General features: G+C 45.0%; 3 protein-coding genes across 9 annotated transcripts; 2 read left to right on the top strand and 1 right to left on the bottom strand.

The window, feature by feature from the left end:
• Window positions 1–1,082: 1,082 nt before the first annotated feature.
• Window positions 1,083–28,865, top strand: GSS (glutathione synthetase). 5 transcript variants are annotated; one of them, XM_027620809.1, is made up of 13 exons: window positions 1,083–1,201; window positions 4,495–4,626; window positions 10,374–10,519; window positions 12,951–13,026; window positions 13,315–13,454; window positions 14,148–14,264; window positions 19,677–19,757; window positions 19,858–19,935; window positions 22,554–22,620; window positions 24,320–24,514; window positions 25,012–25,093; window positions 26,481–26,670; window positions 27,572–28,865. In XM_027620809.1, the coding sequence occupies exons 2-13, from the start codon at window positions 4,501–4,503 to the stop codon at window positions 27,693–27,695; spliced, it is 1,422 nt and encodes a 473-aa protein (XP_027476610.1). In that variant the 5' UTR covers window positions 1,083–1,201; window positions 4,495–4,500; the 3' UTR covers window positions 27,696–28,865. The 5 variants fall into 5 exon arrangements, with proteins under 5 accessions (XP_027476610.1, XP_027476614.1, XP_027476611.1 ...); XM_027620808.1 differs by lacking the exon at window positions 1,083–1,201 and adding an exon at window positions 1,351–1,369; XM_027620813.1 differs by lacking the exons at window positions 1,083–1,201; window positions 26,481–26,670 and adding an exon at window positions 1,263–1,369.
• ACSS2 (acyl-CoA synthetase short chain family member 2) lies at window positions 28,550–76,650 on the bottom strand. 2 transcript variants are annotated; one of them, XM_027620804.2, is made up of 18 exons: window positions 76,353–76,530; window positions 70,465–70,660; window positions 42,241–42,332; window positions 41,933–42,036; window positions 41,614–41,686; window positions 41,256–41,331; window positions 40,980–41,094; window positions 35,549–35,686; window positions 35,045–35,215; window positions 34,632–34,765; window positions 34,304–34,436; window positions 34,166–34,222; window positions 33,897–33,977; window positions 32,628–32,736; window positions 30,999–31,067; window positions 30,484–30,660; window positions 29,579–29,653; window positions 28,550–29,435 (listed from the first exon to the last, which is right to left on the bottom strand). In XM_027620804.2, exons 1-18 carry the CDS (start codon window positions 76,528–76,530, stop codon window positions 29,308–29,310), a joined length of 2,106 nt encoding a protein of 701 aa, XP_027476605.2. In that variant the 3' UTR covers window positions 28,550–29,307. The 2 variants fall into 2 exon arrangements, with proteins under 2 accessions (XP_027476605.2, XP_027476606.2); XM_027620805.2 differs by lacking the exon at window positions 30,484–30,660 and having other exon boundaries at window positions 76,353–76,650.
• Window positions 76,651–80,679: 4,029 nt separating this feature from the next.
• GGT7 (gamma-glutamyltransferase 7) lies at window positions 80,680–102,767 on the top strand. 2 transcript variants are annotated; one of them, XM_027620806.1, is made up of 15 exons: window positions 80,680–80,901; window positions 87,081–87,316; window positions 87,682–87,833; window positions 89,057–89,174; window positions 89,992–90,059; window positions 90,272–90,345; window positions 90,656–90,852; window positions 92,874–92,961; window positions 94,534–94,661; window positions 94,829–94,917; window positions 96,620–96,769; window positions 96,888–97,005; window positions 97,685–97,822; window positions 98,970–99,069; window positions 102,083–102,767. In XM_027620806.1, the coding sequence occupies exons 1-15, from the start codon at window positions 80,733–80,735 to the stop codon at window positions 102,244–102,246; spliced, it is 1,989 nt and encodes a 662-aa protein (XP_027476607.1). In that variant the 5' UTR covers window positions 80,680–80,732; the 3' UTR covers window positions 102,247–102,767. The 2 variants fall into 2 exon arrangements, with proteins under 2 accessions (XP_027476607.1, XP_027476608.1); XM_027620807.1 differs by having other exon boundaries at window positions 80,703–80,901; window positions 98,970–99,062; window positions 102,083–102,145.
• The last annotated feature ends 704 nt before the right edge of the window (window positions 102,768–103,471 follow it).

Genomic DNA, 103,471 nt, shown 5'->3' with positions numbered 1-103,471 from the left:
AGAATTATTTGCCTTTGCTGTTTCTGTTCTTACTACTTGGAACACTGTCCCCCTTCCTGCCTCTTACCTCCACACTTACTTCTTTCACTGCTTACATATTCCTACCTACCCCTCAAGACCCCAAAAGCCTTCCCTGAGTCCCCAGAAAAGCACTGTTTACCAGTCTACCTTCTTAATCAGATGTGAAAGCTGGGGTTCTCTCTTAGTCATGGTTAACTTCACAGAGAATAGAGTGATAAATTCAGATTACTTTAACTAAAATTCCTATGAGGTGCTTCACATTGAGAAGATCCTGTCATAACCCAGAAAGAAGGAACAGTAAAAGAACTGGAGGGCTGCCAAGAGCTAAGGTGGGAATAGGAATCAAGAATCTGCATTCTCCAAAAAAAAAAAAAGAGAGAAAGAAGAATCTGCATTCTCAAAAAAATTGCCCCAGATACTGACACAAATGATACTGGCCATTTTGAGAAACACTGTGTCACCCTCAACACTCCCAACTTAAAAATTGCCGGAAAAGGGGCATCTGGATGGCTCATTTAGTAGAACCAGCGACTCTTGATCTCAGGGTTGTGAGTTCAGGCCCCACGTTGAGTGTAGACACTACTTAAAATCTTTTTAAAAATTGCTGGAAAAATGAAAATGCTTTCCTTTGCCTCCACACCCGAGGTTAGAGAAATCAGGTGGTCTTTTCTGGGACTCAGCTAGGTGGAAAACTTCTAGAAGCTTGGGCTCCAACACTGGCTCAACCTGGAACGTGCTGAGGTACCCTGCGCTGGTCTCTGCCCCTCTCTGGACCTCCGTTGTCACACCTAACCCCACAGTTTGTCCCCGAGGTAGTGACTGTCCCATTCTGGGTATCAGTTCCCATATCTTATAATAGACGTCACCAGCTCTGACGCCCTACAAGCTCCGCAAACCCTTAACTCTGGGCGGACACAGCTTGACTCCTCCCCTCCTTCCCAAGGTCCCACCCGTCTGGGTCCAGACGACGAACCCCTAAAGCCAAGGCTGCCCTCACACGAACTGATCCTTCCCGGCCGCCGTCCAGCTCCACAGGAACGGGTCTTCTCCCCGCCCCGCTCTTTAGTCCCCACTGGCGCGGCCCGCGCAAGCGCATTGGGTCGCAGCGAGGCCCCGCCCCCTGGACCTGGGGTAACTGCGCGAGGGGCTTGAGTACCGCGGAAGGCAGGACGACGAACTAGTAGGTTGGGGAGCGGCAACGGCGGCCGGCAAGGGCCACGTTTCCTAGAGAGGCTACATGTGAGGGAGGGGTCTGGCCAGTGATTGGAACCCTGAAGGCGGAGAGATGTTGCCCCTCAAACTCATCGTAGGGAAGGGAAAACTGGTGTCCGCTGAGGGGGTTGGGCTGGTGCGTGTTGATCCGAGATTTCCCAGATCTCCTTACCCCGATCGGGCCGGTGTCGGGGACAGCGTGCCGGAGTTTAAAAAGGAAAGGAAGGAACTGGGAGCGATTAGAACCAAACTGCCTGGAGTGGGAGCGAACGGGCCCATGAAGTGGGGCAAGCCTGGGCGGGAGACGGGTGCTGTTGCCCCAGGCCTCACGCAGTCACTGGCCTCGCCCTCGGGATAAAGTCCGACTGGATTTTCTCGTGGGCGTTTTAAGACTTTTGCTGATCTGGTCACAGTCTGTCATTCATTCATCATTCATTCATTTAACATTCACTGAATACAGTACTAGGCGGGCAGGTAGAGTAGTGATGAAGACACACAACGAGTCCTGATTCCTATGGTACGGGGGAAACTAGTGGTCTGTAGAAGCCCTTGGCGGAGAACAGGAACAGCTTCTGAAACTGAGTCATGAAGGCTAGTCAGGAATGGTGGGGAGTGTTCCAAAAAGAGAAGCCTGCAGCACGTGCCTAGCCTAGGGGCCGGAGAGAGGCAGATGCATCCTGGTCACTGAAGATAACCTCACTCTGAGTCTGTTTAATGTCCAGGGAAGAGATGATGGTAGCCGGAACGAGGCTCCTGACAGCGGAGGTGGAGAGAAATCACGGAATTCAAAGCATTCTGTATTTAATAGAAACTACAGGATTTGGGGAGACTGGGGTGTTGGAGAGAAGTATGTGCAAGGCTTGAGTGCTTGGGTGGGATTCATCAGAGGAGATTTGTGGGGAGACAACAACAAATTCTATTCTGGTTCTGCAGAGACTCCCCGTAAGCAGTAGGTTATTAGAGTTTGGAGGTCAGGGGCGCCTGGGTGGCTCAGTTGGTTGAGCGACTGTCTTCGGCTCAGGCCATGATCCTGGAGTCCCGGGATCGAGTCCCGCATCGGGATCCCTGCTCAGCGGGCAGTCTGCTTCTCCCTCTGACCCTCCCCCCTCTCATGTGCTCTCTCTCATTCTCTCTTTCAAATAAATAAAATCTTAAAAAAAAAAAAAAGAGTTTGGAGGTCAGGAAAGCACCACTGTGAAGGTATAGATTTGAGTGTCCTCAGCAAAACAAATAAAGCCCCAAGGTTGAGTCTGCAGAATGAGAAAAACAAAGGGCCCAATCAGCACTTTACATAGTGATTATCTTAATGTCTTATCTCTCTGTGTCCTCGGTACCTAGTCTAGAGTCTGGCATTAGATGCCATTCAGTGTTTACCAAGTAGACAAGAGCCCAAGGGCAGGCAGAGATGTTGGGATCCCAGAGTTGTGAAGAGCTGGGGGCTAATGGAGGGTTCTGTTGCTCTAATGTCAGTCATAAGTTCTTGTCCCAGTTCTGCTACCAGCCTGCCGTGTGACCTGACAAGTCTTCCACCTGTAAAGTGGGTATTGCCAAAAAAAGAAGTTCCCATGTATAGAGCTCCAAACCCTGCTAAGGAACTACGCACAGATTTTTTTCTCATTTAATCCACATGGTGATCTTATTTATGAAGCAAGTAATGTTATTATGGGCTCAAACCCGGATCTCACTGACCCAGAGCTTTATTATGACTCTATGAACTGCCCTTATCTCTGTTGTCAGGATCCTCTTGAAATCACACGGTCATTTTCTTTTGAAACATTGTGCTGAGGCCAACAGACTTTCATAATTGGTTTAGCACCAGTTCTGTTAAAGGGAGAGGGAGACGGAGCTAAATGTGATCAAGTTACTTGGTGTTCTCTAGCTCCCTTTTTGGGGACCGTTGAGCTGGGTAACCATGTTCTTTTCCTAAAATCCAATAACAATGGGGCAAAACAAAATGACCGGTGTTCCAGATTTTTAATCAGATCTTCTTAAATCCCTGAGGCCTGCTGCAAAATCAGTGAGTATCAAGGTGTGAGTTGGTTCATACCTGTGTGTCCCTGGACAGGCAGTTGGACTCCTCCTCCTATTACATTGGGCACTTGGGTTTTGGTTGTTTCTATGCTGCTAATGTGATTTCTCAGAAATATTTTGTCTTGATGCTGTGATGATAGATGTCTGTACAAGGAGTGTAGTCATGTCCTGCTAGTGAGTTTGCTTCTGGTTAGTATGAGGGAGGAGTTCACCGTATCTGCATTTCATAGTATTCTACAAAGGGCTCCTCCTACCCACCCCTCCCATTTGAGATCTGCCAACATGGGTTGTGAGCTAGAAGGGAAAACTAAAAAAAAAAAAAATTTTAAGTAGGCTCCATTCCCAGCGTGGAGCCCAATGCAGGGCTTGAAATCAAGACCTGAGCTGAGATCAAGAGTCAGACCTTTAACCGACTGAGCCACCCAGGTGCCCCAGAACGGAAATTAATAATCTATTGCAGTGGTTTTAAATTTGTTAAAAATACAGAGCTACAAAAAAAAAAAAAAATACCCTCCCTCTCCTCAGACCTCTTGCATGAGAATCTCTGAGTGAGGCCCAGGAATTTGTATTCTTTACCAAGCTCCCCAGAATATTCACCCAGGTTTGGAAACTACTGGTCTGCTCCATTCCCCTTGTTTCACAGGTAGGGAATATGCAGCTACAAGGGGGAAGGAACTTGCCCCAATCACATATGACATTAGTGCCTCTTTCTCCAATGAAAACACTGGGCCTGGGGCACCTGGGTGGCTCAGTCATTAAGCATCTGCCTTCAGTTCAGGTCATGGTCCCAGGGTCCTGGGATCGAGCCCTGCATTGGGCTCCCTGCTCAGCCAGGAGTCTGCTTCTCCCTCTCCCACTCCCCCTGCTTGTGTTCCCTCTCGCTGTGTCTCTCTTTGTCAAATTAATAAAAAATTAAAAAAAGAAAAGAAAAGCACTGGGCGGGGAGTCCTGTGACCTGGGTTCAAATGCAGGTTTTACCAATCATTACCTTGGGCAAGTCATTTCACCGCTCCGAGATTCCACTTCCTTACTGTGAGAATAATGCCGTCCTTGTGTTAGGAACCAAAAGAGAGTGGCAGTGGAAATGCTTTGTCAAGCTTTCCATTCTGCACTCATGGAAGTTAAGAGCTGCCATCCAGTGTTCACTCCCCTGTACCGCACCACCAGTTTCATCCGTTGCTGGGCCCCAGGCAATCTATCACCAAGCCTTCTCCTCTCCTTCTGCTGCAGGTTGGGATGGCCACCGGCTGGGGGAGCATCTTGCGGGATGAGCAGCTGGAGGAGATGGCCCGGCAGGCTGTGGACCGCGCCCTGGCCGAGGGAGTGTTACTGAGGACCTCACAGGAGCCCAGCTCCTCTGATGTAAGCCCCTGACTCCTCCCCACAGCACTGACCACACCACTGTGGATCCTAATGCTCATTATCTGGTCCCTGCCAGGCTAAAGGCAGATCCTTTCTGTCCAAGACATCGCTTTTGCTTTATTTTATTTTTTCAATAACTAAAATTGATCTCTAAATATATGTAGAAAGTAGCCTGCTAGAGAAATCAAATTTAAGTCTGGGGTTTCAAGTGTGACTTAGGCAGGATACATAACCTCTCTCAGCTGCGGTTTCTTCAAATAATAAAAAAGGGATAGTAATGGGACCTACCTCATCAAGTTGGTAATAGAATAAGAAGATAATTCATGTGAAGCACTTTTTCCAGTGAACTATTATTTTTTAAGACCCCCTAATCACACTGTGGGGGGTATATCTGTACAATTGGTTTGTGTATATCCTTCTCTGTGCATTTATATACATATTTGTGTATATAAAGAAATAACATGCTTTTCTTTTTTAAGTTTACTATTTTTTTTAGTAACCTCTACACCCAGTGCAGGGCTCAAACCCACAACCCCCAGATCAAGAGTTAGCCCCAAAATATATGGTTTTCTAAAAAATAAATTGGATCATATAGATCATGCAGATTACTCTGTTTTTGTTTTAAGATTTTTTTTTTGTTATTTGTCAGACAGCACAAGCAGGTGGAGCAGCAGGCAGAGGGTGAAGCAGGCTCCCCATTGAGCAAGGAGCCCGATGCGGGACTCGATCCTGGGACTCTGGTATCATGACCTGAGCCAAAGGCAGTCACTTAACCAACTAAGCCATCCAGGAGCCCTGTGATTTTGTTTTTCATTTAACAATCTGTTTTAGAACTCTTTCCAACTTCCTCCAGTAGGATTAGCTTCATTCTAATATATGGTGTTCCAGGTATGGATGGATCACTGCTCAACTTTCCTCTGTTGATGACTATTTAGGTGATTTCTAATGTTTTATGATTACAAATAGCACTCCAGGGAACAGCATACATGTCTGTCGGGTGCCTTTATGAGTGTTTCTGTAGGGTTGATACATAAAAGAACTGCTGAGTCCAAACCACATCTTTTAAAAGTCTCATCCTTAAAAAAAAAAAGTCTATTTTGTGACTAGGTAAGACATTTTCATGGTTCAGAGGGCAGAGTTTACAGTTTAACCCTCCCTCCCACATTCCCTAGCCACCTGTTCTCCTGATCTGAAGGCAGGTTCTTATTTATTCTTTCTTACGGTTTACTCATAACAAAAAAAGTATATATTTCTCTTTCCCGCTTTTTACACAAAGAAATGTCCTAGACAAGCCCTTTTGTGCCTTGCTTTTTTCCTTTTACTTAGTAGTATGCCCTATGACAATCCATATTAGTAACCAGAGAGCTGTCACCATCTTTCTTTACCAAGCCACATTCTTTTTTTTCTCTGTGTGCCCAGAACCTAGTTAAGGGCCTGCTGGAGAGTCCAGATTCAGTAAGTATTTGCTGAGGCCTGAATGAATGAGAATGGCTGTCACCTAAAGTAGGCTCATATTGTGGAAGGTCTGCCTCTGGCTTTGGGAATATAATTGCTTGGTTTGTGAACCTTACATTATGGGAACTGCTTGTCTGAACCCAGGATTGAGCATTTACCCTTCCAAGATTTTTTTGTTCTTTTAATCAATAGGTATTATGTGAAGGTCCAACACTTAGTCTTTCTGGAAGTTAATGGAGCCTAGAAAACGCACAGTCCTCAATGAGAGTCCCAATTCAGAGAAAAAAGACAGGAAGCGTGTGAGTGTGTGTATGTGTGTATGTGTGTGTGAAAGAGAGATTTCATTCCCAATCTTTACCAGGTGCCTGTTCTATGCCAGACCATTCTAGGCCCTGAGGACACAGAGGCCCTGGCCTCTGAAGTGCATGGTCTAGTTGGAGAATGTGCCACAAAACAAAATTAAGTAATGTCAGTTCTATGAGAAAACACAGATAGCCTGCTGCACAATATTAGCTATCATTTATTAAGTATTTACTGTGTGCCAGGCACTATTTTAAACACTTAGGAATCACTAACTCATTTAAGTCTCACCACAACAGAAATGAGATGAGAGATGAGGAAACCAAGGCCCGGAGAGGTTAAGTAACTGGCCCAAGGTCATGTGAATAGTGGTGTAATTGGCAAAGCCAGAATTCAAACCCAAAGAGTTTGCCTCCTGAGCCCATGTTCTGAGCTTCCATTCTTTACTGCCTCTCTCAGGAAATTGTATGGGACATCTAGAAAAAGGAGCAACTCATTAGTTGTATTTGAACTAGATCTTAAAAACAAATGGGGGTGGGGCGCCTGGGTGGCTCAGTTGGTTGTGTCCTGGGATTGAGCCCTGCATCACACTCCTTGCTTGCTCAGCAGAGAGCCTGCTTCTCCCTCTCCCTCTGCCCCTCCCCGACACTCATGCTCGCGCACCCTCTCTCTCTCAAATAAATAAATAAAATCTTTTAAAAAATAATAAAGGGGAAAAGAACAGCATAGCAGAGGTGTGCCTGGCTGGCTCAGTCAGTAGGGCATGCAACTCTTGATCTCAGGGTCGTGAGTCCAAGCCCCACATTGGCATGAAGCCTACTTAAAATAAATAAAAACATAAAAAAAAAAAAAGAACAGCACAGCAGAGGCCCCAAATTAGGAAAAGGCAAAAAATGCTCAATGTTCTGTCCCCTGAATGTGGGACAGAAGACAGGCCAAAGTCAGATAACCTAGAGGTTTTTGATACTGGGTGGAAGAGGAATGTGAACTTTATCCTATGGGTTGCTGGGGACAGACTAGCCACGTGCAGAGTAAGCACAGGAGCCATGTGCGGGCTCCTGCAGATTTAGGGAGTTAATTTTTAAAAAAATTTAAAATTAAGATAAAAAAATACATGAACAGGGTACAAAATTTAAAAGGTATTCAGTGTAGAATAAATCTCCTCCCTCCAGCCACTGTTTTCCTCCCCAGAGGCAAGCATTGTTAACAGTTTTTTCACCAGAGTGTCTTTAAAAAGTCAGAGCCAGTGTTTTTTTTTTTCAATCATGAAATTAAAAAAAAAAAACAAAACCTGGATACCCAGTGTGGAGTTCTGGCCCCTTAGGTGAGATGGGGGCTCTTCTTCCCAGCACTCTTTGTTTCTCTGATTCTGAAGCGGAGTATTTCTTGTCATGCATGTGCTATAGTAGTTCTTATAGTAGAAGAGTATTTCTCTGTGTCTGTGTCTCTATAAAAAAATGAAAAACTGTGTTTCAGCCTTTGGCCTATGCATAGCAGAAAACAGCTGTATACTATTGATCCTAAATTCAAGCAGGCATGATGAGTCATGGGGACAGAGGAAGAGGAAAGTCTTTTTTTTTTTGAAAGAATGTGCGTGGGCATAAGCTGGGAGAGGCAGAGGGAGAGGGAGAATCTTAAGTAGGCTCCAGGCCCAGTACGGAGCCTGACACAGGGCTCGATCTCACAACCCTGAGATGATGACCTGAGCCCAAACCAAGAGTTGCACACTTAACCCGACTGAACCACCCAGGTACCCCAGAGGGAACTCTTATTAGAAAAAATCTTTGGGAGTTTTTCAGGCCAAATGAGACTTGTTGGAAGAGGCAAAGTTCTGAGTTTTAAAGCCAAGGAAACGGAGCACCTGCCTTTGACTCAGGTCAGGATCTCTGGGTCCTGGGGATTGATCCCCATGTTGAGCTCCCTGTTCAGCGGGGAGTCTGCTTCTCCTCCCTCTGCCCTTCCAGCCCGCTCACACACTCTCTCTCTCAAATAAATAAATAAAATAAAATCTTTTAAAAAAATAAATAAAGTCGGGCGCCTGGGTAGCTCAGTCGTTAAGCGTCTGCCTTCAGCTCAGGTCATGATCCCAGGGTCCTGGGATCGAGCCCCGCATGGGGCTCCCCGCTCAGCGGGAAGCCTGCTTCTCCCTCTCCCATTCCCCCTGCTTGTGTTCCTGCTCTCGCTCTGTCTCTCTCTGTCAAATAAATAAATAAGTCATTAAAAAATAAATAAAGTCAAGGAAACACCCTATAGTCATTACACATGCACTCAGGGTATTACCTGAGTTTGTCTTCTGAGATTCTGAGGAGGGCAGTTTGGGAATTATCTACCAAAATTTTAAATGAATTTATCCTCATTACCTGATATTTCCACTTTTTAAATTTACCGTTTATGGACTTTCTCACACACAAAGTAGCTAGAATGTATATTCTAGGATATTGATTGAAGCATTGATTATAAAGGGGTGGGGGAAGGAAACCACCTAAATGTTCATAATAGAAAGCTAGATTCAATAAATTATTTTCTATCCAAAGAATGGAATACTGTGCAGCCATTAAAAAGACTGAGAGTTCTTTATTTGAACATATATGGAAATGACTCTGAAATATTTATAAAGCAAAGGACAGAACAATATATGTATCATGTGCTTCTGTGTGTATAGAAAAAGAGAAAATATATATGTATGCATAGAGTCTAAAGGACATGTGAGACTCCAGTATACCATTTGCCTCTGGGGAGAACTGAGTCACTGGGGCCAGAGTAGGAGTGAGACATACTTTTCACTATGTACCCTTCTGTCTCTTTTGAATTTTGTATCATGTGTTTATATTATCTGTTCAAAATAATATTTTTAAATAAGTATATAATGCCAAGTTCTAATGCCATAAACTCATACTACCATAATGGCAAACAGATATTAACTCAGAGGTTAAACTCAGGAATACCTCATAAAATAAGTCATAAGGTCATCTTATCATCTCTTACCCAAATTCTAGTTCATTTGTTGTTGTGAATCTCAGAAGGCATTCTCCCCTTCTAGAAATAGTGTTCCAGATGGCACAGGGGTTTCTCAGTTCGCCACAGTCCAAGCCTAACTCCAGGCCTGGCAACCTGAGTCACTGTCTCCAACGCTGGGGGGGAACCACTCCTAACTTCTGTTCTGGGGACCAGAATTCACTTCTGCAGCAGCCCTTACAGCAGGACTGTACCTCTCCCCCAGCCAGAAGGCAGGGGGACTGGGATGTGAGTTCCTGGCATGCAGAGGGTCCTGGGTTTAGATCATCAACTGGCTAGGAGCTGTGTGTGTATGTGTGTGTTGTTTATCAACCACCTTGGGTCAAATCCCAGTGCCATGTAACACATGGCACATTATATAATTTTGGATATGTTACATAATCTCTCTGAATCTCAATTCCCTTATCTATTTATTAAGAATAAACAGTAATAAAGTCTGCCTCACAGAGATAAATGATGCAGCCATGTCAGGTATTTAAAACAGTGCCTTGTGGGGCGCCTGGGTGGCTCAGTTGGTTAAGTGACTGCCTTCGGCTCAGGTCATGATCCTGGAGTCCCGGGATCGAGTCCCACATCGGGCTCCCTGCTCAGCAGGGAGTCTGCTTCTCCCTCTGACGCTCTTCCCTCTCGTGCTCTCTATCTCTCATTCTCTCTCTCGCAAATAAAAAAAAAAAATCTTTAAAACAGTGCCTTACATACCATAAGTGCTCAGTGATTTCTGATTTATTGTCTTTGCTTTTGTCTGTTTTGCTTCTAATTCTTTTTTAATGTAAAGAGATGGAATATTACAGAGTCTGAAACTTCCCTTTATACCCCTTCATCATCCTGTTTGCTTCCTCCCTTCCCAGAGGGAACCACTGTTTTGTAGTTTGTGTGTCCTCAGTAAATGTCGGCCATGCTTTCCATGGGGTTATGTTTGCAGGAAGACAACCCATTCATGGGTGTTCTATCCCTGCCCACTCTTTCTCCTTGATCAGGTGGTAAGCTATGCCCCATTCACGCTCTTCCCCTCACTGGTCCCCAGTGCCCTGCTGGAGCAGGCCTATGCCGTGCAGATGGACTTCAACATGCTGGTGGATGCTGTCAGCCAGAATGCTGCCTTTCTGGAGCAGACGCTCTCCAGGTACTGGGTCATGGGGCATTAGGGGCTGGGAACTGCAGGAACCAAGGGACTAGAAGACTGGGGAGCCATGAGGTGTTGCTCTGGCAGCTGACTTGGTTGGGTGGGGGACAGGTACCCCCCAGAAGAACAAAAAGTAGTAGAATAGAAGTCAGGAGCCCTGGCTTCTAATCCTGACTCCAGTCCTCACTTATTTATATGGCCTCGAGAAGGTTCCCTTTCTTTCTCTGGGCCTCAATTTCTTCATCTGTAAAGTGGTGAGATTGGCCTGCATCTGAGATCCCTTCCAACACTGGCATTCTGTGATTCTCTGATCCATGGCCCCCTGCTTTGAAGACTGAGATTTCTATTTGGAATTAGGGAAGGTCAGTGTAGTTTTAGAGAAAACAGAGGACAGAGGAGATTATTGGCTTTAAAGTCAGATTTCTTACTTCTTTTCGTAGGCATTGACTCTTTCTTGTTACCTCAGGCCCCTTATCTCTGGATGAGATGGGGTATAGACTGGGCCACACCCAGGGTATGAGGATATAGAACCCCTGAAATGGCTCACCCTATCCACCCCTCTCTGTCTCTTCTCCCTTGATCCTTTTTTTCTCCTCAGACCTGGAGGCAAGGGAAATTTCTTTAAAATTAAATTCTTTTAGAATTAAATATATATAAATATATGTATTTGTGTACATATGTGTATATATATATATACGTAGAGAGAGAGACTAGACATACATACTTGCATGTCTGATTAATTTTCCAAAAGAAAACAATTATTTTGTTACAGACAAATCTTTTTTTTTTAAGATTTTAGTTTTAAGTAATCTGTATCCAGTGTGGGGCTCCAAAGTCACAACCCTGAGACCAAGAGTTATATGCTCCATTGACTGGGCCAGCCAGGCGTCCCAGAGACAAAATCTTTTAAAAATGTGCACGTGGAGGGCACCCAGGTGGCTCAGTCGGTTGAGCGTCCGACTCTTGATTTCGGCTCAGCGTTGTGAGATCAAGCCCTGAGTTGGACTCCACACTGAGCGTGGAGCCTGCTTAAGAGTCTCTCTCTCCTTCTCCCTCTGCAACTCACCCCCTGCTCATGCTCTCTCTCTCTAAAAGAAAGGGGAAAAAAGTGCCCATTGGTGTGAGGGTGAACATGAGAAGGGATCTTAGTGGTAAGAGGTTTGGAAACCATTGACTTGGAGCTAAAAACCCAATGAGTTTAAGAAAAAACACACACAAAAAAAACAACCCCCAATGAGTTATGACTGTATAAACCCTACCACCACCTTCCCCACCAGATCTTTTTCAGGGTGGGCCTGGCTTTTATACCTGTGATTCTGGATTGTGGGATTTATGAGCAGCCTGATTTATGACCTGTGCCCTAAAGATGCAGTTATGTGGAGACCTTCCCTGCAGTCCATCTCTGCAACCCTGCATTCCCTGTTTCTCTGTCCTCTGAAATACACACAAACCCTAGTTTGTGAGGGAATAGAGCCCCAGGATCACATGTGCTAGAATAACAGCAACAGCATAGGGTCCAAGCTTGAAGGGGAGCACCTCTTCAGAAAAGGGAAAATGTGTCTTAACTTTCCTAGAGGCTGAAGCCCAGCTGGGGGCTGTCCTCACCAAGGGCTGGAAAGGTCCCATGAGAGAGCTGGCTGGGGAACAGAGGAACTGCAGGGCAGTTTATAGTCAAATAGGAGCAATGACACTAGTCATTATAGAAATCAAATGAAAAATTGTAACTGTAATCTGTGTTATAAAGCAGAGGTCCACAGTGCTCTGAGAGCACATAGCAGGAGGATCTGATCCAGATAGGAAAGGCTGCCCTGAGGAAGTCCCGTCATATGAGGACTGGCTGAAGAAAAAAATAGGATATTTAGCATGTGTCAGAAGAATCTTTGGGGCACAGGGCATAACTGCTGTCTTTTAATTTCTGAGAGTTGCCATATAAGAGGTGGAGAAGATTTGTCCTTGGAGGTCCCAGAGTGTAGGAGAAGCTATGGAGTCTTAATGTTGGGTCGACCAGAAGGCTAACCAACCATCTGAGCTATTCAAAGATGGAATGGTTCTATCACATGCTATTTCTTAATTTCTCTCGAGGCCAGACACTAGGCTCAGTTCTGTACATGTAATATATCACTTACCCTTCACCACAACTCTATAATTATTTTCCTCTTCATCTTTCATTTTCATCTTTTACAGATGAGCAAACAGACACAGAGAGGTGAAATAATTCTCTAAGGTTGCCTAGGAGTGAGTGGTAGAGCTGGGATTTGAACCCAGCTCATCTGGCTCTAGAGCTGGGTACTAAACCACTGTTCTCTACCAGGTTGATGTGGGTATTCAAGTTTGGGTCGGTAGACCCAGAGATTCAGGAGGCAATGGACAAGGGTGGAACTTGACCTTTAAGGTCCCATATAGCCTAGAAATGCTCTATTTCCTCCTCCAGCACCATCAAGAGGGACAACTTCACCGCTTGTCTCTTTGACATCCACAAGCAAGTCCTGAAAGAAGGCATTGCCCAGGTAACCATTCCCCACTCCACCCCAGTGCAGGACCTGTCCCTCCCTTTTTTGACCAGAAGAATTTGGCCCAGAGCCTGAGCTCAGGGGAATCTGCCTCTCATTGGTCCCCACTGGGTTTATACATCAGTGACCAACCCGGGGATGACCAAAAGAATGATTCCCCTGGGTTTTGGAGCATTAGCCAGCAACTCTGATCTCTGTGTAGAATTCATGTTACCTGTCTGTTCCATAGCTAGGCCCTCAGTCAGCCCCTGCACAAATGTACTCAGCCTTCAGTTTTCCCCACAGACTGTGTTCCTGGGCCTGAATCGCTCAGACTACATGTTCCAGCGCAATGCAGATGGCTCCGCAGCCCTGAAACAGATTGAAATCAACACCATCTCTGCCAGCTTTGGGGGCCTGGCCTCCCGCACCCCAGCTGTGCACCGGTGGGTCCTTTGGGCAACACTGGGCCACACTGGTGGGGTGAAAGCCTGATAGGCCTACAATTACAGGGGGGGCAGGGATCTCCAATTCTGACTGTGCCTTCCTGTGACCGAGGCCATGCGTTTCCCCTCACAGCAGTTTCCGTTTGTAATTAGGTCTTAGTATGTCAAGGAGAGAAGGGAGCTCGTGGTTCATCTAGTCCTGCCCCCTCATTGTACAAGTTAGTATTCCCGGCTGAGGTAACAGTATCTGAGGTGAGAAAGAGTTTGAAGGCCTGAAAAGAGTTCAGAATCCGTGGCAGAGAGGGATCAGTGACTTCCCATTGGAAGGCTGGACCCTAGTAGCAGCCATGTCTAGCCAGCAGTGATGTTCCGTGTTGCTGTGTTTCCAGATGGTCTGCAGCAGGATTCCAGATAGCAGACACCTGGGGCTCAGGGAAAGGAGTCCCAGCCCAATGGGAGGCTGGTGTAGAGTAGGAACACAGGGTCTCAGGGCTCTGGGCACGGACACGGGGCCAGGGTGTGGGCGGCCCAGGATATTCCAGCCTGAGGTGGATCCTACAGGAGCACAATGATAAGATGCTTTTTAGTGTTCAGCTAATTCTCAAAGTGATGTTCCTATAAGTGTCTGCGAGTCACAGGCAGAGGGGTCTTCCAGACCCATCCAATTACTGAACAAACATCTCTCTTCCACAGACATGTTCTCAATGTCCTGAGTAAGACCAAAGAAGCTGCCAAGATCCTCTCCAATAATCCCAGCAAGGGACTGGCCCTGGGGATCGCCAAAGCCTGGGAGCTCTATGGCTCAGCCAAGTAAGGGGGAGAAAAAGTGGCAGCAGAATCCTGCTTTAGATTCAGCATTCATGGCTATAGCAACTGCTTCTTTGCCTGACATCATTAGGAAATGCGGAATTTTTTTCAGGAAATAGAAGCTTACACCTTTAAGTGCCAAAATTGTTTTAATGGAGTTTTTGGGCTGTCTTCGTAAATAAGAGGTGCAGACTTACAATTTAATCTTTTCTTTTTGGCTAGAGGTCATCATTATCTGTCAGTGACTGCGTTATCTGTCAATAATTGCATCTTGATGCAACATACGGCAGAGGCGCTCCCTAGACATAGAGAGGCGTGGGAGGCTGTTTGCCTGCACTAATCACCCCAGCTGTTAGGCTTTCTCCTCCTGTTCCTTTTCTTCACAGTTTTTCTGTTTCTCTACTATCAGCTCTTACTTCATACTGCTGTCAGTGTGCTTCCTGTCCCCGGACCTCCTTTCTGATTTGCTGGGGTTTGGGAAAGCAAGTGGTCTGGGTTGTTAGGTAGTGTCTAATTAGTGTGACAGCCTCTTTGATGAGCAAATGCATAAGCTTTGATTTAGGGATTTGGTAGTGTCTGTTTTAACTGTTTAGAGGCAATTTTTTGCTTCCTTCTCAACCATGTTCCAGATATATAAGGATGCCAGGTAAGTGACTTCTGGATAAATGAGGGGCCACTGTACCAACAGTTATTGCAATGTTTACATAGCTTTAATGGTTAACCCTTATTGAGCACTTCCTAGTGCCACACTTTGTGCTAAGCACTTTACATGGAGGATCTCATTAGGTCCTCCTATCAAACACTATAGAGATAGATACCACCCATCTCCCCCATTTTACAGATGAGGAGACTGGGGTTCAGAGAAGTGAAGTGAATTGTTCAACGTCAAATGGCAAGTTGGTGGTAGAGCCCAGAGTCCACTGCCTCTAGAATCTGCATTTTTAATCACTTTATTGCCTCCAAGAGAGCCTCTCTGGGCTTGCTAAGCCTTACTAAGACTCAAGACACCTTAGACACTGAGTATTTCGAAGGCATCAGATGAATACTTTGTCAAGTAGTACTCTTGGCTAAGTTGTATTTTAGGAGACAGAAGCCAGGAAGGGGTCAGCCGGGGAACTGCTGATGGACAAATGCTGCAGAGGGTTTCTCCGACCAGGCTGTGAATGACGTGCAAAGACTCATGTGCCCAGAACCAGACTCTGGTGCATAGGAGCTGTGGGCACCTGAGCCGGGACTGTCCTCTCTCATTTTGAAAGTCAGATGGTCACTCCTGCTGACCCAGCATGTGACCTTTGCTAAGTCCATTCTTTTCTCCAAGCAGCAGTTTCCTTATTTGTAAAATGGGGATGATAATAACAATACCTAAAAGGGTGGGAAAATTAAATGAAATCATGGCTTTGAAAAATGCTTTAAAAAAACGTGGTGAGAAATGGAAAAGTCTCTTCAATAAATGGTATTGGGAAAATTGGACGGCCACACGCAAAAGAATGAAACTGGACCACTTTCTTACACCATACACAAAAATAAACTCAAAATGGCTGAAAGGCCTAAATGTGAATCAGGAAACCATCAAAATCCTAGAGGAGAACACAGGCAGCAACCTCTTTGACCTTGGCTGTAGCAACATCTTACTAGACACGTTGCCAGAGGCAAGGGAAACAAAAGCAAAAATGAACTTTTAGGGTTTCATCAAGATAAAAAGCTTGAAAGCAAAGGAAGTGATCAACAAAACTAAAAGGCAGCCTTTAGAATGGGAGAAGATACTTGCAAATAACATATCTGATAAAGGGTTAGTATCCAAAATATATAAAGAACTTACACAACTCAACACCCAAAAAACAAATAATCCAGTTTTAAAATGGGCAGAAGATGTGAATAGACATTTTTCCAAAGAATACATTCAGATGGCTAACAGACACATGAAAGGATGCTCAACATCACTCATCATCAGAGAAATACAAATCGAACTATAATGAGATATCCACTCACACCTGTCAGAATGGCTAAAATTAACAACGCAGGAAACAACAGATGTTGGCGAGGATGCAGAGAAAGGGGAACCCTCTTGCACTATTGGTGGGAATGCAAACTGGTGGAGCCACTCTGGAAAATGGTATGGAGGTTTTTCTAAAAGTTAAAAATAGAAACACCCTGTGATCCAGCAATTGCACTACTGGGTATTTACACAAAGGATACAAAAATACAGATTTGAAGGGATACATGCACGCCAATGTTTATAGCAGCATTATCAACAATAGCCAAATTATGGAAAGGGCCCAAATGTTTGTCAACTAATGAATGAATAAAGAATGAAATCTTGCCATTTGCAATGATGTGGATGAAGCTAGCATGTATTATGCTAAGCAAAATAAGTCAATCAGAGAAAGACAAATACCATATGATTTCACTCATATGTGGAATTTAAGAAACAAAACAGATGAACATGGTGGGGAAAAGAAAAGAGAGGCAAACCAGAAAACATACTTTTAACTACAGAGAACAAACTGAGGGTTACTGAAGGGGAGGTGGGCAGGGGGATGGGTTAAATGAGTGATGGGTATTAAGGAGGGCACTTGTTGTGATGAGCACTGGGTGTTGATGAATCACTAGATTCTACACCTGAAACTAATGTTACACTATATGTTAACTAACTGGAATTTAAATACAAACTTGAAAGACTCAAAAATTATAAAAAAACAAAAAATATGGTGAGGATTATTACAGGGTACTTCCAATAGTAGTACTAGTAATAATAATAATAGCAGGTTCCATCTAAGCAGTACTAGGTTCATTTTATAGAAAAGCAAACTGAGGGCCCAGAGAGGTGGAAAGTCACACAGCCAGTAAGTTTAGAATTCATGTCTGTCTGCCTCTAAGGCCTGCTTTCTCTCGACTATACTGTTCTGCCTCCAAGAGGAATGGTCCCATAGTATAGATTGAAAAACTGAGGCTCAAACATTTATAGAGCAGGTGAATTTTCATCAGTTATCCCGTAATTTGTGAGAATTTTTTTATTTTATTTTTTTTTTTAAAGATTTTATTTATTTATTTGAGAGAGAGAGAGAGAGAGAGAGAGAGAAACAGCATGAGAGGGAGAGGGTCAGAGGGAGAAGCAGGCTCCCTGCTGAGCCGGGAGCCCGATGTGGGACTTGATCCCGGGACTCCGGGATCATGACCTGAGCCGAAGGCAGTCGCTTAACCAACTGAGCCACCCAGGCGCCCTGTGAGAATTTTTTTAAAGGAGCCTGGATATGCTTTATGATTCCTATTTAGACATTTATTCAAAATCTTTCAAAATATTAGTGCCTGTGGTTAGAATGAGTAAGGATAAGAAAGGAGGAATCTTGGTATAAAATGTTGGAGCTATGATCAGGAGTCCTCACTGCCAGCCAGCACACTGTTGTCACTTTACCTTCCTTAGCTGACAACGTTCCTAGCCCTGCTCCCAAAAGACTGTTCAGGACTGAAGGCAGGAGGAGGTAGACTATGTTTTCTGAGTCTGGCTGTGGTTATTTGGCAGAGGGCAGGCTGACTTAGCCAGGAAATGCAGTTCCACTTTAACCTACAGCCTACAGCCTCCCTCCTCCGCCTCTTCTTGGAGGTGGGCCAGCCTGGGCCAGGTGCCACCTTCCCACCCATGAGCAGAGCAGATCAGGCTACAATATGAAAAGCAAGGCCATTGGCCCTTGGGACTCTCTCAAGAGAGGATGGCATATGAGAGCACCATTTCTAGCTTGTCTCTCAGATAGCCAACTCAAAGCCAAGATTCAGCTCAATGTCATGTCTGACCTCAAGAGGTTTCAGGCAAGCTAGGAGTGGAGGCATACTAGGACCTGTATTTCAGCTAAGTGGAAAGGAGTCATGCAAAATGTAGTCCAGGAGGCTCAGTTGAGGTAGAGAAAAGCAGAGACAAACAGACGAGAGGCCAAGTACAGAAGGAAGGAATCCACGCTTAGATTGCTAGGCCAAAATCTAGCCATCCAAGAGTCTCAGCAGGAATCCATGGGCACGCAGCAAAATGGAGTTTGATACTCTGTTACTGCTGACTATTGTCCCTCGAGATCATCTGGTGGGAGACTGGACCTGTCTTTGATAACTAAAAAGAGCCTGATTGGTAGCCTGACAGTTCTCTGGCTTTAGCTTCTCCCTGAGTCCTTGAGCTCCTGCTTCTTTAAGAAGTATGTGGCTAGGGGCTCCTGGGTGGCTCAGTTGTTAAGCGTCTGCTTTCAGCTCAGGTCATGATTCTGGGGTCCTGGGATCGAGCCCTGCATTGGGCTCCCTGCTCGGCGGGAAGCCTGTTTCTCCCTCTTACTAGCCCCTGCTTGTGTTCCCTCTCTCACTGTGTCTCTCTCTATCAAATAAATAAATAAAATCTTTTTTCTTTCGAAGATTTTATTTATTTAATTGAAGAGACAGCGAGAGAGGGAACACAAGCAGGGGGAGTGGGCAAGGGAGAAGCAGGCTTCCCGCCGAGCAGGGAGCCCAATGCGGAGCTTGATCCCAGGACCCTGGGACCATGACCTGAGCCAAAGGCAGTTGCTTAACCAACTGAACCACCCAGGCGCCCCAATAAATAAAACCTTAGGAAAAAAAAAAGGAAGCATGTGAATAGTAGAAAGGAAGAGGTCAGGGAGGCCTCAGTGATCCCATTAATACTGTGGAACCAAATGTGTCCCTATGTACATCACAGAAATGTTGGGAGGCCCTAAGAGATAATGCTTTATTTATAGTTGGTTCTGTAGGGTTCTGTAGGATTCCACTGAGCTATTCTAATATATCATGCAAGAACCATACACTCTTTTATTATATGCTTTATAATCTAGTAATAGGGTCATTAGCCTCCAACCTCCAGCATTATTCTTCTATAAAATATTCTTCAGTACTTTCGTTTATTCTTCCAGAAAGATTTTAAAATCATTATTTTTAAGTTCTTAGAAAAAGTCCTCGGGTTTTTGAGATGATTTTTTTTTAAAAAAGATTTTATTTATTTATTGACAGAGAGAGAGACACAACGAGAGGAAACACAAGCAGGGGGAGAGCCCGATGTGGGCCTCGATCCCAGGACTCTGGGATCATGACCTGAGCCAAAGGCAGACGCTTAATGACTGAGCCACCCAGGCGCCCCTTTTGAGATGATTTTAAACCTAAATTTTAATTTGCACAGAAAATTAACATCATTACAGTATTTCATCTACCTACTGGAGATGGAACAGAGACATCTCCATTTTTTCAGGTTTCGTAGTTTCAGGAAATAATGTGTTATAGCCTCAGGTATCGCCTGAGACCCTCCTGATTTGAGAGAATATCTGCTCTTTCAGGGAAGCTGTGTTCTCATTCTCACTCCTGAAAGGGGTGGGATGGAGGGAGGACAAGCTTTGTAGCCACTTCTGCCAACTGTGTTTGCTCTTTCCCCAGTGCTCTGGTGCTACTGATTGCTCAAGAGAAGGAAAGGAACATATTTGACCAGCGTGCTATAGAGAATGAGCTACTAGCCAGGTAAGTAAAGGAGGGAGACCGGCAGATATGGCCCCAGGATTGTGAAGATCCATTCAGAACGGAGCATCCATTCCTTCTGACCTTTGCCCATCTTTTCCAGGAATATCCATGTAATCCGTCGAAGGTTTGAAGATGTCTCTGAAAAGGGGTCTCTGGACCAAGACCGAAGGCTGTTTATGTAAGTGTTCAGGGAGCATTCCCCAAGGATCTGATAGAGGGCTGCTTTAGGAAACTCATCCTGCCAACTATTTCCCCCAGTAATCCTTTCTTCTGGGAGATTCGATGGCTTACTTCCTTCTCTGAATTTTAGGGGCAAAATACCCCGTCATCTCAGGAAAGTTTGGAGAAGGTGGTCATGTTCTGCTTCTAAAGGGTTGTATCAGAGCTATTGACATTCTTGATAAGGGCCTTCTTAAAATAACCTTGGTTGGAGCACCTGGGTGCCTCAGACAGTTAAGCATCTGCCTTTGGCTTAGGTCATGAACTCAGGGACCTGGGATCGAGCCCCTCATCGGGCTCCCTGCTCAGGGGGGGCCTGCTTCTCCCTCTCCCCACCTTGCTTGTGCTCTCTCTTGCTATCTCTCTCTGTCTCTCTCTCAAATAAATAAAATCTTTAAAACAATAAAATAACCTTGGTTTTCATATGCCCTGGGGCTCCTGAAAGTTTTCTTGCCCCTCTTGGTAGCTGGTCAGGCCAGGGCAGGTGGGCTGGGTAGTCAGGGAGGAAGAGGAATAGCTCATTCATTCTGCTCTCTGAGCCCAGGCAAGGCCTCAAGGGGCCTGGATTTGTGTTCCAAGCCAGGCCCTGTGCTTCCCTCCAGGGGGATTCCACCAAGTGACTTTAGTACCACTTAATTTGGTAGCATTGCTTGCAACATATATTTAACCTGGAACTTTATAGGTTTTTTTTTTTATTTGTGATTAAAATTAAGAACCTCCATGAATTTCACAATACCACTTACTATTTTCAAAATGTGCTTTTATAACAAAGTCATTAATTTACTTTCCAGATATATCAGACAATATCAAATAAATCAAAGGGGAAGAAATTAAAAAAGACAGTCTGTGTCTTTTTTTTTAGAACAACAAAATTTATTTTACTAAAACATAAGATTTACAGAAATTTCCAGACAAGCCATACAAAATGGTCTGAAGCTTTTTCTTGAAGGAAGGATTCTATACTGGACAGCAAAGTCACAGTGTTACTAGTGAAGGCTGTGATGTTTGTTTTATGTTCCCACATTGGTTCAGACAGCCAAGCTTGTCCATCTACCGTGTCTAAATAAAGTTAGACTTGCCTAGAGAGCATATTCTAAAGAACTGGCTAGTTGCTTCTAGCCAGTGCAATTAGATCACCATAAAAAGGTGGAAAGGAGCCCATAAAATTAAACTAAAACTACCTCTCCCCCTCAAAAAAAAAAGAAAAGAAAAGAAAAAAGAAAAACACTCATACCCCTGCAGCTAACCCTGACAACTACCTTCATGCACAGTGCTTTATACTTAAACCATGATGGGAGAAATGAATAAAAGCAGAGAGGGGCCACTGCTTTTAAACGTCTCACAACAATCCAGATGGTACTTCTAGTCTCTGCTCATGCTTTACAACAGTGAATCAAGACAAGACATAGGTTTGTCTCTTAATCATAGATAATGTGCATTTAATCACCAAAGGACTGAAGATGTCTGGGCTTTTATTCTGTAGTGTTTCTAAGACCATGTCCATTAAATGCAAACAAAAAAAGAAGTTTTGGCAGAACAGGAGAAGTGATAAACACTTGATGATCAGATCGATTTTAAATATTATTCATGGCATATGGCCTAGTCCATGCTGTAGCTCTATGGCTTGGGCTTCGTTGGTCTTCCACTGCTCTGCTACATCATTTGCTAATGGATCATCTGGATTGGGAGCACTTAACAAAGCCTGGATTGATAGTGGAACTGTGCAGATCTGCAGTGCTGGGGACCACTTATCTTTCAAAATATCTAAACAAATTTTTCCCAACTTATCTACATTAGAAATGATAAATTTTGGTCATGAAACGTACTTTAGGGGCTGCCGTCAGGTATTTTTCTGGAAAGAATAGTTCAAGTTTAAAAGTCCCTCCCTCAAAAGGGGAATCATGGGGGCCAGCAATGACCACATGAAAATAATGGGCATTGTTTTCATCTGGTTCTGCTTTAATGTTAGGAACTGGTTCTGCCAGCAAATGCTGGGTTTCCTTGATAATCCTCGAGGAAGCCCGGCCTTCTTGTCAGATCCTGAGTTTGGCCTCTGGCCTCGACTCAAGGCAGTCTGTGTCTTGACTAGACTCATAATTTTGCCTCTCCATACCCTCACATCCACCATTTCAAAGAATCTCAGCCTAGTTTCAGCTATTTTAAGTAGTATAAGTGTGTTTTGCTAGGCATGGCAATATGATTCTGAGGCTCAGTAATTTTTAGCCCTTTTTTTAAAATGTATTTATCTGGTTTGATTCTAGTTGCCTTCTTGTTTCCCTCTGGCCTTCCTCTAATGACTCTAGATCTGGAATACTCTAAAGCATTCCTTACTTACTGGGCGCCTGGGTGGCTCAGTTGGTTAAAGCATTCCTTATTGCATACCTTCATGTTTTTAGTGGAAGAAGTGGTGGTATGGGTAGCTACTTTCTTTGCTTCCAGTGAACTACAGTCTAGACAACCTGTGCAGACTGACTTTGAAAAAAGCCAAAGTCATTTTGATGCACCCTAAAATACACTAATCCACTGAACATATCAGTTTTAATTTAACCCAGCAGCTTTCTCCATCCTGTGTTCTAGGGACGGCCAGGAAGTTGCTGTGGTTTACTTCCGGGACGGCTACATGCCGAGTCAGTACAGTCCACAGGTTTGTATTCTTTTAGACCATTCTCTGCCCCCTAGGACCCACCATCATTCCTCAGAGACCCAGCTCAGGCATCAGAACAACCTGGGTTTTTCCCTGAGCCCTGGCCTCAGTGATCCTCAGGGAAATTACTGGTGGAACCTCCTATTCTCCCATAAGATATTTGCTACCTCTCATCCTCTACAAACAAACTGTCTTCTAGAATCTGAATCCTCAGGAATCCATGTTGCTTCAACCATTCATACTGTCTCTAGGGATATGCTGGCAAGTGTTTAACAGTCATGTTTCTCAGGGGGAGAGCCCCAATTTGTAGCATTTGCTGATTTCTATGGTGTACTCCCATCGTGGCCAATTTCAAGCTATCCAATTGAGCATTTCTGGACACAGAGTTGGAAAGAGATGGGTACAATCAGCTCTGGCTAGCTAATGCAAACCAGTTCCACCATACCACTGACGATTTCCTTCCTGCCAACTCTTACTTCTCTTTTATCTGCGTCAGAAAGTTTTTCTGTCCATTCATGTTAATGACAGTAATGATGGTATCACCTTATCTTGCTTTTGTACCATGTAGCTTCAAAGGGAGCACAGCATGGGTGGGGGTGGGTGTTGTTCCTCAGGCCTTAGCCTTTATCAAGGACAGGCTATCCCCCCACTGTCAGAATGGGGACCAGAGCTGGGAGACACCTCTACTGTTTACCTGCCTTGCACACCCCAAACTCCTAGAAGCCTCAGAGCTTCTTACCTGCCTCTCACACCCCAAATTCCACAGCACATTCATCCTGTGATTATGCACCTGCAGGCCTTTACTCATATTATTCTGCTAATCTGAGAACGCCTTCCTTATTGAGTCTGACCTGTCTACCTGACTGCTCAGTTTTCACTTCATTAAACAACAATAACAAATAATTATTGAGCATTTACAAAGCTCCAAGCACTGTGTTTTAGACACTGGGGAATACAATAGGAAATAAGACAGACAACAAGGGCCAGAGCTCACACTTTGGTCAGGGAGATAGTCATCAGAAAGTATGCAAAAATGGAAAAAAAAATTTTCTAGTTGAGGGAAACTCTTTGAATAAAACAATAGGGTGAAAAGATAGAGAATTATGGGGAATCCCACATTAAATAGGGTAGTTTGAGCTGAGACTTAAGGATGAGAAGGATCCAACCATCCACTGGAAAAGCCAAAAGGAAAAGAATTCCAGGCAGAGGGAAAAGCAGCAAATGCAAAGGTGGAAATGACATTTGCGTGTTTGGCCTGTGTGGCTGGACTATGAGAGTGGGATGGAGGGATGTCTAGAAACTGACATGGTTGGAAGGGGGACAGGAGGCAGATCCTGACAGGTCTTGTAGTCTGTGGTGAGGAGTCTGGATTTTATTTGGAGTACAGTAGGAAGCTGAACTCATATACAAGTGTCCCACCTCTTTCAAACCTCTTCATCCATTTTTGTATGCCCTTATACCTTTTGTTATTTCCCTTTTAATTAGAGTCATGCACCATTGTGCTAAACTGTGAGCTCCCTGAGGGCAAGAATCCTATATATTGGAAGAATCCACATCTGCCTCACAAAGATGTTGCAGTGACCGTGGGAGATAATGAATGTGAAGATAGACAGCATGATACCTGGCACCTGATGGATGCTCATAAAGGTCAGCCAAAGTGAAATAAAGTAGAATTCCTTTTCTTTTCTTCCATCTGCAGAACTGGGAAGCACGCCTGCTGCTAGAGAGGTCATGCGCTGTCAAGTGCCCAGATATTGCCACCCAGCTGGCTGGGACTAAGAAGGTGCAGCAGGAGCTGAGCAGAATGGGCATACTGGAGATGTTGCTCCCTGGCCAGCCTGAGAGTGTGGCCCGCCTCCGGGCCACCTTTGCTGGCCTCTACTCACTGGACATGGTGTGTGGGTAGCCTCTTTCTCCTACTATAGGCTTCCCACGTGGCAGGAACCCAGAATCCAATGTGTTGGGGAGGCTGGAGCTGGTAGTAGGCTAGACATGGGTCAGTGATGCTCTGTGAGAACCCTTAGAGCCCTGGGGAAGGGGGCTGGAATCCATTGTAAACTCCATCAGCAAAGGGGGAGATGGGGGGCAGGAGGTGGAAAGGGGAAGGAGCTGAGGTGGACAGCAAGAATCGGGGAATATCTATCTATATGGGCTTTTCAGGCATCCTGCTGAGGAGCCCTGAACTGTTGCCAGAGAAAGCCTGTTCTCATTGTAGTTGCTGCTTTACGGGGTTTGTTGGGGGTCACATTCAGATAGTGGCATCTAGTCTGAAGGGGCTATTACTCTTCCCCTTCCTGCTCTTCCTCTGATGCTGCTCTCCATAACCAGTAGGACCGCAGCTCCTGCCTCTGGCCTAAAACTGCTGGTGACTGCTTTCTTGCCTCCTCCCAGGGGGAAGAAGGGGACCTGGCCATTGCTGAGGCCCTTGCTGCCCCTAGCCAGTTTGTGCTGAAGCCCCAGAGAGAGGGTGGAGGTAGGTGCTTTCACCTTTGTAGGGCTGCTCAGTGGAAGGGGGCTAGCAGGCTGTTATCAATGCTGATCGGCACTTGCTATGGGCACAGTTCCAGACTCGGGGACACAGGAGGAACTGACATGGGCCCTCATCTTGGACAGTGTCCTAGGAGACCCTGTGATCAAGTGCTGTTGAGCACAGGCGAACCTGATTAACCGTAACTGGAGGGTTTGGACAAGTTTAGCCTGAGGTGCCTGTGGCTAGATTGTAGGGAAGTGGGATAGGGCATATCAGGAGGTTGGATGTCTTCCTGCCTGGATTGAACTCCTTGAGGGCAGGGATCATATCTGCCTCACAGACCCAGAGGAGATGAGTTTTGATCTTGGTCTTAAAGGATAAGTAGGAGTTCACCAGGTGGGAAAAGGGGGAGAGCATTCCATACAGAACGAACTGCCTCAAGTAGAGGTACGGGTCCATGGAAGTGTGTGTTTGGAGATTAAGGAGTAACTGATAAGGCTGGAGTGCAGCATAGGAGATGGGTGGAGGCAGGGATTTGGGCTAGAAAAGATGGTTTGGGACATCATTATAAGGGACATTGAAGATAGGTAGGAAATTGGATTTTATCCTGAGGGTACTGGGAATCCATTAGAGAGTTTTAAGGAGGGAAGGGATACACGATTGATCGAGGATCCATGTTTCAGCCATAGCAGAGCTTGTCCTGGATGAGGGGATTCCTTGGTAACAGAGACCATAGAGGAGGCTGGTATAATTGCAGAGGCCTGGGCTAGGGCTATGACACTGTGGAGTACAGACTGAAGAGACATGTCTGAGTTAGTGACAGGTAATGTAGAGGGAAGAGTCAAATATGACTCAGGGATGCCTTTCACCTGATTGGGAGTAGGAAGGTCCAGGAGGAACAGGTTCAGACAGAAGTAATGAGTTCTAGTTGGACATGTTGAGTTTGTTTTGGAAGCCCATGGGATATCCATGTGGTGTCTAGAACAGGGAGCTTAAGTTAAAGATTTGGGAATTAACAAGTCAGAGAATAATAGATGGAGCCTTAGAAAAGATCTTCCAAAAAAAAAAAAAAAAGGAATGTACATAGAGGAGAGGACAATTCCTTAGGAATCTCAACATTTAAGAGGGGCAGGAGCCAGTCAGGGAGGCTGAGAAAGCAAGCCACAGACAGGTAGGGAGACCGGGGCAGGATGATGTGGTGGAAGGTGTGTTTGCTTGTGTAGGTAGGGCTTGCCTGTTAAAGTGACATCCCCTCCTTGGGAGCCAGGCCTGCCCTGGCTTCACTGAGCTGGTGTCAGGAACTGAGGCTGCTGACTTGACCACAGAAATGGGGGCATAGAGTGGAGAAGGTATGCAGAGGGTTCAGGGTGACTGGCCAGTGCCATTGCAGGTAACAACCTATACGGGGAGGAGATGGTGCAGGCCCTGGAGCGGCTGAAAGAGAGCGAGGAGAGGGCCTCCTACATCCTCATGGAAAAGATTGAAGCTGAGCCTTTTGGAAATTGCCTGCTACGGCCTGGGAGCCCTGTCCAAGTGGTCCAGTGCATCTCAGAGCTAGGCATCTTTGGGGTCTATGTCAGGTAAGCCAGACAAGAGGGTCTCCTCCTTGTCAGAGGGTCAGCCAAGCAAGCCCGGAGGAAGCAAAGGACAGGGAACAGGAATCCTGGGCTTCAGTTCCAGCTCTGCCAGTCCACAGTCATGTTACCTGTTTCTTTATCTAATAAATGAAGCCAAGGAGCCAAGACCTGCCCACCTCACAGGGCTATCAAATGAAGCCAGATGAGGAGTGCTTTGTAACTATAAAGGAAATGACAAGTAGTATCAAGATGGATAAGAAAGTAACCCTGGACTAGAAGGAGACCCCAGGGAAGAAGAGAATTTGGGTCCAGTTTCCAGGCCACCAGGAATTCTGGGGAAAGGTGGGAGGGACCGGCTAGAGGATAATCAGTGCCTTTGAAAGGCTGAGTGGCCTGTGGGTTTGGATTTGAGCACTAAAGAATCAGGAGGAGACTACTTGAGAATTTGTAAGGAATAGTTCCCGGTCCCTTAAACCACTTCCTGCAAATTTGCACTTCAAGATCAAGCAAAGTAGGAGGAATACCAGATCTCCTACCATGCTCCCAACCATAGCCTTCTCTCTCTGTAATCTTTCCCTCTAGCAGCATTTCTGCCTGCCACTTACCCCCAAACCTATCACCACAGCCATCTTGAGAGAGAGATAGAGAAGGAAACTTACAGCTACAGAGGTATTATCTCTATTTTAAATTGAGGAAATTGATATTTAGAAAGGCTGAGTGACTTGCTCAAAGGCACAGCGCTAGTAATTTCGCAGAGAGGATGCAAACCCAAATCTGATTCTAAAATCTTAGCACTTTAATGTAGTCAGTCACTCACATACTGCTCAGGTGGGACCAGGGAAGGTCTTGGGTGTGGGGGCTGTCTTGGTAACGGAGTTGTGTGTCTCCTGCCCCCATTCTATAGGCAGGGAAAGACACTTGTGATGAACAAGCATGTGGGACATCTGCTTCGAACCAAAGCCATGGAGCATGCAGACGGTGGTGTAGCAGCAGGAGTCGCAGTCCTGGACAACCCATACCCTGTGTGAGGGCACAGCCGGGCCTGCCCAGACTTCGCTCAAGAGATCTTCTATCCCTCGTACTTGTCATTCCTCTCCTAGCCCCTCTGAGGGGCTTCCCTCTGGGCACCTTGGGAGGGCTGGTCTCTTCAGTTCACAGAAGGGTGAATGCTGAGTACCTTCCCCCAGCTCTTCCATCTGAGGACCAGAAAAGCTGTGTTTCCCTTAGGTGAGATCTAGAGGCCCCTAAATCCTGGGAGTGTGGGTATAGCTGAAAGGAAGCTGATTTGAGGTAAGGGTCCATGACTCTGCCACCCTCCTCTCAGCCCGTCAGCCTTTCCAGCAGGTTCCAGTGTTTGACCTAGGATAGGACTGAGAGGTAGGAGGAAGGCAGTGAAGGGGCATAGCCTTCCCCCCCCCCGCTGCCTTAAATAAAACTACTGATTGCTGATTCTGTGATTCCTTGGTTTATACATTTGGTGGGGGAGGAGCTATAATCTGGGTCAGCACACTTAGAGTGGATTAGAGTAGGGGAAGTGACTTGGCTATAATCAGAGTCTCCCTAGCCTCAGACCCTAGGATAGAACCCTAAAGTTCCAGTCCTTAGTCACTCACTAATGCTCCCACAGGATCACAGGAAATACTGCAAGTGTGATGGGACATCACAGGCGGGAACTGGCTTCAGGTGCTTTCCTGCTTAGTTCAGGAGCTTGCCAAAGGGCCTTTGAGTGAAGCCCTGCCTAGATCTGCCCAAACCAAAAGTTCTGGAAGGAGGATATTGGGGTATTCCTGAGGAAAACCACTTCCCTTCCCATCCCCCACACAAATCAGAGCAGCTAGTTAAGTATACAGTCTATAAGATACCTAAGAAAACAAGTTACCACCTTTTTAAGGTCATGACTTTATTCCTACATCCAGAGCCTGAGCATGACTGGGGCAAGAATAGAAGAGTTTCATCTGAGAGTGTCTCTTATGGGCAGGACTGTTCATGGAAGGGTGGGAACAGAGGACAAGGAAGACAAACTCTTCTGGCCCTAGGAACAAAACATATTTATTCCAGCAAAGAAGCAGGTAATCTGAAAACCCTCTGGAACCAGCCTGTCTGCACATCCCCTGAAGCAAATGGGCAGACAAGCACTGCCATCTGGCACAAAAGAGAATTCAGATATAGAACAGAAGCAGCAAAGTATTTAAAAAAAATAATAATCAGTTCTTTTGGGACTCACACACAGGCATTTCTAAGGACAAATGCAAATCCAGGATAAGTACTGGTGCTTCCTGAGAGAGCTGACATAGGATTACAGAGCTGCCTCCCTGCTTCAGTCTAGACCCTCACTTGCCTTCTGCATACTTAACTTGGGTAAGGGACATGACCTTCAGGTCCCTGTTCTGGGCTCCAAGGGCTCTTGCAATCTAGGGCACAGCAATCTGAGGCTAACCTGGGCCATGTCCCATCTATCTGCCAGCCACAGGAAGTTGCCTCCACCCAAGGGCAAAGCTGGTCCTTGGTCCCAGACAGCTGGTCAAGGGAGGTGGTGTGGGTCAGCACTGGCCCTCAGCACTCCTGGATGGGGACTGGGAGGGTGGGCAAAACTTTGGAAAGCCAAGCAGGGGGAAGCCTGGGTAAAGGGCAAGGTCTTGTTTACTGGATGGTCAGGCAGCGGTGGTTGAAGAGCTGGCAGATGACAGTTGGGTCAGCCACAGTAGACATGTCCCCGAGGTCGTGGTCATTCTGAGCAATCTTCCGAAGCACCCGCCTCATGATTTTCCCTGGAGGACCACAGCCTTCTGGTTACCTGGTAATAGCACTGACCCACTCCAGCCCTGCCAAAAAGCCTTCCATCCACACACACTCCACCATCATTAGGCCTTGACCAATCCCAAACCCAATCCCTTGAGGCCTCTGAACATACCTGAGCGGGTTTTAGGCAAGCCAGGTGCATTCTGGATATAATCCGGAGTGGCAATGGGGCCAATCTTTTCTCTAACTGTAACCAAGAAATCATTAAGCGTTTCTTCAGTACCCTTAGCCACACTCCCAAAAACCAAGGTAGAGATGGCTTTGTTCCCTCCCTATTTCCTCTCCAAAGCCCTGCCCACAGAGTCATTCTTGGAGTCATTGCCTATCTTTCTCTCTCTCTCTCTCTTTTTTTTTTTGAAAGATGTTATTTATTTATTTATTTGACAGAGAGAGAGACACAGCGAGAGAGGGAACACAAGCAGGGGGAGTGAGAGAGGGACAAGCAGGCTTCCTGCTGAGCAGGGAGCCGATGCTGGGCTCAATCCCAGGACCCTGTGATCATGACCCAAGCTGAAGGCAGACGCTTAACAACTGAGCCACCCAGGCACCCCAGTCTTTCTCTCTTTTTAACACATTGTCTTTTACTATCTCATTTTATTTTAATCTACCTTCATGGAACTCAGACTCTAAGAATCAGCCTGCTAGAATTTAAATCCCACTTTACTAGCAGTGTGGCCTTGGGCAAGTGACTTAACTTCTCTGAGCCTTAATTTCTTCATCTTTAGGATGGGAGTAACAATAGGATCTGTTTCACAGTGGTGATTATCGGGATTAAGTGGATTAATGCATTCAAAGTACTTAGCCCAGTGGTGGCACAGAGAATTCTGTAAATGTCAGCCATTAGCATCCTAGTGGAGAGACTAGTGGGGACTGAGTGGGAAGAAGACAAACAGCCCCCAAGGCCCCCTGGGATCTGTCTGTAGTTCACAGCTTGCTCTAGCCTCTCCCCAACAACTTGCTGTGCTAACTGGGTTGTCAGGTCAGACCCTACAGTCCCTGCTTGGGGAGGCTCCTCACTCTGCTTCTTGAGCTCCTCGGTGAGGGTGGGGCTGAAGGTGTAGCCATCGCACAGGGTGACAAAGCAGTAGAGGCATTCGCCCTTCACAGGATGAGGGTGACCGACCACAGCTGCCTCTGCAATAGCCTCATGTTCCACAAGTGCTGATTCCACCTCTGCTGTGCTCAGCAGATGTCCTTGTCAAGGGAAAGCAAGTGCCATGAGAGAGATCCCAGCCTCTACCCCAGCCCCTGTTCCATCTATGCCAGCAGGGCAGTCCTGGTCTGGTCAAGTGGGGAAGCCCCTTCATTCATTCCTCACATGACCTGCTTCAGTTGTCCCACCATCCCAGTTCCCCTCCTCTAGGCACATTCCAGTGTTTATCACTCTTCCTCCAAAACCTGTACCCAGAACTGAATGCTGTACTCCAAGCGTGGTTTGTCTAGAGGACATCCTGGCTCGCTCGGAAGGCTTTGGCTGGGACTTGCTGGGAGAGTAGTGCTAATGAGAAGGGAAAATGGTCTCTGGCCCTCACCAGATACATTCAGCATGTCATCAATCCTGCCAGTGATCCAGTAATAGCCATCCTGGTCCCGCCGGCAGCCTGGAAAGAGAAGAAATGCACCATGTAATTAATATCCTACAGCTGGATACATGATCCACATTATCAAACTGCTATACCCACTAATAGCCCCCTAACAAGTCTTCCTGCTTCTAAACTTGCCCACGTGGTAGCCGGGCTCCAAGACAGCTACACTGATTTCCACTTTCTGATATTCAGACTCCTGTGTAGTCTCTTTCTCATTGTACTAGGGTTAGTCTGTGTAATCAACAGAATTTGGCAGAAGGGATGGTATGTCATTTCTGAAATCAGATTCTAGAAGACACTGTGGCATTCTCTCAGATGATTTTCTCTAGGGGAAGTCAGCTGCCATGTCATAAGTAGCCCTATGGAGAGGCACACGTGGTGAAGAACTGAGGGTTCCTGCCAACAGCCACATGAGTGAGCTTGGAAGTGTGTCCTCCAGGCTCAGTCAAACCTTCAAATGACTGCAGCCCCAACCAAGAGCTTCACTGCAACCCACGAGAGACTGAATGAGAACTACCGGCAAAGCCACTCACAAATTCCTGATCCTCAGAAACTGTATGAGATAATATTTGTTGTTTTAAGCTGCCAAGTTTGGGGGTAATTTTTTCCATGGCAATAGATAATTAATACACCCACCTAAAGTCTGTTCTCCATAAATCAAAGTTATTTTCTAAACAATAAATCAGTTCTTATCACTTCTCTGCTTACAAGCCCTAAAGGTCTCCCCCACTGTACACTGGATAAAATCCAAAGTCCCCACCATGGCCCACAAGGCCCCACATTATCTACCTCTCCAACTTCATGTAACATTCTTCCCTTTGCTCACTACATGTCAGACACACAGGCTTCAGTTTGTTCCTCAGACATTTCAAGCTGGTGTCTCCGCACAGAACACTCACTCCAGATTTTCCCATGCCTTGCCTCCTTCTCACCCTGGAGGTCTCTGGTCAAACAAATATCACTTCAAAGAAGCCTTCTCTCACCATCCCATGTATGGTGACTATTCCTGTAGACATTCTTTATCCTGTTACCCTATTTATTTTTCTTCATAGCACTTGTCACCAAGATAAGCTTATTTACTTGTTTGCTGAATTTATTGTCTGTCTCCCCTTAATAGAATATAAGCCCCATGTGAACAGAGACCTTGCCTACCTTATTCATGGTAATAATCCCTGAACTTAGATCAGTGCCTCGGCATAGTACATGCTCAATAAAAAGCTCTGGATGAATGGATTGGTGGACAGAGTCATGGGCTAAAACACAGGCTCCAGACATGAGAATGCATATGACATAGTAATACACACCGCTACATGCCCTATTTCTTTTAGCACAGGAACAGTGGAAACAAGAACCTCTTTCCTCATATATCATGTCAGGTGGTACCATGCTGAGATCCATGCAACACTCATTCCTGCTCTTACAGTCTTCTCTACAGCTCTACCTGGGTATTAGACACTGACACATAGAATATGTCCCTCTCTGTTTTTCTTCACCACTAACCAATTCTTCCTGAAAATGGAAGGGGAAGGTACATGTCAAGGTGGGAGATACGGGAAAGATACAGCCAAGGCTCACCATCTCCTGTTACGTAGTAACCGGGGAACTTCTTAAAGTAGGTGGCCTCAAAGCGTTCATGGTTCCCATAGACTGTGCGCATGATTCCTGGCCAGGGCTGCTTGAACACCTGGGGAGTGAGAAAGGCACAGTGGTCACACTGGCTAGACTGTCTCATTGAAAGACGAGACACCGTCTCACTCACAGCCTGGGCCATCACAGTTTTGCCCAGCCTGAGGAGAAACGGCCTGAACGCCCTTCCTGAGAAGTTAGGACAAAGTACAGGCTGTGGAGAACGACAACCCAGACTGAGAATCCTGGCTCTGCTACTTAGTGTGTGACCTCGGGTTAGTAACTTTGCCTCTCTAAGCTTCAGATCCTCCTCTGTAGATCAGAGAAAATAATCTCATCCTCCCAAAGTTACTGTGAAGATTGAATTAATGGTAGGTGGAAGTTGCCTAGTACAATGTTCTGCTAGTGATAAGCATTTAGTAAATTTGAGTCTCCTCAGGAAACCAAGTCCAGTTGGATACAAATATATTCTAGTCATATAAAAGTGAAAAAGTACTGCCCCAATCAATAATGTCCTGTGGTAGTAGATTGATGAGATGGATGAAATTCCAGGCTAAGAGTCAGAAGGTATGGATTTAAGTCCTGTCCTTGTTACAATTTGCTCTTAGTAAAAGTAAAGTGGGGTGGAGGGTGGATGGTGGGGGCTGATGATCTTCCTACAAGTACTCATATAAAAATCACAACCGCTAACATTTGTTAAACACTAACTGTTAGGTTCTATGCTAAATCCTTCAAATGGATTATCTAGTTTAATCAATCCAGCAACTTGAGGATAACCCCATTTTACAAAAGAAATTTAAGTTCAAAGGGGTTAGGCAACCTATCTGAAGTCACAGAAGAGGCAGAGCTAGGATCTGAACCCAAGCAGGCTGACTCTGGAGCCTGTATGATTTTCTGCTATGTTATGAAGACTCCTTTCACACTAGAACTTTTGTCAAAGAGAGTTAGCACTAAGTCTTCCAGACCTCAAAAGGCATCGTGAGGAAACTTGAACAGAGTCCTTAAGAGCCAAAGTGGGCCAAAAGGCAGAGAGGCAGGCTAAATAACCAGAAGGATTTCCTCCAGGGTCTCGCAGAGGATAAACCCTCAACCATGGAGCTTTAGCCACAAGCACTTATCAGCAGAAACTAGGTTCTAAACTCTGAAGCAAAGTACCGCATCCCTTGCCATACTCTTTCCTCCCAACTCCTCACAGACATCCAAGGGTCAGGACCTCACCAGGTAACCTTCAGCTTCACCTTCCAACTCTTCCCCAGACTCATTCAAAATTGCAGGAGCTACACCAAAGAACGGGAAGGTCTAGAAGCAAACAGGAGACAGGACTCAAGGAGAGGAACGAGGCAACTGTGACTCAACTCTTTACCTCTCCCAGGGACCCTCAGAGCCCCAGGTTCCTCACACATATTAGTCTAGTCCCCCACCCTCTACCTAGGCCCGGAGACTCTACTCCTGCCTAGCCCAGCACCAGCCAAGGGGGCCTCACTCACAGCAGAACCAGGCTTCATTGGTGTGGCACCAGGGAGGGGGGTCAGCATATGGCCACCCTGTGGAAGTCAGAGATCAGGGGTTTGAGTCAGTCTTCCCACACTGTCCCTTAGCCCCAACCTTCTGATTCCTTTACTCACTGTCTCTGTCTGCCAGAAGGTGTCCACGATGGAACAGCGCTGGGCACCTACCACCTGGTGGTACCACAGCCAGGCCTCAGGGTTAATGGGTTCACCCACTGTGCCTAATACCTGTAAGGATGCCCGGCTATGCCTTGGGCAGGGGAGTGGGAAGAAAGGAAGACTCTGAGTACCACTGGGAACCAGGAAGACATGCCCAGGCTCTTCTGCCCCCTCCCCTATTCTAGGCGAAGGAGTTGGAACAGTGGAATGGAAAAGACTGTACACAAAGGCCAGCACCTAGCTCTGAGGGACCCCCATGGGGCAACAGCTGGGGAGGGGGTCTCACCGGGTGACAGGCTCATCTCCAAACTTCATAAGCAGGCGGATAGCCGTGGGTGCTGTGTAGAACTTGGTCACCTTGTACTTGTCCACGATGTTCCACAGGCGGCTCACATCCGGGTATGTGGGAATCCCCTCAAACTGACCCCAGTGAATGCTGGTCATTCCCAGTCCTTTCCAACAGTCTCTCAATTCCCCTATCATACCCCAGGCTCAGTATTTTGCCCTTTCTGACACACCCATGTCTTCACTCCCTTACAGACAAGTCAACCCCCTCAGAATTCTTCTTTCTCCAGGGAACAGGTCATTGTGTAAGTCCCCCTGTCCCTAGACCAAGTGGCCTTGGGAGACTGTCACCCAGGACCATCTTGTCCACCCCTAAGTAGGCCAAGTAGCCATGGGTCCCAGCTCCCTTCTCACCAAAACACTGGTGGCACCATTGGCCAGTGGCCCATAGGTGACGTAGGAATGGCCAGTGATCCAGCCAATGTCTGCTGTGCACCAGAACACATCCTCCTTGTGGAAGTCAAACACGTACTTGAAGGTCGTGGCCACATAGAGCATGTAGCCCCCAAGAGTATGTACCACACCCTGGAGGAAAAATAGGGCCTCAGCTTGGAGACTTGGACTCACCCCCACAGAGCACCAAATATAGGCTGGGCAGAGCTACAGGAAGATCCTCCTCAGGGATTCTGGCCCTGCCAGCACCCCTTTCATAGCATCCATCTCTCTTCTGTCCCTTTTTCTCCATGTTCCCATTTCACACACCATACACATACATAGTCAGTCATCATTCATATCCACACCCTAAGATGGTATCTCTGAGCCACTTGAATCACTCTCATACACACGAACATAAATTCACTTCTCAACCCTACACAGCCACACACACACACACACACACACACACACACACACACTTGCCTTGGGTTTGCCTGTGGAGCCACTGGTGTACAGGATGAAGAGTGGGTCCTCAGCATCACACCACTCGGGCTCACACTCATCCTCTGCCTCTTGCATGAGTTCATGCCACCACAAGTCAACCCCTTGGTTCCAGGAGATCTGCAGGGTTAGGAAGACAGGAATGGGCAGGGAAGAACTGTGAACAGCTCAAGATAGGAGCAGAGATACACTTACCTGGCACCTGGGGTTGGGGAAGTACTGCCAGGTGGAGGTGCTGGGAGGAGGGGGAGAAATGTGGAATGAGACAGAAGAGGAGCCGAACAGCAGGCTTCTTGGATACTCCTAACACCCTGCTCCCGAGCTCCCCTTATGTAGCCTCAGGCTGAGGAGGACACCTTGGTTGGTCCCTTCTCACCCTTTAGTTCTTAGCTGAAATGTCACCTTCATAGGCTGAAATGTCACCTTCAGGCTTTCCCTGAACAGTATCTGGTAGATTCCCAACCCCGCCCTCATCCTTGCTAGTATTCTTGACCACTATACCATATTTCCTTCCTATCCAGTACATATTTCTAGTCATTTAGTTGTTTGTTTGATTACTATCTCCCCAACTAGAAAGTAGCCTGAGTGCATTGGCATGTCTTTTTCTTTTCTTCTTTATCCTCAACACCTAGCAAAATGCCTGGCATTGAATATGCACTCTGTAAATTTTTGTTGGATGAATGAAAATGCATACACAGGCCTACATATGTACTTATGGGACTAGTGGCTTATCAGCAGGGATGCGGACACCACCCAATTCAGAAATGCAAAATTAGTCAGAGTCTGCAGGTGAAGCGGGCACCTGGCCCTGTTAGTATTGAAAAAAAAAGTCAACAGCTTTTGGTCCAAGCACCTTTTCCTGAATGTCTAGACCTCATCCATATCTGTATGTTCCTACCCTAGCTCCACCCCCACCTTCACACCACTGGTACCAATGGGTTTCCCATAGAGATATTTGCTTAAAGTTCCATTCAGCAGAAACCCTGCTTTAAGTTGGTGGAAAAGGACCAATATGGACTTCTTTTCCCAGTAGAGGGATGTCCCCCTATACTAGAGTATCTTTGATAACTACTTTTGGATCTATCATTCTGAAATTTTTCTAACCTGTCCTTGAAACTATTTTACTTTCCTAATTATATCACCTCTTTGAACAGCCAGTTTTCAGAGTCTACTCTGTACTGAGGGAAGGTGGGATTCCCTGAACTTCTCCAAAAATTGCACTGGATCTCAATCCCGGTTCTGCCACTTCCTACCTATGTAGGTCCTTGGGCAAGTCACTTTACCTCCAGTTGGTCCTTTTTAAAATGAAAGTAGTCATTCTTTCCTTAATGGTCTCACAGGATTTGGGGAACATCAAAAGAAAAAGGCATTACCTAGAAAATATCATACCTTGAATTGTCCTGTAGGGTGGGAAAGACTGATGAAATGTCAGGAAGGATAGAATTTAGTTCAGTTCCACTGAACTCCTCTGGGAAATAAATTCAAGGGTGTGAAAATGGGAACTGTTTGGGGTTTGCTTTAGCTGTCACAAAGCCCTTTCATATTCATTAGCTTCTTGTATGTTCAATGGCCCAGGCTGGCAGCTAGACATGATAATGTAAGAGAAATACCCTATTCCCTATTCTCATTATATGGCTATATGCTAGTTTATTGTGTACATATTTGGTTAAAAAACCTCAAAGTGTTAAACACATACCTTGATAAATTACAAAATGACTCTCCAACCACTCTCGTCTTTCTGTACTATCCGCCCCTTACTTTAGAGACTTTGAAGCGTCTGGCACTATATATCATAAGAATGACAAGCCTAGGGGAGCCTGGGTGGCTAAGCTGGTTAAGCGTCTGACTCTCGGTTTTGGCTCAGGTCATCATCTCATGGGTCGTGGGATTGAGATCGAGCCCCACGTCGGGCTCAGCGTGGAGCCTGCTTGAAGATTCTCTCACTCTGCCAACTCCCCCCACTCGCAGGCTCTTTCTCTCTCTAAAGTAAATAAATAAGTCTTAAAAAAAAAAAAAAAGAATGACAAGTCCAGACCGAGTGTGGCACCATTAAAAAAAAGAAGAAAAGGAAAGAAGAGAAAGAGACTTGCCCACAAGCTAGAAAACACTAAAACACACCCTATCTTTTAGTGGAATAGCCATATGGGTCTACACATACACTGGCACATGGGAATTTTTTTTTTCCTGCCAAATGATCTTCTTGAGTTGAGGGCCTTAATGTATTTAAGCAGGAGAGTGTCAATATTGCTTTGGGCAAACAGTCTACAGTACTGGTTTGAATTGTCATAGAAAAGGCACTAGGTACATATAAGGGCAAAACATGGTTACACTGTGGCAATGAGGGGATTCCTGTAATCTTGTAAAACTGCTTCCTTTGTGGGTATGTGGGTGAGAAGGGCCAGCACCCCAGGTGTGGAACTGATAACCAGCACCAGGAAGCGGGGTGAGTTCAATTAATGGTTGGTTATGAATTGGGTGTGTGCCTATGAGGGCCCACAGCTTTGAACCAGGAAGGTTTCAATTTACTGAAATAAGAATTGATTTGGCCTTTGTCCTTGGACCAGGATAGCTTCAGGGAGGGCAACTGCCAGATGTGAGAGAAGAACATGAGGAAGCCCATAGGTGACATGAGTGAGGAGAGTACCTCCAAATTGTGCCAGGCCCTCCCTTTAAAGAATGCTTAAGGATGATGGGATGTGGAGCTCTCTCAAGATTTCTGCAGCTTTGGGGCACCTGGGTGGCTCAGTTGTTAAGCATCTGCCTTAGGCTGGGGTCATCGTCCCGGGGTCCTGGGATCGAGCCCCGTATTGGGCTCCCTGCTTGGCGGGGAGCCTGCTTCTCCCTCTCCCACTCCCCCTGCTTGTGTTCCCTCTCTTGCCGTCTCTCTGTCAAATAAATAGATAAAATCTTAAAAAAAAAAAAAAGATTTCTGCAACTTTGACTGCAATTATCAGACCAACAAACCTGGACTTTGTAAGCCTATTCTTATGGTCTTTGGTTTTTGATAACTGATTATTTTCACCTCCAAGAAACAAAAATCCAGGAACCTGTGGCCTAAGGGTCTCTGGTATTAATAATTAACAGGAGTTGGGGCACCTGGGTGGCTCAGTCGTTAAGCATCTGCCTTCGGCTCAAGTCATGATCCCAGGGTCCTGGGATCGAGCCCCACATTGGGCTCCCTGCTCAGCGGGAAGCCTGCTACTACCTCTCCCACTCCCCCGCTTGTGTTCCTGCTCTCACTAACTCTCTGTCAAATAAATAAATAAAATCTTTAAAAAAAATAATTATAGGAGTTTATTTCTTTTCTGGTTTCCCTTTAGAAATGCCAGGCTGCCTGCTATGTTAAAAGCAATAAAAGCTAACATTTATAGAGTAGTTACTATGTGCCAAAAACCTTATATATACTGACAAAATCCTATCAGGTAGGTATAGTTATTATCCTTATTCTACAGATGGGGAAACTGAGGCAAGAGAGCTTAAGTAGTTTGTCCAAGCTTCCACAGTAGCAGGTGACAGAACTAGGATCTGAACCCAAGTGGTCTGGCTCCAGAGTCTATACTTGAACCACTGAGTTTGTTACATCTTTCAAGAGAAATGTCTTAGGTCTCTGCCTGACTTTTAAAAGGAAAGTAATATTCCCTGGGAATCAGATCTGTCTCCACCATGCTATGAGAACAGAGAAAAAAGATTATATTTACCATTAGCAGAGGAGGTTAAGCATAGATTTAGAGTAAGACACCCTATGAGGATGGTAAAATTCAGAGGAATAATGGGTTTTGTGTTTTGTTTTAATAAACAAAGCATTTAAGCCTGTATTATCATCTCTTCATTGCTGATAAGGTAACTGAAACTCAGAGAGGAGAAGTGACTTATTCAAGGATATACAGCTAAAAATCAGTCTCTGGATTCCAAGCCCAGCCTTTCGCTAGTCTAATCTGCTCTGAGCCCCCACTTAGGAATCTCACATCTTAGAACCACCTACAAAGTAATTTTTATCCAATCTAGCACTTAATTATATCAGAGAGTTTGTGTGCAGTTTATAAATCCCAAAGTAATATATAAATGTATTTAGGAATCTTCTCTGTTATCCTATATAAAACTGAGGTTTTCATTTGTAATACATATCTAACTTCCCAACTTGATGGTGAATTCCCAAGGTCAAGTTCTGTACCTCCTCTATTCACTCTCCTCCTATCACCTAGGGCTCTGCCCTAGCTAAGTACCTAGTAAAAACTTTCTGACAAGTCACTTGGTCCTCTCTCCCATAAAGGTTCTGAACAGCAGGAGTGCAATGGGATACCTGTTGCTACCTCTCTGAGATCCATGCTCTATGCCAGTTCAGAGAGGTAGCAATGGGCATTTTGTTTCATGACCCTTCAGAGTAACTTAGATGGTAGAGGACCCAGGCGCAGAAAGAAAGGAGTTAGGTCTGGCAGCCACCTCAATGGAGAAAACAGGCAAAGAGCAGATGAAAACACAGACAAGCACGCAGAGAAGCAGTACCCAAGGCGGTGCAGAGGTGGATACCTGGGGCCAGATGCGCTTGGGTTTCTCTCTCAGCTTACCCTGTTAAGAGCCCACGGAAAGGGTGGTGAGCAGGGTCTGAGTATACGGGAGTGGGAGGGAAGGGTCAGTGTGTCCCAAGCCTCTGCTGCCTCCTTTTCTTTAGGCTCCCCTCTTACCAGTCCTCCCAGCCTACATTTTCCTGATCTTGCTCCCAACCTCTATACACTCAGAACCCCTAATGCTGAGTGGGGTCTCCACAATCTTGCTAGACTAGACTATAGCCTCTCTAGCTCTGTGACCCTCAGGGCCCCTCAAGTCACAAATCTCAGGAACTTTTGTCCTCCTGGACCCTGGAGTTTTCATCCTTCATGCCCCTTAGACATTTGGGCTTTTCCACCATATCCACTAAAAGTGCTGGATCCAAAGCTAATAAGGGTCATATTGTGAGGGCCAAATCCTGATCCTTCCATGGTGGGACCACACATGTAGCCTACCCCAAGACAGAGACTAGTACACATAGTCACCCAAATCATCCCATTTCTTTCTTTCTTTCCTTTCTTTTCTTTCTTTCCTTGTTGAAGTATAGTTGACTAAGCCCATTTCTAACCTAAGTCCAAGCCCTGGGGGTCCATTGTACCCATCAGGATACTCCAACCAGCCCAGAGTCTCCCTTACAATCTAAGGGAGACTCATGCTAAGTTCCCAAGGTACAGGGGGCTCCCTACCAACATTCAAGGTCAAAGTCCCCCAGCTCCCTTCCAGCCCTGCCAGAGGAGGCATTCCTAGGATTGCTCCCAGATCCTCTCAGCATTATGTTAAGGAAGCAAAGAAACATATCAAGAACTTCCTGGGCAGGAAGAGGGAGCCAATTTGAGCCCAGAGGAAAGCATAGCAGTACCAGACTCACCTGTACATCCGGGCATGGCCTCTTAATGGGGGGGGATTGGCTGGGAGAGTCACCTGTGCCCAGCTCTGCCCGCCCCAGGTGCTTGACCACAATGCAGCACCTCACTTGGAAAGCCCTAGAAGAAGGAAAAACCTGAAGTGGCAGCCTAGTTGGCTCAAAAGAGAATTTGGCAGGACCCACCCATGTCCATCTAAGATAGAGGGGACAAAGGGAACCTGGTACTGGGGAAAAGCCCAGTTGACCCAGAGCAGTAGCCAACCAGCCAAACACACTTACTTCTCCCGACACTTCTCCAGGGCCTCGTCAGCCAGCTCCTTCAGGTTCACAAGCTTTTCCCCCCTGTAGAAGGCATCTTTGGGGAGCAACAGACATTCCAGGCCTTAGGAAGGCACCACACTCCTAGCCCCTTATCCCTAGTGAGCACAATGTTCATGGAGCCCTTCCTGAGGTAGGCCTCTTGACTCTGGCTCTTCCAATTGATTTGAGCTGACAGAGGGTCAGGTGAGGTGGAATCAGGAGTAAGGGTAGGCAGTCCCTACCCTCTATGCTGAGCAGTCGCAAATACCAACTAGCTGATTAGAGATCAAAACTTCGGGTGTGGCGGTTCTGGAAAAGGGGTGAGAGAATTAGTCACCTGTAGTGATAAGAAGGCTGCAACTGGAATCCAGGATCCGTTCACAAAGAGACTCTGCAGAGAAGCCTGCAAACTAGGGAAAGGAAGAAAGACTGAGGGAGAGGAGGACCTAGGAATTAAGTAAACAAGGAAAGGAGACACTCATAAAACCTTCAGGGTTTCTAAACTATGGTCCTAGAAGAAACTGGATATGGAACCTATGACACAAACATTCTAAACTCCTTAGTCTGGTTCTTAAGATCCTCCATCATCCAGGCCCAACCTACTTCTCCAGAGCCCCACCCCCCACTAGGTCTCTTTTTCCAGTCCAAATTCCTACCACAATGGAGTGCAGAGCCCCAAGGCGGGCACATGCCAGCATGGCCACCACAAGCTCCGGTATCATGGGCATGTAGATGGCCACTCGGTCACCCTTCCGAATGCCTGCAAATAGAGGACACAGATCATGGACCAGGGACCCTTCCTGCTGCTACTTGCTCCTTCTCATTCAGCTACTGCCCTCCCACAGCTGACATTTTCTGTTCCCCTATTACCACATTTCTTCCATTCCTTGTCTACTTCCCCCAAGTCCTCAGATAACCCAAGGCAGGATCCTCGAGTCCCCTTCTTATACCCCCCGACACTCACCCTGTTTTTGGAGAACATTGCTGAATCGACACACTTGGACCAGAAGCTCACGATATGTGATCTGGGTGGTCTCCTCTGGTTCATTGCCCTCCCTGAAATACATCAGAAAGAATCAATCAGTCATTCGGGAATATAACCTCTTCCCCCACACAAAAAATAGGAATAGTCATAATAGCCATTCAGGAACACCAAAGGTCTTTATGAATGTCCTGTGAGGGTGAGCTGTCTGCCATCACACCTTGAACTGACTGGTCAGATACTTAGGCCTTTTAAAGTATACTCTATACACAAGCTGTATGTCATTGGAAAATGCAGTGTCCGTATGTGAGCATTTAGGTTGGTAAAATGGGATGATGGTCCCTTCCCTTCCATCCTAGGGATGTATTAAGGAGAAATGATATCACAGATGTTATTCTTCCTGAGCACGGTGTCAAGACTGCATTGGTGTTATTCAAAGTGGGGTCTCCAGATCACTTGCACCCAAGGGAACTTATTAAAATGTAGATTCCTGAGCCCCAATTCAGACCTGAATCAGAATCAGAGTCCAAGAATCTGCCTCTTTATTACAAGCTGGTATAAAGATGCAGTTGGTGATTCTTTTTTTTTTTTAAAGATTTTATTTATTTATTTGAGACAGAGAATGAGAGAGAGAGAGAGAGAGAACATGAGAGGGGGTTGGGTCAGAGGGAGAAGCAGACTCCCTGCTGATCAGGGAGCCCGATGCGGGACTCGATCCCGGGACTCCAAGATCATGACCTGAGCCGAAGGCAGTTGCTTAACCAACTGAGCCACCCAGGCGCCCTCTTTTTTTTTTTTTTAAGATTTATTTATCTATTTTAGAGAGAGAGAGAGAGCATGAGCGGGATGGGTAGAGGGAGAGAGAATCTCAAGCAGACTCTGTGCTTAGTGTGGAGCCAACACAGGGCTTGATCTCATGACCCCAAGATCACAACCTGAGCCGAAACCAAGAGTCAGATGCTCAACTGACTGCACCACCCAGGCACCCCTCAGTTGGTGATTCTGATACACATTTAAAGTTTCAGGGGCGACTGGCTGGCTAAGTCAGTTAAGTGTCCAACTCTTGATTTCGGCTCAGGTCATAATCTCCGGGTTGTGAGATTGAGCCCCATGTCGGGTTCAGTGCTGGGCGTGGAGCCTGTCTAAGATTCTCTCTTTCCCTCTCCCTCTGCCCCTCCCATCTCCCCCTCTCTAAAAAAATAAATAAATAAAAAATAAAGTTTCAGAACCACTACACTTTGTCATCTGATTTCTGTCTACCTCCTCAGCCTTGCCTCTCCTTCCTAGGCTTCGGCCTAGTTTACTTTACATTTGCTTACTAAACAACTATTATGTGCTATACACATATATAGAAATAAGGCACTGATGAACAAGACAAGCGAGATCCCTGACAACATGGAGCTTATATTCCAATAACAGTGCAAAAAGTATACAAGTAACAAAAAGAGCCAAGATACTTTCAGATGATAAGCATTATGAAGGATATAAAGAATGATATAATAATGAGTGACTAATTGGAAATACTTTTTTAAAAAGACATCTTAAGGAACCTCCATGACTGTATGTGAAGATTTAATGACCCCCAGTGGGTTTTTTTCAATTTTATGATTTTTTTGAATAATACATATATACAAAGGGTACTACAAAAAAAGATACGTAATGAGAAGTATCCCTGCCAATTGGCAACCACTGTTCATACTATGTTGTGTAACTTTCAAGAAATAGTCAGTATGCAGACAGGACCACTCCTAATAGGTTGTAGGGTGTAGAGCAACTGAACTAATGTGAAGTGACCAAGATAATCACTTTGGAAGAAGACTACCCTGTTAGCATCTTTCATAAGATCCTTTGAATCATATATCCTTTGGATATCACTGAAGATGAAAATTTAAAAACTAAATTTAAAAAATTGAATTTCAATACAGTTCAGAAGAGAGATAAGCACCTCACAGTCCCCAACCAGTCCATGGATGGGAAGAGCTGTTTTAACCATGGGACAGGCCTATTATAGAAGCATTACATATATGTATTTATGTTTACATATTCTTGTTTTTTCTATACAAAGATGGTATACAATACACACTATTCTGTATAGTGTTTTTTTATTGAGTATAATATATATCCAATAAACTACATGAATATTAAGTATAGAGCTCAATCATCTTGCTTTTTTAAAAATTTAACAATATACCTTTATATAATTCTCCATCAAGACTTATAGTGCTGTTTCATTTTCTTTGTCATCTGCATAATGTTCCACAGTTTGTATGTGCCATAGTTTAGCTAACAAATAAATGCTTCAATGAATATCCTTATTCAAATGTCATTTTACTCACTTGCAAATATATCTGTAGGATGAATTACTAGAAATGAAATTGTTGGGTCAAAGGATATGTGCATTTTAAATATTAATAAACACTAGAGGACAACTACTTTAAATAATAGTTAGAGAAAGCCTCCCCCTGGGGAGGTGATACTTGAGCTAAAAGACGCAAGTAATGAGAAGTAGTCAACCTTATGAATTCTTGAGAAGGGTATCCTAGCAGAGAGAACATCGAAATTTGGAAAGGCAATGAGGCAGTAAAGAGCTTGGCCTATTCAAAGAACAGTAAGGAAGACAGCATGGCTGGAGCATAGTGAACAAGAAGAAAGGTAAGAATGAGAGTTACGCAGCAGCCAGATCACATAGGGCCTTGTAGTAATGGTAAGAAGTTTGAATTTCATTCTAAGTGGGATCCTTCTGGCTTCCTACACACAAAAGCCAACCTCCACACTTTTGATCATGCCCTTGCCCCTGCTCAGAACGCCTTCCCCTCTCCTTCTGGCACCAGTACCACACAGCCCTCCCTAAATACTGCAGGCCATTGCTCTCCCTCTCTTTCCTTACTACCCAGAGTACTCAAGAAAGAGGTAACTAAAACCCAGAGAGATGGAGTCACTTGGCCAAGGTCAAACAGTCAGTGGTAGAGCCAAGAATAGATCCTCATGTCTTCTCATTTCAAGGCACAACTCTTTTGCCTCATAGTGTGAAGGACAGGGACTAGCAGGGAAACCAGGCCTTGGAGGTTATACAGAAGATTATCAGCCTCTTTCCAGCTCCTGGCTTGATGAGTCAGTTACTATCCTCTCCTTGGCTTAGCCCTCCTAGGGCTAAGAGGAGCCAAGCATAGAGAGCTCTCTAAAGTGAGAAGGAACACAGAGAGAGGAAACTGGCAAATGGCCCTGAATGCCAGAGGCAAAAAGCCATTTTCTTAACGGGCCCACTGATGAATGCCACAGAAACTTCAGAACATCTCATTATGGCTAAATGCTGACATATACCACACCCATGCACACATATCCCCACATGTGTACCACATACCAGCTCACCTGTGTGTACTTGCATGCAGAAAATCACATATACTAATATACAGAACACTGTAGGCATAAAAGCTGCCCATTTGTACACAGAGGCACAAATAAGGAGAAATATATGGACCTAGGACTCAAACATGGGCCTATCTGCAAGTACATGCAACCACACTTACGTACCCACCTATGTGCACAGCTTGCCCCTCCCAAAACACTAGCAAATCATTGTTTTATTTGCTTCACATAACTTTCCATTATCTGAAATTATCTCATGTATTTTATTTGCTTGTGTATCACCTGTGTCTTTTATTGAAATATAAGCTCCATGGTAACAAAGAATTTGCCTGTCTTGTTCATTACTACATCCCTAGAACCTAGAATAGAGCTTGGTACATAGAAGGTATACAGGAACAGATAAGCACAAACCTATATAAGAACTGCTTACTTGAGCCGACTTCTAGTTACACACACATACACACATACACACACACCCCACAGTGTACATTCCTCTCCCAGGCTCTGGGCTCAAGTTATGCATTATTGATACAGGCACCTTACTCCTTCCAGTGTCTTCTTTCTCTTACATACACACCAGGCTGGGGCCCCTGGCTCATTAGGAGGAGGAGGTGAACAGAATACTGGCCTACTGCAAGCTCCCAAGCCCTCTAGGATGTTAAGAAATTTTTTTAAAAAGATTTCATTTATTTGCCAGAGAGAAAGCGTACACGAGACAGCAAGAGTATAAGAAGAGGGAGCAGCAGGCAGAGGGAGAAGCAGGCTCCCCGATGAGTAAGAAACCCGATGTGGGACTTGATCCCAGGGCCCCGGGATCATGACCTGAGCCGAAGGCAGACACTTAACCAAATGAGCCACCCAGGTGCCCCGGATGGATGTTAAGAATTTTTAAAAGAACATTCAGTTTAGTCTCCTAACTCCAAAGAGATCCAAAGAGGCCATTTAATATGCTCAAGGTCACATGGTGCGTTGTGGCACAGAAGATTTCACTTTCCTTGTGATCTATTTCCTTGCGTACTACCTTTTTTACATTGATTGGGGCTTTCTGTTTTCCATTACACCTTGGGTTCTTGGAGGGCAGGGATCATGTCCTCTTCTCCATCTCCTCCAAGCTCAGTTGGCACAATAAGTACTTAAGGTTCATGGTTGAATCATAGAAAACCTGATAATTGATTAATGACAGGGAAGACTGGGACTCCCCTCTTTATATGAGGGACAGTCACTGTATTGGAGATTTTAGTTCCCTAGACTAGCAGAAAAGTAAGGCACAGGATAGGAGGAAAGCGCTGGGGGGAAAAATAGGTGGAAAAAGTTAGGTTCTTCACAGAAACAGAGGGCAGGATCTAACCTGGTGGGTTAGGCCTTCTAGAGGAGAAAAACCCAGATGAGAAAATGAGTCAAACCTATTATGCGCTGTTTAGCCTGGAGAAGAGAAGATATTGAGATACATGATAGTAAGTTTCAATATCTCTATCTTTGTTGCTTCTACTCTGGTTCAGACCACCTTCATCTCTTGCCTGGATGACCACAATGGCCCCAAACTGGTCTCCCACTCCACTCTTACCCTCTTCCAATCCATACATCATCTGGAATAATCTATTAAAAACATAAACCAGATTATATCACCTACTGTTTAAAATCCTTTAGTGGCTTTCATTGCATGTAGAAGAACATCCAAACTTCTACTATGCCTTGTATCTTCTCCAACTCATCTTGTGCCATTGTCCCATTTTGCTCAATAGACTCCAAACACATTATTAGCCTTCCTACTGATAGAATATGCCATATTCTTCCCCCAGTTTTTCAAATGGTTTGCTCTAGGTCATGCTTCAGATCACTCTAAGCAGCATCAGCCCTTCCTATTATTCTTCATCACAACACTGTTTTTTTCATAGCATTTTTCTCAAGCTATAATTGTATTATTTTTGTTTGTTTTTTTTTATGTTGGCATTTTATTTTTATTATGTTCTGTTAATCACCATACTTTTATAATTGTATTATTATTTATTTTTCTAATTGTCCGTCTCTCCTACTAGAATATAAGCTCCTTGAAGGCATAGACCAAATTGGTTTCGTTTACTGCTGAATCCCCAGTGCCTTGCAAAGGCTTGTATATAGTCAGTGCTCAGTAAATATTTGCTGAATAAATTAATGAACCTGAAGGATTATTATGCGAAAGAAGCAGACGAGTGTTATGTAACTATAAATGGAAGAGGTGGGTCAGTTGGGAGATTTCCATATAAGGAAAGCCTTTCTAACTGTCAGAATTGTCCAGTGATAGAAGGTATTCCTTCATGAGCTTCCTAACTCTGGAGATATATAAAATCTGGGATTTGCAGGGATCCTAAAGAGCAGACTCCAAGACATGGCTGGGACCAACCAAGCAAGGCCAATTTGTCTCAAAGCATGGTCACACAGTGTTAATAATGCAAATTCCAAAGCCCCACCCCATATAGTTGCTATATAGGATTGTATAGATTGGGCCAGAAAAACCCTGACACCTACTAGATCATTTTCCAGGGAGTGGGGGCCTTAGAATTCTCATTTTGTAAGCAACCCATGTGATTGGTGTTTTCTGAAGTTTGAGATGACCTTTAAGGTTCTTCCAACTTGGAGATTCTTTGATTATGTAAAATTAAGAAAAAATTAAGAAAAATTATGTGAAAATTAAGAAATAATGTGCTCTATGATCCATAAAGCACTGCACAAATGTGAGGCACTCAGATGTAGGTATACCCTCAAGCCATTTTCCCTTTCACCAAGGGAAGAGGGAGTGGGAGCAACATAACTTTACTAATTAGCAGACTGATGTTCCCTCTGGGTACTCCTGCCCTAGTCACAGTGAAGAGGGAGAAGGGCTAGAGGAGGAGGTGAGAGGAGGCACACCCCAAAGACTGAATCATAAATCACTTAGAATGCCAGAGGAGGACAGGGCTTTCAATGTCCACCACCCTTATTTACAGATGAGAAACCTAATACAGTGATGGCCTCAAGGTTACTTAGCACATTAGTAGCCCCATTATTCTAAAGCAATGCTATCCAAATAATAGCCACAAGCCACATATAGCTATTGAACACTTGAAATATGGCAGAAGAACTAAATGTTTAATTTTAATTATTTTAAATATTAATAGTCACCTGTGTCTAGTTATAGTATCTAAATGTCTAGTTTAGGCATTTCTCCTCCTAAACAACATGGCCTCCAAAAGGAGGATGTTTTTTTCCAAAGTCAGCATTAGCATTAGGAAGAAAATCAAAGTGTAGGTGTCCTGAGAACTGTAGAGTTGAAGTCCACCAAGGATGGATTTTAGCATACCTGTAATTACCCAAGAGAATTAAAAACATATTCTCCTACAAAAGCTTGTATACAAATGGTCATAGCAGCATTATTCATGATATTAAAAAGAGAAAACAATCCAGATATCCATCAACTGAAGAAAGGATAAATAAAATGTGGTATATCTATATAATGGAATATTATCTAGCATAAAAAGGAATGAAGTACTAAGTCAATCAGAGAAAGACAATTATCATATGATCTCACTGATATGTGGAATTTGAGAAACACAGCAGAGCATCGTAGGGAAAGAGAGGAAAAAATGAAACCAGGGAGGGAGACAAACCATAAGAGACTCTTAATCTCAGGAAATAAACTGAGGGTTGCTGGAGTGGATGGGGGTGGGAGGGATGGGGTGGCTGGGTGATGGACACTGGGGAGGGTATGTGTTGTGGTGAACGCTATGTATTGTGTAAGACTTATGAACCACAGACCTGTACCCCTGAAACAAATAATACATTATATGTTAATAATAATAAAAAATGTAAAATTAATAAATAAATTTCAAAAAAAGGAATGAAGTACTGATACATGCTACAACACTTGTGAACCTTTAAAAGATTATGGTTAAGTAAAAGAAGCTGGGAAAAAAGGCCACATGTTGTATGATTCCATTTATATGAAATGTCCAGAATAGTCAGAGCCATAGAGACAGAAAATAGATTAGTGGTTGCCCAGGGCTACAGTGGGAAAAGTTGGAGGAAAATGAGGAGTGACTGCTAATGAATATGGGATTTCTTTTTGGGGTGGTGAAAATGTTCTAAAATTGGTTGTGATGGGGGTACCTAGGTGGCTCAGTCAGTTGGGCGTCTGCCTTCAGCTTTGGTCATGATCCCAGGGTCCTGGGATTGAGCCCCGCGTCAGGCTCTCTGCTCAGTGGAAGCCTGCTTCTCCCTCTCCTGCCACTCTCCCTGCTTGTACTCTCTCTGTGTGTCAAATAAATAAAGAAAATCTTTCAAAAATAAATAAAATAAAATAAAATTGGCTGTGATGATTGTACAACTCTGTGAATATAACAAAAATCACTGCCTTGTACACCTTAAATGGGTAAGTTGCATGGTATGAATTATATCTCAAATCTTAAAATTTTGTGATTTTGATTAGAATTGTAATAACATACAGATTAATTTGGAAAGACAGACATCTTTACAAATCTTCCTTTCCAGAAGGTTTGCCTCTTAGCACTGGTCATTTATTCATTCATTCATACTGTTCATTCATTCATTCTCTTTCTATTTGCCTAAAGATTTGGCACTTACTTATTTTATTTTATTATTTTTTTAATTTATGGAATTTTTTTAAAGATTTTTTTATTTATTTGACAGAGAGACACAGCAAGAGAGGGAACACAAGCAGGGGGAGGGGGAGAGGGAGAAGCAGGCTTCCCATGGAGCAGGAAGCCCGATGTGGGGTTCAATCCCAGGACCCAGGGATCATGACCTGAGCCCAAGGCAGACACTTAGCGAATGAGCCACCCAGGCATCCCAGCACTTATTTATTTTAACGTTATAGTCATATGTATACCTCTGTTTCCTTCACTGGACTGTAAGTTCCTTAAAGGCAGACAAGACATCTTTTTATCTTTTTCCTCCTCAGTGCTTAGCATAAAATTTGACACACAGTGGGTACTTAATACATAATTGTGAAATAAATGGGAGAAAGAAAGTAAGAAAGTAAGTTAGTTCTTTGCTCATATGACCAGCCAGATCCAAGCTGATCAGAGTGAGGAAACATGGAAAGAAAGGGGATTATAGAGGATACAAACAAAGTAGATAGATGCTAGACAGGCACGGGGAAATGGTAGACACAGAGGGAGAAGAGTGTAAAACTTATGGAATGGGATCTGGAGAAATATCAAGAAGAGTTTCTTGAGTCCCTACAATGGGCTCAGTTCTGGACTCTGCCATGGGAGAGACTGCAATAAGACCCTGGAGTTAAGGTCCAGGTTATGGGACTTGTGCTTTGCAATCTAGGCTATTATTGCATCCTGTCCTTGTGCCAACTATTTTCAGGCTTTGATCCAGGAACCTTGTGCCTGTTCCCCTTGGCCGAGGTGGCTTTGGTGCCAGTTGAATTCTGCAACTCTTCTCTGTTGACAAGGCAGACCTGGGTCAGTATAGAAGGTAACCCTTTCCCACTGCTTACATGCCTACTTACAGGAGGGGGGAAATCATATACACTCGTTCCTTCCATACTGTGCCCTATGCTAGCCTTACCCAAAACAAGTGAATGAGGGCAGTCCTCTCAGATCCTTTATTATCACAGCATTTGGAATGTTGCCTAAAACAGAAATATGCCTAGAGCAGAAAAAGAAAGTGGAAAGAACAGCGGAGGGCACCGTTTTATACGTACATCGGGTGTCTCAATTTTGACACATGCAAAAATATTTATTACAATGGTTCTTTGCTATTTAGGTAGATAGCATGGTTGAAATCATTAGTGTTCATGGTAGGGTACTCTATTCCTATGGGTAGTTGAGCAGAAAAAGTTTTAAGAGAATAAGTGTCCAGATTCTCAACTTCCATATGTAATCTTTCCTAACACTGATCTATCTGCGTTGGTTCTCCTTTTTCATTTTATCCCTCACAAGTATACTTCTCCCCTCGGGGCGCCTGGGTGGCTCAGTCATTAAGCGTCTGCCTCCGGCTCAGGTCATGATCCCAGCGTCCTGGGATCGAGCCCCGCATCGAGCCCCGCATTGGGCTCCCTGCTCCGCAGCAAGCCTGCTTCTCCCTCTCCCACTCCCCCTGCTTGTGTTCCTTCTCTCGCTGTGTCTCTCTCTGTCAAATAAATAAAATCTTAAAAAAAAAAAAAGAGCTGATTGCTCAACCGACAAATATACTTCTCCCACTCTATTAAAAAAAAAAAAAAAAAAGGCACCTGGGTGGTTCAGTCGGTTGGGGATCTGCCTTTGGCTCACGTCCTGATCGCGGGGTACTGGGATTGAGCCCCGGAGCCCCACCTCGGACTACCTGCTCAGCAAGGAGTCCTCTTCTCCCTCTGCCCGTCCCCTGCTTGTGCGCGTGAGCATGTGCTCTCTCTCCCCCTCAAATAAATAAATAAAATCTTTAAAAAATAAAAATAATTTTTTAAATGCCACCTCTCTCTTATCCCAAATATTATGCCTATACCATGCCAAAGTTAAAAAACAACAACAACAAACAAAAACCCTCCAGAGTGCCAAAGGGACAATTTGAGAACTGTTAACCTCAGAGGGAAAGGACCAAGAGAGCAAATCAGAGAGCTTTCTTAAGAAATCAATACTGAAAGGAGTAGTATCTTAATTTATCCAGGTGACAAACTCATGGTAACACTACTTACCTTATTTCTCTTAGAATTATAATTCAGAAGTTAAATAGTTATCATATTTATTTTAATTGAAAAAGAAGTTGGGCATTTTCTAACAAAGAAATCTCATTTGGCTGATTTGTTAGCAGTGAGAAGTTGCTATGCAAATTAGGTTATATGGTGGATATTTTCTATAGATTACATGAGCTGGTGGACATTTTCTATAGATTATATGAGCTAAATATGCAGTTCCAAGATTTCAAAAAAGATATATGAAATATATACATGTATATAACAGAAAACATACTGGAAATTAGATTTTTTTTGCAATTATTATTTTTTAAAGATTTTATTTATTTGAGAGAGAGAGAGAGCACGAGTGCACGCACACAAGCCCAGGGGAGGGGCAGAGGGAGAGGGAGAAGCAGGCTCCTGCTGAGCAAGGAGCCTGAGATGGGGCTTGATCCCAGAACCCTGGGATCTTGACCAGAGCTGAAGGCAGATGCTTAACCAAATGAGCCACCCAGGTGCCCCAATTTTTTGCAATTATTTAATCCTATGATAAAATGTTTAAATGTGAACTTTAAAATGTGTAAAGAGTTACATAATTTTTCAAAACTCTTTTAGGTATATAATTTTAAAAGTTTAAGACCACTAATCTAAATAATTATTTTTGGGGGGCACCTGGGTAACACAGTTAAGCATCCAACTCTTGGTTATGGCTCAGGTTGTGATCTCAAGGTCGTGAGATCAAACCCCATGTTGGACTCCATGGGCTCCTCACTCAGTGTGGAGTCGGCTTGAGATTCTCTCTCCCCCCTCCTCTCCCCCTCCTGCTCATCTATCTCAAATAACTAACTAAATAAATAAATAAATAAAACAAATACATATTTTTCAAAGGTATCCTGCAACTGCCCACCACATCTGAGGATGTTATAAAAATACAAGTCATAAGTCTTATCCTTTGGAGATTCTGATTTGATAGGCTGGTGGGATCCAGGAATCTGGATTATTAACAAGATCCTCAGATAATTATTTGGAGTCACCAGACCTAGATTTATTGTTTACCCCTAATTCAATGTATGAATTTACACAAATTTTCCCCTCTCTCTGAGCCTCAGTTTCCTTCTCCATAAAGTATTAGAGGGGAGGAGGGAAAAGACTGGTATTAGACTAGATAATTTCTTTTTTTTTTAAAGATTTTATTTATGTATTTGACAGAGAGAGACACAGCGAGAGAGGGAACACAAGCAGGGGGAGTAAGAGAGGGAAAAGCAGGCCTCCCACCGAGCAGGGAGCCCGATGAGGGGCTCTATCCCAGGACCCGGGGATCGTGACCTGAGCCGAAGGCAGATGCTTAACGACTGAGCCACTCAGGCGCCCCTAAACTAGATAATTTCTAATGTATCTTAGACTCCTTGATTCTCATTACTTCCTTTCAGAGGCAGGAGAATGGGCCCTAAAAGTCAGTTTCAGAGAAAAGAGGTTTTAGTTACATAGGGGGCAGGGTACAGTGGGAAGAACAAACTTAGCTGAGGTAGAGGCCAAACAGAAGTAAATAAAATAAAATTAATAAAAATAAGGGGCACCTAGATGACCTGGGTCATGATCTCAGGGTCATAGGATTGAGCCCCACATCGGGATCTGCACTCAGCATGGAGTCTGCTTGAGATCCCCTCTCCCCTTCCCTCTACCCGCCCCCTCATGTTTGTGCTCTCTCTCTCTCTCTTTCTCAGTCTAAAATAAATAAGTAAAATCTTTTTTAAAAAAGTAATAAAATAAAACCTGACATGCCTGTCTCACACAGTATTTGTGTAGATCAAATGGGAATCCAGCTAATTCCTTACACGAGTATGGAATAAAACTACATTAGAGGATAATCCTTTACCTGATCCTCACAGCTACTTTAGCAATAGGTAGAGCAGGTATAATTATCCCCATTTTAAAGATCCAAGAAATCCAAAGGAAGTGGCTTGCCAAGGCTACACAATGGGATTAAGAAAAATCTATAACTAGGTCCCAAGTTTCTGAATTCCAGGCTAGTGTTTGGTCCACTACACCAATTTGGAGTTTACCGAAATGGACATAGAGAAGACTCTTTCCTAAGAATCTCCAGGAACACTGTGAGAAAGAGTGAAGGAGACTTACATCCACTTTGAGCTTTAGCCCATGGTCAAGATCATGCACACCACAATCTCTTCAATATCCTGAGAGCTTCCTGAAAGACCCAAAACCTCTAGCAAGGAAGCTTGCATATGTCTACCTTCACAGTCAAGCACTGTACAGTCAATTTGCTCCTAGAGACATGACCCCCATTCTCTGAAATAGGCAAAATACATTGTCTCCAACATTTTCTTCCTAAATAAAATTCCAGCTCACAGGCAAAAATCTTGCCCCACCCTCCCAGAATGTGAGCTCCATGAAGACAAAGACCAGATCTCTTTTGTTTATTGCTATATCTAAGCACCTAATACATGCCTGGCACATATCATAAATAGCTATACATTAATTTTTTTAAAAAACCTGCTGCTAGAAGCTAATAGATTGTCCATGGAGCACAGCTATCTATAAGTTGGATCCTACCTAACAGCATATTCAAAAATTAACTCAAAGTGAATCAAGGACCTAAAGCAATAAAATTCTTAGAAGAAAACATAAAAATTTCATGACTTTGGATTGGCAATGATTTCTCGGATATGACACCAAAAACACAGGTAACAAAAGAAAAAATAGACATTTGACTTCATAAAAGTTTTAAATTGATACATACTGTATCAAAAAACACTATCCCCATAGTAAAAAGGCAACCCACAGCATGGGAGAAAATATTGGCAAATCATGTATCTCATAAGGGATTAATATCCAAAATGTATAGATAACTCCTAAAGATCAACAATGACAAAAAAAAACCAACCTGACTGAAAAATGGGCAAAGGACTTGAATAGACATTTCCCCAAAGGAGACATACACATGGCCAATAAGCACATGAAACATCACTAATCATTAGAGAAATGCCAATCAAAACTACAATGAGATAGCAGTATTAACAAGTGAATGAGGGCAGTGTTCTCTGATCCTTTATTATTATAAGCTCCCTAATGCCTAATGCATAAAGTTCATACTGTTCAGCCTTGTCCTGGGTTCCTCCAGAGTCTGGCCCAACCTTAACTGATCAAATTCAGCCATGCTATTCTTCTAGGCCCATCTTCAGCTCCAGCTGAAGCTCTCTCAGTCCCTGGGCAGGAATGCTGCAATGAGAGGGAAATGAATGGGCAGGGCAAGAGCTTAGGAAAACTGGGTTTCAAGTCAAGCTTTGCTACTTCTCACAACATGAAACCTTTTACAAATTATTTCACTTCTCTGGGCCTTAGGTGCTTCAACTGTAAATGAGGGAAATATTTCAGTAAATGTGCTTTCTAGATATAGGTTTTATTATTCATTCTGGCTGAGAGCAAGAAAGAGGGTTGGAAAGTAAGAATTGGTTAAAGCTTCACAAAGAAGATGGCATTATGATGGTTATGAAAGAATAAGCAGGATTTAGACTGGCTCAGATAAGGAACAGACCAATTCAGGGAGAAGGGAACAACATTAATTAGCTTAGATACAGAAGTGGAAAAGCATGGGCTAGTCTATAGGCCAATACCAATCCTAAATAATATTTTCATCTACAAGTGGTGTTTTTTCATAAAGCTACACTTATTTTATATAAAGGACTATATTTTGTGCTCTATGTTCTGCCTATTCTCATGCTGTTAAATTATCTTTATTCTTAATTGAGTGACAGTGATATAAGCTGATATTTGCGGTTTCAAAAAAGTTCTTACTTCATAAAATTTTAAATTGCAAACTCTTTGGGAGGTCCCTGCTGAACTATTTGTGAAATTTTTAAAAATCTCAATCATTTGGTATAAAATTAAATAGCAACAAATTCGTTGTTTTTTTAAGATTGTATTTATTTATTTGACAGAGAGAGAGCATAAGCAGGGGGAGCGGCAGGCAGAGGGAGAAGGACAAGCAGACCCCCACTGAGCAGGGAGCCTGACGTGAGACTCGATCCCAGAATCCTGGGATCATGACCTGCGCCGAAGGCAGTCACTTAACTAACTGAGCCACCGAGGCGCCCGCAACCAATTCAGTTTAGACCTTAAGCTACATTTTGTGGGCTGTAAGATTGAAAAGATAGAATGTTGAGATCCTGAAAGTCAAATAAAGATGATTCTGGATTGAAGGACCTTTATCTGCCCTCGTCCAGCACCTGGATACAGGTGAATCGCTGTAGCAAGGTGCTACCTTCAGAAGTGTGCATAAGCTGCTCCCAGGCAGCCTTATGGGTCTTGGCCAGAGTCAAGTTAACCCTCCAGACCTCCTCACATTTGTTCCAGAGCCCATACTTGCTAATCAGCTTCAGCTCTTGATTGAGGGGATTTCCTGAAGGGTCTCCATTGAGTCACATAGGTTTTGTGACAAACCCAGCTCCTGACCACTATTGTGTCAGCTCTACTCTCCCATCTGTACCTAAGCATGGGCCCCAGTGACTGAGAGAGAGCTGTATTTGTAACTTTCTATAAATTTAGGTATGTTTCAAAATTTAATGATTGATAATATAGACTAGGGAGGGATCATATATTGAATCCCAAATGCTTAAATTTTATTCTGTAAAGAAAAGCCAGAAAGGCCACTAGATTAAAGGCCCCTCCTCCACCTCAAAACTTTTTACCTACTAAATCCCAACCCATGAAGGAATGGAAATGATCTTTGCCAGAGTGGCCACCTAAATCACAAATGAAATGGAATGAGAGGCTAGTCCTTACTTTCATAAGCTTAAAATCCTTTAATTAGAGAAATCCAAACCACCCACCATCTAAGTCTTGGGGGACAGTGATCAAGGAAAGCAAGAAAATGCAGGTGTAGGAAAACAGCAAAGGCATGCAAAAAGAAGTAAGTGTGGTCAATCATCACACATTTCCTAGAAATGGTGGATTTTGAGCTAAGTTTGAGAAAAGAGGCTAAGTGTTCATGAGAAGAAAGGAGGGCATTTCAGAAAGGATGGAAAAGTCATCATGTGGCTGCCAGTCTTGAATCTCTCTGCCTAACAATGCCCTTGGACATGTGTGATATGTATGATATTAACACCACTGCACAGTAATAAATCTTTTAGTATGTTTTCTCATCTTTCATCTCAGCTAATCCTCATGGAAATTTTTTTAGATAAGCAGGACAAGATTTGCTATCCCATTTGAAAGGCCTGGAAACTGAGGCTCAGAAGGGTGTCATAACTTGCCAAAGGTCACAAAGCAATGGTTAGGACTTCTGCCTACAGATCCTCAGGCTAGACTTTTTTTTTTAATATATATGATCAAGAGATTGATCTTTTCAAAATGTCTTCTAATTGAAATTCTTCATTGGCTCCTTAGCACTTGTCAAAGCTGCACATCTCTGTGTATGAAATACAAATTCCTGATCCTCCCCAAAGCTTCTCCTCCCAGTCTTCTTTCTTCTCCAATTCAACTAATGAAAATTCCATTTATCCAGATGCTCAGACAAAAAACCTTTGAGATATTCTTTTTTAAAAAAGATTTATTTATTTGAGAGAGAGAGAGCAGCAGAGGGAGAGAATCTTAAGCAGACTCCCCACTGAGCAGGGAGCCTGATGTGGGGCCCATGATCCATGAGATCATGACCTGAGCTGAAACCAAGAGTCGGAGGCTTTACCAACTGAGCCACCCAGGCACCCAAAAAAACCTTTGAGATATTCTTGACTCCATTCTCTTCTACCCCACATCAAGTTCATCAGCAAATCCTATTGGCTCTGCCTTCAAAATATTCCACAATCTGACGACTTTTCACAACCTCTACCCTTATCTTCATTTTTATATTTTGCCTGAACTACTGTCAGTGCCTGCTTACTGTCCTTTTGCCTTTGCCCCTTGCCCTTCATCCACTACTCTCAAGATAGTATGCAGACTACATATAGTAGATATTCAGTAAAAAATTGTTTGATGAGTGGATAAATGAGCACATCTCAGTTAAGGAAAGGATGTTATTTCTTTGAGGTTTGCCCTTTAATGTCTTTAGCCTTACAAATTCTAAAGCTAGCCCTAAACCCTCAAAGTAAACTACTGGCTAGACAAGTGGCAAATTGAAGCCTGATTCGCCACAAGTGGCAAACCGTCAAAGAAGCAAAGGCTGTGTAAATAAGTATAGTGTCTACAACAGAGAATTTAAGTGTTCTGTCCGGAACAAGTTACAACCAGTATGTGACTGGCCAAGTCACTTCCACTCTCTAAACCTCAAGTTCCTCATCTGTTAAGTATTGTTGTAAACCATACCCAGGTTCAAAAAAAAACAAAGGAACAAACATACAAGTACAGAATAAAGGAGACAGTTTATTATTAGAATAAATAGAAAAGTCTTAGGTATTATAGGAGATTATAAGTTGGATGGTAGAGTATGGCTGTCAGTGGGGCTAATGTAATCTTAGATATGTAAAGTTAGGACAAAGAATGGTAATAGTTCCCTGCCCAAGGCCGACCATAGCTAGAATACTTCACTAGAGATATTGACCAACTAGAGTATGTCCAGAGGAGACTGACATGGATGATAAAAGGAGGTTGTACAGGAAACTACATCATATAAGGAATATGGGAATGTGGACTCAGCATTATCCCATCCATAAAATAAGAACACTAGACCAGATTAGGGGTTTTCAAAGTGAGCTTCACAAATCCCTAGATGTTCTACATATATAGCTTACAGGGAGCTCAGTGACAAGGTGAAGAAGCCAAAAGAATGTGGTTCTGGTCCTCCCATTCATGTTTCAACCAGATCAACTCTGATCTTGCCTGTTTTAGGTATGGGGCTCTTGGTGATAATGACAAAAATAGCTAACACAGGGCGCCTGGGTGGCTCAGTTGGTTAAGCAACTGCCTTCGGCTCAGGTCATGATCCTGGAGTCCCAAGATCGAGTGCTGCATTGGACTCCCCGCTCAGCGGGGAGTCTGCTTCTCCCTCTGACCTTCCCCCCTCTCATGTAGTCTCTCTCTTTCTCTCTCTCAAATAAAATAAAATCTTTAAAAAAATAGCTAACACACTCTTTGCCAAGCACTACGTCCTTTACACAATTATTCCTTACAACAATCTATGTCATAGGAACTGTTATTATTCCCATTTACAGGTAGGAAAGCTGAGGTTTAAAGAGGTGAGGCAGGGCACTTGGGTGGTTCAGTTGGCTGGGTGGCTGCCTTCAGCTCAGGTCATGATCCCAGGGTCCTGGGATAGAGTCCCATGTTGGGCTCCCTGCTTAGTAGGGAGTCTGTTTCTCCTTCTCCCTCTGCCCCTCCCCCTGCTCATGCTCTCTCTCTCAAATAAATAAATAGAATCTTTAAAAAATAAAAAATAGGGGGCGTCCAATGTTTATAGTAGCAATGTCCACAATAGCCAAACTATGGAAAGAGCCAAGATGTCCATTGACAGATGAATGGATAAAGAAGATGTGGTATATATACACAATGGAATATTATGCAGCCATCAAAAGGAATGAGATCTTGCCATTTGCAATGACGTGGATGGAACTGGAGGGTGTTATGCTGAGTGAAATAAGTCAATCAGAGAAAGATATGTATCATATGACCTCACTGATATGAGGAATTCTTAATCTCAGGAAACAAACCGAGGGTTGCTGGAGCAGTGGGGGGTGGGAGGGATTGGGTGGCTGGGTGATAGACATCGGGGAGGGTATGTGCTATGGTGAGCACTGTGAATTGTACAAGACTGATGAATCATGGATCTGTACTTCTGAAACAAATAATGCAATATATGTTAAGGAAAAAAAAAGAAGAAGAAGATAGCAGGAGGGGAAGAATGAAGGGGAGTAAGTCCGAGGGGGAGACGAACCATTAGAGACGATGGACTCTGAAAAACAAACTGAGGGTTCTAGAGGGGAGGGGGGGTGGGGGGATGGGTTAGCCTGGTGATGGGTATTAAAGAGGGCACATTCTGCATGGAGCACTGGGTGTTATGCACAAACAATGAATCATGGAACACATCAAAAACTAATGATGTAGTGTATGGTGATTAACATAACAAAAAATTATTTAAAAAAAAATATATATTTTAAGCAGAAAAAAAAAAGGGGGGCGTCTGGGTGGCTCAGTCGTTAAGCGTCTGCCTTCGCCTCAGGTCATGATCCCAGGGTCCTGGGATTGAGCCCCACATTGGGCTCCCTGCTCCACAGGAAGCCTGCTTCTCCCTTTTCCACTCCCCCTGCTTGTGTTCCCTCTCGCTGCGTCCCTCTCTCTGTCAAATAAATAAATAAAATCTTTTTAAAAAAATAAAAAATAAAAAACAGGGAGGCAACTTGCCCAACTAGTAAGTATTAGAGTAAGGATTGAAATCCAGGCAGAGTCAAGAGCCTACTGTTGTTAATCACTATACATATAATTTTTATTTGAACAAAAGGATTCTAATGCCTTAAAAAAAACTGAAAATTACTGAATTAGATGATCTTTAAAGCATCTTCTAGATTTAAATTTCTATAATTCCACATTCAGCCTAGCAAAGGGATATAATAACTGCCCTCAAATATCACAAAATAGGATTATTCTATGTAGCCCCAGAAAATAGAATGAAAACCAAAGGAAGAGGATGGAGTGGAGAGAACGTTATAGGGAGGGAATATATCCAAGAACTTTGTAGCAGAGATGCCCAGCAGTGGGACAGCTAGTGAGTGAACTCTGTGGTCTTGGTAGTGTTCCATAATCAGAATGATCACACATAGGGATTGCTGGGCATGGAGCTGGGGCTACAATCCCTGCTTTGTCTAGGAAGTAGACTAAATGACCTCAAAGGAGGGGCACACCACAGTGACTCAGTCGGTTAAGCTTCTGCCTTCAGCTCGGGTCATGATCCTGGAATCCCGGGATCGAGTCCCATGTCAGGTTCCCTGCTCAGGGGGAAGTCTCCTTCTCCCTTTCCCTCTGCCCCTCCCCGTTTGTGTTCTTTCTCTCTTTTGCTCACTTGCTCACTCTCTCTCTCACATAAATAAATAAAATCTTTTAAAAATAAAAAATAAATTACCTCAAAGGATTAGAACTGAGAATCTCAAATTCTCAGATAGAGGTTCAAGGTATCAGACACTGAGGATCATTATCAGTGCCCAATTTCTCTCATACCAAATCCAAGAAAAGAAAGAAGGCCCATCCTCAGCTCCATGCCTTCTGTAGTTAGAGTTTGTAAATGTGAGACTACCCTAAAGCAAGAGCCCATGCTCCCACCTGATTACCTGCTACCTTTAAGGGACAGGAAGTCACCATTGGGTTCACATACCTCCAACTTCTCCCAGTTGCCCTATTACTGTACTTCCCTACTTTGGGGACAGCAATTCTAAAGGTCAGTACAAAAGTAATTTTAACAAGTATCCTGTTCATCCCCTACAGTTTACAGGTGGGAAAAAGAAAGCTCAGAGAAGGGCATTATCTAAAGACTTTCTCCTCATTATTTACTAAACACAATGGTATACGAAGTCAGGCCCGGACACAAACTCAAGAAAGTTGACAGGAGCTCAGGATACTGAATCAGGCTTCAGACAGTCTCCATTTATTATATACTTATTATCACATATATTAGCATATATAATAATATATTAATCTATAACAAACAATATTATTACACATTTATTATTCATATCCCACCTACTTCTAAAAATATGACCGGTGACTCGGACAACACAGACTACTCGTCTCATTTTCACCACTTTGGGGAGGAGTTCTTTAAGGCATCAAGGGTCATGAAACTCCGGGAGAAGTGAAAGAAACAGATTAGAGATCCACTTTAAACATGAAATCCTCCAGCTCTCCTCTGCAGTCTGCCCCAGATTCAAACGGAGAAAGACTGTTCCCAGCAACAGTTATTTCCCCACATACCTCCATTAGCATAAAGTGTATGCTACCAGCACTAGTACTGCCCCCAGGCAAGGGGAGCAGACTCTCTATCTCAGTCTTTTCACCCCCAACCTTCTAAAATCCTGCCTTTATTTCACCATCTCAAACAGAAGCCCAGCCATGTACTGAGTCACCATAAAGTCCCTATAGGTTACATCAGAACTTATAAAAACCACTTCCTCTTCAGAAATAATCATAGACTCCTGAACTATAAGCGCCAGAAGAAGGACCTTGCAGAGTATCTGTAGTTAATCCTCCACCACTCCCAAAAAGGGAAGGCCCAGAAAAGGGAAGAGATGGTCTGAGACCATCTTCTTTCTCAAGTGAGTGTTTTTCCATACCATGTATATTTTAATTAGTAAATACGCTATTGTGAAACCAGTGAAGACGTAGCTGGAGGACAAAAAAGTCCTTCCCTTTCCATATCACTGAAAGGAACTCCAGGACATGGACCTAGGTAATTAACAGTGTCCTTGGATATGAATGTACTGTCCTAGGACAGTACACTCTAGGATCTGGCTTTCCGTATCATTTTGACAATATTCTCCCTGTCAGAACATGGACTTATCTCACCTTCCTACCTTCTCAAATACACATACACATACCTCACAGGTATCTGGAGAATTCTGAAAATCACACTCTGGAATTCGTACTTGGAAGCACACAGGGATCTTGAGAGCAGAATTTCTGTCCAAAGGTCACTCCTAAAGTCACCTGCCTCTCAGAAGCTCTGGTTTATAAGGAAGGATTAATAATAGTCAGAGGCTATAGGGAAATTATTCAGCTGAGAATGAGAGGTGAGATGGCACAGAGATGATGACAGCCAGAGGCAACCAAAAACAAACAGTAGAAGGAATGGACTATACTAAATTTCTTGGGTTTTGGAGACTGGGGTCCTCTCCTGGAATAACCTAGAGATTTAGCAGTGAGTATAAATTGCCAGAATAATAGCCATCAACCACTCTTTTCCCCTTTCCCCACAAACCCTTTAATTAATCCTCCAAATATTCTACTGTCCCCCAGTGTCTCCTCAACTAGTCAATCCCTACTCTTGCACTACCCCTAATATCCCTCACTGACTATCTCTCCCTGAATGTCTATTCCAGTAACTTTGTCACTGATCACCTTCTCACACATATACACATTAAGCCCCTACTAACACCTCTAAGGCCACACTAGGAGGAAGAAAGTACAAGAGAGGTTGAAACCAGTTGTTTGGAGGGCAAATTTAGCTTTTGGATCAGATGAGCAGGTGCCTTTGAAAAAGGTAAAATGTTATATAGACTAAGGGGACTGTTGACTCTTCTCTCTCAACTTTCTGTCTCTACCATCTACACATGCAGTTACCTATGTTGTTTTTTTTCCTCCAAATTACTTTAAAATTTCATCTTTCCATTCCATTCCCACCAGGAGTAACCCAGTTCAGGCACCTCTACCCTGAATAATAAACTCCCAGCAATCTGGCTTCACAGTCCCATTTCCATATGTATCCAGACTAATCTTCTTAAATCCAGCTGTGACCATATCATTCCCCTGCATATAATCCTTTCATAGGTCTCCAAAAAATAGTCAAGATCTCCCATTCCTGGATAAAGAAGATGTATTATATATATACAATGGGATATTATGCAGCCATCAAAAAATTGAAATCTTGCCATTTGCAATGATGTGGATAGAACTAGAGGGTATTATGCTAAGCGAAATAAGTCAATCAGAGAAAGACAATTACCATATGATTTCACTGATATGTGGAATTTGAGAAAAAGACAGAGGATGATAGAGGAAGGGAGGGAAAAATGAAACAAGATGAAACCAGAGAGGGAGACAAACCATAAGAGACTCCTAATCTCAGGAAACAAACTGAGGGTTGCTGGAGTAGAGGGGGGTGGGAGGGATGGGGTGGTTGGGTGATGGACACTGGGGAGGGTATGTGCTACAGTGAGCACTGTGAATTGTTTAAGACTGATGAATCACAGACCCATACCCCTGAAACAAATAATACATTATATATTAATTTTTAAAAAATCTCCCATTCCTGGACCTCATCCACTGTTGAAGACAACCTTGACTCCTCTTTGTCTCACTCCCCACATCCAATGCAAGTCAGCAAATTCCATGGGCTCTTCACCCAAAACAGATCCAGATTTTGACCACTTCTAACCACCTTCAAGATACTACTATGGTCTAAATAACCAACATTGCTCATCTGATTTCTATAATAGCTTCCTAATTGTCCTCCCTGCTTCTACTCTTGCCTTCTGTCTATTCTCAACTCAAAAGACAGAAAGATTCTAAATATACATCAAATCGTTGTCACTTGCATGCTCAGGATTGTCCAGTGGTTCCCTATTTCACTATAAATAAAACCCAAAAGCCTGTTTTGACTTTCAAGGTTCTACATGATCTAGTGTCCTGCTGACCTCATTCCTAATACTCTCTCTCTAGTTCACACTGCTTCAGCTACATTACCTTCCCAGCTAGTCTTCAACAAAGCAGCAGCACACTCCTACCTCAGGGCTTTCGCACTTGCTCTTCCATGTACTTGGAATATTTCTCATTCTCAACCCAACTATCTGCATGGCACACTCTATTTCCTTCCTAAATGTCTGCTCAAATGTCACCTTTATCAGACAGTTCTTCCCTTATCAACCCCCACTCTTTGTTGTCATTCCCTTTTCCTTTATGCCACGCTGTAGTTTTCTATAGCATTTATCACTACCTGTCATATATTTATTGGCTTGTTTGTTTATTGTCTCTCCCTTCAAGCTGAAATATAACCTCCATGAAGGCATGGATATTGTTCAGAATAGTTCCTGATATGTAGCAGGTTCACAAAAAGTATTTATTGAGTGAATAAATTGTTCCCTATATGAACTCTTTACTCCAGACAAATTTGGTCTTCTCAATGTCCCAATATAATAGTAATGATGGCTAATATTTTTTGAGTACTTTCATGTACCAGGAATTGGACACATGAGTTTGTTATATGCTATTCAATCAATGAGATGGAAACTTTTATCCACATTTTACAGTTGAGGCTCAAAGAGATTAAATAATTTGTACCAAATCATACAGCTATTTAGTGGCAGAAACAGGACTTAGGTTAGTCTGGTACCAAAGCTTATTCTCCTAATTGTTATCATACTGACTCCCTACATGCTTTCTCCCTTCTGTGAACTATTTGTGTAAGTGGCTCTTTGCAATTTGGGCCATAATTGCTTTCCAGCTGATTTATATAGGCCCATTTGGTGTTCCAAACAGAATGTCAATTCTGTGAGACCAAGATCTGGGCCATTAACACGTGATAACACATTTTATCTTATATTTGCAAGCAAATGAACTTAAAGTTAATTCAAATTAATTTGACTAATATGACAAATTTCTCTTTTCAACTGTCACAGCTTAGTGTTGGACAACTAGAATAATGAAGTAGGATCATATGGTGAAAAGAATAGCTGACTAGGAATGAGGATATCTGGAGACTGGTCTCAGCTCTGTCTCGAAGCAGATATATAACCCTTAAGCAAATCACTTAGCCATCCTGGTCTTTAATCTATCCATCTGTAAAGAGAATTGGCCTAGATGGAGTCTAAATGGTCACTTCAAGTTCTAAAAATACTATTGTTCCATGAACATCTACAATGTGTTAAGCCAAAAGTATAAGGCCAAATTCTTCCTTAATATGATTCTAAGAGCACTATTTCCTCTGTGCATTATTTCCGAGCATGCCCCAAAACAAGCAATGAGCTACAAATGTGGTTTGCTAATGCCACTAGAGCTATATAAATACGTAGTTTAGGTTGAAAAGAAAGTCATACTGTGGACCATAAGAAGTATATCAATTAGAGGGGCGTCTGGGTGGCTCAGTCGTTAAGCGTCTGCCTTCGGCTCAGGTCATGATCCCAGCGTCCTGGGATCGAGCCCCACATTGGGCTCCCTGCTCGGCCGAGAGCCTGCTTCTCCCTCTCCCACTCCCCCTGCTTGTGTTCTCTCTCTCGCTGTGTCTCTCTCTGTCAAATAAATAAATAAAATCTTAAAAAAAAGTATATCAATTAGAGCAAATCATGGAAAAGATGTTAATAAGGGTGTCTGAGTGGCTCAGTTGGTTAAGCAGCCAACTCTTGATTTTGGATCAGGTCATGATCTCAGGGTCCTAGGATCAAGCCCCACATCCGGGCTCTGCGCTTCAGTATTTTCCCTCTCCCTTTGCCCCTCTCCCCACTGCACACACTCTCTCTCTCACTTTCTCAAATAAATAAATAAACCTTTTTTTAAAAGGGCATTAATAAAAATTAGAGCCGGAAGAAGGCAGACTCCAAAACAAAAGATTTTAGAGGAAAAAGAGGACTTCATAGAATAAATAATGATAGAGAGTTTGAAAAATCTTGAGAACAAGATAAAGGCAAATAATGCAAGAAAAAATGGTAGGCAATTTTTAATTTCAGAGAAAACAAAAAAGGAAATGCATAAAAGGAAACACAATCATAATATATTACTCTTACGTAAACATTGGTTTTAAATTAACTAAAAAACAGAGCTAGGTAGATGAGAGAAAGAAGTTGGAGGAATATATAAGAACCAAGTTCTCATCTACCATTATAGGAAGTCATAATTTCTAAAGTACGTAGTATAAGCATATTATTTAAAAATATGGAGGTAAAAAAGGAAAATAACCAAATATCTGGCCTATTTGCACTTTACTTTTTTATAACAAATGTGATTTATTTGTAGCTTGGTTTTACTTCATTAACAACATAAAATAACTGAATTATAATGGCCCATGCGATACTTGTCTCCTACTCCTCTACCCCTATTTCCATAACACATAATATATGACTGACCAGCCAATATCTTTAACAATTCTTGGTGGAGTGGCCAATTAAAAATGGGGTGAAGGGGCACCTGGGTGGCTCAGTCGTTAAACGTCTGCCTTTGGCTCAGGTCATGGTCCCCGGGGTTCTGGGATCGAGCCCCACATTGGGCTCCCTGCTCAGTGGGAAGCCTGCTTCTCCCTCTCCCGCTCCCCCTGCTTGTGTTCCCTCTCTCACTGTGTCTCTCTCTCTCAAATAAATAAATAAAATCTTTAAAAAAAAATGGGGTGAAGATGTCTTGTTGGTGGAGTTATAGAATTTTGCACTAGAAGCAGATTTAGAAATTATATAGTCCAGGGCTTCCCAAATTGGTGTTCCACGGAATACTGCTTCTTGTAATATTAATAGCATGCTGCAAAAAGTGTTTGGGGCTCAAATAAACTTGGGTAATCCCACGTTTAAAAAAATTAATCAGGTATCTTTACTGTAGGAATTCTTGGAGGCTTTATTGTTAATACACACTGGGAATCCCACAAAAGCAATTTATTATGTAGTGTCTCTCAGACTCATTTGTTTCATGAATTAAACCCCTACTAATATCTCTAGTAATGAGTGGTTTCTGGAGCATTCTTTAGAAAACACTGATCTAGTCTACTACCCTCATTTTACAAATGGGGAAAGAGAGGCTCTCTAGAGCCTGTTCAAGTCTGGATGGCAGGGGAACTAGAAAGAAGGGCTTCGGGATTCTGGAGCACTTGAACAACTCTGGCCTATGTTTTCTCAGCCTTTCATCACGTACCTGAATTATTTCAAATATCTTTATTTGAACTTTACATATCTTTATTTTTTTTAAAGATTTTATTTATTTATTTGACAGAGAGAGAGACGGTGAGAGAGGGAACACAGGCAGGGGGAATGGTAGAGGGAGAAGCAGGCTTCCCGCAGAGCAGAGAGCCCGATGCGGGGCTCCATCCCAAGACTCTGGGATCATGACCTGAGCTGAAGGCAGATGCTTAACGACTGAGCCACCCAGGTGCCCCTGAACTTTATATATCTTTAAAGATTTTCTGATCCCTAAGGAACTTAGGAAGCGAACCCAAGTGTCGGTTGGAGCTCAAGCCATAAAGTCCCAGGACAGGAGCTAAAGAAAGTCCCAACATGGGACGCCTGGGTGGCTCAGTCATTAAGCGTCTGCCTTCGGCTCAGGTCATGATCCCAGGGTCCTGGGATCGAGTCCTACATTGGGCTCCTTGCTCAGTGAGGAGCCTGCTTCTCCCTCTCCCTCTGCTGCTCCCCCTGCTTGTGCTCTCTCTCTCTCTGACAAATAAATAAATAAAAATCTTTAAAAAAAAAAAAAGAAAGAAAGAAAGAAAGTCCCAACAGGCATTGAAGACTGAGTTTTGGTGGCAAAGTAACCCCAAATTAAGCAATGGCAATGTGAATAGACAACTCACATTTGTACAGTGTTTTCCAATAGTAAATGCTTTCACAACATCATCTCATTTGATTCTCATAACAATCTAATGAGAAAGGACAATGGTGAAATTCTTATCTTCATTTTATGGAAGAGGAAATGGACTCTCAGAGAGTTAAATGCCTTGCCTGTGTTATATAGCAAGTGAATGGCAGAGTTGGGCTTACATTAGGGCTCTTATCAATGTATCATACAAACTGGGCAAATTTTGACTGAGTATCAATTAACTCTTCCATGAAACATCCAAGCTGCTCCTACTGGCTCACTTAAAAACAAACAGATCAATTCTCAAAGTGCTCAAGGGTGGTAGCAGAAACAACAACCCAATTACTGGAACTTCAAGGTCCTATTTGGGTTCAGTATAGTAATACCACCCATAAGCTATGCTGCTGGAAGGAGGAGGTCTTAAAAAGTTCCCACTATAAGGGGCACCTGGTTGGCTTGGTAGGTTAAGCGGCTGACTCTTGATATCAGGTCCTGGTCTTGGGGTCATGAGTTCAAGCCCCATGTTAGGCTCTGCTAGCGTAGAGCCCAGTTAAAAAAAAAAGTTGGGGCACCTGGGTGACTCAGTCGGTTGCTAAACCGTTGGTTTCGGATCAGGTCATGACCTCAGAGTTGTGAGATTGAGCCCTGCATCAGGCTCCGTGCTCAGCACAGAGTCTGCTTAAGTTTCTCCCTCTCTCTCTGCCCAGACACCACTACCCGCCCCCATGCTCTCTCTGTGTCTCTCAAATAAATAAATAAATCTTAAAAAAAAAAAGTTCCCACTGGGGAGGCAGCATATCTAGTGTTACCAACAAGGAGTCAAATAGACTTCGGTTTGAATCCTGGCTCTACCACTTACTTACCCTATGACTTTATTCACTATTGTAACTCTCTGTGCTTCACTTCTTCACCTATATTGAAAAGCTAATGTAAAGAATTAGAGGGAAAACATAGTGTCACAGTTATGAGTGTAAACTCTGTAACTGTACTACCTGGGTTTGAATCTCAGCCCTACTTCTCATTAGCCATCTGAATGGCTTCAGATAAGTCACTTAACATCTTAGAACTTGTTTTCACACATGTAAACTGAGGAAAACAGTGCATTCTCAGTTGTTGTATGAAATATTTGTTAAGCATTTGAGCATAGCGTCTGACACTACTGGGGAATGTCATCAAAAAGAAGTGACCGCTGATTTACCTGACTAACCCATAAGCTGGATCCTGGCACTAGGAGACTTCTTACCCCCTTCCATATCCTTGGAATGTGGGTTCCATTTGCCTTTCCTGCTCCCAGAGGCTACTCCAAGGACATAGCCTTGCAATGTGGTGATGTGGTATTGAAAACACCTGCACAGTACTGAGCCCGCTTAGGACCTTTTTACAAACTTTTAAGATTTGGAGGGCAAGTGCAGTGATCCATTCATCTTGCTGCTGCCCAAAACAAGCTTTGTATGTAAGTTCTCTTTGCTTATTAAAACTGCCACCTACCAACCTGGAGTGGCCTGCCACTTTCTTCAGTCTCTCCCTGCCCTCAGTTTATGCGAGCCGGTTTCAGATTACACCTGGGAAACTCCAGAAAGGACTGTGAACCAACAGGTTCTATAGCTCAAAGATAACGATGACAACCGTGGTCCTAGTAGTGAACAACTCCATAACCACTTTGTCCCAAAGCAAAATGAAAAAGAATGCTACTCAGTCCTGTTTGCTTCCATTTACCCTCTCCCCTCTTTTCTCTCCAACTACAAGCAAAGAATACTAGACTAGAAATCAGGACACTTGGCTCTGAATGTCACACTAGTTAAATGATTTTAGGGAAGTCATTTCACTCACTTGAGGTATTTTTCCTCATCTGAGATTAAATTAATGATACTTTATTTACTCTGCCAGGTTGTTTTAAGCATCAAATAAGTTCATAGATTTTAAAGTACTTTGTGAACTATGAAACACTATATAAATATGAGGGGTAACTTTTTATCTGTCACAGACTTCAAGATAGATGTTTTTACCAGTAAAAAGCAACTTTATCTCCAAGTTTTTTCTCGTGGACAATTCGATCCAGTACGTTGTAGCAGATGTTAGTAGTTGCTCCTTTCATCCACTCGATGAAGATTTTCCCTTTAGTCACATCAAAATTGTACTGGAGGAATGGGCCAGGACATGAGGTCTTCCAGTAAAATTCCTTGGCAATGTCTCCCCAAAACTCTGCAACAGAAAGGGAAACCCAGACATCACTAAGATTCTCAGACATATTTATCCTCAGATAGCTTTACCAGTCTATAACAGGAACAAGTTACAACTTCTCTGCCCTGTACTCTAGGACCCACTACCTAGATCCCTCCTCTACCTGTCTAATCTTTAGATTACTAACTTAGATCTTAGATTACTAACTAACCTACTACTTTCCTAACCCACCTTCTATTCCCATGAACTGAATCTTGACTCAAATTTCTTCCTTCCCTCCTCAAAACTGCCATTCCATTTTTCATCATCTATTCGAATCATAGCCACCCAGTGCTATCACAATGCTTAGCATATTGTGGTCAATCAGTAAATTTTTTAACAAATTAATTAGTGAAAGGAAGAAATCCTTTACCCACAGAGTCTTCCGATATACATAATATCTTTCTCTTAATTTGTTCATTCGCTCTCGGCAATGATTTAATGAGTACCTCTTTCTCCTACTACATCTTGCCCAAGTGTTGCTTGCTATGTGCCAAATGTCACTTTAAGCTCTTTATATGTATTATCTCATTTAGTCTTTTTTTAAAAAGATTTTATTTATTTATTTGACAGAGAGAGACACAGCAAGAAAGGGAACACAAAGGGAGTGGGAGAGGGAGAAGCAGGCTTCCCGCCGAGCAGGGAGCCCAATGTGGGGCTCGATCCCAGGACTCTGGGATCATGATCTGAACCGAAGGCAGACGCTTAACAACTGAGCCACCCAGGCACTCCTATCTCATTTAGTCTTTACCATAACCATGAGAGGTAGGCTTCATTTTCATTCTCCTCTCGTTGGTTTAAAAAGCAAGGCTCAGAGAAGTTAAATAACTTGCGCTAGGTTATACAGTTACTAAGTAAAGATGTGAACTGCCCTGAGGAAGACATTTTTGCTAAAATCTAAAAGATGAATAAGAGTTTTTCTCCACTTCCCCACCAGGAACAGAGTACCATGGGATAGAAAGGAACCAAGGGTATGTGTTAAGAGGAACTCCTTGAGGCTGACGTACTAAGAATAAGAGAAAGAATAGCAGGAATTGGTACATAAATTGCGCAGATCATGCAATCCTTCTGGGCATGATAAGGAATTTGATAGTTATCCTACGAGGAATGGAAAGTCATTGTAGGATTTCAAGGAGAGGGACATGATCAGATAATAATCTTTTTTTTAAAAGATTTTACTTATTTATTTGAGACAGAGAGAATGAGAGCCAGAGAGCACGAGAGTGAAGAGGGTCAGAGGGAGAAGCAGACTCCCCGCTGAGCAGGGAACCTGATGTGGGACTCGATCCCGGGACTCCAGGATCATGACCTGAGCCAAAGGCAGTCGCTTAACCAACTGAGCCACCCAGGCGCCCCAGATTAATAATCTTAAAATATTTGCCTGGCTACTCCAGAGAAAATGTATTCAACAGGTAAAACATGTAATTGCAGAGCACTTAGGATACTGTCAGTACAGGATCAGGAGCTAGAAGGGAAGGGAGAGACACACTTAGAATCATAACAATGAAAGGAACTTTAGAGATTATCACCCCTTCATTTCACCAATAACAAACCAAATTCACAAAGGTAAAGTGACTTGCTCAAGGTTATGTGATTCAGTTTATACAACAGTTGGAAAGATAAGACTAACACATGAAATACTTTAGAATGTGCAAGACAGAATATAGTTGAAAGCTAAATCATATGGTGTACAACTTGCAATCAATTCAAGAAATCCAAATTAAGTCATTCCCAAGGTGCCATTATATACCTATAAAACTAACAAAGATTAAAAAATAAAAAGATAAATCCAGTGCCAGAGTGGTACTGTAAAAGAGATATTCTTATATGATAATGGCATTGCAAGAAATTGTCATAATCTTACTGGATAGCAGGTGATGACTGACTAGAGCCATAACATTTTTTATACCCTTTCATCTGCTAACTCAATTTTGGGGAACACACTATAAGAAAAAAATTCCAAAGAAAAAATGAAGTGATAGCTAAAGAGATATTTATAGTAACACTATTTATAACAGTGAAATTGGAAACAACCCAAGAGTCCAACAATTAAAAAAAAAAAAACACCTGATGAAAACTAGTAATACTAGTAGTAATACAAAAGAATACTAAATGGCCACTAAAGAGAGAGCAAATGGGAGATGGCATTTCAGTGAATGCCATTCCTGTACCAGGCACTGGGCTAATCTCACTGAATCTTTTTGTCAAAAAGATTTTATTTTTTTATTTTTTTTTAAACTACGGTTACCACTTTATTTTTTTTAAGATTTTATTTATTTATTTGACAGAGAGATAGAGAGAGAGTACAAGTGGGCAGAGTGGCAGGCAGAGGGAGAGGGAGAAGCAGGCTTTCCACCGAGCAGGGAGCCGGACGTGGGGCTTGATCCCAGGACCCCAGGATCATGACCTGAGCCGAAGGAAGCGGCTTCACTGACTAAGCCACCCAGGTGCCCCCGAAAGATTTTATTTTTAAGTAATCTCTGCATGCAAGGTGGGTCTCAAACTCAAAACACTGAGATCAAGAGTCACATGCTCTATTGACTGAGCCAGCCAGACGCTCCTCACTGAATCTTTTCTTTCATATTAAAACACTCAAAACTGAAGTATTTTTATTTTATGCACAATGAGTTAACATTAAAGTAGGTATCCTGGATATCTGCAGTTAAGGTAGGTATCTTGGATGACCCAAAGAAGCTTACTTAATCCAACTAAATGAAGCCTATATCCTTGGTGTACTGACGGGAACACTGCCCATATTGAGGCTGTATTGCCCAATCAGACCATGCTGTTTTCAGCATAGGCAGCAAGGAGAACCCTGGCCAAACTTTCTAAGATGGCTCCAGGAGAGCTGCTGGTACCCATCTTGCTCTCTCGGATGCAACGAGGCAAAGGGTCTCATTAAATTTTTATACGGCCCTATGAAGTACACATTAATTATCCTAATTTTATAGATAAGAAAACTAAAGCTCAGGAAACAGAGGAAACTCTCCCAAGGACCACACAGCTAGAAACCAGTCTACAAAATCACATCTGTTGTTACAACTACATCGAGTACATGTATGTACTCAAAAATATTTTTAAGTGATAAGAGTAGGCATAGATTATGTAAAAGTATTTAGGAATCACATTTATATGTATCAATAAGGATGAAGAAAACTGAGTTTAATAATTGCTTAGTTTTGTTCTGTTTTGGTAGGGGTGTTGAAATCTGGATGTTTTGTTGACACACATTTTAAGTACAAAAGAAGTTCAGAAGATTAAAAGATGAGCATGGACTGGATGATCAGGGAATGCTGGGTGAAACTGGTGGAGTTTGACCAGGTAGAGAGGAGCAGAAGGAAATGGGCAAAGGCAAAGAGATGGGAAAGAAACCTTTGTGTATCCAGTATATCAAGGAGAATGACTTGTCTAAAATAAAGGGTATGGTAGGGAATAGTGGGAGTTAAGAACAGAGAGGTGGGGTGGAGCTAGTTATACAGGCCTTGAAAGAAAGGCAAAATTTTAATTTGAAATTGGAGGAAATAGAGAACTACTGGAAGATTTTGAAGTGACATATGAAAGCAGTGTTTCCAAGATATCAATCTAATAGTGTTTATTTTAGATAACCCTATGAGAGAGATTGAAGGTGGGTGAGACCACAGGACAGGAGAATCAATTAGGAGTCTGCTTCCTTGAATTAAAAGGTTCTGTGGGAATGGAAGAAAAGGTAATCAGAGACATTTTGAAAGAGTATTGAACAGAATTTGGTGAAAGGCGGACTGTGGGGTCAGTGAAGAGGAAGAGTACAGCTATCAGGAGTACAGATTCTGTGGTCAAGACTACCTTAGTTCAAATCCCAGGTCCACTGCTTTGTGGCTTTGTGACCTCGTACAAGTTAGTTAACCTCCCTACGCTTCAGTTTTCTTTGTATAATGGGGATAACAGTCTCTACATCAAATCAAACAGGATTTGTGCTCAGTAAGCGATAAACAATCTTAAATGAGATATATGGATAGAAAAGATCTATCTCTGGTTGACAGATCTTATTAGAGGAGAGGATGATGCAAGAGATTTAGTTTGGGATACTGCCATTGACAGGGATTAGAAAATTAAGGGGAGAGCAGATTTGGGAGGGAAAATTGGTAAGTCCCCAGTCACAGTCATGTTAAATATGGTATAACATCAAGGTGTGTGAATAAAATGGTCTACAGAACAATGAAATTTGGGACCAGGGCATAAGTGGGATCCTGGGCCCAGGGCTAAATATACAGACGTTATTATTGTAGAATTAGATATAAAACAGATGAACTCATGATGCGGAAAAATATAGAGAAGGAAGAGAAAAGAAAACAGGTCTGAGGATTCAAACTTGGATACTGCCTGTAACAATGAACCACTCTACACTTGATTCAATCCTGTCTTGCATTACTTAGTAATCACTTTGTCCATGTTGTTCTTTTTTTTTTTTAAAGATTTTATTTATTTATTTGAGAGAGAGAATGAGATAGAGAGAGAGCATGAGAGGGGAGAGGGTCAGAGAGGGAGAAGCAGACTCCCCGCTGAGCAGGGAGCCCCATGCGGGACTCGATCCCAGGACCCTGGGATCATGACCTGAGCCGAAGGCAGTCGCTTAACCAACTGAGCCACCCAGGCGCCCTGTCCATGTTGTTCTTATTGTTATCAAACCAACCACCATTTATTGAATGCCTATGGTGCATCAGGTACTCTACAATGCACACTTATCACCTGCTCTGGACCTCAAAGAAACCTAGAAGCAAGTATTATTAGCTGTATCTTACAGATGACGAAAAGGAATCTCAGACAGATTTAAAACTCTGCTTAAGACGGTGCAGTGAATGAGTGGTAGAGCCAGGGTCTAAAATCTAGATTTTTCTGGGTTTGATTCATTGCCCATGCTTATCCCATAATGCTGCCTCCCAATTCAGGTACAGTTTTGACCCCTTATGCAGACTGAGGACAAGAGAAAAGAATTTTCCTTACACATTATTAAAGACATGGGCCTATCAATCAGAATTTCTGAGTTATTACAATCCCAGTCTAACTTTGTTTTTTTTTTTTTTAAACGTGGCATTTTAGTGACTTCCACTGGGATTTCTGAAACATGAAAAAGAGACCTGGGACTCCGTTACTAATTTGGGGGACCGCAGGATGGGAACCAGACCGGTTACTGACCCTCAACAGTGGAGACTAAGTCACAAAGTAAAAGGTGTCAGGAGGCAACGGCTGATTTGCGCGAAAGGGAGCAAAGTTTTATGGCTCTCCTCCCCTCAAGGCGCCCCTTCACCTCTGAGAACCCATCCTTTCACATTAGGAATTCTCCTTTTCTCATGGAACTTTCACTAGCCTTAAGGAAGCCCCATCTCCTCACGAAACCCCCAAGTCGCCGAGGAACTCTCCAACTGCTAGGGAAACCTCATCTCCACACAGAACCCTCCTTCTCCCCACAGAACCCCCCACATTCTCCCGGAACTCCTTTTCCATCTCCTCCAAGAACCTCCCCATCTCTTCACAGACCCTTCAACCTCCCAAGGGAAACCCCAACTCCGCCGAGGAACCCAGATCTCCTCACGAAACCCTCGTTCCCCACGCCACGCGCCCAATTCCTCACTCGTCTGGAAACCCCCCCGGTCTCTCTTCTTTGACCCCGCCCAGGGCCGCCCGGGCCCGGCCTCACCTCGCGGCTGCTCCACTGAGCGTCGGTGCAGCTCGCGGTAGCGCTGCAGCGACCGGACGTGCGCGGAACGGCTGACCTCGGGTGGCGGAGACCAACTCCGCACCCGGTTCCGGGCTCCAGCCTCTTCCCGCTCCGCGCTCCTGCTGCCGCTCCGGCCCCGCTCCTCCGGAAGCCCCATCGCGTCAAGTTCCGAGCGCGGTAGCAGCCCTCACTGTCGCTCGGGGCACCCAGGCGGGGAAAACAGGCTGGCCCAGGGGCGGGGCCTTACGGGAGGAGGAGAGACAGGGCGGGAGGAGGCGTGGCGTAGGCGGACCCGGCGGTGAACGGCCCGGAGGGGCGGGGCCACGCCCGATGGGAGCAGGACCAGGGTTAGCAAAGACAGACCGGGAAAAGTCGAGTATTGCTTGAGGGTTGAGGGCGGAGCTGACTGCGGAAGGGGTGGGGCCGTAGAGTGAGCGCAGAAGGGGCGGGGCCAGGAGTGACAAGAGAGGATCGACTCTTGGAGGGGAGGGGCCAGGCGTGACAGTAGAAGAGGTGGGCCCTCTCCTGTCATGGAGTGACGGGGAGTGGCGAGGCTCGATGTGACAGGAGAGGAGGCTGGATCATGGAGTGACCGTGGTCGGGTGGGGTCTTGGAGTGATAGATGAGAAGTTGGGTTAGGGCGGGGCTCGAGCGGGAAAGAACTGGGCAACCGAGAGGAGTTGGATCAGGCCCATAATGGAGCCGCCCCGTGATCTGATTGCACAAGCCTGTCGCCAAACCGAGTTGGAAAGCCAGGTGGAGTAGGGTCCTTTGTAACACCCTTCCCCTCAGAACTATTCCCCAATTCTGAGTAAACCCTTCCCTTCTGTCCCCAGGAAAAACTCCTCCCACGACGCTGAGGGCACAGCCTGGGGACAGGTTGCCCTCTCTGCTAACCTTGGGACCAGCTCAGATTTTCTCCCACCCCTGAAGTATGTCTTCACTCTCCCTACCTCCACAAATTTCCATCCAGATCTACAGTACAAGACTCCAGTGAAGACTAGGAGGCCCTTCAGTCCTTTGCTAATAAACCCACCTCCTCATTACACAAATGGTAAACTCAGGGAAAGGAAAGAATTTATGCAAGGTCACAGAGAAAACAACAACCAGGTTAGGGCCAAACCTAGGTCTCCTGACTCTCCTTCATCAGGCTGAAGGTAACATTTGTAAAATACTAAAGTCTATGCAAGATAGGAAAAATTGCTCACACCCTTCTTTCCTTCACAGTCTCTTGATTTCACCAAGAAACCCCTCTCACCCGCCACAACTGGGTTCAATTACTTCTGGTTTCCCTCCAGCCCTTCCACTCCAGAAAGGAGAGGCCAGGAATGAACCTCCATCTCCCACTTGCACTTAATACCAAGAAGGGTCCACCCACCCCCATTAATTCACAGAATAGGTTATCAAAGCAGGACATCTCCTTAGATAGCTAACTCCAAGAGTGATTCTGAGGGTCAAAGCAGGCAGTCCCAACCTCCTGAAGCCTACACAGGGCTTGTGACCCCATCTGGCCCAGGCTTTCTTCCCACCTTCTCCCTTGTTCTTTGTGCAGCTAACCACAAGCCCAGACACCCTAAACTGAAAAAACAAAAAAACTCTCCATGGTCAGACCTATTATCCAGATCCTACCCAATCCTGAAGGGAGAGTCTCAGGGCTCTGAAGAAGTACAGACCTCATGGAGTGGGCATGGACCCCACTGAGGAGAAAGATATGTCATCGAGAAGGTACTAACTGCACTGAAGGGGCACACACTATACTGAAGGTAGTCCATTAAGGGTGCTCCATTAAGGGAGCACAGATCTTGCTGAGGGATCTCAGATCTCAGTGAAGGGCTGTGGACCCTGCTAATAGGACATAACTGACATTGAAGGTCTCTGATTCTACTGAGGGGACAGTAGAATCCTAGGACAGACTCCTCCTAGGAGATACAGAAAATATAGACTTTACTAAAGAAACATGGACCCCACTGAGAGGACTCAAACCCCACTAAGGGGCCTCTCAATACACTGAGGAAATGGACACCACTGAAGGAGTACTGACCTCATTTAGTGGAGACAGGCCCTACGTGTGTTGGGGGTGGTCAGACTTCACTGAAGCATAACAAGCCCTACAGACCTCACTGAGGAACCTCTCTGTAGGGAGGAAGACACAGGCAATGGGCACACCGTCCTAGTATAGACAGTCATCTTCCTCCCTTTCCTCCCCTCCTCAGGCCCCAGCTCTGGGCAGCCCTCTCCTTCCTCTCTTCTCTCCCCAAGCCCTCGCCTGAGTCCTGAAGCTGTTCTCAATGCACTGATGCCTCCTGCTGTCTACAGGTGGCACTGCAGCTGCTGGGCCCATAATAGGTTTTCTTTTCTTTTCCTTTCTTTTTTTTGTTATATTAATCACCATACATTACATCATTTTGATGTAGTGTTCCGTGATTCATTGTTTGTGTATAACACCCAGTGCTCCATGCAGTACGTGCCCTCTTTAACACCCATCACCAGGCTAACCCATCCCCCCACGCCCCTCCCCTCTAGAACCCTCAGTTTGTTTCTCAGAGTCCATAGTCTCTCATGGTTCGTCTCCCCCTCCGATTTCCCCCTCTTCATTCTTCCCCTCCTGCTATGTTCATCTTCTTCTTTTTTTGTTAACATATAATGTATTATTTGTTTCAGAGGTACAGGTCTGTGATTCAACAGTCTTACATAATTCACAGCACTCACCACAGCACAGACCCTCCCCAATGTCTATCACCCAGCCACCCCATCCCTCCCACCCTCCACCACTCTAGCAACCCTCAGTTTGTTTCCTGAGATTAAGAATTCCTCTTATCAGTGAGGTAATAACAGGTTTTCAAACAGTCCTGGTTATTACCTCTGAGCCTGGATCCTCAGTTTGGGGAAAGAGAGGATGTGAGCCCAGGGGCTTGACCAGCCCCCTCCCTCTGCCTGTGGACTATGCAATAGAAATTTGGGCAAGAGGCCTCACAAGAGAGGGAGCTCCCCCTCCTTAGAGATGGGGTAGTAATGCAAACTATATTGTAGTTGAAATTCCTCAGGGTGGGAAGAGAATGGATTGGGCTGGATGAGATGAGAACTCACGAGATTAAGGAAATAATAACAATAACAATAATTATGGCATTTATTAAATAGGTGCCACGTCCTATACTAAGAACTTTCCAAAATGTTATTTAATCTTTGCAACTATCTGAAATGAATACTATTATTTTCTCCATTTTACAGATGAGGAAACTGATACTCAAGGAGATTAAATGTCTTGCCTAATATTGCAGTTTGTAAGTGGTAGCTGAGGGAATGGAAACCAGACACCTAGACTACAGAGACCCATTCCTCTCCCATTTATCACTCCCCCCCACACACACACTCCACCTCACTCTTGCCATACCACAACCACTGTTATTTCTCTCTCCAAGTGTCCTTTCTGGAACCACATCAAAACCTCTTAAAATGATAGTAAATATCCAGATTCCAGAGACCCCATCCCAGCCTATAAATCATGATCTCTAGAGTGGAATCTGGGGATCTGATTTTAAAGATCCTGACACAAACTCAAGTTTGGACTCACTGTCCCCTATGCTGATAGGTCAGGGGTCCCAGATGGGGTTGATTGAAAGAGGAATCTGAGAAGTGTCCGGGCCCGAGGAAGAGATCTGATGTCCGAGGAGAGACAGCCGAAGAGGTGTCTCTAAATTTTAGAGACAGCAGACTGAAGAGACAGCAGAGACAGAGACTGAAGAAGCAGTCTGGGGATGAAGCAGGGGTGGGACTGTGGGTGCGTGTGAAGGCGGGGGTCTCTTGAAAGAGGGGTCTGGGGTCGGAGGAGGAGTCTGAGATCAGAGAAGGATCTAGGAGTCCAAAGAGGGATCTGGGGTCCGAGCCCAAGTTTGCGGTCCGAGTTTGGGATCAGAGACAGGATCGGGGGTCGAGGCCAGGTTTGCGGTCAGTGGAAGGGTCTGTGGGCTGAGCAGAGAGAGGGTCTGAGATCTGAGAAGGATTCTAGCTCAAACTGGAAGGAGGGTGGGGTTTGGCCCCCGGGCCGCATAAGGTGTCCCAAGCCACTAAGGTCGCGCTTGCAGCCCTCTTCTTCACCCCTCCTCCCAGCCTCCGCGCGCTCTCCAGGGTCCGTCCTCCAGGTTCTCCATCCACACGGCACACCGCCCACCTGCCGGTCCACTGCAGGCTGACAGCGCTAGGGGGAGGGGTGTTCAGTCAGAGCCCGACGCTCGCGGGGGTTGTGGTGAGGCGCCCCCTCCTGGCGGCCCAGGAGCTCAGGCCCCGCCCTTCACCCACCCACCCCCACCCCCGCCGCACCACTTCCGGCAGGCGCTGCGTTGCTGGGGGGCGCGGGTGAGGATGGCGGCGGAGAACGAGGCCAGTCAGGAGAGCGCCCTGGGCGCCTACTCGCCGGTGGACTACATGAGCATCACCAGCTTCCCGAGGCTGCCGGAGGACGAGCCGGCGCCCGCGGCCCCTCTGAGGGGCCGCAAGGACGAGGACGCCTTCCTGGGAGACCCCGATACCGGTGAGGCCCGCTGGCCCGGTCCCTGCCCCCTGGGACGTCCCCGGTCCTCCTTCATCCGCGCGGAGCATCACCTCCAGTTTCCATCTCCCTAATTCATCCCCTTCCTTCTGGACCTCTTCCTTCTCCCTTGTCTCCGTTAGTTACCTAGTGGGGATGGAGATGCATTTCTGCCTTAGAGGCTTAGAATGCGACAAGGGAGAACGATGCCAGGAACTGCAGCAGCACGGGCTGGGGTTACCTCTTGGGAAGGACCAACTAATAAGGAAGGAAAGAATGTTGGAGGGGAGATCCTAAGGAACAGCTGTGATCACCCAGAAGAGACCGTCCGTTAGTCACAAAGAATAGGATAGGAGAAACCAAGTCAGACTGCAGCAGGATGGGTAGAGGCTAGGTCTTGAGAAGAACTTCCCCACAGCCAAGGATTGTGGGAAGGAGAGACCTTAGGGAGAAGCTGAGAATCTCTTTACGTTCCGGGAGGGATAAAGACTATGCTTTCCGTCTGTCTGTGAGCGGCGGATATTGGGAGACAGGGGGATGGACTGCATGACCTCTCAGAGTCCTTGGGGACCAGAGTGCCTTCGCTGCCCTGTGGATTACCTCACCCCTCCCGGAGCCATGGATCAGGCCAGGATGTTAGTAAGGTACCCTGCCCCCTAGGAAGCAGGCTCCAGAATTTTACTGTGTTCTCAGCCTTTGAAGGGACTGCAAGGGGTGGGAGTAGGGAGGGGGGAGACAGGGCTTGGGGGAGACCTGAGGGCCAAGAGCTCTCTGAGCATTTCTTCCCTAGGGCTCTCCCTCCTATCCATGTGGCCCAGCTCTATCCTCCTCTCCATTCTTCATCCTCCATCCCCCATCCCTCTTTCCCTCAACGTCACTTCCTGGCGTTAGAGCATCCTTCTCTTCACTCTTCCTCCCAGTGCCTGTACTTGAGCCCTCTTCCTTACCAGCCTGGCAGATCCTGCTTCTCTGATCCAGCCTTCTCTAGCTGGGCCCTTCTGTAGCTATTCCCAGCCTGACAGCCAAAACTCTTTCCCCCTCTACAATTTTCCAGTCATCTGGCCCTTACTAGCAGCCCCTGCCAACCTAATTAGACTGTTCCCTACCTGGAGGGAGGAGTAGGGAAGGCTGGGGAGGCTTATGGGCATCAGATATTCAAGCTGCAGATCAAGAATTCTTTTCCGGAGGGAGGAGCCTTGGAATCACGAGGTAGCAGGGAAAGTAGTGGGAAGATGTGTCCTGGTGGATAACAGCCTGAAACCAGGTCCTTTATTCAGGGATCAGGAATGCTACTTCTGGTTCCAGCACTGCCTTGACTCACACTGTATGACAGTGGGCACATCTATCCTGACCTGGGCCTCAGGTTCCTCTTCCAGCTCAACTAAGAATGCCTATCTCTCCTAACCTAGAGATTGGAAGCCCCTGACATGTTTTCTCCTGGCTCCCTGTAAATGTCTTAGCGTTTATCAAGTTCTGTGATTATATGAGCAAACTTCATGTCTGTAAGCCCTATGAGAGGGCAGGATTGTGACTGTTTTGTTCACCATCCTTTCTCCACCATCCAATACAGTGCTAAGCACTCAATTAAAATTGTTGAATAAATAAATAAATGAGAGAGATCTCAGGATGAAAGAATAGCAGGGGAGGGAGTTCTCAAGCCTCAGGGTGTACCTTGGGGAGTTAAGACAGGTTCTGCTCTATTCTGTACAAAAATCCAGCAGGGACCCTTGTCACCTGAGTTTCTGGGAATCTGTACCTTATGCCACAGTTGTGCACTAATGTCCCAAGGACCCTTAACATCATACCTATGAAGTCATTTCAATGCTATGTCTCAGAGCACTACTTCTAAGGCCCAAGGCTCCTTTAGCCAGCTGGACTAGCCTGTTGGCTAACATGATCTCCTATATTCTCAACCTGGAGGTGCCACTTACTAGTGCTGCCATCCTCTTATCCAGGACCTTGGCTGTGCCCAGCTAGCCTCTAGCCTGCCACTCCCCAGAACCAAGTGCCACGAAACCCACAGCAGACCCTCTGGAAAATGGTGACCACTCCAAGGTTGGGGAGATTCTTGACTCTCTTCTGAGATCCAGGCCCACGAGTTCCTCTCTGTCCCAGGCATCGGCCTCTAGATGTCCTGCAAGTGCCTTACCTTTGGGATGTACTATGCTGAATTCATCATCTCATCCCCATACCTGCCCTTCCCCCAATGTCATTCTCAGTTAATGACACTGCCATTCATCCAGTCTGCAAGGTAGAAGCTCTCCTGAGCTTCTTACTTACTCTTACTTCCAAAGGTGATCAGATGCTCTCTGTCCTAAGTATCTTGCAATCCATCTCATCATCCCTGCTATCACCACTGGAGACAAAGCCCCCATCCTCTCTTACCTGTATTACCCATGGGCTTCTAGCTACTCCCTGTACCCTGCCCCACCAACCCCAATCCAACTACCACCCTGCACTTCTGATCATGTCGTTCCTTGGTTCAAAAATCTTTAGTGATTCTGCCCTTAAAGGAATAAGCAAGCCAGGGATGACTTCAGTTTCCAGCCAAGATCTCTCTCCTGATCTCTAGACTTGCCAAGTTAACTCTGTTCGGGATTCTTTTGTCATAAACTCAGTTAAAACTGAGCTAATCATAAAAGAGAATTTCATTGGGTAGCATAACTGAAAAATTCAGGGATGTGGGGCCTCAGGCATAGCTAAATCAAGGTACCTAAAAAGGAATTGGCTTTTGTCTTTTGCTTTGCCTTCCTTTTTATGATCTTCATCTTCAGATAGCCTCTCATTCTGTGGGGGCAAGATGCCCCCAGTAGCAACAGGTTTACACCTTACCATTTTAGCAATCTAGACAGAAAGAAAGCCTTTCTCTTTCCCAGTAGTTCCAGCAATAGAACTAAGTTTGCATCTCATTGACCTGGTGCTGGTCACATACCTGTCGCTGAACCAGTCACTGTAGAGATACCTGTTCTGAAGGGCTAGGCCTGGGCGCCTGGGTGGCTCAGTCTGTTAAGTGTCTGCCTTCAGCTCAGGTCATGATCTCAGGGTCCTGGGATTGAGTCCTGCTTCAGGCTCCCAGCATAGTGGGGAGTCTGCTTCTCCCTCTGCCCCTCCCTCCTGCTCCTGCATGCTCATTCTCTCGCGCACGCGTGCGTGCAAAAATAAAAATCTAAAAAAAAAAAAAAAAAAAAATGAAGGACTAGACCTAGGTCCTATACTCAGTCTGGTCAGGAATGAGAGAATGAGAAATGAGAAAGAGGAGATGGTGTTTCGAAATGGAAAATTGACTGGAAATGGCATCCAAGCAGATAAAAATCAGATACATACTAGGCCAGTTGCTTCCAGACAACTCCTGTTGGCGTCCCACAAATTTAGAATTACCAAAATTAAACTCATTATCTTTCTCCCAAAAGACTTGTTTCTTTCGATTCCAAACTAACCTTTTCCCAGTGTCCTATTGTTGCTCTTACATATCAGTAAAATCAATGGTATTGTTGCCCTAGTGCTTACACAGTAGGATACTCAGTAAATATTTTTGTTGAATAAATGAATAACTTAATGATTGACTGATGGAATAAAAAGTCTTGAATAGGTCCAACTCTGATGGAGCCATATCACTTCCCTTCCTGGTCCCTCATAGCTGTCTGGAGAAAACAGATTTAAGGACGAGTACCTGGAAGTATCAACTAGAATTAGCTTGTAAGGTTGGTTTTTGAGCATGGAAATGGCTCCTGATGCCTTGTGGAGCATTGGAAAAGAGGGTTTGAGTTGCTTTTTCTTCTGCCATTTATTCATTTTAGGATGTTAAGTGGGCAATATCCTTTTCCAGGCTCAAGTTTCCTCATCTGTAAAATGAAGAGAATAGGCCTATCTCATAAAGTTATGGGAGCGCTTCAATGAGGAAATGTATGTAAGGTGCTTGGAATATAGTCAGCGTCAATAAATATAAGTTCAAAACCATTCCTGCACTTCTTTTGAAATCTCTAGGGACCAAGGAGGGTTCTGTGCCTGTAGTAGGTATTTAACATGTTTGTTGAATGAATTCCAGTTTTTTTGTAGACTGTGTGGTACTGGTGCTGAGGAGTAGAGGCAAGCATGATCAGCTGAGGGAGGCTTCCAGAAGATAAGTTTCTTTTTTTAAATAAAATTTTAAAATAAATTACATGTGTGATCAAAAAGAAAAAAGAAAACAGTGAGGAAAAGTAAAAGTCCTCTTCTCCATTCCTATCTGTGCACAATTTTTCCTCTTTATTTAAAAATATATGTGTTAATTTAGGAGCTCCTGGCTGGCTCAGTTGGTGGAGAGTGCAACTCTTGACCTCAGGGTTGTGAGTTTGAGCCCTACGTTGGGTGTAGAGATTATTTTAAAAAATAAAATCTTATATATGTATTGACTTTGAAAAAAAAGAAACACATATGTAGTAGTAATTTCAAAGAAGAAATTCTCCTACCCCATCTCATTCCCACCTTCAGTATCTTTCCCCAAAATAACCACCATGAATATTTCCTAAAAATTATCTACATATGTATGTGGCTTCTTATTCATACAAAAGAGGGGAGTGTGGATTATGGAGGGCCTTGAATGCCAGGTCAAGGAGCTTGGATTTTTATCATGTTGGTATTGATGAACCCTGATACTATTTCAAACAGGAAAATTTAACAGTCAGTTTTCAGCATTATCCCACAGACTTTTTAAAGGGGTTATAACCCTAGTGCATAGTAACAGGTGCTCAAAATTTTTTATTGAATGAATGAACTTTTTAAAACACATTGTACATACAGCAAAGGTATTAAGGTCAAGGTACCAGGCCATTTCTTTACTATTCACAAATACCCAGGACCTTTAAGCCATTTAGAGAACTGGTTTCAAGGCTAGTATAACCCAGAGGAGGGAAACTATGAGATGGAAGAGGGTCTCAGCCAGGCCAAGATGAAAAAGGAGTGGAAATAACTAGAGGGTGCCTGGTAGACATCATCTCATGGAATCCTTATACCCATTTGGCCAATTAGGGATTAGCTCCACTATGAGGATGAGGAAAGTGAGGCTTATGACTTGAAGTGATTCATTCATAGTCACCCAACAAGTAAGTGGCTTTGAGGTCTCCCCGTCTCCACTCTTACTGTCCTTAGATTCATTCTTCAGATAGTAGCCAGAGGGGTCTTTTTAAAATATAAAACAGATGGCTTCCAGTTCTTGCTTAAAACTCTGAAGTGGCCTCCCATGTTTCCTAGGATTAAATCCAAGCTTCTCACTAGGCCCACAAGGCCCAGTGCACCTGGCCTAGCCTCCACCACACTACTCTTTCCCTTTGCTCACTACACCAGAGCCACCCAGGCCTTCGTTTTTTTGTTTGTCTTTTTTTCTAATGCACCAAGCTTATTCCTACCTTAGGGCCTGTCGCACCTGCTGCTCCTTCTTTCTGGAACACTCTACACACTTACCCTTGTTCTACATATGGCTAGCTCCTTCTCATCCCTTAGTTCTCAGCTTAAAAGTCACCTCCACTGAGAAGCCTTGCCAAATCCCAGCTAAGCAGCCCCCAACACACACCATTATTCTCTATCATTTCATCCTCCTTTTTCTTCATAGCACTTGCTGCAAGTTGTAATGATATACTCCTTTGTTTACATGTTTATTTTCTTTTCTTCCATGGGTCTGTGAACCTCATGAGGGCAGAAACTATTTCTTTCCCCTAGCATCTAGCATAGGGCCAGACCCATGGCAGGCCCTCCATATTTGTCGAGTGAGTGAATGGACAAGCCAGGCAATGTTGGAAGCCAGGGTCTATCCATTCAGTTTATGTAGCTACTTCCTTGCACAGAAGGCTGGGCCCCAGCTGGAGCAGGATCTGGTTTCTAGGGAGGGCCCCAACCCCCCTCCACTCCAGGAAGTGTCTGCCCTGGGTCCTAGGTCCTGAGTGGGTCTCAGGCCTCAGGAAGTTGGGCAAAGGGGCCAGGCATCCAGCCCCCTGCCGCCCAGCCCAGCTGCGGGTCCCTGTCTCTACCCAGCCAGGACTGCCTCCGTCCCTGTTCTGGGGTGCGTTGGGGAGACACCAAAGGGCGAGCAGTACTGTCTAGTGGGGTTTGCTTACCAGGGGCGGGGAGAGGGGGAAGCCGAACAGCCCCGCCTGGAGGGCCGGCAGGGCCGGATAAGGTGCCCAGACCCACCTGGCTGCCGCCCGCAGACCCAGACTCCTTCCTGAAGTCGGCGAGGCTGCAGCGGCTGCCGTCCACGTCGTCGGAGATGGGCAGCCAGGACGGGTCGCCGCTGCGGGAGACGCGCAAGGACCCGTTCTCCGCGGCAGCGGCCGAGTGCTCCTGCCGCCAGGACGGACTCACAGTCATTGTCACAGCCTGCCTCACTTTTGCCACGGGTGTCACTGTGGCACTCGTCATGCAGATTTACTTCGGAGACCCTCAGGTGAGGGGGTTGGGAGGGGGCAGAAGGAGGAAACGAGAAGAGGGAGTGGGGAAGCGCTTGCGGAGACAGTGGGAATTGAATTGCTCTTGGCTGAGTGGGGGAGGGGGCCAGCAAATGGAAAAGGGAGAGGACAGTGAGACGGGAGAGGAAGGTCCCAAAGGGAGGAGCTCAGGGTGTGAACGGGACAGAGCAAGGAAGGGACCTGATCAGGTAAGAGGCACTGGAGGCAATATAGGAAGAGTCATAGGGGACAAGAAGGCAGGCCTCCCACCCCCAACACCTGTGGAGGTTCTGGGGTTGGTGGAGGTGCCTTAAGGAGGCAGGGGTGTCCTACTGCCCCCACCTAGTCCCCTTTCCCTTCCCAGATCTTTCACCAGGGTGCCGTGGTGACTGATGCCGCCCATTGCACATCGCTGGGCATCGAGGTGCTCAGTAAACAGGGATCTTCTGTGGATGCCGCTGTGGCAGCTGCCCTGTGTTTGGGGATCGTGGCTCCACACAGTTCTGGCCTGGGCGGGTAAGGAGCTCCTAGCTGTGGAGGCTGGGGTCCCCCAGGCCTATCTCTGTGTCCTGGTCTGTAGGCTTCATGTGGGGGTCTTCGAGTTTGACCAGAGGGGTAGCTGGGCCCTAACTCCTTGCATTTTGTCTTTCTACACCCAATTTTACCCCCTTCTCCTGACATGGAGTCAGAGGAGGCGTTTTCACAAGCTTTTTTTTTTTTTTTTAAACTGGGTAAAGACTTTTATAAACTATAAAGTAAGGTGCACAGGTGGGGGTATACTGTCACTAATTAAGGCAGGGATATTTTAACTTTTAGGGTTTACAAATCCTTAAAACCAATCCTGTGAGCATGATAAAAGCTATGGACCCTCTATCCTCCAGAAATACACCACAAGCTGAGAACTCTTATGACAGAGATTATAAACTGGCCACCCATAGGCCATACCCAGCACAACAGATTAGTTTGGTTTCCACACTTGAATTTTTTTTAAATATGTTTGCTATTGTTAAAAAGTTGAGAATTTTCATAAAAATGCAGATTTTCAATATCTCTAGAACAATCAGAAGACCTGGTAACACTGGGCCCACATTCCCACATGGCTGCAATTATCTGAATAGCATGACGGAACTTGTGCTGTCCATTTGGCCATAGTTCCTACCACTCCCTATTGTTTATCTGTCCTGCTTTCCTTATTATATTACTTGGCTGCAGGCCAACCATCTCAGATGCAACTCCCATTTTAGATGGAAACAAGCCACAGAAAAGGGACAAGCTGACAAAGTCCATATCTTGGCTCCTGCAAGACCAGCCCTGCAGGCCCTACCAAAGAAATTCCCCTTTTGGTCGTATACAGTCCATCCTTACATAATTCAGTCCTGGGAGAGGGAGCCAGGGCATACCATGGAGGCAGGTGAAGGAAGCTGGCAGGGGTCCAGCTGTGGTCTAGGGTGGGGGCAGGAGGTAGAACATCTTGCTCTTCCAGTCCCTGGGTTTTCCCTAATCAGGGATTAAAATCTCCAGTAACAGGCTAGAAGAGGTCCATGGTCTCTGGGTCCCCAACCCCCTTGATTTCACCCTCATACAGTGGCTGAGTCTCTGAATCCCTGCTAGAGGGGGCTCAGACATCTGACTCCTGTGACAAACAGCCTATGGCCATCACCATTGGGGATGAAAGGGTGGCAGGTTAATTGTTTAGAGGGGTAGTATCTTATCAACCTCCCTTTCTGTGTCTCTCCCAGTGGGGGCGTGATGCTGGTACATGACATCCGACGAAATGAGAGCCACCTAATTGATTTCCGGGAGTCTGCACCAGGGGCCCTCAGGGAAGAGGCCCTGCAGAGATCCTGGGAAACCAAGGTGGGGACCCTGTTGAGAAGAGAGAGTCCAGGGGTGGTCTCCCTTCACTGCCCTTCTGCTAACCCAAACATTACTTTGCTGAGTAATTATTATGGAAGTGAGGAAAAGAGTGAAGCAGGATGTGCTTAAAGCTGTGAAGGAGATAGCCCCCCAAATAAAATAATGAACCAAAAGATCTGTATTGTTGATAACAGGCACTATAGTAACACCTTACTTCTGGAAGCCTGAGCAGCCTGAGAGGTTGCAAAGTTCCTGCACTATAATTCACACATGTCATTCAAAGCCTATTGGCTATAACTTTCCCAGCACACAACATATTGGAAAATTAAAGAGGAACTGCAAAAGGCAAATACATATCTACTGAGAACAAGGGAGGAAATAGAATAACTTGGAAAAATAGATATTTGGTGCGGTGGCAAAAGCCAAACACATGCCTGAGTTATCACAGCTGAGTAATGGTGGTGTGATCATGGAATGGTTAAATGAAAGTCCATTGTCCATTATTTTAAAAGGCAGGAATAGATGTAATCCAATGTAGACAGGTTTCCATCTAAATTGGTTACGTCTTGGCTCTTAAAGGGGTTTGCTTAATTTATAAATCCCTCAACTATGATAGATAAAGGAAGCCTTTCTGTAAGTCAGGGAAATGGGAGGGATGCCCACTTGGGGAGAGCTTGTCCCTCCTCTGGGATACTTGGCCTGTGTCTTTCCCCTGTGCCAGCCCCCATCCCTGGCTTGGGGCTCTGCGGAGTTCAGCCCAGCCCCCCCCTTCCAGTGACCTGGTCTCCTCTCTCCCTCGCCTGCCCGCCTCGCCCAGCCTGGGCTCTTGGTGGGGGTCCCCGGAATGGTGAAGGGGCTACATGAAGCTCACCAGCTCTATGGCAGGTAAAGACCCTCCCCCTGGGGACCAGGGGCCCCTGCCTGCATCTCTCCTTGGGTGGCCTTCTCCTACCTTCCTGGATTCTTTCCTTCCCAACTCCCCCTCCTAATATCCCCTTCCCTTGCCAGGACTCTCCTTCCCAGGAACCCCCATTCCCCCAGGACCCCTCCTCCTCCCCCCAGGATCTCCTCCACCCCCTGCTCTCCGGCCCCCCCAGGCTGCCATGGTCCCAAGTCCTGGCCTTCGCAGCAGCTGTGGCCCAAGATGGCTTCAACGTGACCCATGATCTAGGTCAGTGGGGCCTGGGGGTGGGGGGAAAGGCATGAGGTTGATGGGAAGGGGAGAGGAAACCTCTGAGATTTGGGGCCCAAGCCAGAAAACACCTCTCTTCCATTTGCTCCTTTAGCTCCCTCCCCACCCATCCTACCCTCATAGGGATGCAGCCTCAAATGAGGGGATCTGGGAAGGGCCCATATACACCCCCTTCCTCCCCCATAACAGGCTCCGGGTGGGGAGGGCAGAGCTCTTAGGGCCAGCCACTCAGCCACCTCACCTATGGCGCATCTCAGCCCCCTGCCCAGCCTCCTGTCCCTGCTTGCAGCCCGTGCCCTTGCCGAACAGCCTCCGCCCAATGCATCTGAGCGTTTCCGTGAGACATTCCTGCCATTGGGCCACCCGCCACTACCTGGCTCACTGCTGCGTCGGCCTGACCTGGCCGCAGTGCTGGATGTACTGGGCACCTCCGGCCCCGCCGCCTTCTACGCAGGAGGCAATCTCACACTGGAGATGGTGGCTGAGGTGAGCACTTGGGGAGCCCCCCCTGCCCTGAAGGGCCCTACTGCAGGGACATCTTCTTCCCTTTCCTTTCCTCTCTGTCTTTCTTTCTACATAAATTTACTGATGATTCCGTTGACTTAAGATTCTCTAATCGACAAAACTAACTTCTGGTGATAGGAATCAGATCAGTGGTTGTTTGGGATGGGGGCAGTCGACAGGATGCAGCACAAAGAACCCCCTGGGATGATGGAACTGTTCTGTCTTGACTGAGAGAGGTACCCTCCGGCCCCCCAGGGCTGGTGCCAACCTGTGCAGAGTCTTGACCTGTCCCTCCCAGTCCTGGCAGAGACGCAGGATCAGCCTCAGCTTTCCCGAGCCCACAATCCCACCTTACTCTTGGGTTTTCTAGGGACGGAGGGAAACCCCTCCTTCACTGATGACTGTCAGGACTGGGGATATTGACACAAGGGCTTACCAACCAACCCCAAAGACTCTTAGTCTGAGGTAGTAATGGGTTCTGAGAACTGTTGTCAGCAATTCAAAACTCCTAAGGGAAAATTATGTTCAAGGTAAGGATATAGAAACCAACTCTGTGATTCTCTCATCTGTACCATTGGGGTGATTATATGTATCTCTGCCATACGGTTGTGGAAACTGAAATGGTCCGTCATTCAGACTACATTCAGAATGCCTGTTCTTTGTCAGACCCTGTACTGGGCACTGGAAGTATGGCTATGTGATGGGCTTAACTGGGAAGTCCAGCAGTGTACTGGCTGTAGGTCTGCTGCGCCCAGAACTCCATCCGCACACTTTCTTCTGTTTGAATTCACTCTCTATCAGATCCTTTCCACACCTGCTCCCCACTGGCCATCCTTCCAGCAAACCATCCCAGAGAAAGAACATTTCTCATTCCAATAGTTACAGCAAAAGCCTCCAGGTCATGTCTCATCAGCCTGTCATAGGTCTCATGACTATTCCCGAACCAATCACTGGCATGGAAGAGGAATGTTCTGATTAGCCAGCCACACCTGGATCTTCTGGAGAAGGGGATGAAGGAGACTCTAACAAAGACTATCTGAGCTTTAAAAGAAAAAAAAAAAAAACCCAAAGTTGAATTTATAAACTTGACCAACAAAGGAACACACACGAGCCAAGAAATTCAGTGTGTAATTCACTGAGGATGGATTAGAAGTCAGGGGTTTCAAGTACAAAAAGTTTAAAAAAAAAAAGAGAGAGAGAGAGAGAGTTAGGGAGGGGAGAGAGAGAGAGAGAGAAGATTCCTAGTGGTTATGCTAATTTAGGAATGAAAATTACCGTGCTGGAAAGGATGAGTCCATGGGTTTGTACAAAATCGGTGCATTGGTCAACAGAGTGCTTGGTTACATCAAATGAGGGTCAGTCCTACCAGGATCATCCAGAGTTCATGGTTTGGGAATGGCTTTAGTTAATTGTAGTGAAATGAAGAATCCAGTTTTGATATCTTATAGGCAAATTCTGCTGTAGGTAGAAAGTGTTCCTTTTTTTTTTTCAAGTAATCTCTATGCCCAATGTGAGGCTCAAACTCAGGACCCCAAGATCAAGAGTTGCATGCTCTACCTACTGAGCCAGCCAGGCATCCCAGAAAATGTTCCTTTTACATAGGCAGAGAAGGTAGTATGTTTAAGGCCAAGGAGTCATGAGTTCAGAAACTGTAGGTCACTGAGGGTGGCTCTAAAGAGCTCACTGGGGAATAACAGGACATGAGGTAGGAGAGGTGGGCAGGGGCCAGATCACAAAAGGCCTTGGACGCCAATCTAAGGAGGTCATTCAAAGAATATCTGATACATAGCAGGTGCTCATTGTTAGTGCTTTTTCCCCTTCCTTTTTCCCAGGGTACCCAGGGCTAACGGGTCCCTAAAGGCTGTGATGGAAATTGCAGAAGGCGCAAAAGTTATAAATATCAAGTCTGTCTTTGATTCAACCATATACCATAGGCCAAGCCCACATGCTCACGGTGTGGTGTGTGGCTCACATTTGTGGTGGGATCATTCTCTCCCCTGCAGGCCCAGCACGCAGGGGGTGTCATAACTGAGGAGGACTTCAGCAATTACAGTGCCCTCGTGGAGAATCCTGTGTGTGGCGTGTACAGAGGTGACCTCTCTCCCAGCTCTCAGGGTCCCTGCTCAGGAGAAGCCTCCCAGTCCATGGGCACCTCCTTTTGGCCTAGAGACCTCCTCCCCATTTTTCAGGAGAGAAACTGAGGCAGTGAGCTGCCTGGGCAGCCAACTGTTGAAGCAAGCCAGAGCCAGCCCATCTTCTGAAGTAGTCATGGGGTCAGTTACCCCAAGTATTTAGGCTATGAGGAGGGAGGTCTGGTCAAAGGCTCAGGCCTGGAAGTTGGGGTTCTGGCCATACGTTTTCTTGATTTGGGTTCTGTGTTGCCTTAGCCCCACTCTCACTGCCCTGTAGTTCCTTAGAAGAATTCATAAGACCAGAGTTCATCTAGCTTTATATTGAACAAACTTTTCAAGACAATTATAGACCTGTCCCCTCATTGTGTCAAAGGAAAACTGAGGCCCAGGGATGGAATGGAACTTAACCTGTCAAACTCAAACCAGCGAGGAGCCCAGAAAGCGAAGCTTATGACATGGGTGAAGTCCATGTTCGCTGAACCCAAAGTGGTGGGTTCCTGGGTCCCTCGGAAGGTTCTCAGGTTCTCAGTTTCTTTCCTCTCTAGGAAGTCTGGATCACCTCAAGCCCCAGGTCAGATTGCCTCTGAGTTCAGGTTTCCAGGCCTCAACCTCTAGCCTGATTCTTCTACCAGAGGTGATGGTATATGGAGCAGAGGAAGAGGGTAGCTTTGGAGCCAGGAAGACCTGGGTCTGAGTACCAGCTGCCCCGTTCACCTTGAACAAGTCACTTCCCACTGTGAGCCGTGGTTCCCTCCTGAAAATGGAGATCATATTCGTGCCTACCTCTCCGGGCCCCCATGAAGATTTGAGGAGATGATGTTGGAAGCTGCCCTGATCAGAGTGGACACTGAATGCTTATTTGATCTTACATTTCTCCTCCTCAGCCTGGTTCTCTTGGCAATGCTAGCACTTTGAGTGCTCCGGGTTCCCCTTGTCTCCTATAAACTTGGACCAGCTGCCTCTCTGTGCCTCAGTTTCCTCACCTGTAAAATAAGGATGATAACATTACCCATCGTGAGGATTAAATGAGTTAATCATTTAATGTTAATGTTATGTGTCAGGTATTATCATTATTCCTGCAATGTCCAAACATTTGATAATAGGGGCCTCAAATAGGAAGAGGAGGTTGTTGCTCCCAAGAAGTTTTGGGGGTAGTGGGACCATCAGGGGCCCTGAATAGTATCCTGGCCTGTGGGAGGAGCTAAAAGGAGACACATGGTGGACCAGGAATCTGGACATCTGGACACCTGTCCCTGTTGTGCCTACAACGTGACTCTGGACAGACTACAGTCCTCTTGGACCTTAGTTTCCTTGTGCAGAAGAGGAAACTGAAGGCCAGTTGTTCTGGGTTGGAGTCCTGGCCCTGCCCTTGACTTGCCATGTGAACTTGTGTGGGTCCCTTTGCCTCTCAGGGCAGTTTGCCTGTCTGATGAGGGGTCAGTGCAGTAGTCTCAGTCTATGTGACAGTGGGATGTGGAGATGCTTTGACCCCTCCCCTGCCATCTAGTCATTTCTTTTTTTTTTTTTCCAGGCCACCTGGTTCTCAGTCCCCCACCCCCGCATACGGGTCCTGCCCTCATCAGTGCTCTCAACATTCTTGAAGGCTTCAATCTCACCACGCTGGTGTCCCGGGAACAAGCTCTTCACTGGGTGGCAGAGGCAAGGCCGACCCCTCCACCCTGCCCTGGGTCTTGGTACACTGGGAGTGGGGGGATGGGGTACTGCCATGGGGCAGGACTAACCTCCAAGTTTTCTCACATGAGGATCAATAGCGTGGGTGCTGGGAGGAGCCTGGCAGCCTCTTCCACACCCCTGTACATTTTCAGACTCTGAAGATTGCATTAGCCCTGGCCAGCAGACTGGGAGATCCTGTCTACGATTCTACCATCACTGAGAGCATGGATGACATGCTCAGGTGGGTCCCAGGGCAGGACCCTCAGGGTGGCAGAAGTGGTAGTGGGTATGAGGAAAGGATCAGATGAAAAGCAGCTGGTAGAGCAATAAGACCTGGAGTCCCAAGTCAATTTCAGCTCAGCTCCAACTCAGTGTGACACTGGTTACTTTTCCCAGCACCTACCTCAATTTCCCCATTTGTATGATGAGTTAGTCTGCATCATTTGGCTCTCAAAACTTTCTGACCCTAGCAGAGCACATTCTTGGCCCACCTGTGTCCCCTTTTTAGTGGAAAAAGAAAGCCTAAGAACAATGAAAATTCCCCAAGCAAATACCTGAGGTGATGGGGATTTTGACTATAATGTCTCCACATTAGCAGCATAACATTGTAGTAAGACTGTGGGCTCTGGTCAGACTGACTCAGTTCAAATCCCAGCTTTACCATTCACTAGCTGTGCAGCATTGGGCAAGTCACTTAAATTCTGTCTCAGTTTCTACAAGGGGGCTTGACAATAATGGTACCAGCCTCATGAGGTTGAGGTAAGGACTAACTAAGGTCATACATGCAAAGCACTTAGCACATTGTGTGGCATATAATAAATATTCAACAAATAGTATTAGTAATTGGCAATAGGGGTGGGTAAGAATGATTGCTATTTAATTGCTACTCTGATTGGCTGAAAGACTAGCTAAGGGAAAAATCAGAAGCCAAAAATATAGTTAGCGTAAATTTGTAGTATTACTCAAGCAACTCTATGAATTAAGTTCAAAACAATGAGACTAAAATGAATAGCTTATAATTAAAAAGCAAAAAGAGCAACAACCAAAAACAGTAAGCAGTTCAAGGCCACAAGGATGAGGGCTAAAAACAAAGCCTCTGTTCCCCCACCCAATCCACTTGAAACAAAGCCCTCTGTACCTCTCCTGTGTGGCCTCCAGCCTTTATGGTTGAAAATGGAATGAAAGTCTTCAGTAATCCTTGGTTACTTGTTACTCTAATCAACTAGAATCACCAAACTCACAGTCATTAAGTAAGAAACCCTCAGCCAAACTTTAAAAAGTCTGGAGAATTACATCTTGTTTTCAGTTTAGCTCTAAAACACACACACACACACACACACACACACACACACACACACACACACACACACACACACCCCTCTATATTAAATTCATCCAAGTAATTCTTCCAATACATAGTTATTAAGGGCTTACTGTATGCCTGTATGCCAAGTCTTCCTGTGCCTTGAAAAAAATTCTAATAGTAACTAAAGATCCCTGTATACAAAACCCTCCTCTGACTAAACTCTTCATAAAACTTCAGTTTGAAATGACAAACATTAGGTTAAATAAATTGTTTGTTCATTCAAAACAAATATTATCTGAGCATCCACTATGCCCCAGGTACTTTCAAAGAGAAGATTAAGTGAGTAAATAAAGTCAAGTAACTAAAAGACTCTTGATTTAAGCACTAAATAAAAGTTGGCTCTAAAAGGGAATCTGGATAACACCTAAATGAACTCAGTCAGTTCAACAACGATTTCCTGGATATTTCCCATATGCTCAGAATGAGAGATTCTGTTCTCATGGACCTGAGAGTCCAGTGGGGGAGGCAGACATTAATCAAATCCTTGCACAAACAGGCATCACAGTGGGGTAGGTGGGGTAGGTGGGATGTAATGAGAGCCTGCTATGTATTAATCTCCTACCCCTTGTCTTTTCAGCAAGGTAGAAGCCGCCTACCTCCGGGGCCACATCAATGACTCCCAGGCGGCCCCTGCCCCACTCCTGCCCGTCTACGAGCTGGATGGGGCTCCCACAGCTGCTCAGGTGCTGATCATGGGCCCTGATGACTTCATTGTGGCCATGGTCAGGTATGCCAGCTCAGACAAAGAACCTGGCACTGGGGATCATCTGGACCAGGAAGAGGTGGGGTCCAGATGGGAATGAGGGTGACCTCAGGGCTCACCTGGCTCCAACCTCTACCCCCAGCTCCCTGAACCGGCCTTTTGGCAGTGGCCTCATCACTCCCTCGGGGATCCTGCTCAACAGCCAGATGCTAGACTTCTCCTGGCCCAACAGGACTGCTAACCACTCTGCACCCAGCCTGGTAGGGCCTTGCTTCCCTCCTCCCCTGGGGACCTTGAGGCTAGGTAGGAGGTACAGCAGTATGGCTGCCCCTCCCTCCCTACTTCCTCTAGGAACTTTTGGTATAAAGAACAGGAGCCTAAACAAGGTGTCCACTTCACCCCCAGCCCAAGTCTGGGGCTTGGAGCTTGGTGGACCTGAAGAAACCTCATCCCATTCTGTGTCTGTCTCACTACATGAGCTGGGGAAAGTCTTGCCCCCTCTCTTGGCCTCAGTTCCTTCACCTGTACAATAAGGATATTAGCCCTCATTTGATGCTTTGGCACTTTTTAGAACAATGGTCTACAATCGTGTAATGCTGAGCTGATGGGGCTCAGAAGAAGGAGATAGGAATTATGGTCTAGTTGGAGGCCAGTACTCTTACTCTCTGCATGCTGGGGCCCTGCCAGGACAATGAGAGATAGAGATGACCAGGATAGAGATTATCCTGTTCTTCCCTTTAGCCATCTGTCTTGGCTTGGTCCCCTCCCCTTCCACCCATGGTGGCCCCATAGCAACTCAGTGGGTCCGCTATCCACCCCAGTTATCCAGGGACCCTGTCCATTTCTTAGACAGCAAATTGTGGCCTGGGAAGGGACCAGTCTCCCATGAAAACCTGCCCCAACTGTCATCCCCCTGTGCTCTCGGTCCTCTGACAACAGGAGAATTCGGTGCAGCCAGGGAAGCGACCACTGTCTTTCCTGCTGCCTACTGTGGTCCGGCCAGCAGAGGGGCTTTGTGGGACCTACCTCGCCCTGGGGGCCAATGGAGCTGCCCGGGGCCTCAGTGGACTGACCCAGGTGAGATTTCCTCCATGGTAGGCCCTTTGTGGCCAGCAGCCAAGCTGTGGCCTGAACTTTAGATGCCCTTGTGTCTCTGGCTTATTCTCATCCATAACTCAACAAACATAGGCTGAGGCTGCTTTGTGACAGGCCCATCCTGGGTACTGGGGACATAGGCTGTGCTGAGTTTCTTAGCCAAAATGGAGCCCTGAAGTTCCCTGTCTTCCAGGTTGGATGGAAAATCATGGTTTGGTGGAACTGAGAGGTGATATAGCACCTGGGCTGCCTAGGTCTGTCAACCTCAAGTCCCATCATGCCTCTACTCAGCATCTGAATAGACAAGCAGCCCTCTTTAGGGTCTGATTTTGAAAGGAAGGGCCTACTCTCCAGAATGTCTCTCAATAGTTACACGAATGTTTTAAGCACATGATATATGTGCCAGGCACTTACTTTGGCAGATGGTGAGTTAAATAGCCTGAGCTTTGGAATCAGACAGCCCTGGGCCCCAGGCCAAGCGCTGCCAATTTCCAACTGCGTGATGTTGGGGAATTCACTTAACCTCTCTGAACCTGTCTCCTCATCTGTAAAATGGAGACAGTAATAACAGCTAGCCTTTATGGAGTTCTACTAACCTCCAGGCATGGTGTTACATGTGCTCACTCTTTTAGCCTTCCCAATATTGGGAGGAATCCTTATTTCCATTTTTTATATGAGGAAACTAAAGCCCAAAGAGGTTAAGAAGTTAGGTCCAGTTGAGTAAGAATGGTCAGGCAGTTTGTTTTGAGAGCCTACCCACACTCCTAACCACTAAGCTAAAAGTACCCATACTGTGCCTTAGATGACTCCAGCTATTAACCCTGTCCTGGCCAGGGAGAAGGGAGGCAAGCCCGGGGCCGGATTACAGGAGACTGACTGCCAGTGGTACCTCTTCCTTGGCTCTCTCTAAGCTCTGGAGTGTATTACTTTCCCTTTCTGGCCCTCAGTTTCCCCCTGTATGAAATGGGGACAGTCATTACAGGCCTGCCTGTCTTCCGAGGCTGTTCAGATAATACCCCTAGTGTAAGGGTTCCAAAGAGTAAGAAGTCTGGCCCAGGGATGAGACCTGCGGAGTCCTGAAAACCCATCTCTGGGGCAGCCCTGACTTCTACCCCTTGGCTGCCCACAGGTTTTACTGAATGTCCTGACCTTGAACCGGAACCTGAGTGACAGCCTGGCCCATGGCCGTCTGCATCCAGACCTGCAGTCCAACCTCCTGCAGGTGGACAGTGAGTGCAGAGCAGAGATCCCCATGGGGTGGGCAAAAAGCTGGGTGGAGAAAGGGGCTCCTCCCAAGGGTGTCCCTGCCTCGACCAGCACAATTCCTGCCAGTGAAAGTTTGGTTTCTTCCAACTAACTCCTTTGGGACAATGAAAGATCTGGGGACTGGAACCAGTTCTGTCATTTCCTGGTTGTGTGGCCTTGGGAAATTCATGTCTCTACTCTGAGCCTCAGTTTTCTCATTTGTAAAATAAGATACACTTGTTCATTCTGCAAACCATTCATTCAGCAGTTTGTATTGAATACCTACTGTGTGCCAGGCATTATTGTAGGTGCTGGGGATACAGCATTTATAGGCAGACAGGAAAATAAATAATCAAAGAAATAGAAGAAAGTGAAATAAATGCTCTGCAAGCTGATATAAAGGACTGACTCAATGACTAGGGAAGGGTTCTCTTTGGTGACATTTAAGCTGAGATCTGAAGAGTAAGAGGGAGCCCACCATGCAAAGAACTGGGGCAGGTTTTGTAGGCGAAGGGAACAGATGCAAAGAATTTAGGGCAGAAATGGGCTTGGCATGTTTTAGGAGTAGAAAGGAGACCAGGGTGAGTGAGAGTGAGATGAAGGGGCCAGATCATGGACCCTGTAGATTACAGTGAGAAAATGTGCTTTCCTCTAAGGACAGGGGCTTAATTTTAGACACAACTTAATTTTTGTAAATGGGAAAGTATGGGCAGCTTTGAGGAATTTTTATTACAACAGATGATGTATTATGCAAGTCCAAAGGGGATAGGACATTGAATGAGACATAGTTCTTGCCTACTTGGTATTATGTATTATAAATTTGTATGTATTATGCCCAGAAAGGTTATAAGTCAGTCAAAAATCAACCCATAAGTGGCAGAATTGAGATTAGAACATACACCTAGCTGACACCAAAGACTCAGTTCTTTACAGCATATCTCCTAGACTGAAGCACGTTAGAAGTCACAGACCTAAATCCTCAGCAGCCACACCCTGTGTTTGGTTGGTAATACTCTGGATCCTGGATGATGATAATGAGCATAACTTCTGATCTCTACTGAATGTGAGGCTCTATGCTAAGTTACTTGGGTGGGGGTGGGGGGAGTTAGATTTGGTTCATCCTAGCCCACCCTTGAGGAATTCACAGTTTAAGATAGGAACATGAGGAGTAGAGGCTTGGCGAAGGGAAAGTTCATCCACTGAGGGCTATGGAGGAGGTGACAACTGGCTGGGCCTTGAAGTATGAGCAGGTATTTGGCATGTCCAGAACCCAGAATATTCTGGGCAAATGGGCAAAAGCCAGAAAGAATGGCTCAGAAAGCAGCCAAGAGGCCTGCTGGACTAGAGACATTGTTTACTAAACTTCAGAATTTATCCAGCACCTTCACGAATTTTGCCACATTTGCACACCATCTGAACCATTATTTACATATGTGTCTCTATAAATGGACTTCCTTTTCGATGTAAGCGTATTTTAAAGGTAAATCACATATCATAATCACAAATGGAAAAGTAGCATCATTTGCCACAAATGAAAGATAAAGAACTATTAAAAAGTCAACAATTTGTAGGTTTAAGGTGGATATGGTTACCCCAGAAGGCTCTGGGGCCTGCTCTCTCTGTTGAAAAAAGAGGTTAGAAATGTTAAAGGCCAGACTAAAACTTAGTCCTTGCCATTATCCAAAGAATCGAAAATGAACCATAAAGGAAATACATTTCTGACTTGGTGATTCATTGCTATTCAGTGTTGTATCTTTACCTCAAGAACTACCCTAAGTTATCCCATCTGCAGACCAAAAGACCAAATCTTTATTGAGGAGCAGTAAGAGGTGAGGTTACAGGGCTTATGGAGGTTCATGGCAAGAAGGATGGACTTTATCCACTTGACTGGAGGTGGGATAGACCTGAAATGTTTTATGTAGGGGAAATGGATTGAAGAGGGGGAGAATTTAAGTTGGGGAAACAGAGGCAACTAGAATAAAGGGCCAGGCAAGAAATGGTGAGGGCCTGAACTTATGTAAGAGGGTGGGCATTTCTTCATTCATCCATGTAAAGGCAATGAGGATCAATGGTGAACAAGACAACGTCCTTGCCTTCAAAATGCTTATAATCTAATGGAGAGAGACATAGTAAATAAATGAATAAATAAACAGGTAGCAACAAGTACTTTGAAAGAAAATAAAGCAAGGTAAAGATGACAGGGCTGCCATTTTAGATAGCGGTCAGGGAAGTTCTCCTTGAAGATTGGAATGAAGTAAGGAAGCCGGTTTTGTGACTAGGAGGAGAGCATTCCAGACAAATAGAACAGCACGTGCAAAGCCCTGAGGCAGGAGCATGTTTGGCCTAACCTGAGGGACAGCAAGGAGGCTAAAGCAGAGTTAAGGGAGAAAATGGAAGGAAGTGAGGAGAAGAGTTTAGTGAGGCAGTGAGGTCCCAGATGATGTTGTGCCTTAGAGGCCTTGGCAAGGACTGTGGATTTTCTTCTAAGAGTCGTCAAAGCTGTTGGAAGGTTTTGAGAAGGGGAAGTGAGTGGTCTAATGGCTTAAGAGGATCCCTTTGGCTGTATATGAATAGGCTGTAAGGAAGCAGGACTGGAACCAGAAAGACCAGTCAGTGGGCTATGCAGTAATGGCTGCATCCTGGCTATCCTGGCAAGTAATGATGGCAGCTTGGCCTAGGCAGGTGGAGATGAAGAGCCCATAGCCCTTTTATGCAATATTAAGAATGAACATATATTATTGATCACATACTATATGCAAGGTTCTGACCTCTGTGCTTTTTGTGATTTATCTCCTTTAATCCTTACAACAGCTTCATGTGGTAGGTTCTCACATAATCCCCATTTTATGCATGAGGAGGCTGAGGCTCAGAGAGGTAAAGCAGTTTGCCCAAGGTCATACAGTGGGCATCCAGGACCAGGACTCAGGTCTGACCATGGGACTCCTGACCCGTGCTCTGAACACTCTGAATGTGTATATGTTGGGGGATGGTTTTCAGGTGAGTTCACAGAGGAAGAGATTGAGTTCCTGGAAGCCAGGGGTCACCATGTGGAGAAAGTAGATGTCTTATCCTGGGTCCATGGCAGCCGGAGAACCAACAACTTTATCATTGGTGTGAAGGACCCTCGGAGCCCAGACGCAGCTGGAGCCACCATCCTGTAGAGCAGCGGGGTGGGGTGGGGGTCTCTGCTCCCCCCCTTTGCATGTTCCTAGAGTCCCTCCTTCTCCCAGGTTTGGTCTCAGGGGGACCCCAGGGATGCCCCAGATCATGGGCCAGACCCTATCCCAGAGTAACTGGAAAATTCTCTAACCAGAGGCCTGTGGTGGTGGTGATGATGGTGGTCGTGGTGGTGGTGGTGAGTGTCAGTGTCCACAACCAGGCAGGCAGGACCTTGAGGAGTCAGGCTATCTGTCTGTCTCCTTACCCTCAGCCATGCTGGCCCTGAGCTTAGGGATGTGCTTGCAAACCCTTCTCAAGGGTCCTCACAACCCCAACGTCTCCAGTCTGGCCTGACCTGGACCTTGTCTTCCAGCTCCCTTCTCCTGTCCCTAGCCTCGTTTCTTAAATGACTAGGATTTTTTTAATGGACCATCCTGGGGAGGGGGTGCTCCTCTCTTCCTCCCACCAAGTTGAGGTGGGGCCTTGCATCTGGGGGGGCCCAGGTTGTGGGTAGGGGTGGGGGTGGGGACCAGCTCAGGGGCTTCCATTTGCAAAGGGGAATTAAAGAAAGACTATTGCTTAACCACGGCTCTGGACTGATTTATGTTTGGCTGTGTTGGGAGTGGGAGCAAGTGAGGTGGTGCAAAAACAGCCACAGCCATTGGTTTACTATTTGTTTCTTAAATTGGATATTTTGGGTATTTGGGTATCTTGGTTAAGATGTGAAGCTTTCTGATTTGAAAACTTACTACAGGGGTGCATGGCTGTCTCAATCGGTACAGCATGTAACTCTTGATCTTGGGGTCATAAGTTCAAGCCCCACATTGGGCGTGAAGCCTACTTATAAATAAATAAACAAACAAATAAATAAATGTTTTTTTAAAAAGTAAAAAAATGAACATTTACTATAAAGTTACAGTATTCAAAACAGTTTGGTACTGGCATGAGGCTGAACATACCAATGGAATAGAATTGAGAGTCTAGAAATAAACCTATATGTCTATGATCAGTTGATTATTGACAAGAGTGCCAAGATCATTCAATGGAGAAAGAATAGTCTTTTCAACAGGTAGTGCTGGTACAATTGAATATCCACATAAAAAAGAATGAAGTTTGACCTTTACTCCACATCACATACAACTAGTAACTCACAATGGATCAAAGACCTAAATATAAGAGCTAAAACTATACAAGTCCTAGAAAGAAACATAGGAGCAAATCCTCATG

Source organism: Zalophus californianus, chromosome 8 (genome assembly GCF_009762305.2).
Source record: "Zalophus californianus isolate mZalCal1 chromosome 8, mZalCal1.pri.v2, whole genome shotgun sequence".
NCBI classification, from domain to species: domain Eukaryota; kingdom Metazoa; phylum Chordata; class Mammalia; order Carnivora; family Otariidae; genus Zalophus; species Zalophus californianus.
This window is presented reverse-complemented; position numbering and strand designations above follow the sequence as displayed.

Bases quoted from the DNA above. Each gene is read 5' to 3' on its own strand.
- GSS (XM_027620809.1), top strand. From the start codon at position 4,501: ATGGCCACCGGCTGGGGGAGCATCTTGCGGGATGAGCAGCTGGAGGAG. The intron at 13,455-14,147 runs GTGGGTCCTTTG...TCTCTTCCACAG, and splicing joins CGCACCCCAGCTGTGCACCG to ACATGTTCTCAATGTCCTGA. The intron at 22,621-24,319 runs GTTTGTATTCTT...TTCCATCTGCAG, and splicing joins CGAGTCAGTACAGTCCACAG to AACTGGGAAGCACGCCTGCT.
- ACSS2 (XM_027620804.2), bottom strand. From the start codon at position 76,530: ATGGGGCTTCCGGAGGAGCGGGGCCGGAGCGGCAGCAGGAGCGCGGAG. The intron at 42,037-42,240 runs GTGAGTGTCGGG...CTCTATTTGCAG, and splicing joins CAATGTTCTCCAAAAACAGG to GCATTCGGAAGGGTGACCGA. The intron at 41,095-41,255 runs GTAAGTGTGTTT...TCCTTCTTCTAG, and splicing joins CTGGAGAAGTGTCGGGAGAA to GGCTTTCCAAGTGAGGTGCT.
- GGT7 (XM_027620806.1), top strand. From the start codon at position 80,733: ATGGCGGCGGAGAACGAGGCCAGTCAGGAGAGCGCCCTGGGCGCCTAC. The intron at 90,853-92,873 runs GTGAGCACTTGG...TCTCCCCTGCAG, and splicing joins CACTGGAGATGGTGGCTGAG to GCCCAGCACGCAGGGGGTGT. The intron at 96,770-96,887 runs GTATGCCAGCTC...CTCTACCCCCAG, and splicing joins TTCATTGTGGCCATGGTCAG to CTCCCTGAACCGGCCTTTTG.